Consider the following 144,179-nt stretch of genomic DNA (forward strand, 5'->3'; position numbering starts at 1 on the left):
CAAGGTCAACTACGTCACTATAGACATTACTATTACAGACCTCATGAGTGTAGTGACCCTCGGTACCATCACACGTTGCTCCCACGGTTGATCGTCCTGACCTCTTGTCCTCCATCTGTAGTAAGACCCTCTCTGCATCGGCGGCTGCGATGTCTGCTTGTAGCTCGAGTCGCTCTGCTTCATTCTTCTGCTGTATCTCTTTCAGTAGCTGTGCTTTGACCAGAAGTGCAGCATTCCTTGCCGCCACCCTCGCCCTAGCACTGGACGTGGAGGACACAGCACTGCCTCCTCCAGCTGCACTGTCTCACCACCGGTAACTGCATTCTTATATGCCATAACATCTGGTTGGACCAATCTATGTACAGAATGTTTCTTTATCCACTGTTTCGCCACGGACAGTATTCCTTGCACACGCTGTTTAACGTTCTCATGATGTGCTTGTGCTTCACTAAGGTGGCGTGTCGAGTCTAAGTTCCCAAGACATCTGTTGAGTATGACATGTTCGGAAATCACTCAAGGTTCGTTCAATAGAATCCACTTTCTCAGTCACAAGAAGTCTATCTGCATTTTCACAACTCAGCAAATCACTTAACTCATTTTCCTTTCTCGTGAGTGATCCCACTCTACCAGCACGAGAATGCTGTAGCGCCAGAATCCGTTCACGCAACACACTATACACAAAATCCTCAATGCCTCTGGCACCATCCTGCCGGCCAAGGTCATGTCTTTCATTGCTAATATCACCACTGCGAGACACTTTATACAATAAAAGGTCACAAACTCCACGTACTCTTAACACTGCACCAATTATACCTAAATACTCGTGGTTCCCAACGCTACACTCTGGAGAAGCAGATCCAAGAGAACCACAGACCCGCTACCACAGTGTTAATCCGCCAGTAGATTTGTATTTTGTGGCTGCCAGCAATCAGGGTGAACAGAGACTGTGACAGATACATCGTGTTTATTTCTGTAGACGTCTCACATAACGTAACTGCACTGTACAACAGAAAAAGAAAATTCCTAATAACCCAATGCTTCACTCTAATAATTATATACAAATATTCAAATTACATGAAGAGTTAAATGAACAGCCATAATATAGTATAAACACTAATCAATAGTTTAGCTTTATGGCTCAAGGAAATGTTAACTTACATCCATGTTCCTCGTAAACACTAGCAGTCACAGCAAAATCTCCCTCAGTGCCTCCCAGCAGACGTCTGCCTGAGGCTCCAATGCACACACAGCAAGTAGCCAGCTGTCTAGTATGAACATCAAATTTTAACTACCCATGGTTAACAATTTCTCGAGGCACCGAAACAAAACTGTGAAGCATTGGGTTTACAACAGTTCCAACAAATCCAACAAAATTTTTAACTATATAGACTCAGCTCGAGGCTACAAATACAATGAACATGAATAGAAAAACGGCAAGATAGCATTTAACATCATGGTATACTAACTGCAATAACACCAAATGTAGGAACCGGGCTCGTATTCTTGTCGGTTAAGGAAGCTCCATAACACCTCTTCGCATGCGATTTATTTTGCTTATTACACCATGGCTATCCTTTTCTGTGTTAATTATAACGTCACCGTACTCTGCAAAAGTAACATACAAAACGATATTGGCAGTCGTATCCAAAAATAAGCCGATGAGGATGAGATGTTAGGGAGCTTCCGTAACTATGAAGTGACGTAGATTTGATGTGTCGTCTCACACAAGAGGTCCATTATTGGCCTTCCAGTCCAGGTATGATCCAAAGTACACCCTGAAATATATTTTCTTTAATTACAGTGATATTCTTTGGATATTTATACCATTCATTAACATGTTTTGAAAAATAATTACTCATACAAACAAAATAATACCCACAAGATACTGGATTTTTTTTTTTTCTAGAGGGGGTGCTTTCACAATTATCACAGTTTGGTATCGCATATTCTTTAGATATTCAGCATTAACATAATATAATAAAAAAAATAATTACTACTGCATGCAAGATAATATCCATAAGATTTTTTATTTCCTTTCTTTTCCTTTTCATTTTTTGTGGTACTTTCACAATTATTACACACTGGTATTCACCTGTAGGCTACATAATTACCTTTCAGAATAATTTACAAGTGTTCTGTGGATGAGGATGAAAGTAGGTATAAAAGCTTGGGTGATTGTATGTGTATAAGCGCCGACAGAGGACTGAGGGGCAGGAGTGAAAGATGAGTTTTGGGCGAGTGTACAAGTTTGTATGGATAAGTCTGAGAGGAGCAAGAGAGTGTTTTTGACTGGAGACATGAATGGTAAAGTTGTGAATGTACGAGTGGTTGGAGTGGTTGGTCAGTGGGGTGTGCCAGCTGAAGTAGATGGGAATGGTAGTGCTTTGGTGGATGTCTGTGCTGGTAAGGGGTTGGCAATAGCCAACACCTTCCGGCGTAAGATGATCCACAGGTATACATGGAGGGTCATGAGAAGGATGGACGGTGAACTTGTTGAACGAAAGGCAATGATAGATTACGTGTGTGTGGATGAGCGAATGAGAAGACAAATGTTGGATGCAAGAGTGTGGAGAGGGTGGGGGAATGGAATCTCGGACCATCACTTAGTGATGGCCAAGGTAAGGCTGCATAGAAAATTGGTGAAGAGACGAAGGGGAAGACAGGAGGAAACAGCTCCTGTGAAAAGAGTGGAGAAGTTGCAAGAGAGTGAGAAAATGACAGAGTATAAGAGCATAGTGGAAGAAAGATTGGGAAGGTATGAGTTAGAGCAGATGGAAGGGGTCGAAGAAGTATGCAAGATATTCACGGAAGAGATAGGTGCAGCGTGTGAGGTGGTTTGTGGAGTGAGGAGGAGATGCAGGGGTGTGCAAGGGACAGCATGGTGGAATGATGAGGTGAAACGAGCTGTGGAACAAAAGAAGAAGGCATATAGTGAATGGCTAGCGAGTATAGGTAGGGGAGAAGATGAGAGAGAGAAGAGAGAGGTTTATGTGAGCAGGAGAACGGAGTTGAAGAGATTGGTGAAGGAGAGCAAGGAAAGAGTGGATGAAGAGTTTGGGAGGAATCCGAGTGTGAAATGGAGGGAGAGTAAGAAATTCTGTTGGGAGGAGGTAAAGAAAGTAAGACAGTGTGAAAAGGGAAACAGTGGAGGAGTGAAAGATAGGAATAATAAACTGTTGGTGGAGAAGAGAGAGAAAATGAGGAGATGGAAGGAGCACTTTGAGGATTTGTTGAATGTAGGGAGTCTTTTTTTTTTTTTTTTATGCAAGAGAGGAATCAAAGGTAGGAGCCCGCAAACCGTTCCTTCCAAGAAAAACAAAAACAAAACAAAAGAGAGCCAAATTGAAGATCCGTTCATTTCGAGAGGGTAAGAAGTGCGAGTATAAGTGGTTGGGGAATGGCTGGGAGAAGAAGAGATGAGAGGAGGGAGGAAGAGATCAGTAGGGCAGAAGTAGCTGAAGCACTGAACATGATCAGGATGGGAAAGGCCCCAGGAACTGATGGAGTGTGTGGTGAAATGCCTAAGTATGGGGATGTGATTGTTGTGGGGTGGATATGGAAGATGTGTAGATTGGCTTGGGAAGAGGGAAGGGTTCCAGAGGACTGGAAATCAGGTATAACTGTTACTTTGTACAAAGGAACAGGGGAGAGAGAAGTGTGTGGTAACCATAGAGGTATTTGAATTCTTAGTGTGACTGGAAAAATATATGGTAGAATAATTATTGATAGGGTTAGGATATAACAGAGGAGCTAGATGGAGAAGAACAAGGGGGATTTAGGCAGGGAAAAAGGTGTGTAGATCAGATATTTGTTCGAGTAAGTTTAGTGGAGAAGTATCTAGAGAAGAGAAAGAAATTGTATGCTGCCTTCATGGATTTGGAAAAAGCATATGGCAGAGCAGATAGGCAAGGTATATTGAAGGTTTTCAGAATACATGAAGTGGATGGGAAATTGTTGAGTGCTGTGAAAAGTATGTACGAAGGAGCTAGGGCTACGGTGTGAGTGGATGGTGAGCTGAGAGAGTTCTTTGATCTCAATGTGGGACTGAAACAGGGTTGTGTGATGTCTCCATGGCTGTTTAATATATACATGGATGGGGTTGTAAAGGAGGTGCAAGGTAGGGCAGTGGATGTGGGGATGGCACTAATGAATGAGAGTGAGATTTGGAAGATTCCGGTGTTGCTGTTTGCTGATGATACAGTATTGTTAAGTGAAGATGAATAGGAGTTGCAAGGTTTGGTGAATGAAGTTGGGACAGTGTGTAAGAAGAGGAATCTGAAATTTAATGTAAACAAGAGTAAAGTTATGGTGTCTGAGAGGAATGAAGTCACAGAATGCACAGTGAGGTTGGATGGTGAGGATATGGAGAATGAGTGCATTCAAGTACTTGGGTAGTGTGATGAGTAAGGATGGAAGTTTGGGGGATGAAGTACTTGAATGGGTACAGCAGGGAAGGAAGTTGTTGGTTCACTGAAAGCGGTGATGAGAAATAGGGAGGTGAGTACGGAAGTCAAGAAGTCACTGCATGATAGTATTGTGATCCCTACCCTGACGTATGGAAGCAAGGCGTGGATCTTGCTAGAAGGGAACAAGTCGAGAGTGAGTGCAGTGGAAATGAGTTACCTGAGAGGAGCTGACACAGAGGGACAGGTTGACGAATGAAGTAGTGAAAGAATGTTGTGGGGTGGATGTGGATGTGATTGAGAGAATTAGAAGAAATACACTGAGGTTGTTTGGACATGTGGAGAGAATGGAGAATGAAAGACTGACTAAGAGGGTGTATGTAGGTGAAATCGAGGGAGGGAGAGGGAGAGGGAGACCGAGGATGAGGTGGAGGGATGGAGTTGAGAGGTATATGAGGGAGGGGCCAGTGAGCTGGGGGGAGGGCAGTCAGATAGTGGGTGACAGAGCGACTTGGAGGCGTTTTGTCTGCGGCCACCCTTTGCGGGATTAGTGCGTTGGGCTATAGATAGTGTTACATAGCCTATGATTTCATCATCCTTTGTGTAATTTTAACGCACAGTTGCTGCATGTTTGATCACGAGCGTGTTCTGCCTCAGTCCCCCCCTTCTACCGTTATAGTAGAGTAAGTCGTTCTTTCTGTTGTTTCAGTGCGGGATTTTCATCTCTTTGTGCCCATGGCTTCATTTGCGCGTCCCTCTTACAAGTTTTATCAAGCTCTGCTGGCCCCTGTATAATGAGCTCAGTCTCTGCATCATGGCCACTTAGATCTGCTCCTCATTTTGCTCACATCTCTGTCCTCCCCTGTACAGTTATTATTATTGTGAGTGCTCAAGAAATCTCCAAACATCTAGCAGCTGTGTGTAATTTGAGTATTACTGTTATTGCATTTTTTCTTGTACTGTGTAGCATAAGGTTAATTCTTAGGCCTAGTGAGGTTTTTGATTGATGTTGGGTTGTGTCAGTCATTTTTGATAATAGTTTGTATCTGTAATAATTTATCTGGCATTCACTGAGTATTATCTGGTATCTCATTTTATCAGGGCTGACTTAGATAAATTTACTCTTGCTAATTTCGTGTTAATAGAGGCTATTGCAGTTAACCATATATTTAACCTGTTTATTTTGCCATTACATTATCCTTATGAGTCCTGAATGTTTTGTTGTTAGTTTGTGCATTAAACTTTAACTTGTAATTTTACCTAACTCTTTTGTTTTGAACCTGGAACTTTACGGGACAGTAGTGACTCTTAGTATTCTCACTTAAAGTGTACGTTATCTTTCTCTGTTCCGTAACAATAGATAGACAAGTGTTCCCATCAATCACACCAACACGCTTAGTACATCTTTGTCTCTAAACTTCTTTCCAGAATTGTGTTTTGTTTTTTACAGAAGATTGCCGAGTTACTGAATCACAGATTTCTCTTTGCTCATTTTTTTACCGTCATTTAAGGCTTTTTTTAAAGTCTCTTCGAGTAGTTAGCATGGCATCACTAGTAGTAGTAACAGTAATATCAGTAGTAGTAGTAGTAGTTCAGTTCAATTCAATTCAATCGGCTTTATTTCATATCTCTCAATACATAAAAAAAAAGACAACTAATACATTTCATCATTATAAAGGCAGCAGCAGCACAGCAGCACCGTATAAGCAGCAACAGTAGCAGCAGTAAATATACTGTATATACAAAAGACTGTACTTATGCACACTACATAGTACGTGCTGTACTTTACAAATATATATATATATATATATATATATATATATATATATATATATATATATATATATATATATATATATATATATATATGGTAGTAGCAGTAGTAGTAGCAGTAGTCATAGCAGTAGTAGTAGTAGTAGTAGTAGCGATAGTTGCAAAAACAGCAGCATCAACAGCAGCATGAACAGTAGTAGCAGCAGCAACAACAATAGCAGTGCAACAGCAACAACAGCAACACCAGCAACAGCAAGGAAAGCAGCAGCAACAGCAGAAGCAAAATTAGCCGCACAGTCGCAACTGCAGACACAGCAACAGCATCAACAACATTGGTAACAGAGGCAGCAGCAGTAGCAGCAACAGAAACAGCAGATGAAGCAACAGCAACAGCAGTAGCAGCAGTAGCAGCAACAACAACTAAAACAGCAGAAGCTGCTGCAACAACAACATCAGAAACGACAACAACAATAGCAACAGCAGAAACAACTAAAACAGCAGCTGAAGCAACAATAACAACAACAACAATAACAGCAGCAGCTGCAGCAGCAGCAACAACAACAACAACAACTACAACTACATCTACAACAACAGCAGCAGCAGCAGACACAAGTACAACGACAGAAGCAACAACAGCAATAACAGCAACAATAACAGCAACAACAAACACTACTGCAGCAACAGCAGCAATATAGAAACAACACCAGCTGTCACAGCAGCTGCAGCAGCAGCAGTAATAATAACAACAACAATAAAAGCAGCAGCAGCAGCAACAACAACAACAACAAAAGCAGCAGCAACAAAAACAGCAGCAACAATAACAACAACAATAAACACAGCAGCAGCAACAGCAACAACAGGACCTGGAACGGTGGCGTCATCGCCGTGGGTCTACCCCCCAGAGGCTGTCGAAGCAGAAGAGGAGGACAGCATGGGGGCCAAACCACAGAAAACCCTCCCCTCACGGGGCCCGAGAACCTGGGAGTGGCTTCGGTCGTCCGGGCAAATACCACATCTCTCAGCACAACACACAGCACCGTTGTTTCTACATCGAGAAATGACTCCCCGGCGGTCATTTCTCGATGACTTCTTCTAGCTGGGGACATTGAGAGCAATCCAGGACCCACCAACAGATACATATATCCAACATGCTCAAAACTATCACTTCGAGCCGACAGACGAAGAGTTCAGTTCAGTGCAATTCCTGGAAGAACTGGACCCAATACACCTGCACAACACTTGGATCAAGAACACATTATACAAACACCTGGACCTGCTCCTTATGCTCCTTCCCCTCACCAACTATCCCCCCCACCAACCCTACTCCTACTTCCTCCACACCTCCTTAGCCTAACCCACCAATCCTTCCCACACCATCCAATACCCCAACCCCTCCCATTCCACCTCAACCAAATCCACTTCAACCCTTACCTCCATCACAGCCTTCTTCTACCCCTTCCCTTCCATCCACACCACCACCTCATCTCCCCCCCCCTCCCCGTGCTGCAGCAGCCAACACACATCACACACACAACATAAACATCCATTAATTAAATATAAATGGCATACACACCAAAAAACAAGAACTCACACAATTCATCAAACAACAAAACATATACTTTGCCATCTTACATGATAAAAACTACACAGAAATAAAAAACACCTACATTTCATAATTTCACCAACATTAGACAAGACTGGGGCAACGGCGGTGGCGGTGTGGACTCATCACCCTGGCACACAAATCCATCAACTTTTTAGATACCAGTGCACACACAAAGTCACTTCACTCCCCACATGACACTGGTAACAAGTCACATATAACAATCGCCAGTATATACATTCCATCCCCCCAGTCGTCCCCTACGGCACCACACAATTACTCTCCACAAATACAACATATCATTAACATACCCAACATCATCCTGGGTGGTGATTTCAACGCCAACGTGTTGGCCTGGCATGTCATCAACACCGACACAGACAGAGGACTCGTACTACAATCCCAAACAGATCATCTTTTCATACTGAAAAATCCCCATCAACATATCCATATCCCACACCAAGCCCTCTTCCTCCCATCATCTCCAGACATCACATTTTGCTCCCTAAACCTTGTCCCCACAACATCCTGGAGAGTGGTCAAAACCCTTGGATCTGATAACCTTCCGGTCATCATCACTACAAAAACCAGAATCACCCCAGCTGGCCACAGATGCACATACAATAATTACAAGAGAGCCAACTGGAAGGCCTTCACAACTGAAACAGAACAACATTTTGAAACATTTTGAAACATTAAACAGTACATCCATCACAATCATCAACACTGCTGTGCACACTTTGAATACAATTATACAAAATGCTGACAAAAGACACATCCCTAGAGGCAACAGAAAGAGACACAACCCCAACTTCAGAAATCCAAAGCCTCATCAGCCAACGGGACACACTATGACACTGCCCAACACCCCATGCGCAAGACATCGTACAACAATACAAGAACCCTATACTCAGATAAACAATAAAATATCAGAACATGCTTTATCTGTGCATTTATCTTCCACATTAGCTCCGGACCTCCCAAACAACAAACACTAAACTGGAATAATTATCTCCAAATACTTGACCACAAAACAAACACCAGTAAACTCAACAAAACACTAAACAGCATCACACACTCCAACAGCAACACTACACAATCATATGCTGCCGTCACAGAAACGGACACCATACCTTCAAACAAACAACAAGCAAACACTCTCATCAATCACTTTTCGCATGTCAGCCATCTAAACCCCCACTGCGACGACTGACCTATCATCCGACATAAGAAACAGTTCCCCACAGACCCAGACTTCGCACCTTTCACTTACAACCAGACGAAGCACATCATTAGCAACCTTAACCCGCCCCATCCCAACCACTTTTCCACCACTGACCAATCCCGACCATTATTGGAAATTTTTTTTTGGCTCAAACCTTCGTTTTTGGTGAGAAACATCGAAAATTCATAAAGAAATTGCTCACCTGAGGTTTAAAATACTCGATCCAGGTAGCACTACCTCCTTACCTTACTGGGTTTTCTAACAGGCTGGCACCAAAGAAAACGAGTTTTATGGGAGGGTAACTATTTCACACCACTCATTAACGGTATTTATTTATTTACTTGGTACGAATTTATATGTAGTACGAGAGTATATTGGTTTTCAAAAAGTAATATAGGCATTATAGGCATTGTTTCACTCACTAACTCACCACCATACCTGACCTTTTTTTGCTACATTACCTGCTCATCATTTCTGACTGTTTCTTCCTCTAATCCTATGTAAAGTTTGTCCTCCACATTGTCGTCGATTGGGGAATCACTCTGGCCCTGAATTTCGTACCGTGGCATGACATGGCTTTACTGGCCAGGTCACTGAAAACAGGTGAATTGCTGAGACAATGGCGTGCAGGGGGGGGGGGAGGTCATGCTGGGTAAGGCATTGTCCCTGCCTGGCATCTTGTAGAGGAAGGTGTCCCGTGTATACCTACCAAAAATCACTCGCGAAAATTGAAAATTGTGCAAATTAGGGACCTTGCAATTGATCTGCGTTTATGTACGTCAAAGGGATTGGCAGTGACAAAACGTGTGGACGTTAGTTCACGTCAACGGGACACTGCGGGTTAAGCACTCATCTGCCTATAGACCAAACAACATGAGCAACATATACCTTAAACACCTTGGACCACAAGGCATACAAGCACTCACCAACATATCAAACTACAGTTATTCACACAACATAGTACCCAACATCTGGAAGCATGACATTATCATCACTATCCCCAAACCCAACAAAGTCCCCATGCTACCTTCCTCACACCGCCCCATCACACTCCTCTGCACCCCATGCAAAGTCAATGAATGACTGGTACCACAAGTAGTTACGCCTCACACCCCCCTAGCCCCATCACAGCATAGCTTTAGGCCACTACACTCCACAAACACTCTTCTTACAGATGCTAGACAGAAAGAGTTTTTGATGGCATGAATTCACCTAGGCCATCATGCAGAACACTCCTAGTCACACTAGACATTAGCAAAGCTTTTGATGCCATCCCCTGCCACAACCTCACAAACAAAATATTCAACACAAACATGCACAATAACACAAAAAGATGGCTGGCAAACAACTCAGAATGCAGATGTGCGCATATATCATTTGCCGGTCAATCTTCGAACATCAGAAACTTCACAAATGGCGTCCCCCAACGATCTGTTTTGTCCCCTACACTCTTCAACTATTATGCACGACATACCCACACCCCACACACCACAAATACACATAGCTTCCTATGCAGATAACATAACACTTACATATAAACACAAAAATGAAAATACAGCTGCGCACATCCTCCAACCTTACCTCAACACACTAAACGAATGGTTCACCACAAACAGGCTCAAAATAGCCCCAGCCAAATCTACAGAGACCCTTCTCACAAACTGGACAGCAGAACTTAGTCACATTCCACACCTCACCATAAACAACACTCCCTTACCATACACACACACACACACACACACACACACACACACACACACACACACAAAATCCTTGGTGTAACATACATCAATGTCATTTAAACAACACATCACAAATATTAAAAATAAATTAACACCAAGACTCAATGCCTTGAGCTCACTTGCCCATACAACATTCGGACACAACAAAGAAACCACCACCACCGTAGGCAAACAATATATACGTTCAGTGATGAAGTATGCAGGCCCTGCTTGGCTCTTAACCTCACCAAAACACACTACAACACCCTATAGACCATACAGAACAAGGCCCTAAAAATACTCACAGGCTGCACAGCTACTACACCCACAGACCACCTACATCAAGAAACCAAAGTCCTCAAAGTCAAGGATCATCTAGACATGAGAGGCACCCAAATTCTCGCTGCAGCCTCCACAAACCCACAACATCCACTACACTATATGGCAGCATATCCACACACACTAAGGAACATCAAAATAACACTTAGCACACGGTATCATACACCTATCAACCCCTCAAAATCTTTCACAGGAATACCCACTAATGTTTAACCCCTAAAACGCGGGGCATCGCATTTGCGATTCGAGTTAATTTTGAATAAGCGCGGGCAAGGATGTTCCAGCTGGTATTGTCTAACAGTACCACCACCTTTTAGCTACAATTAGCATACTTTACCTTTGTACTACTGACCTCCGTTGTTGCCAAGTATCGCGTTTTCCCCCCCTCCCCCCCACCACGGCCCGGCCAGCCTGGGTGTGATACATGGCAGCGCTCTGATTGCTCAGAACTGTAAATCTGCGCTCTCCTCTCACAAGCAGTTTATGCTAATAGGAAACGCTTGTTTCCCCAGTTGTAAAACTAGCTTTTTTTCGCACGGTTTGCCTCTGTTTAGCGTCAGTTTACCGCAGGCTTTCAAAGTGACATTATGGCGAGTTCTAGCTCTTCCGAGTCAGTGCGAGCGGCCGACAGGAACGAGAATAAAGTGACGGGCGTAAGGCAGAATAAAAAGCGCACTGCGGTGATCTTTTGGGAAGTAATATGATTAAAAATAATGTAGTATACGTGTTTTTAGCTGTGAAAATGGAAATGTTTGTTGAGTGACAGGAAGACCGCTGCCGCGCTGCATGTTGGCCATACACTTCGTTGATTTTAGCCTTATTTTCAGTGCTTATTGTACAAATACGGATTCCAAACTACCTGTACGTTGTAGTATAAAGTTTACTGTGACAGAATGAGGCTGTGGTAGAGGGGAAACCGGGTTGCTGGAGGTGTGAAAGTGAAGGTTTTGTTACCCAACTTTGCAAGTCTCCACAAGTCCTTGGGTAGTCCACGAAGGCTCAATACCTGTCTCTGGAGAAAGCTGAATGTAAGTACTATCTGCCATACCAAGTATAACGTTCTAGGGTTAATCTCTGATTTTTGGCTAATATTTTCCTACAGGTACTCAGACCTCGATCGAACGCCGCCACCCAGGGGAGGGCGACTGTCCATGGCCGCGCATTAGGGGTTAATAATATCCAGCTCAATCCTGCATCATCCTTGAACATGCTTGGGGTTTCATTCACAAGGGACTTATCTTGGAAAGATCATATTGGTCTTGTAAAATCTACTTCCAAAGAGATTAGGTGTGCTAAGCCGACTCCGTGCCTTCTTTACTCCTGCACAGTTGTTGACTTTATACACGGGTTTTATTCGCCTCTGTTTAGAGTACAACTCTCATGTGTGGGGAGGCTCCCACATACAGCTCTTCTCAATAGGGTGGAGTCAAAGGCTATTCATCTCATCAACTCTTCCCCTCTTACTGGCTCCCTTCAACCTCTGTCTCTTCACCGCGCTGTTGCTTCTTTATCTCTTTTCTATCACTACTTCAATGGTCACTGCTCCTCTGAACCGTCTTCTTGCATCCCTCCACCTCTACGACGGGCACGTAACACCCGTCTAGCAACAAACTCTCATCCCTTTGCTGTCCAACTCTCTAATGCAAGAGTTAACCGTTACTCTCAGCCCTTCATTTATGCAACAGGTCAGCTCTGGAACTGTCTACCTCTGTCTGTATTTCCTACTTCCTATGATCTCCTGTCTTTCAAACGCAGTGTGTCCAGGCATTTCGAAATGAATGGATCTCGAATTTGGCTCTCTTTTGTATTGTTTTTCTTTCTTTCTTAGAAGGAACGTTAATGCAGGCTCAGCCTTTGGTTCCTTCTTCCTCACAAAAAAAAAAAAAACTGTCATCTCTCCCCCCCTCGCCTGTCTCAGACCAGCTTGGAGAAGCATATCCATACTCACATCATTCGCCGCTCCATTCAGTCACTGAAAGACAACACACAGCTGCATGCACGGCCTCCTGATATCCACCCTTCTGAATCCTATCTCCCTCGTGAGGACAGGGTCCATCTGGCCATGCTGAGATGTGGGCTTCATCCAGCCCTCTTAAGTTATTGGAAGAGGCTGGATAACTCCGTCGCTGATGCCTGTCCAGGATGTAACACAGCACCCCATACTATTAAGCACATTATGGAAGACTGCATTGCACACAATCACCTATGTCAACAACACAACATACACTCCTTGAGAGCTCTGTGGGAAAGCCCTGTCTCGGCCATGGCCTTCCTTAGGGACTCGGGGCTGTTTGGCCAGACTGCCTAGGTAACAACTACTACTACTACAGCAACAACAGCACCAGCAACAACAACAGTAACAGCAACAGCAACAACAACAAAAACAACAGCAGCAGCAGCAGCCACAACAACAAAAACAGCAATAACAGCAACAGTGAAAACACCAGCAGTCAACAACAACAACAGAAATAACGGGAAAAGAAACAGCAGCAGCAACAGCAACAGCATCAAGAGTAGCAATAGAAGCAGCAGTCGCAGCACAACAACAACAATATCAACAACAGCAGCAGAACCAGCAGCAACAACTGCAAAAACAATGAGAAGAACAGCAGCAGCAACAACAACAAGAGCAACAACAAAATCAGCAGCAGCAACAACAACAGCAACAGAAGCAGAAGCAACAACAACAGCAACAGAAGCAGAAGCAACAACAACAGCAAAAGAAGCAGCAACAACAACAGTAGCAGACTGCCTTGGGAACAACAACTACTACTACTACAGTAGCACCACCACCAGCAACAACAACAAGAACAACAAAAGCAGCAGCAGCAACAAAAACAACAACAAAAGCAGCAGCAGCAACAAAAACAACAACAAAAGCAGCAGCAGCAACAAAAACAACAACAAAAGCAGCAGCAACAAAAACAACAACAGGAGGAGCAACAATAACAACAACAGCATCAGCAAACACAACAGGAGCAATAACAGCAACAATAACAACAGCAACAGCAGCAGCTGCTGCTGTTGCGAAACAACAGACAACACCAGCAGCAGAAGCAGCTGAAGCATAAGCAAAAGCAGCAACAAACAACAACAGTAGCAACAATAACAGTAGCAGCAACAACAGCAATAAAAACAACAGCCAAAACTACAACAGCAACAACAACAGCTACAACAAAAGCAACAATATCAGTAACAGCAAAAACAACAGCAGCAGTAAAAACAACAACAACAGCTGGAGCAGCAAAAGCAGCAGGAAAAGCAACAGCTACAGCAAAAGCACTAGCAACAGCAGCAACAGGAGCACAAGCAACAGCAGCAACAGCAACAACAATAGCAACAACAGCCGCAGCATCAACAACAATAGCAGCAGCCCCAACAACAGCAACAATAACAGCCACAACAGCACTAACAACAATAACAGCAACAGCAAAAACAACAGCAGCAGCAGCAGCAGCAACAACAACAACAACAACAACAACAACAACAACAACAACAGAAACAACAGGAACAGCAACAGCAGCAGCAACAGCAACAGCATCAAGAGTAGCAATAGGAGCAGCAGTCGCAGCACAACAACAACAATATCAACAACAGCAGCAGAACCAGCAGCAACAACTGCAAAAATAATTAGAAGAACAGCAGCAGCAACAAAACAGCAGCAGCAGAAACAACAGCAGCAGTGATACCTGAAGCAGTGGCGTCTTCGCCGTCGGTCTACCCCCTAGAGGCTGTGGAAACAGAAGAGGAAGATAGCATGGGGGCCAAACCACCACAAACCCTTCCGGCCCCTCGCAGGGCCTGAGAACCTGGGAGTGGCTTCAGTCGTCCGGTCAAATACCAGATCTCTCAACACAACACATACAACATCATGTTTTCTACACCGAGAATTGACTCCCCGGCGGTCATTTCTCGATGACTTCTAACCGGAGACATTGAGAGCAATCCAGGACCCAACAACAAATACGTATGTCCAACATGCTCAAAACCTATCACGCCGAGCCGACAGTCAAAGGGTTCAGTTCAGTGCAATTCCTGCAAGAACTGGACCCATTACACCTGCACAACACTTGCATCCAGAAAACATTACACAAACACCTGGACCTGCTCCTTATGCTTCTTCTCCCCACCCACTAATCCCCCACCAACCCTACTCCTACTTCCTTTACACCTCCTCAGCCAAACCCACCGATCCTTCCAACTCCATCCAATCCCCCAACCCCTCCCATTCCAACCCATCCTAATTCACCCCAACCCTTACCTCCATCACAACCTTCTCCTACCACCTCCCCTCCACCCACACCACCACCTTCCCCCCGTGCTGCAGCAGCCAACACACATCGCACACACAACATAAACATCTTTCAGTTAAACATAGATAGCATAAACACCAAAAAACAAGAACTAACACAATTCATCAAACAACAAAACATACACATTGCTATCTTTCAAGAAACAAAACTACACAGAGCACAGAAAACACCAACATTCCATAACTTCACCACCATTGGACAAGACCAGGCCGACGGCGATGGCAGTGGACTCATCACCCTGGTACACAAATCCATCAACTTTTCAGATACCAGTACACACAGAAAGTCACTTCTCCCCCCACATGACAAAATTACAACAAAAATACAATCAATTAAAATAGGCTACGCACTGGTAACAATTCAAATATAACAATCGCCAACACATGTATTCCCCCCCAATTGTCCCCCACAGTACCACACAATTACTTTCCACAAATACACCACATCACTGACATAACCAACATCATCCTGGGTAGTGATTTCAACGCCAAGGCGTCGGCCTGGCATGTCAACAACCCTAACACAGATAGACGGCTGGTACTACGGTCCCAGACAGATCATCTTATCATACTGAATAAACTCCATCAACATACCCATATCCCACACCAAGCCCTCTTCCTCCGATCATCCCCAGACATCACCTTCTGCTCCCCAAACCTTGCCCCTACTACATCCTGGAGAGTGGTCAAAACCTTTGGTTCTGATCACCTCCCAATCAACATCACTTTCAAAACCAAAATCACCCCAGCTGGCCACAGACACACATACACTAATAATTAGAGAGCCAACTGGGAGGCCTTCAGAACTGAAACATAACAACATTTCGAAACACTAAGCAGTACACCCATCACAAACATTAACACCGCTGTGCACACTTTCCTGAAAATTATGTAAAACGCAGACAAAAGACATATCCCTAGAGGCAACAGAAAGAGACACAACCCCAACTTCACACCAGAAATTCAAGGCCTCATCAGTCAATGGGACACACTGCGACACTTCCCAACACCCCATACACAAGACACCGTACAACAAATACAAGAACTCAACACTCAAATAAACAATAAAATATCAGAACAGGAAACACTAAACTTGAATTAATATCTCCAAACACTTCACCACAAAACAAACACCAGTAAACTCTACAAAACACTAAACAGCATCACACTCCCCAACAGCAACACTACACAATCACATGCTGCCATCACAACAACAGACACCATACCTTCAAACAAACATCAAGCAAACACTCTCAGCAATCACTTTTCACAAGTCAGCCATCTAAACCCCCATCGCGACGACCGACATATCATCTGACGTAAGAGTCAGTTCCCCACAGACCCAGACTAAGCACCTTTCACTTACAACCAGACAAAGGACATCATTAGCAACCTTAAGCACTCGTCTGGCTGTGGACCAGATAACATAAGCAACATTCACCTTAAACACCTTGGGCCACAAGGCATACAAGCGCTCATCATTATATCAAACTACAGTTATTCACACAACATAATACTCAACATCTGGAAGCATGACATTATCATTACTATCCCCAAATCCAACAAAGACCCCACGCTACCTTTCTCACACCACCCCATCACACTCCTCTGCATCTCCTCTAAAGTCACTGAACGACTGGTACTACAACTAGTCACACCTCACATCCCCCTAGCCCAATCACAACATGGCTTTAGGCCACTACACTACACAAACACCCTTCTTACAGACCTTACACAGAGAGTTTTTGATGGCACGAATTCAGCCAAGCCACCACACAGAACACTCCTAGTCACACTAGACATTAGCAAAGCTTTTGATGCCATCCCCCACCACAACCACACAAACAAAATACTCAATACAAACATGCATAATAACACAACAAGATGGTTGGCAAACTACTTAGAATGCAGATGTGCACATGTAACATTTGCCCGTCAGTCTTCGAACATCAGAAACTTCACCAATGGCGTCCCCCAACGATCTGTTTTGTCCCCTACACTTTAACCTATACATGCTCGACGTACCCACACCCCACACATCACAAATACACATAGCTTCCTATGCAGATGACATAACACTTACATGTACAGTCGGGGAAGAAAGAAGCTGGACACAATTGGCGGCCTCTGGCAACAACTCCTATAGTAAACACGTAGGTGGTAGCGGATATATATGAATGGAGGGGTAACGTTTGTATCGAAGTGTGTGATTGGTCGGCACACCACCGTCTGTCATTGCCATGTAGTCAAATATTGGAGAGGGTTTTGAGTATGAATACACTATGTGGTAGATATAATAGATATTCACCCTGTGTCATAGGACATATAATATCTTAATTTGACAGTTGATTAGCTGTATTGATTAATGTCACTCATATTTAAGGCACTGTGCAGCTGAAAGTATTTGTGGAGTCAAAGGCATCTGTCTTCAGAGTAGGTTCAATATGAGACCGAAGCCTCAGATCCTTGAATAAATCATAATTATTATCAAGCGCAAAACATAATTTATTGGCGAGTTCGTTTGTATGCTTCATTAACGAATATGTCGTTGAAATACAACATTGGTTCTGATAATCTTTATGACTTTGCTACGTTCTGAGTCAGTAGAAACGTTCCTCCCATGAACGTGGACAGAGCTTCATTGAGCACCATCCCTTACCGTGCTGGGGGTGGGAGGAACCGTTAACACACGCACGATTTATTAGTTTCTTCATTCAACTGCTAATGAAAAACTACTATGCTATTGCTAAACAAATGTTTGCTCCGTCCATGATAACAAGAGACTGCTCCTTGATAAGACAGATACCTCTGATACTGAAAACATTCCTTTTAGGTGATGTCCATCACACGTTTTCCCTCTCGAGTTGAGGTGGTGAGTTGGTAGGGTGAAGTATGGCCTTTTCAACGGCACTTCTGTCGCGATTATTTCGCCCTACAACCTCTCTACCGAACTAGCCTCACATGAGCATCCCCTCCAAGCTAGCCTCACACGAACACTTTCCTCCGGCATTCTCTTCCCTCACTTAGCCCAACCTTTCACATTAGCAACATGTCAAGATGATTCCTAACATCCAGTTCAGTCACACAATTTGCACGTTAAGTAATGATCTTTTGCCCCACAGTTCAAATCAAGGAGATTCAAATTAACTAATTTTATGGTGAGTGTTTTTTCAAGTTAGTGAAGATGTCCACACTCATAGGTTACATGTTATCAGGTGATACCATTTATACACACAATATAATTAACTCAAAAGACCTGATGAGTATGTCAGCGTTTTATACTAACTAACGCTACACGATTCTAGTTCCTTTATAGGGCATCCTTGCATATTTATGGTTAACTCTTTCGCTGCGAGTTTTCTTCCTGTGATGTGTTTGGTGCTAGAGTAAACAAGTGGCCCCCCGTAAGGGGGAATCACACCATCCGCGAGCCTATACATATCTAGCCCGGCTCGGAATATGACCTTGACCTTGACCTACTACCACCAATTTCGAACTCGTAGGAGATTTTCATCCTTATTACACACCTGTATTTTTTTTTTATGATATCCTGAGGGGTTGCAAAGTTATCGTGCTAACAGACCCACGGACCTTGACTTAATTTCTCCAATTCCGAACTCGTAGGAGATTTTCATCCCTATTACACACCTGTATAATTTTGTGATGGTATTTTGAGCGGTTGCAAAGTTATCATGCTAACAGATACACACACAGACAGACAAATTGAAAACAATGCCATGTTTGCTATCTCGCTGGTAATTACTAGTCACGTGCGGTAAAGCCCTAAGTACTAAATGAAAGGTGACGTAAGCTTGAGCATGTTACTGAAATTACGGTAATTCCATTTAGCACACACAATGTCTTTCCAAATAAAAATTAAATTTGTGATGCATTGAGTACAAGTGCCACACACGGATTACAGTAAATTCTTTTTCACTCGTATAATATAGCATGCAAAAACCTTTACATTCGAAGCATCTTCCCCATAATATATTCATAAGCTTACAACTGAACTAGCAAAAGGTTTAATATACTCATATGCTTAACGGTAGACGATTTTGCTGATACCTTGGAACAATCCGCCTTCAGTAAGGACTGGCAAAGAATAAAGGTGATAAGGATAAGGTTACCAACAAACGAGTATTTCCAGTGATGCAGTAATGAGCTGCAGTATTACACTTGACTTCTGTGTTTAGCTTATATTCTTGTAACTATTGATTTTAACATCATCGCATTGCCTTATGTGTGATTCTTTTAATTATGTTCATGAAAATGACGTCTATGGGTCCTACAACATTTATTGTGCTTCACTCATGATAGGTCACATTCTTTTCATACCATAATAGATTGAGGTAATATGAAGCTAGCAAGTCAAGAGACTGAAGGGGTGTGCATTCACCTTGTATCAGAGGACAGAACAGGCGCAGTAGAAGCATAAAAAGGATACGCACGAGTAATTATTAGGAATTATTGCCTTCCTACACCAGTTGGATTGATATTGTGATAAATGTCGAGCAGTAGTTTGCAAGGAATGATGCGGATAACACGAAACAACAGATTTTTAAATACTCCACACAGTTATGGTGCTGAGCCATCAGCCCTCTGCACGAACTTTGGAATCGTGCTCTACCTTAATTATTACATCATTGGTTTCCGATTTGTTATGGTGCGATATATCTCGGATTATAGTCTAATGACCTGCTTTAATCCATCATGTAGCTACAGTTCACTTGTTGGCCTTCATTTGGATTCATCAGTATGGTAAAGGGGAAGTTTATTCACCTGTAAATCTGTGCTGGTCCGAATATGACAGAAAGGTTCCAATTAAAAATATCATAACATGGTTTCTTATATTTCAGTTATAACTAATCACACATACATATAAACACTGAAACATGCACGCAAACCATGCCATGCTCTGTGACTGAACTGGATGTTAGGAATCATCTTGACATGTTGCTAATGTGAAAGGTTGGGCTAGGTGAGGGAAGAGAATGCCGGAGGAAAGTGCTTGTGTGAGGCTAGCTTGGAGGGGATGCTCATGTGAGGCTAGTTCGGTAGAGAGGTTGTAGGGCGAAATAATCGCGACAGAAGTGCCGTTGAAAAGGCCATACTTCACCCTACCAACTCACCACCTCAACTCGAGAGGGAAAACGTGTGATGGACATCACCTAAAAGGAATGTTTTCAGTATCAGAGGTATCTGTCTTATCAAGGAGCAGTCTCTTGTTATCATGGACGGAGCAAACATTTGTTTAGCAATAGCATAGTAGTTTTTCATTAGCAGTTGAATGAAGAAACTAATAAATCGTGCGTGTGTTAACGGTTCCTCCCACCCCCAGCACGGTAAGGGATGGTGCTCAATGAAGCTCTGTCCACGTTCATGGGAGGAACGTTTCTACTGACTCAGAACGTAGCAAAGTCATAAAGATTATCAGAACCAATGTTGTATTTCAACGACATATTCGTTAATGAAGCATACAAACGAACTCGCCAATAAATTATGTATTGCGCTTGATAATAATTATGATTTATTCAAGGATCTGAGGCTTCGGTCTCATATTGAACCTACTCTGAAGACAGATGCCTTTGACTCCACAAATACTTTCAGCTGCACAGTGCCTTAAATATGAGTGACATTAATCAATACAGCTAATCAACTGTCAAATTAAGATATTATATGTCCTATGACACAGGGTGAATATCTATTATATCTACCACATAGTGTATTCATACTCAAAACCCTCTCCAATATTTGACTACATGGCAATGACAGACGGTGGTGTGCCGACCAATCACACACTTCGATACAAACGTTACCCCTCCATTCATGCATATCCGCTACCACCTACGTGTTTACTATAGGAGTTGTTGCCAGAGGCCGCCAATTGTGTCCAGCTTCTTTCTTCCCCGACTGTACACACCAAAATGCAAACACAGCTGCACACATCCTCCAACCTTACCTCAACACACTACACGAATGGTTCACCACAAATAGGCTCAAAATAGCCCTAGCCAAATCTACAGTGACCCTTCTCACAAACTGGACAGCAGAACACAGTCACATCCCACACCTCACCATAAACAACACTCCCGTACCACACACACACACACACACACACACACACACACACACACACAAAATCCTTGGTGTAACATACAGTACATCAATGTTATTTAAACAACACATCACAAACATTAAAAATAAAATCACAGCAAGACTTAATGCCTCGAGGTCACTTGCCCATACAACATTCGGACACAACAAAGACACCACCACCACATTGTACAAACAATATATACGTTCAGTGATGAAATATTCAAGCCCTGCTTGGGCTCCTAACCTCACTAAAACACACTACAACACTCCACAGACCATACAGAACAAGGCCCTAAAAATAATCACAGGCTGTACAGCTACTACACCCACAGACCACCTACATCAAGAAACCAAAGTCCTTAAAGTCAAGAATCGTCTAGACATGAGAGGCACCCAAATTCTCGCTGCAGCCTCCACAATCCCACAACATCCACTACACTACATTGCAGCACATCCACACACACCAAGGTACATCAAAACAACACCCAGCACACGACATCATACACAAATACTGTCATCTTTCCTTCCTCGCCCGTCTCAGACAAGCCTCAAGAAGCATATCCATACTCAAATCACTCGCCGCTCCATTCAGTCACTTAAAGACAACACACAGCTGCATGCACGGCCTCCTGAAATCCACCCTTCTGAATCCTCTCTCTCTCGTGAGGACAGGGTCCACCTGGCCATGCTGAGATGTGGGCATCATCCAGCCCTCTTAAGTTATCGGAAGAGGCTGGGTAACTCCGTCGCTGATGCCTGTCCAGGATGTAACACAGCACCCCATACTATGAAGCACATTATGGAAGACTGCATTGCACACAATCACCTACGCCAACAACACAACAAACACTCCTTGAGAGCTCTGTGGGAAAGCCCGGTCTCGGCCATGGCATTCCTTAGGGACTCGGGGCTGTTCGGCCAGACTGCCTAGGGAACAACAACTACTACTACTACAGCAGCAGTGACAACAGCAGCAGCAGCAGCAACAGCAACATTAACATCAACAGCAACGACAACACCAGTATCAGCGCATCAGCAACAGCAACATGAGCAACAGCAGCAACAACAACACCAGCAGCAGCAACAACACAATAACAATAACAACAACAGCAACAACTGCAAAAACAGTAACAGCAATAGTAGAAACAACATCAACAGGGGCAGCACGACAAGCAGCAGCAACAACAGCAATAGCAGGAGGAACAACAAAAACAGCAGTAGCAACAGCAATAACAACAACAACAACGGCAGCAGCAGGAGAAGCAGCAGCAGCAACAGCGACAACAACCACAACCACAACAACTACAGCTACAGCAAAAGCAGCAACAACTACAGCGGCAGCAGCAGCAGCAAAGAAAATCAACAATAATAGTAGACGCAACAGCAACAGCAGGAATAACAAAAAACAGCAGCAACGGTAGCAATAGCAGTGACAGTGGCAAACGCAGCAGCAAGAACAACAACGATGGCAGCAGCAGCAACAACAACAACAAAAACAACAGCAACAACAGCAGGAACAGCAGCAACAACATCAAGAGTAACAACAATATCAACAGTAACAACAATAACACCAGCAACAACAGGAACAGCAACAACAACAACATCAGCAGCAGCACAACAACAGCACCAGCATCAGAAGCAGCCGGAGCACAGGCAAAAGCAGCAGCAAAACAACAACGGCCACAACAACAATAACAACAACAACAGTAACAGCAAAAACTTGAGCAGCAACAAGAACAACAACAACAATAGCAGAAGCAGCATGAACAGCAGCAGCAGCAGCAACAACAACAGTAATAACTACAACAGCAGCAACAACAACAGTAATAACTACAACAGCAGCAACAACAACAGCAATAACTACAACAGCAGCAACAACAACAGTAAAAACTACAACAGCAGCAACAACAACAGCAATAACTACAACAGCAGCAACAACAACAGTAATAACTACAACAGCAGCAACAACAACAGCAATAACTACAACAGCAGCAACAACAACAGTAATAACTACAACAGCAGCAACAACAACAGCAATAACTACAACAGCAGCAACAACAACAGTAATAACTACAACAGCAGCAACAACAACAGCAATAACTACAACAGCAGCAACAACAACAGTAATAACTACAACAGCAGCAACAACAACAGCAATAACTACAACAGCAGCAACAACAACAGCAATAACTACAACAGCAGCAACAACAACAGCAATAACTACAACAGCAGCAACAACAACAGCAATAACTACAACAGCAGCAACAACAACAGCAATAACTACAACAGCAGCAACAACAACAGCAATAACTACAATAGCAGCAACAACAACAGCAATAACTACAATAGCAGCTACAACAACAGCAATAACTACAATAGCAGCAACAACAACAGCAATAACTACAACAGCAGCAACAACAGTTACAGTAGCAAAGGGAGCAGCAGCAGCAACGACAACAATAACAACAACAACAGCAGCAGCAACAACAATAACACTAACAACACCAGCAACAGCAGCTTCAGCAGCAGAAGGAGCAGCAGCAACAACCAGCAACAACAACAACAACAACAAAAGCAGTAGCAACAACAGCAGCAACAGCAACAGCAGCAGCAGTGACAACAGCAGCAACAACAGCAACAAAAGCAACAACAATAACAGCAACAACAACAGCAACAACAACAAAAGCAACAGGAGCAAAAGGAACAACAGCAACAATAGCAACAGCAACAACTGCAAGAACAACAGTAGCAACAGGAGCAGCAGCACAAGCAGCAAAAGCAAGAACATCAACAACAACAACAACAACAACAACAACAACAACAACAACAACAGCAGCAGCAGCAGCAACAGCAACATCAGGAACAGTAGCAACAGCAAAAACAACAATAACAACGACAACAACAGCAGCAGCAGCAGCAGGAACAGCAGCAATAACAGCAAAAATAAAACAGCAGCAACAGCAGCAATAGCGGTGGCACCAGCAGCAACAACAGCAACAATAACAACTACAAAAGAACAGCATCAGCAACAACAACAGCAGCAGCAGCAACAACAGAAGCAGCAGCAGCAGCAGCAGCAACATCAACAACAACAGCAACAACAACAACAGCAACAACAACAACAGCAACAACAGCAGCAACAGCAACAACAACAACAGCAGCAACAGCAACAACAACAACAGCAGCAGCAGCAGCAACAACAACAAACAACAACAGTAGCAGCAGCAGCAACAACAATAGCAGCAGCAGCAGTAGCAACGACAACAGGAATAACAAGAGCAGCAGCAGCAGCAGCAGCAGGAGCAGCAACAACAAGAACAACAACAACCGTGCCAGCAGCAACAACAACAACAACAACTACAAGAGCAGCAGCAGCAGCAGCAACAACAACAACAACAACAACAACAACAACAACTGCAGCAGTAGCAACAAATGGAGCAGTGACAACAACAACAACAACAACACCAACAACAACAGCAGCAGCAGCAACAACAACAAAAACAAAAACAGCACCAAACAACAGTAGCAGCAACAGCAAACAGCAACAGTAGTATTAGCTGTTGCAGCAGCACTACTACTAGTACCGTAGTAGTAGTAGCAGCCCTGGGTTCATATGAAACGTGAACCCGGTGGACTACAGGTTTAAGCTGATCTGCATCCTTTTTTCAGGAGAGAGAGTAGTAGTTGAGGGACGTTTGTATATCTAGGCAGTTTAGTGACCTGGTTATATCGGTGCCACCACATGAAGGCGTCCCTCTACAGCACCAGGCAATATAAAAGAGAAGGTGTATAGTGGGACTCTGGTCTTACCTGACATTGCAGTATCCGTATGGCTGGAGTTGTTGCCAGGCTTCGGTGGCTCGCACGCCAGACGTACAAGACACCACCACGTTTCTGTCTTCTGGATGTGGCTTCGCAAACCCGTGCTTGGCTTCAAAATCTCTCTCATTCAGCTTTGCAATGTCCTGAATTTGGCCCACTGTCAAACAAATATATTCATTACTATTTTAACACCATCAGGAAAAACATCATAATAAAAGCACTTTCGGCTAACACACAGGCTCATATTACTCACTCAGGATACAGAAACTCTTGGTCTGTGGTTCCATTGATGTAGGCAACAGTGGTCGCCGAAAATGTTTGGAAATACTGTGCGTGTTTTAGGCTGCCAGTGTGGTTTTCTAACTCTGCAAAGTTTAGGGACCTGTTAGGAATAAAAAAAAATGCATCCAGCGTATTCTATAAGGAAATATGGAAAAATGTGCCACTGCTGAGAAACAGGATCTAATCTTACAACAGTGAGAGCTGTCCAAGTCTAAGCAAACACTGTGTACCATTCCAAATACTGTGCCTCGTCTCTCCCTCCGTTTACCCCGCCCGCCCTTCCCCAACTGCTGGATGTGTCCACGTATTGTCTAGTAAAGTCGATATATGATAACATTAACAGTGTTTACTGTGGTGCATAAGTAACACAGCATGTCTGACGATTTAGTGAATCCTGTAACTCGCTAAATACATGTAAGCTGTCGTGTTGGGTATTGCTCCCAAAGTTTATTGTTTGGGTAGAGCTGTTTCAGTGCTTCAGATTCTAGTCGGCTCCGCTCGAATGTCTAACCAACTGTATTATATGTTCTTGGTTGGTAGTACTGCATGTAAGTAACTGATGTATGTGTTTTGAGTATAACACTGTAATTGAACGAGCAATACCTGAACCACAACTATCAGTGGCAAGTCATGCTCAGTAACCAATCGACTGGCGGCCTGCAGTGTTCGGACATCAGGCGCAGACTTAAGCACCAACAGTACGCCCTGTGAACAGTATTGCAAATACTCGATCATGTCTCCAGCCACGGTCACTCAGGCATTTGATACTTTGTAGCTAATCACATATCAGCACCATATCTTTACGTACAGCTCCGGTCAGAATTTGGTGATACAGTCAGCACTTCCAACGCCAAAGCGTCTGGGTTCAGAGTTCGAGAATTTCGACTCACGTGTCTGACACACACACACACACACACACACAGACACACACACACACAGACACACAGACACACACACACACACACACACACACACACACACACACACACACACACAATGACAGAGAGAGAGAGAGAGAGAGAGAGAGAGAGAGAGAGAGAGAGAGAGAGAGAGAGAGAGAGTATACACCTAAGGCATGGTAACGGACATTGACGGAGCGTCTCCCTGTCTCATTACAATCACGACCAATATTTCTATGAAATATGTAATCCACATACTTCTATATATGTAAAAGACTAGCGATTTTATTATTACGTTATTCCCATGTCACATGAATTAATGTGGTCAGGCAACACAGTATTATATTAACCCAGAATACATCCTATGACTGTATAGTCATAGCTTGGAAACACTGACAGGTAACATTTTATAATATGCCTTGCCCATTGCAATTGATGTTTTAATTTCAAACTACACTTGTGTAGTTAAATAAATGAAAGTATAGCACACCTGTGTCCCGTGAGTAAGCTATGAAACACACGGATGGTCGGGTCTCCTTACATTTTGTCTAAGCTACGGGTTAATCACATAAGTGATGGATGCGACCAGAACGTGGATAAGCGTCTTATTTTAAAATATGATTAGTAAAGTGAAATCAATAAATTGTTTTCTCTCTTAATAATATTATAATCGTAATAATAAACACTGAAGGGGATGAAAGACTCAGTTGCTCTGATATTTACTATTACCATACGTAATATCCAGTCCACCCACCATTTTTCACAATCACTTTCTGTAGCCTCAGCGTTAATGATGCCAGAAACGGTTGCATCAGATCAAGAATTTCGCCTCGCGTGTCTGACACTGATAGAGAGGGAAGGAGGGAGGAAATCATCCGAGATTTCTTTGTATCATACGGATCTGGGGGTTACCAGTCCCCAGAAAAATACGGTATGAACAGGAAGGAGCAAAACCTGGAGTTGAGAGGCAGCATCATAGCTCTGCGCGATAGTGGGCTGTCTATACGTGCTATCGCTCAGCGACTTGGCCCGGCACCAAGGATCGTCGCCAAGAGGATTACGAGGTGGACAACCAACGGAAACATAAACGACCTGCGTAAGGTCTTTAAGTTCTATTTGCATACTTGGATTTGTTATAGTAGGAGTACACAGGGGCGTCCACAGGATTTTTTGTAAAGGGAGTCAAAATAAGAGAAATTATACATATGTGTGCAGTTTTATCAAAATACACACACTCCAAATAGGCAAAAGCATTTACATGACTTACATCAAATGCATAGTGACAGAATGCATGAATCGACTCAAATCACTCAATCATCCATGAACAAGAACTGAAGCCGTCAAATTCCAAGGGGGGGCAATTGCCCTCCCTTACCCCCTCTCCCTCCGGACGCCCATGCCAGTATACATAAGATATAGTGTATGTGAACAGTTATAAATATTTTACCTATGAGGTTACAGTTATTATATTGAAAATTTCAATATATAGATATTCATATTCTACGAAAATACATATTATCTGCGATTACATCTACGACCATCAACAACTGTCTTGTGATCTGCATTACTGGTTGCTGCGGGGTAGTGTAGGGTATCAGAGGTTTAATCCTGTCAGTAATGGGGTTGGAGTAAAGGAGGGTCTGTGTTAAGCTGTTAAGCGTGCTATGATGGTTAATTGTTGTTCACGGTAACGTATAACTTACAGTAACATTATAGTACAGCAGTAGTTCATATTTACATGTTTTCTATGTTTATTTAAAACATCCGAACTTGGCTGTAGCAAAGACGTGAGAAAACGCATTGTAGCTCTGGCTTCCTCTTTAGTCTTCCGATAACCTTATCATCTCTCCCACCCTCCCGTTCTCAAATGACCATGTTATATGAAATGCAAAGGAGATGATTAGTTTTTCCACATACCCTTTGACTACAAATCCATATCATTGTTTTACTTAAGCATAGCTGGTGATTAAACTATCGATTACGTTTAGGATCCATTAACATTACAAAAAGATTCGTATTATGCGACATATCTGTTACGTGATTCCTCTTCCACCAGTGTTAGCGAAATAGGGGTGAGCATTGATAAAACAGGTAAGGGATGAGGAGAAAAGATACGGGCGTATAGAGTAATATAAACAGTCCTTTTCACCACGTTCCTCTGTCGGTAATATCATATAAGGAAATTGTCCCAACTGGTTAACAGTGCGTTGTCAAACTCTCGTGGATACTATGGAGGTGACAGTGTATGCACGTGTTGTAACGTAGTCCATTCGTCGAGACTGATACAACCAAGCGACCTGCATATGGCAACATCTCCCCGCTGAGTGGCTCTGACAAGGTGAGAAGGTGACGTTCGCCCCGTGAAACGATACTGCATATGCTGATCACTCAGGTTTCACGGAGTCGGACGGATGCACTAAAACCTTACACAGTCCTTAGGAAAGACCCACGCAAGCTATAATAGTAACGTTTGAGAACACCCCAATAAATGCATCACAACCTCGTTGGGTTTACAGCAAACTCCATTTCTTAGAGAGAACAGGAGCCTTAAGGAGGACGACATCAGTAGAGGATGGGAACATTATTGTGGCAGCGGAAGCTAACCCCCTTACCAACGCAGCGGCAATGAGGCATGACTTGCAGATAGAAGTGTCATCCAGAACTGTAAGGAAGGTTACATCGCGCTGGAATACACCATCGCACCCCAGCTCAGAAGGAACAGCTGACGGACCAGCAATGTGCAGGAAGACTGGTTTTTGCACAGCTCCATGTTGAGCAGGATGATGACTTATGGAGCAGAGCCATCTTTACAGATAAGAAGCATTTCTCCTCTAGTTCCCATGGCAGAGTATATTGTTGGAGGAGGGATAATACACGATAAGATATGAACTGTCAACAGTCTTGCAATACATACGGCTTAATTGCAAATTAATAATCACAGATTTAAATACTGTAAAACGTATTACGTTGTTGAGCGTGTGGATGTGATGTAAATGTGACGTTGCATGGTTGTTTTAGTTTTTTGGTTTATTGTGACCCGCCTTGGCGGGATGAGGCGATTAAGGGATCACATGCTCATCACATTTACACTCCAAACACCTTTTACTGTGACCCAACTTCGTGTCCGTTCCAAAGCACATGGAAAAATAAAACAAAAATGGCCGTTTCATACGCACAGGGTCTGGGTCACCAGCGTCGCGACACCCCCCTTACCACATTGCGCCGTCTTTTTCTCTCCCTTGCATGACTTTAATTACATACGCTGCTCTCGGGAGTCTGCCCTTTCCTCTCCTCCATCCTTCTTTCCTTCCATCCTCTTCTGTTTTTCTTTCCTTCGTTCTTTCCTCGCTCTTCTGCCTACGGGTGACAGTACACTCCCTTTTCTGTCTTTCTTTCCTTCATTCTTTCCTCTTCCTTCTGCTTGTGGGTGACTCTACGTTGAGTGACAAGCCAAATGGTTTCCTGTACACCAGGAAACCATTTACTACACTGGATGGTAACCATGTAACCAGATTTTGGCGCCTGGTGGTGTAGTGGGTAATTACGGAACTCCAATCAGATTGAGCCAGTGTAGGCTTATATCCAAGGGATGGTTGGGGTTTATTGCTCACGTAATGCCACTCAGGGATGAGTGAGGCTGGTCACTCATCTTAAATGTCAGGACCAACTTGCCTAGCCCCGGGCTTCTACGGTCCTTATGGGGCAACATAGGATTGGATGATGGATATATATATATATATATATATATATATATATATATATCTATATATATATATATATATATATATATATTGTGTCATAGCCTATGATTTCATCATCCTTTGTATAATTCTAACGTACAGTATGCTGCATGTGTGATCACGATTCACCTTGTGGCTTCCATAGTGACCAAGCTTCCGTGTTCTACCTCACTCCCCCCTTCTCCTCCCTTATAGTAGAGTAAGTCGTTCTTTCTGTTGTTCGGAGCAGGAGTGTCAACTCTTTGTCCCCTATGGCTTCATTTGCGCGTCCTTCTTATAAGTTGTATCAAGCTCTGCCGGCCCCTATATAATGAGCTCAGTCTCTGCATTAATGGCCACTTAGATTAACTCCTCATTTTGTTCACATCTCTGTCCTCCCCTGTACAGTTGTTATTATTTTTGTGAGTGCTCAGGAAGTCTCCAACAATCTGGTTGCTGTGTAATTTCAGTATAAGTGTTATTACATTTTTTCTTGTACTGTATAGCATAAGGTGTTAATTCGTAGGCCTGGTGAGGTTTTTGTGGTTCATGTGGAGTTTTTGATGTCAGCCATTATTGATAATATTTTGTATCTGTAATAATATATCTTGCATTAACTGAGCATTATCCGGTTTTCTCATTTTATCAGGGCTGACTTAGATAAATTTACTCTTGCTAATTTCCTCTTAATAGAGGCTATTGCTGTTAACCATATATTTAACCTGTTTTTTGCCATTACATTATCCTTATGAGTCCTGAATGTTTAGTTGTTAGTTTGAGCATTAAACTTTAACTTGTAATTTTACCTAACTCTTTTGTTTTGAACCTGGAACTTTGCGGGACAGTAGTGATTTTAGTATTCTCACTTGAAGTGTTCATTATCTATCTCTGTTCCGTAACATAAATTTGGCGACCTCTTATCAGGATATTCAGGATATTATCATAAGGATATTGCTTGATATTTTGTGACTGTGATTTATTCATGATGTCTACTATTACTACGCTTGATGAAGTCAAAGATTTTTTGTCAAATGTGCAAACAGTGTGTGATGTAGAAAACAGAACAAAGAATGAACTTAAGCTTGTTGCTCAACAATTGGGAATTGCTGTTCACTCTCATCATTCTAAAGATCAAATTGTTGACATGATTAATGAAAGCTTGTTTAATGTAACTCCTGCAGATGAGCAAACGCAGATTGAAATAGCTAAGTTACAGCTAGCCCTGCAGGAGGCTCGTGCTAAGGAGGCTGAGTTTCAGGCAAATGCTAAAGAGGCTGAGTTTCAGGCTCGTGTTAAGGAGGCTGAGTTTCAGGCAAACGCTAAGGAGGCTGAGTCTCAGGCTCGTATTCAGGAGGCACAGGCACAGGCTCAGGCACAAATTGAACTAGCTAGGATTCAGGCAGACCATAAGTATCGCATGAAACAAGGTGGAACTGGATCATCTAACTCTGATGATTCTGATGTGGCTAAAAATGTTAAACTTGTCCCTCCTTTTAATGAATCTGATTTAACAAAGTATTTTCAGTTGTTTGAGAGGGTAGCTACAGGTTTTAATTGGCCCAAAAAGTATTGGCCAGTACTCCTTCAGACTGTTCTCACCGGTAAAGCTCAAGTAACTTATGCATCTTTGCCTCAGGATCAATCTGATAATTATGATGTAGTTAAGAGCTTGATTCTTAAGGCCTATGAGCTTGTTCCTGAAGCCTATAGAGTAAAATTTAGGACAACTTATAAGCAAGATAAGCAATCCCATGTTGAGTATGCAAAAATCAAAGAAGATCTGTTAGAGCAGTGGTTAAATTCTAAGAATGTAAATTCTGATTTTGAAAAATTTAAGCAGATGATTTTGCTGGAGGACTTCAAAAGGTGTATTAATAACGATGTAAGCCTATACCTTGATGAGAAAAGAATAGATAATTTGTCGATGCTGCAGTTTTAGCTGATGAATATGTTCTCACTCACAAGAGATATTCTAAAGAAAAAAGGAAAGCTGAGAGTAAGTACGTTGCCTCTACTCAGAGTACAAGTAACAGGAAAGAGAATAAAGATGATGTTTCTCAGGAAGTAAATACCAGCTCCACCTCTAGATTTCAGAAAAGTAAATGTACTTATTGTAGTAAGCTTGGTCATACTACAGAGAAATGTTTCAGGAGACAGCGTGATGTGAACAAAAAGGAGTCTTTAAATATTCAGTCAATTGGTCTAGTGTCCACCCTTGAGAGTTCCCAGAATTCTTTAACCGAGTTAACTGAACCTGCTTTGAGGGGTAAATTAAATTCTCATGATGAAGCTCCTCTTTTGAGCAGTAACGTGGGTGACACTCTCAAGAGTTCATGTGCTAATTTCCTGTCTGATGGTTTTGTCAGTCCTCTGGACAGTAATGACAGGAAATCAGTTAAAATATATCGTGATACAGGTGCTTGCCAATCCCTTATGCTGACCAGTGTTCTAGGCTCTAATGTTAATTCCTCTGATGAAACTGTAATCTTACAAGGTGTAGGGAATAATTACTTCTCTGTCCCTCTGTGCAGAGTGAATTTAGAGTCTGGTTTTGTTAATGGTTCCGTTATGGTTGGGTTGGTTGAGACACTCCCAATGTCAGGTGTAACTTTCTTACTTGGAAATGATATTGGTGGAAGTCAAGTGTGTCCAGCTCCTCAGTTGTCTAGTGAACCAGTGACTGCGACCCAGGATCGTGATATCCCTGAGGTGTTCTCTGCATGTGCTGTCACTAGGGCTAAGTCTAAAGTTACTGGTGACTTAGAGGATAATGATGATGACGATGTTATCCTAGCTGACACTTTTCTTGCTAATTTGCACCACTCACCAGATGAGGCAGTACCCCGTAGTGTTGATACTTTGTCTCGTCAAGAGTTGGTTGAGTTGCAGGTTGCTGACCCTGAGTTGAAAGGTCTAGCTAACTCTGCTTGCAGTGAGGAAGAGTCAGCTGGTGCTTCTACTTGTTATTATATAAAGTCAGGAGTACTTATGAGAAAGTGGAGACCCCCAACAGCATCAGCCGACTGTGAATGGGAGGTTGTACATCAAGTTGTCATCCCTCGTGTTTGTAGGCAGGATATCATTAGAGTGGCTCATGACTCTAGTTTGGCAGGACACCTTGGAGTGAGGAAAACTGTGGCACGCATTTTGAAACACTTCTACTGGCCAGGTATCTTCAGAGATGTTTCCTGGTATTGTAAGTCTTGTCACACCTGTCAAGTTGTGGGGAAATGTAATCAGACCGAAAAGGTTGCACCTCTAGTTCCCATTCCTCCTTTTGAGGCGCCATTCACCCGTGTGTTGGTGGATATTGTGGGCCCTCTTCCTAAGACTTCTTCAGGATTTTCTTATGTGTTGACCCTGATTGATATGGCTACTCGTTATCCTGAAGCCATTCCACTTAGAAATATCTCAGCAAAGAACATGGTTAAGGAAATGCTAGGGTTCTTCACAAAGTTTGATCTGCCCAAGGAGGTACAGTCAGACCGGGGAAGTAATTTCATGTCAAATGTTTTCAAGCAGTCTCTGAAAGAGTTGGGCATCACCCAGATCACGTCTTCAGCTTACCATCCCCAGACCCAAGGAGCGTTGTAGAGATATCATCAAACACTCAAATCGATGCTCAAGAAATACTGTTTGGAACATCAGAGAGACTGGGATAAAGGTCTTCCATTCGTTGTATTTGCCGCAAGAGAATCTCCAAATGAATCACTGGGCTTCTCACCCTTTGAACTACTGTTTGGCCATGAAGTAAGAGGACCGCTTAAGCTACTCAAGGAATGCTGGCTGTCGGAGGAAGATGACGTCAACCTGCTGGAGTATGTGATGAAGCTCAAAGAACGGCTGTCCACTGCTTTACAGCTGGCGAGAGAGAATTTAGGAGCTGCTCAGAAGATGAAGACTTGGTATGATAAGAAGTCCAGGTTACGCCACTTTCAGCCAGGAGATCAGGTTTTGATTCTGCTACCGGTGCATGGGCAACCTCTTCAAGCCAAGTTTAGTGGTCCTTATTTCGTGGAGAAGAAACTCAGTGATGTCAACTATGTCATCGCCACACCAGATCGTAGAAAGAACAAGCAACTTTGTCACATCAACATGCTAAAGTTATATCACAGGCGGGACGAAAATAACCCAGTCTGCACTGTAGCTGTTCCACCCGAGTCTGCAAGTGAAGTTCTCCCATGCAGCATGAGCCTGAGTGATAGTTTGGGGAAGAATCCTGATATCATGAATGATCTCCAGACTAAGCTTTCTCATCTAACTCCCGAGGAAAGGCAGGAGTTTTCGGCATTACTGCAGGAGTACCCGCAAGTGTTCCGTGCCACTCCAGGAAGAACCACTGTGTTGATGCATGATGTCGATGTTGGAGATACAAAGCCAATTAAACTGCCTCCTTACTGTGTGAACCCAGTGAAAGTTCCTCTCATCCAGAAGAAGCTTGGCTACCTGTTGGACCACAAGATGATTGAGCCCTGTCAGAGCGAGTGGAGTTCTCCTGTCACTCTAGTCCCTAAGCCAGGTGGGTCACAGCGGCTTTGCATCGACTACAGACGTGTTAATCAGATAACCAAAAGAGACACTTACTCTCTCCCTCCCGTGGAAGATTGCATAGACAAGATCGGAAAGGCTAGGTACATAAGTAAGTTTGATTTGTTAAAGGGATACTAGCAAGTACCTATGACTGAACGTGCTAGGGAGATCTCATGTTTTGTAACACTAGGAAAGACATTTGCATGTTCTGTAATGCCATATGGTATGAAGAATGTACCAGCCACTTTTCAGAAGCTCATGAATGTTGTAACAGATGGTTTGTCAGGGTGTGTTGTTTATATTGATGATGTATTAATCTTCAGTGACAACTGGAAAAATCACCTATGCCATGTCAGTAAATTTCTTGAGCGTTTGGTTCAGGCTAATCTTGTAGCTAATTTATCAAAGTGTGAGTTTGGTCAAGCTAAAGTTCAGTACCTTGGGTACGTAATTGGTGATGGACATGTTGCACCACCAGGAGCTAAGGTTCAGGTTATAAGTGATCTTCCCAGACCTAAAAGTAGGAAAGAGCTACAAAGATTTTTGGGAATGGTAGGTTATTACAGGAGATTTGTTCTTAACTTTTCAATTCTTGTATCACCACTTACAGACCTACTGAAAAAGGGAGTTAAATTTGTCTGGACCGATAACTGTGAATCCTCTTTCACCAAACTTAACGCTATCTTATTAAGTCAGCCAGTGCTCGCTACTCCAAATTTTGCTAAACCTTTTAAGATGGCTGTTGACGCAAGTGATACAGGAGCTGGGGCTGTTTTGCTGCAAGAGGATGATCAGGGTATTGAACACTCTGTATCTTATTACAGTAAGAAGTTCACTCCACTTCAAAAGAACTACTCAACTATTGAGAAAGAGCTTTTGGCCTTGATTTTGGGTTTACAGCATTTTTCATTTTATTTGTGTTCTGGTTTTGACCCCATAGTCATTTATACCGATCATAACCCACTGAAATTCCTTAGTAAGTTTAAAGATAAAAATCAGAGATTGACAAGATGGAGTCTACTTCTTCAGGAGTATTCATTAGACATATAACATGTCAAGGGGAAAGAAAATGATATTGCAGATTGCTTATCTAGACTTTAGACAGATTGTTTTAGAGTAATAAGAAATTTCCTTTGTAAATTTCTTTTTTTTTTTGTGGGAAGGTGTTACATAGCCTATGATTTCATCATCCTTTGTATAATTCTACCGTACAGCATGCTGCATGTTTGATCACGATTCGCCTCGTGGCTTCCATAGTGACCAAGCTTCCATGTTCTACCTCACTCCCCCCTTCTCCTCCCTTGTAGTAGAGTAAGTCGTTCTTTCTGTTGTTCAGAGCAGGAGTGTCAACTCTTTGTCCCCTATGGCTTCATTTGCGCGTCCTTCTTACAAGTTGTATCAAGCTCTGCCGGCCCCTATATAATGAGCTCAGTCTCTGCATTAATGGCCACTTAGATCTACTCCTCATTTTGTTCACACCTTTGTCCTCCCCTGTACAGTTGTTATTATTTTTGTGAGTGCTCAGGAAGTCTCCAACCATCTGGCTGCTGTGTAATTTGAGTATAAGTGTTATTACATTTTTTCTTGTACTGTATAGCATAAGGTATTAATTCGTAGGCCTGGTGAGGTTTTTGTGGTTCATGTGGAGTTTTTGATGTCAGCCATTATTGATAATATTTTGTATCTGTTATAAGATATCTTGCATTAACTGAGCATTATCCGGTTTTCTCATTTTATCAGGGATGACTTAGATAAATTTACTCTTGCTAATTTCCTCTTAATAGAGGCTATTGCAGTCAACCATATATTTAACCTGTTTTTTGCCATTACATTATCCTTATGAGTCCTGAATGTTTAGTTGTTAGTTTGAGCATTAAACTTTAACTTGTAATTTTACCTAACTCTTTTGTTTTGAACCTGGAACTTTGCGGGACAGTAGTGATTTTAGTATTCTCACTTGAAGTGTTCATTATCTCTCTCTGTTCCGTAACAATATATATATATATATATATATATATATATATATATATATATATATATATATATATATATATAATATATATATATTATTGTGAAAAATGGTGGGTGGACTGGATATTACGTATGGTAATAGTAAATATCAGAGCAACTGAGTCTTTCATCCCTTCAGTGTTTATTATTACGATTATAATATTATTAAGAGACAATTATTTATTGATTTCACTTTACTAATCATAATTTAAAATAAGACGCTTATCCACGTTCTGGTCGCATCCGTCACTTATGTGATTAACCCGTAGCTTAGACAAAATGTAAGGAGACCCGACCATCCGTGTGTTTCATAGCTTACTCACGGGACACAGGTGTGCTATACCTTCATTTACTTAACTACACAAGTGTAGTTTGAAATTAAAACATCAATTGCAATGGGCAAGGCATATTATAAAATGTTACCTGTCAGTGTTTCCAAGCTATGACCATACAATCATAGGATGTATTCTGGGTTAATATAGTACTGTGTTGCCTAACCACATTAATTCATGTGACATGGGAATAACGTAATAATAAAATCGCTAGTCTTTTACATATATTGAAGTATGTGGATTACATATTTCATAGAAATATTGGTCGTGATTGTAATGAGACAGGGAGACGCTCCGTCAATGTCCGTTACCATGCCTTAGGTGTATACTCTCTCTCTCTCTCTCTTTGTCATTGTGTGTGTGTGTGTGTGTGTGTGTGTGTGTGTGTGTGTGTGTGTGTGTGTGTGTGTCAGACACGCGAGTCGAAATTCTCGAACTCTGAACCCAGACGCTTTGGTGTTGGCAGTGCTGACTGTATCACCAAATTCTGACCGGGGCTGTACATGACTCACGACATTTACATGTAAACAGGTAATTCTGACACTGTGTTTGATGTGACGGTGTAACTGGTATAACTGGTGTGTCATTATGTTATGGGAACTTTGCTGCGCTTGAATTCTTATTATACTCCTTTTATGCTAACAATATTGACACTAGAATACGATGCTTGTCACGAAGTGCTATGGAAAAATGAGGAGCCGTACTCCTGTCACTGAGCTATATGAAATGAGATGCAAAAGGAAGGAAGTCTGGGCCATGTTAAGGTAAAAGAATTACGGTTGTGTATTTCATAACTAAAGCGTTTCTGGGTAAAACTGTATAGAACAATAGATGTTTATTTTCCTCCACACAAGTGATCCTCAGTGTTTGGCGGTGGAGTTCAAAAGCACCCTGTATATCTATAACGACGTTCACGATAATACGACTCTGCAGTACAGTCGCTGACTCACTGAGCTGAACAAAATGGCCTAACGCTACTTGCCGTGCAATTCTATAGTTGTCTTGACCATGAGGGACTTAGCTGTGACAGTACTGAGAAAAAAAATCTCGTGCTCTCTAGATTCATTCAGCTGAATAAATTCGTCTCACATTAGCTGGTATAAAATATTATACTGTTTTTACTTTAACTTCACCCTGATTTCTCATCTTTGTAGTTTACTCCACGTAGCTCACTGACAAAAAGTTAATGCAGCAACACTATATCCTTTCCATAGCAATTCGTGGTGACTAGCATCATATTCCAGTGATAATGAATTGCCAAAACTCAGCATTCAAGACAGGGGAGACAGCAATTTTAGGCCATTTTAGTATAAAAAGGGTATAGAATTATGCCAACCATGAGAGTATTAATGGTAATATTACTAAAGCAGGCTCCTATGACTCACTTAGCTACATAAAATTGCCTGAGATTAACTGCAGTGGAATTCCTGATCTACCAGATGACCCGCCAACATGTCGTAAAAATACCCCCGCTAATACCAGTACACCAGTCCTGTATGAGACAGACCTAGCATGTATTCAATATGGACGGTGGGTGTTAACGCCGAAGTGGTGACATGTGGAGGTGTAGGAGGACTACTGGGCCTTGGGATAGGCCACTATCCCCAAGAAATAGGCCCTGAGCCTTTGCCCAGAGTCGGACACGTAAAAAAAAAAAAAAAAAAAAAAAAAAAAAAAAAAAACTAATGTTGACCCGAGCAGGACAGGATTTATGGTGCCAGTATTACAGTAACATCCAGGCTCGTATTCTCGCAGGTTAAAGAAGCTTCCTAACGCCTCATCCTTAACGATTTATTTGTGGATATGGGTGGATATTACAGTAACACTCTGGCTCTTATGACTCAATCTCGTGTTCTCGTCGGTTAAGGATGCTCCCTAACACATCTTCCTTATCGATTTATTATTGGCATGGATGGTTATTATAATTTTGTACGTTACTCATGCAAAGTATGGCGAAATTGGCAGGATTTATGCAACACAGAATAGGACAATAAGGTGCAATTAATAAATAGCTTAAAGAAGGTGTTAGGGAGCTTCCTCAACTAACAAGAATACGGGCCAGTCTCAGTTAAATAAAATACTCTAGTGTCAGCTGTTAATACTAGAGTTATTCCCTCCACTCTCTCTCTCTCTCTCTCTCTCTCTCTCTCTCTCTCTCTCTCATACGGCTTCAGATGAAACAGAATGCTGAAGTTATCCCCACCACGAAGGGATTTATGGTGACACTGTTAACACTCAGGCTCTTCAGCCAGCATTCTCGTCAGCTATGGAAGCTACCCGACACACCTATTACACCTTACTGTCCTCTTCTGTGTTGCTTAATTCTAATATCACCATACTCTGCATAAATAATGTACAAAAGGATATTAACCAGTAGTATCAAAAAATATATCTGTAAGAAAGAGTAGTCACAGAATCTGCTTAGCTGAATACAATCGTGTGAGTTAGCTATAGCAGAATACTCGACCAAGAGAGGCTTAATATTAATTTCATACACTTCGCTAAACCAAACTGAGTAGATTGATAGTACAGTATATAAATAACACGCAAGATTATTCAAGTGCATTATGCCAAACAAGATTGCCTCCATTGTAGACGACCCATTGTGACAAGCGGAAAGGTTCGGTGGGAAAGACACACAGATTAGATCTTGAGTTCTTTGTTTTCTCTAACGTTTCAGGCTACACAGAACCCTACGAGTATGAAGGTGGGATCTGTGTAGCACGAAATGTTAGAGAAAAAAAAGGATTCATGCTCTGACTTGTCTCTCTCTCGCAACCAATCCTTCCAACTGCCAACATTTGCAAGGGAATGCAAGATGGTCTCCACACATATACAAAACATTGACATACTTCTGTTCAAATTATCGTAATGATTAATGAGCATACAAAAAGCACTGGCTCTCAAAACTTGCATGCTTATATGGCCTAACGTTTAGCCACATAAATCCCTATTTAAATGCCATATAAAAATAAAAATGAGAGTAGTTTTAGGGGATACTGGCCCAAGGCAGAACCGTGCCAAGTTTGAAGCTAAATTGGTGAAGATAAAAAGGATTGGCACTAACGAGAAAATGCGTCTGTAAAAAGAAGGAAATTGAAGAAATACAGAAGCTCTGCACACGCTAATAAGGACACCTAGGTCTGTATTCTCCACGCGTAAGGAAGCCCCCTAACACTTTTTCTTAAGCAATTTATTTTCTTTATTACACCTTACTGACCTCTTCTGTGCTACATAAATCCTTCCAATATCGCCATAATCTGCATAAATAACATACAAAAGGATATTAGTCTCCCATATCCAAAAATAACTTGCTTAGGAAAAGGTGTTAAGAAGCTTCCTTAACCGGTGAGAATACGGTCCTATAGTCCTTCCACATTAACTTGGCCTAGAATTTCGTCGTTTTGCAACCTGTTCCATGTAACTTAGTGGTGGAAAAAGACAGTACAACGGCTCAACACCCTTCCCACTGCACTTCCTCGTGAGTAGCATCATATTCTAATGCTAACCTATATGTTCCAACTCGGCATTCAAGATGAGGAGATGACACTTTTAGAAGTAAGAGTTAAAATGGTATAATGAGCTATAATGGTGGTAGGTGGGGCCGCCCCCCATCCACATACTTAGTGTAGTGGTACTCTGTTTTTAGGTGTATACCTCTACACTGAGTGGCAAGCCACAAGATTTCCTGTAAACCAGGAAAGTATTTAAAACGCTGGGTGGTAACCTTATAACCAACCAACACGTGTTCCCTACGTAACAACAAGTGAGTTGGCGGAGGGTTAGTGCCCCTCCACGGAGAACAGCTAACTAATAATACGAACAAGAAGCCTCGGACCAGGACAGACCAACAGGTGACGAATAAGGACCGAACAAAGGACATGTTATGGATTGCGACATGGAATGTAAAGGGTGGAAATGATGAGGTGAGAGAGCGAGATAGTCCAAGTGCCTGAACGTGCAAAAGTGGATGTATGTGGAGTAACTGAAACTAAATGGCTTGATGAGAGTGTGAAAGAATGGGAGTATGGATGGAGTATATGCACGGGAGTGGATGTGAATGAGAGGGCAAAAGAAGGATTGTATATTGTTGTGAGTAACAGATGGAAGGAGAATATAAGAGAGTATGGATCAATTGCCCTCAAGGATTGTGTGGGTAAGACTGAAAGTTGGACTACACATGTGGGCTATTGTGTGTTTGTGTGTGTACCAACGCAAGATCGTGCAAGCAGAGTGAGAGGAGTTCTGACAAATGTGGAAGTGTGCGTGGAAAAGTTTGAAAGCAATGAGAGAGTGTTTCTGACTGGAGATATGAATGGAAAAGTAGGGAATGTGAAAGTGGATGGAGTAGTTGGTGAGAGGGGTGTGCCTGCAGAAATGGATGAGAATGGCAGTGCTTTAGTGGACACTTGTGCTACGAGGGGGTTGGTGATAGCCAATATCCTCTTCAGGTACAAGATGGTACACAGGTGTACATGGCGAGTGATGAGAAAGGTGGGTGGTGAACTGAATGAACGGAAGGCATTGACTGAGTATGTGTGTATGTGGATGATAGGATGAGAAGGTGTGTAATGGATGCAAGAGCATATAAAAGTTGCGGGAGTGAACTTTCTGACCACTACTTGGTGGTGGTGAAAATTAAGGACCCAGTGAAATAGAGGAATAAAAGAAGGGTAGGACAGGAGGAAGTAGTTCATACAAGGAGGGTGGAAAGGTTACAAGAGGATGGAAAAAAGACAGAATACAAGAGAGAAGTGAAGAAGCGATTGTGTAAATATGGATTGGAGCAAATGGGGGATGTGGAAGGTGTGTGCAAGGTATTCACAGAAGAAATCTGTGCAGCATGTGAGGTGGTGAGTGGGGTGAAGAGAAGACGAAAGGGGGTGCAAGGAACAGCATGGTGGAATGAAGGGGTAAGACAGGCTGTGGCACAAAAGTAGAAAGCATATAGTGAGTGGATAAGAAAGAAGGGTGTGGAAGAAGTTGAGAGACAGACGACAGAGTTATATGTAGAGAGGAAGAGAGAGGTGAAAAGATTAGTAAGAGAGAGTAAGAAGCGTGGATGAGGAATTTGGAAGGAATTTGAGTGTAACATGGAGGGAATATAAGAAATGTTTTGGAAAGAGGTAAAGAGTGTTAGACAGGGTGTCAAAGAAGTTAATCGGGGAGTGAAAGATAAAAATGGTAGATTATTAGTGGGCAAGGGAGAAAAAGTGAGCAGATGGAGAGAACACTTTAAGGAAGTTTTGAACACAGAGAATGAAAGTACAGCAATGCAAGTATAAGTGGTTGGGGAATGGCTGGAAGAAGGAGGGTTGTGAGAAGAGAGGAAGAAGTCAGTAGGATAGAAGTTGAGGAAACAATGAAGAAAGTCAAAATGGGGAAAGCCCCAGGAATTGATGGAGTGTGTGGTGAAGTGCTGAAGCATGGGAGGGAGATAGTAGTAGAATGGATGTGGAAGATGTGCAGATTGGCCCGGGAGGAAGAGGGAGTTCCGAGAATTGGAAGCAAGGTATAATTATTCGCCTGTACAAAGGAAAAGGGGAAAAAGAAGCGTGTGGTAATCATGGGGGCATTTGTCTTCTTAGTGTAATAGTAAAGGAATATGGTAGAATGCTTATTGACAGAGTTAGGGAAATAGCAGAGGAATTAGTCGGAGAAGAACAGGGAGGTTTTAGGAAGGGAAGAGGTTGTGTAGATCAGATATTCATTCTTAGATCTTTAGTGGAAAAGTTTCTAGAGAAGGGAAAGAAGTTGTTTGTGGCCTTCATGGATTTGGAGGAAGCATATGACAGGGTGGATAGACAATGATTGTGGAAAGTATTAAGAATATATGGAGTAGATGGGAAGTTGTTGAAGGCCGTGAAGAGTATGTATGAGGGGCTAAGGCTGCAGTGCGTGTGGACAATGAACTAAGTGAATTTTTCTATTTGAAGGTCGGACTGAAACAGGGATGTCATGTCTCCATGGTTGTTCACTCTGTTATGGATGGGGTTATAAAAGAGATACAAGGTAGGGCAATGGCTGTTGGAGCGGCCCTAATGAGAGAGGACAGTGTTTGGAAAACTACCTATGCTGTTGTTTGCAGATGATACTGTGCTGTTAAGTGAAGACAAAGGGGAGCTGCAAGGCTTGGTGGATGAGTTTGAGAGAATGTGTAAGAAACGGAATCTTAAGGTGAATGCTGGGAAGAGTAAAGTTATGGTCTTTGAGAGAAGTGAAGTCAGTGAATGTACAGTAAGGTTGGATGGGGAGGAAATGGAAAATGAGAGTGTGTTTAAGTACTTGGATAGTGTGATGAGTAAGGATGGAAGTTTGGAGGGTGACGTGCTTGAAAGGGTACTATCACGATCCAAAGTTTCTTTATCCCTCTGAGTGGAAGAAGGTCGAAGCCAAGGTTGTATCAAGACCAGATGATCGGACACTGCCAGTATACAAGACTAATAATGGTTCATGATACCGTGATTCATAAATAGGCTCGTGTGTTTCATCCGGGTGATTCTTATTATCCTAAGCTTCAGGTTAGTGAACCCCTCCATCATGAACTGGCCTGTGTTCGGTGGCCCGTCATTTCTTCAACCTTGGCTTCGACCTTCCTCCACTCAGGGGGATAAAGACTCTTTGGATCATGATAGTACATCAAGGAAGAAAGGTTGCTGGTTCCTTGAAAGCAGTGATAAGAAACATGGAAGTGAGCATGGCAGTGAAAAAGTTACTGCATGACCGTATTGTGATACCAATTCTAACGTATAGAAGTGAAGCTTGGACGTTGTTGGAGGGACAGAAGTCAAGAGTGAGAGCAGTGGAAATAAGTTATTTGAGAGGAGCATGTGGTGTCACACAGAGAGACAGACTGACAAATGAGGAAGTGGAGGAGGGTTGTGGTGTGGATGTGGATGTGATAGGAAACGTTAGGAGAAACACTCTGAGGTGGTTTGGCCACGTGGAGAGGTTGGAGAACGAGAGTCTGATGAGGAAAGTGTATGTGAGTGAGGTGGAGGGTGAGAGAGGGCGGGGAAGACCAAGTATGAGATGGAGGGATGGAGTGGAGAGGTATATGAGAGTTGGGTGCGAGCTGGGAACTGGGCAGTGAAATAGCAGGAGACAGGGCTACATGGAGGCGATTTGTTTGTAGCCACCCCTTACGGGATTATGGCGTCTGACAATAGATAGATAGAAAACATACTGGGTCTAATACACTGTTATGGTGGCTGTGGATGTGACAGAAAGCGTTAGGAGAAATACAGTGAGATGGTTTGGCCATGTGGAGAGGATGGAGTGCGAGAGACTAACAAGGAGAGTGTTTGTGAGTGAGGTGGAGGGGAGGAGAAGAAGAAGAGGCCGAGGATGAGATGGAGGGATGGATTGGAGAGGTATATGAGAGAGGGGTGTGGCAGCGGGGGGGAGGGCAGCGAAATGGAGGATATATATATATATATATATATATATATATATATATATATATATATATATATATGTGTGTGTGTGTGTGTGTGTGTGTGTGTGTGTGTGTGGTTAATATCCTTCGGTACGTTTTGCGGAGTATGGTGATACTGTAAGGCTGTATGTAGCAAGAAAGGACAACAAGGTGTAATAAGCAAACTAAATCGCTAAGGAAGAGGTGTTAGGAAGCTCCCTCAACCGACAAGAATATTGGCCTCAGTTCATCCATTTCTGTCCCTTGCCAGTCCCATCGCATCCTCAGTCTCCATACTTTGAATATTCCCACATTCACTTACAAAATACATCCATCTTCAAATCTCACACACACACACAATACTATTTTTCAACACCCTTTTTACACCCATTTTCTCTGTGATTATACTATCTTGTTTCACACACACACACACACACACACACACACACACACACACACACATTTGGAAGAAAGATTGTTCCCCTATTACGAAAGGAAGTAGACAGAATCCACTCATTTATAGACCAGTATCCCTGACCAGTGTAGTAAGCAAGGTACTAGAAAAGCTAATAAGAAAAATTTGGGTAAACCATCTGGAAAAAAAAAAAAAAAAAACTATGTGATAACAGAAAGACAGTTCGGTTTTCGAAAAGGAAAATCGTATGTTATAAATCACTTAAGCACCTATGATAGAGTAGCAGAAACTCTAAAGAAAAGAGAGGGATGGGTGGACAGTGTCTATTTAGATTTTAAGAAAGCATTTGACTATCACCCCAAAAACTTTTCATGGAAACTGTACCATCAAGGAGGAATCCGAGGTAATCTGTTCTGTTGGATGCAGGATTTTCTCAGAAAAAGGGAAATGAGAACAATACTAAGGGGTAATTACTCATCATGGAGGGGTGCTGGCACCAATGATGTTTTTACGGTATATAAGTGATATAGACAGAAACATTAGAAATGGAAGCTATCTGAAAATATCTCCTGATGCTGCAAAAATACAAAGGAGAATTACAAACACAGACCCTTGCTGAGAGCTACAAGAAGAATTAAATTAACTTCATGAATGGAGCAATAGATGGCAAATGGAATGCAATGTGGACAATGCCAAGTAATTAAGTTTAGTAAGAGTGGGAAAAGACCAGATTGGGATTATAAGCTAGGAGGTTCAACCCAACACATAACAGAGAAAGAGAAGGACCTAGGTGTGATTATCAATAACAGACTATCTCCGGCTGACACCTAAATGAGAGAGTACGGAACATGCACACAGTGCTTGCTAATATCAGAATAGCATTCACTTATATTAATCAAGACATGATGGTAAAGATAATAACACCGTTCATCAGACCAATCTTGGAATATGCAGCAGTGGTCTGGAATCCTCATTTAAAAAAAACACATAGATAAGACTGAAAAAGCACAAAGGGCCACTACAAGATGGGTACCAAGCATAAAGGATCTAAGCTATGAAGAAACACTAGAAAAACTGAACCTACCAACATGACATGAGAGAAGGAAAAGAGGAGACATGATTACGCTATATAAGAAAAATAGACATCAATTATTCTATAACCTATGGGGAGGCGTCAACAAGAGGACACTATAAAAACTGCATAAAACGAGAGGTGACAAAGACGTAAAGAAAGTCAGTTTCCCAAATAGGGCAATTGATCAGTGGAATGCACTACCGAATAAATTATTGTGTTCTAAAACTATTAATATATTTAAGGATATGTATTATAAAAATGGTTTATAACACGAAACAGTGCGAGCGTGACTCATTGCTGTAAAGATACAATTAGGTAAGAGCAAGCACGCGAGCGCGCAGCTCTCTGGCTCAGTGGTAACTCTACTGCCTGCCATCTGGCAGACGGGGGTTCTCGCCTTGCTCAGGTTGCAAAAAGTTTCATTGACGAAGCAGGTGGTTACTAGCCCCCTCAGCAAGAGGATGGGTGTGTGCGTGTGTGTGCAGGTCACAGCCTTGCCTTTAGATCAGATTATTAAATAGTCTCATCTCTCTTCTGGGAGGGTAAAAAGCTGACGATCACGACCATCACTTGATTCTGACCGACCCAGAGAATTACACACACACACACACACACACACACACACACACACACACACACAGGAAATAATTAAACATACATGGTAGATTGACACTGGTGGGAATCCGTCCATATTCCTGCAGTTCCTGTGGTTGTCTCACGTCCACCAGCAACACAGAGTTCGCCTCCACTGCAGCACGCAGCTCAGCAAATTCAATGCCTGTAGATAAAAAAACGCCAGATGGCATCATTATATCTATGGTAAAAGTAAAGGTAAAGGCAGACGTCAAGAGGTGCTTAACTGTGGTACACACCTCAGTAACTTCTGCCATTAAACCTGTGGCAAGTAATTCACTCACTGTCCTGGGATAGAGGGCCACTGCATCACCCAACTTACTATGGTTTCCTCACTTTTTTTGTTTTTTGTTTTTATTTTCCGGCCTATCGACCATTGGGGCCAAAGCCCCTGTTCATTAAGGCCATATATATATATATATATATATATATATATATATATATATATATATATATATATATATATATATATATATATATATATATATATTATTGTTACGGAACAGAGAAAGATAATGTACACTTTAAGTGAGAATACTAAAAATCACTACTGTCCCGTAAAATTCCAAGTTCAAAACAAAAGAGTTAGGTAAAATTACAAGTTAAAGTTTAATGCTCAAACTAACAACAAAACATTCAGGACTCATAAGGATAATGTAATGGCAAAAAACAGGTTAAATATATGGTTAACTGCAATAGCCTCTATTAACACGAAATTAGCAAGAGTAAATTTATCTAAGTCAGCCCTGATAAAATTAAAATACCAGATAATACTCAGTGAATGCAAGATATATTATTACAGATACAAAATATTATTAATAAGGGCTGACACCCAAAACACATGAATCACAAAAACCCTACTAGGCCTAAGAATTAACACCTTACGCTACACAGTACAAGAAAAAATGCAACAACACTTATACTCAAATTACACAGCTGCTAGATGGTTGGAGACTTCCTGAGCACTCACAATAATAACAACTGTACAGGGGAGGACAGAGATGTGAACAAAAATGAGGAGTAGATCTAAGTGGCCATAATGCAGAGACTGAGCTCATTATATAGGGGCCGGCAGAGCTTGATACAACTTATAAGAAGGACGCGCAAATGAAGCCATGGGGACAAAGAGTTGACAATCCTGCTCTGAACAACAGAAAGAACGACTTACTCTACTATAAGGGAGGACGGGGGGAGTGAGGTAGAACACGCTCGTGATCAAACATGCAGCATACTGCACGTTAGAATTACACAAAGGATGATGAAATCATAGGCTATGTAACACCTCCCCACAAAGAAAAAGAAATTTACAAAGGAAATTTCTTATTACTCTAAAACAATCTGTCTAAAGTCTAGATAAGCAATCTGCAATAACATTTTCTTTCCCCTTGACATGCTGTATGTCTAATGAATACTCATGAAGAAGTAGACTCCATCTTGTCAATCTCTGATTTTTATCTTTAAACTTACTAAGGAATTTCAGTGGGTTATGATCGGTATAAATGACTATGGGGTCAAAACCAGAACACAAATAAAATGAAAAATGCTGTAAACCCAAAATCAAGGCCAAAAGCTCTTTCTCAATACTTGAGTAGTTCTTTTGAGGTGGAGTGAACTTCTTACTGTAATAAGATACAATACCCTGATCATCCTCTTGCAGCAAAACAGCCCCAGCTCCTGTATCACTTGCATCAACAGCCATCTTAAAAGGCTTAGCAAAATTTGGAGTAGCGAGCACTGGCTGACTTAATAGGATAGCTTTAAGTTTGGTGAAAGAGGATTCACAGTTATCGGTCCAGACAAATTTAACTTCCTTTTTCAGTAGGTCTGTAAGTGGTGATACAAGAATTGAAAAGTTAAGAACAAATCTCCTGTAATAACCTACCATTCCCAAAAATCTTTGTAGCTCTTTCCTACTTTTAGGTCTGGGAAGATCACTTATAACCTGAACCTTAGCTCCTGGTGGTGCAACATGTCCATCACCAATTACGTACCCAAGGTACTGAACTTTAGCTTGACCAAACTCACACTTTGATAAATTAGCTACAAGATTAGCCTGAACCAAACGCTCAAGAAATTTACTGACATGGCATAGGTGATCTTTCCAGTTGTCACTGAAGATTAATACATCATCAATATAAACAACACACCCTGCCAGACCCTCTGTTACAACATTCATGAGCTTCTGATATGTGGCTGGTGCATTCTTCATACCATATGGCATTACAGAACATGCAAAAGTCTTTCCTAGTGTTACAAAACATGAGATCTCCCTAGCACGTTCAGGCATAGGTACTTGCCAGTATCTCTTTAACAAATCAAACTTACTTATGTACCTAGCCTTTCCGATCTCGTCTATGCAATCTTCCACGCGAGGGAGAGGGTAAGTGTCTGTTTTGGTTATCTGATTAACACGTCTGTAGTCAATGCAAAGCCGCTGTGACCCACCTGGCTTAGGGACTAGAGTGACAGGAGAACTCCACTCGCTCTGACAGGGTTCAATCATCTTGTGGTCCAACAGGTAGCCAAGCTCCTTCTGGATGAGAGGAACTTTCACTGGGTTCACACGGTAAGGAGGCAGTTTAATTGGCTTTGCGTCTCCAACATCGACGTCATGCATCAACACAGTGGTTCTTCCTGGAGTGGCACGGAACACTTGCGGGTACTCCTGCAGTAATGCCGAAAACTCCTGCCTTTCCTCGGGAGCTAAATGAGAAAGCTTAGTCTGGTGATTATTCATGATATCAGGATTCTTCCCCAAACTATCACTCAGGCTCATGCTGCATGGGAGAACTTCACTTGCAGACTCGGGTGGAACAGCTACAGTGCAGACTGGGTTATTTTCGTCCCGCCTGTGGTATAACTTTAGCATGTTGATGTGACAAAGTTGCTTGTTCTTTCTACGATCTGTTGTGGCGATGACATAGTTGACATCACTGAGTTTCTTCTCCACGAAATAAGGACCACTAAACTTGGCTTGAAGAGGTTGCCCATGCACCAGTAGCAGAATCAAAACCTGATCTCCTGGCTGAAAGTGGCGTAACCTGGACTTCTTATCATACCAAGTCTTCATCTTCTCCTGAGCAGCTCCTAAATTCTCTCTCGCCAGTTGTAAAGCAGTGGACAGCCGCTCCCCGAACCCCACCACACACTCCAGCAGGTTGACGTCATCCTCCTCCGTCAGCCAGCACTCCTTGAGTAGCTTAAGGGGTCCTCTTACTTCATGGCCAAACAGTAGTTCAAAAGGTGAGAAGCCCAGTGATTCATTTGGAGATTCTCTTGCGGCAAACACAACGAATGGAAGACCTTTATCCCAGTCATTCTGATGTTCCAAACAGTATTTCTTGAGCATCGATTTGAGTGTTTGATGATATCTCTCCAACGCTCCTTGGGTCTGGGGATGGTAAGCTGAAGACGCGATCTGGGCGATGCCCAACTCTCTCAGAGACTGCTTGAAAACACTTGACATGAAATCACTTCCCTGGTCTGACTGTACCTCCTTGGGCAGACCAAACTTTGTGAAGAACCCCAGCATTTCCTTAACCACGTTCTTTGCTGAGATATTTCTTAGTGGAATGGCTTCAGGATAACGAGTAGCCATATCAATCAGGGTCAACACATAAGAAAATCCTGCAGAAGTCTTAGGAAGAGGGCCCACAATATCCACCAACACACGGGTGAATGGCGCCTCAAAAGGAGGAATGGGAACTAGAGGTGCAACCTTTTCGGTCTGATTACACTTCCCCACAACTCGACAGGTGTGACAAGACTTACAATACCAGGAAACATCCCTGAAGATACCTGGCCAGTAGAAGTGTTTCAAAATGCGTGCCACAGTCTTTCTCACTCCAAGGTGTCCTGCCAAACTGGAATCATGAGCCACTCTAATGATATGCTGCCTACAAACACGAGGGATGACAACTTGATGTACAACCTCCCATTCACAGTCGGCTGATGCTGTTGGGGGTCTCCACTTCCTCATAAGTACTCCTGACTTTATATAATAACAAGTAGAAGCACCAGCTGACTCTTCCTCACTGCAAGCAGAGTTAGCTAGATCTTTCAACTCAGGGTCAGCAACCTGCAACTCAACCAACTCTTGACGAGACAAATTATCATCACTATGGGGTACTGCCTCATCTGGTGAGTGGTCCAAATTAGCAAGAAAAGTGTCAGCTAGGATAACATCATCATCATCATTATCCTCTAAGTCACCAGTAACTTTAGACTTAGCCCTAGTGACAGCACATGCAGGGAACACATCAGGGACATCACAATCCTGGGCCGCAGCCACTGGCTCACTAGACAACTGAGGAGCTGGACACACTTGACTTCCACCAATATCATTTCCAAGTAAGAAAGTTACTCCTGACATTGGGAGTGTCTCAACCAACCCAACCATAACGGAACCATTAACAAAACCAGACTCTAAATTCACTCTGCACAGAGGGACAGAGAAGTAATTATTCCCTACGCCTTGTAAGATTACAGTTTCATCAGAGGAATTAACATTAGAGCCTAGAACACTGGTCAGCATAAGGGATTGGCAAGCACCTGTCTCACGATGTATTTTAACTGATTTCCTGTTATTACTGTCCAGAGGACTGACAAAACCATCAGACAGGAAATTAGGACATGAACTCTTGAGAGTGTCACCCACGTTACTGCTCAAAAGAGGAGCTTCATCATGAGGATTTAATTTACCCCTCAAAGCAGGTTCAGTCAACTCAGTTAAAGAACTCTGGGAACTCTCAAGGGTGGACACTAGACCAATTGACTGAATATTCAAAGACTCCTTTTTGTTCACATCACGCTGTCTCCTGAAACATTTCTCTGTAGTATGACCAAGCTTACTACAAAAAGTACATTTACTTTTCTGAAATCTAGAGGTGAAGCTGGTATTTACTTCCTGAGAAACATCATCTTTATTCTCTTTCCTGTTACCTGTACTCTGAGTAGAAGCAACGTACTTACTCTTAGCTTTCCCTTTTTCTTTAGAATATCTCTTGTGAGTGAAAACATATTCATCAGCTAAAACTGCAGCATCAGACAAATTATCTATTCTTTTCTCATCAAGATATAGGTTTACATCTTTATTAATACACCTTTTGAAGTCCTCCAGCAAAATCATCTGCTTAAATTTACCAAAATCAGAATCCACATTCTTAGAATTTAACCACTGCTCTAACAGATTTTCTTTGATTTTTGCATACTCAACACGGGATTGCTTATCTTGCTTATAAGTTGTCCTAAATTTTACTCTATAAGCTTCAGGAACAAGCTCATAGGCCTTAAGAATCAAGCTCTTAACTACATCATAATTATCAGATTGATCCTGAGGCAAAGATGCATAGGTTACTTGAGCTTTACCGGTGAGAACAGTTTGAAGGAGTACTGGCCAATACTTTTTGGGCCAATTAAAACCTGTAGCTACCCTCTCTCTCAAACAACTGAAAATAGTTTGTTAAATCAGATTCATTAAAAGGAGGGACAAGTTTAACATTTTTAGCCACATCAAAATCATCAGAGCTAGATGATCCAGTTCCACCTTGTTTCATGCGATACTCATGGTCTGCCTGAATCCTAGCAATTTCAACTTGTGCCTCAGCCTCCTTAGCACGAGCCTGAAACTCAGCCTCCTTAGCATTTGCCTGAAATTCAGCCTCCTTAGCACGAGCCTCATGCAGGGCTAGCTGTAACTTAGCTAATTCAATCTGCGTTTGCTCATTTGGAGGAGTTACATTAAACAAGCTTTCATTAATCATGTCATCAGTTTGATCTTTAGAATGATGAGAGCGAACAGCAATTCCCAATTGTTGAGCAACAAGCTTAAGTTCATTCTTTGTTCTGTTTTCTACATCACACACTGTTTGCACACTTGACAAAAAATCTTTGGCTTCATCAAGCTTAGTAATAGTAGACATCATGAATAAATCACAGTCACAAAATATCAAGCAATATCCTTATGATAATATCCTGAATATCCTGGCGAGGTCGCCAAATTTATGTTACGGAACAGAGAAAGATAATGTACACTTTAAGTGAGAATACTAAAAATCACTACTGTCCCGTAAAGTTCCAGGTTCAAAACAAAAGAGTTAGGTAAAATTACAAGTTAAAGTTTAACCCCTACACCGCGGGCTTGTTTACCAATGACTTGCGTGTGCCGCGGGGTTATTTGGGCTCCGACAGACTCTCAAAAAATATTTGCCAAAAATCAGTTATTAGCCCTAGAATAATAAAATTATATATGCTTATGGCACATACCTTCAGCTTTCTCCTGGAATGATTGTTGAGCCTTCGTCGGTTACCGTAGGACTTGTGGAGACCTCTGAAGAAGGGTAACGAAGTCTCCACTTTACACTTCCCGACAACCCGTAATATGATTACCACAGCCAGATACAAACACTATAAACACTATTCTACAATTTTCAAGTAGTTTGGGATCCATACTAAAAAAAAAGACTGTGAAAGCAATGGAAATTACGAGCGCGTCTGATCGTCGCACTGGCACTAGTTCGCTCTTAGTAGTCTGTCATTTATTATTCATAAAACCCCTCACACTTTATATTTCTATTACTATATAACACTTATATATATCTACAGTCTTTATTCATAAGTTTCCTTCAGTAGTATTAGTTTATTGTCACTGTAGGGATTCAATTTCTTTCAGTAAAATACGTAGCATTCACTTTCTCGTCCTGTATACTGGCACTGAGAGTGAATGTCACTTTCATCTTCACTCTCATAACTCATAGCATTCAGACATGCTAGAGTGAAACTTTCACTTTCATTACTCCTAGGGTATATACTCATATTCTTATAATACTACTCATTTACATTTCTATTTACGTTCTCTATTTTATTTACGTTATTTACATTTCTATTTTATTTACACTGTGTTGTGCACTGTCACTTGAAATAACTTATAAAACTGTTTTCCATTGTTCACGTATATTTACATTCATTACTTTCACTTGCTGTTTACACATTATTTACACATTATTTACAATTCCACTTGCATTGTTTTACTCAATAGAAAGATCGTAGTCACTCTTTTATCAATTGTCAGCCCTTTACCTCTTTCCACACGAGGTTTAGTAGGGGGTAAAGGTCACAGGGCCATTTGCATGGGGGTGAAAAAAGGCCTTGAAGTCAGCAAGAAGAAACATACGTACTCTCACTTCGGAAGTTGAGAGTAACCTGATAACGGAGGGCTAGCATGGAGGCCTGCTAAGGGGTTATTCAGGGTTACCAATATTACTTCTTGAAACAGCTAAGTCTAGCACTGATATGATTGGCAGGAAATCTAGACAATACATTATAAATTTGGTAGTTCCAGGTGAATGTAAATATCACTTAGGCTTCTCCCTTCCCTCCTTACATGTATATTTATTTCGAAAATAGATTAGAGGCCTACTTAGGAGATATATTTTCAGAGCTACCAATGTTAGATCTTGAAACATCTTTGTTTAGCACTGATATGATTGGCAGGAAATCTAGACAATACATTATAAATTAGGTAGTTCCAGGTGAATGTAAATATCACTTAGGCTTCTCCCTTCCCTCCTTACATGTATATTTATTACGAAAATAGATTATAGGGCATATTTCAAGGGGAAAAAAACAGCAAAAATTAGCGAACGAGTGCACGTGAGGTGTTGTCAGGTGATAATTAGCCAATTCCAGGTGTTTGGCACTCTCACTTACCTTATTTCTTTCTTGTATATATTATTTGGTATAAGAATAGGACATAGGGCTTATTTCAATGGATGAAATCAGTGAAAAATTCCAGGGAAGATTTACTTAGTATAGCACGGCCGGGCAGGCGAGAGGATAGGGTAATGGAGGGGGGGTAGGGAGGGGAGTCAAGAACGGGGAGAAATGGCTAAATTGTCAACAATGGATGGGAGTACAGATGAGATTAGGAGTGCTGACTAGTGTTGGACATTGGCAGTACTGATAGATGATACAAGCCCCAACTTGGAAGCCCGGGTGAATTCAAAATAACACAGAATCACAAAAGCGACGCCCCGCGGTATGATCCCTTGCTCCCAAGCGTCGCGAAAGTGACGCCCCGCGGTTAAGGGGTTAATGCTCAAACTAACAACAAAACATTCAGGACTCATAAGGATAATGTAATGGCAAAAAACAGGTTAAATATATAGTTAACTGCAATAGCCTCTATTAACACGAAATTAGCAAGAGTAAATTTATCTAAGTCAGCCTTGATAAAATTAAAATACCAGATAATACTCAGTGAATGCAAGATATATTATTACAGGTTCAAAAATATTAATAATAAGGGCTGACACCCAAAACACATGAATCACAAAAACCCTACTAACCCTAAGAATTAACACCTTACGCTACACAGTACAAGAAAAAATGCAACAACACTTATACTCAAATTACACAGCTGCTAGATGGTTGGAGACTTCCTGAGCACTCACAATAATAACAACTGTACAGGGGAGGACAGAGATGTGAACAAAAATGAGGAGTAGACCTAAGTGTCCATAATGCAGAGACTGAGCTCATTATATAGGGGCCGGCAGAGCTTGATACAACTTGTAAGAAGGACGCGCAAATGAAGCCATGGGGACAAAGAGTTGACAATCCTGCTCTGAACAACAGAAAGAACGACTTACTCTACTATAAGGGAGGACGGGGGGAGTGAGGTAAAACACGCTCGTGATCAAACATGCAGCATACTGTACGTTAGAATTACACAAAGGATGATGAAATCATAGGCTATGTAACAATATATATATATATATATATATATATATATATATATATATATATATATATATATAAATATATATATATATATATATATATATATATATATATATATATATATATATATATACATACAACACACACACACACTTCCATGCATATATACAGACACTTTCATGCATATATATATATATATATATATATATATATATATATATATATATATATATATATATATATATATTTGACCTTACATTCTTCATAAACAAAAATACCTAATCTAAAGACCCTAAACCTAATCACCTAACAGACAAATCGCTAACCTATACTAAATCCTAAGAGACAAATAACTAGACCTACACTAATGATAAAAAAGCCTCGACCAAGAGAACACCATCGACTGCAGATATGTAATGCCTTTCTACATTACATACCTGCACTCATCACCTGGTGACTGTCAGTCGAGGCACAACCTAATATAGGGGACATCAATATATGAAAGAGAACCAGATGAGTCAGGAACATTTTCATAAACGTCAGCTTTAGGACCTAATTAAAATAACTTAAACAAGGTGATATAATATACAGTGGGGCACCAATTTCGCGCCTAATTGGGTCCAAAAATAATGCGCGAAAGTGGAATTAGCGAAAGTTGGGGCATTGTCTTTATGGCAAAAAGGCTAATTGGTTCCCGGTTATCCTAAAGTAACATCAGATTTTCATTTTCACTTGCAATACAGTACATCAAATCACTATTGTACATTGCATTGTGAGATACAAACAATAAAAACTGTACAGTACACATTATATGAGGAGAAACATACCACAGAGACCAGGTTGAGGTGTTTAATGGATGTTGGGGGTAAGTATCCGAGGCGCATGGCGGGCTTATTTAGCCACGCCAGACGTATTGGCGCCACCTCTTGCTGCCTCGCTACCACTCTCTCTCTCTCTCTGCCTCCTCAGATGCAACTTGATGCAACACTTCCACTCTGTGCTGAATTTCCCTTTGTGCTAGGTTCTCTTGAACAAATCCATCGAAATCTTCATCCAGGTTAAGCTCTTCTATGGCACTGTCAGTAGGGATAGCACCATGGTCGGCTGCCCCCTCGGCTTCCAATGGTACTTCCACCTCTTTTTATCACCACCACTGCCTCCCGGCCCTTCCCCCACACCACCAGGCTCTCCCCCCACACCACCAGGCCCTTTCCCCACACTACCAGGTATAGTAGAGGCCATTGAACCGTGAGAATCCAACACAATGGAGCTAGCACGCTCGTACACAATGGAGGGAATGGGTGGACAGAGTGTTGACATGACGTCATTCAAGATGGCGGTGGGTTGCGGGCGGGCGGTGCAGGAAATTCAAAGTTCAAAATATTGTCCCAAACCCAAAATTTGTGCGCGAAAATCGATTTTTTTTCAAGCGAAAGTGGAAGTTAGGGAATATTTGGTGCATGCCGCAAAAGTGGATTCCGCAAATCCTGCTGTAGCGAAAGTTGGTGCCCCACTGTATTTACATAATATGTACAAAAACTGAAGGACCTCGCCCAACAGACCACCATCGACTGCAAATGCCCAATACCTATCTATATTGCAGACTTGCACTCATCAGCTGGTGACTGTCAGGCGAGGAACCGGATTTAATGTAGGGGACATCAATATTAGAAACAGATCTGTGGGAGGAGGAACTATTTCAAATATGTCAACTGTCAACCGTAATTAATAGTACAATATATACATATTTACATTCGATAAAAACCATACCCATACAGTAAAAATGTCATATCACTCTGATCAGTCCGGTCTCTCAAGAAAGCCATCAATTTATCAGTCATAACAATGTCCCTATCACCCAGGATGGTGGAAAGGGTGAAGGGGACATCTGTTGCGCCGTAGTAATTTGTAAGTGACGCGCGTTCACGAATAAATCGCCGACAGCACAGGATGATATGACTGATAGATAACACCGCATCAGCGATGTCACAATGCAGTGGGAATCGTCTTTCCATATAAGGTTTCATGTGCGTGAGGATGGTGGCATTAAGCCGCAAACGAGCCAACACTTTTTCTTCCAGGCAACTGGGACGGTTGGCGGTGTCCCAGTCGCCCAGGTACGGCTTGCATGTTGGCATATTTAGTCTGGTCTGCTGACCTTGCCACAGAAGATTTATTGATTTCTTTCCAAGAGAGAGCCTCAACCGTAGATCACGAGGAACGTCCCAAGTCTCCTTTGCAAGTAAGTCAGCCTGCTCATTGTTGCATGAATGCAGTTTATTAACAATGCGGCCCTGGATCTCATTAGAATTCGTAGTGAAAGAAGCAATCGCTTGAAGGGGTGATTTTGAATCTGAAAATATGACAAATGAGTCATTCCTAGAATTGAGAGCATAGGCTATGGTTTTGTCAATAGCAAAAAGTTCGGAGGTAAACACAGATGTATGAGTTGGCAACCGATACCTGAGGGCACATTTGGTCGACCACACACTAGCACCCACACATTCACTCGACTTGGAACCATCGGTGTACAATTGGTGGGACCCCAAGTGACGTACTATGATGTTACAAAACAAGTGGTGGACCTCTGCCTCTGGTGCCTTGGTCTTTAGTGCTGGGAGCCATGACACATCAACAGTAAAACCGGGTGGCTCCCAAGGCGCTATATTTTTAAACACCAACTTGTCACAGTCACTGAGGTCCACACCAAGCTCCTGAGTTAGTAAGTGGAGGCGAACGGCAAGTGGCCGACGCACCCCCCCCCCTGCAGAAGATAGTGGTATTGACGCAGGGGAGTACAGGCCACATTGCCAATATTACTTTTCCTTGATGTTCGTAGGCCATATGATAGGGCCAGGTGGTCACGCCGAATATGGAGGGGAGACACATTCACCTCCACTTCCATACGAGCTACACGGGTACACAGGACAGCTCCAAGACACATTCGCAAACATTTATTCTGTAACACATCCAATCCTTTCAGCATGGCATCGGATGCTGAGCCATACACCTGTGCACCATAGTCTAGCTTCGATCAAATAAGGGACTTATACACCATTAATAAAGATTTTCTGTTGGCACCCCATGTAGTACCCGCTAGTTACTTGAGGACATTTATTGGTTTATCACAATGAGCAAGCAATTTATTAACATGAATTTTGAAGTTCAAACGATGATCAAAATGTATTCCTAAAGACTTTACACAATTTTGAAAAGGTACCGCCTGATTATCCAAAGTTAAGCACAAGTTAGGTACGTTACAAGTCGTAAAGACTACAGTGGCACACTTAGGGACGGAAAACTTAAATCCCCACTGCAAGGCCCATTGGTGGACGGAGTCAAGGGCTGCTTGATTTCGCCCAGCCAAAAATTGAGCATTAAGGGAAGAGTGCCATATTGCACAATCTTCAGTGTAGAGCGAGTATTTAAGGTTCCTCGGGATGAGAACTGATGACAGAATATCATTGATAATAATACTAAATAAAGTAGGACTAAGCACACTTCCCTGCGGCACCCCATTTTCCTGGATAAATATATCCGATGTTACATTACGGGGCAATTTGACAGAGAAAGTCCTGTCCCTTAAGAAATTTGAAATAAAAATAGGCAAATTTCCTCTTGAACCATAAGCATAGAGCTTCATTAGTATACCGTGTCGCCATGTCATGTCATAGGCTTTATGGATGTCCAAGAACACCCCTATCATGAATTCTTTATTGGCAAATGCCTCTGAAATACAATGCTCCAAATTCATTAAATGATCTAGTGAACTTCTGTATTTACGGAAGCCACATTGTTGATCATTTAACAAATTCTTTGAGTCTAAAACAAAAAGAAGCCTATTGTTTACCATACGTTCCATGACCTTACATAGACAAGAAGTCAACACAATAGGACGAAATGAAGTGGGATTCATAAGATGACCAGCCTCTTTGGGTATCGGTATGACATGCGCAAAGTGCCATGAGCTTCTGAACATACGAGATGCCCAAATCTCATTGTACAATGCAAACATCTTAATCAGGTTGTGCTGATTAAGATGCTGGATCATACCGTACGTGATGGTGTCTAGTCCAGGGCCGGTGTCTTTACAGGATTTAAGGGCAAGGAGCAGTTCATCTAGCGTAAACTCTTGGTTGTACGGGGAGTCTACGTCTTCTGTGGCAAAGTCTATTAACTGTAGCTCAGCCGTGCGTTTATGATGTTGGAAACACGGGTCATAATTGGCTGAGCTACTTACATGAGAAAAACTCCTGGCGAGGATGTTAGCAACGTCCACGGGCTCGTCATAGATGGTGTTATTCACCTGTAGGGTGGTGATAGGGAAATATGGGCCTTTATTATTTAATATTCTGATAGTGGACCAGACTTTACTTAATGGTGTAGTACAAGTCACCGTGGACACAAAGGACCGCCAGGAGTCACGTTTGGCCCTTATTGTTCTCCTTGCCTCAGCCCGTGCCTGCTTGTACGCAATTAAATTGTCCTCAGTGGGCTGACTATCAAAAATCCTGTATCTCCTATTGCGTTTCCTTAATGCTTGTCGGCAATCCAGGATCCACCAATGTGCTCAATGCTTCGCATGAACTGTAAAAGTCTTGGGAATAGTAGCCTCAGCTGCGTGTAATATGGAAGTAGTTACATTTTCGACCTTAACATCTATGGTCTCCCCAGATATATCTAAATTGGCGATCCTCAAGAAGGATCCCCAAACTGCTTTCTTATAGTTAAATATTGGAGGTGGAGGGTCCGAAATGATGTCACGTGTATAAGAAAGACAGATGGGTAAATGATCACTCCCCAAGGAATCGTCATAAAGAGTCAAAGGCCGAAAAATTACCAGTACGATCATCTACACGAGTCGCTCTACCATCGTCCAGAAGCAAAGGTTGGACTGTAGTATTAGGTCGGCTACTTGCTCCCCTCAACCATCGATCCTCAAGCTACCCCACTGATAGTGATGGGCGTTAAAGTCGCCCAACACTAACTTATTCCCAGGTAGATGTTCAAATAGTGAATTTAAAGCATCACACTCAATGGGGCCGTGTGGAGGACAGTACAGAGAGCAAATAGACAGATAAGTGTTATTAAATTTTACTCTGCACGCGACGGCTTCCAGAGTAGAATTTAGAATCACTGCCATTTGTGGGTGTGATTTGTGTATGTATATGGCAACTCCGTGACCTTCATATCTTCTATGCGAGTGATAGTGTTGGAACTGTGGAGTATCAGGAGGCACGTCTCCTGTAAACAAACAATGTCTGGCCTGTGTAATGAAAGCAAGATTGCTATATTTTGTAACTTATTCCCAACACCTCTACAATTCCACTGTAATATAGAGAATGCGGTGGTTTAAGATTTACGAGGGTGGCCAGTGTGTTTAGTTTTTTTATGCCCCCCCCCCCCGACCAGGCGAGTGGCTACCGGGGGACCTTTCCCAGTGCGTGCTGATGGAAACCTCCATATTTTCGTCAATAACTAGGTTCCCAGATTCCACCGAGGAAGAACCATTCTTTCTCTCCCTCGCTGGACCAGGAGCAAGAAGGACATGAGGACGTAGCTTTGAAATGGTGGTGAAGTTGTGCTTTACAGACTTGTCAGACTTCGGTTTAGGCTTGACTGACTGAGAAGCAGCAGCAGCCTGTGAGTATGAAAAAGCTTTAGGGAGGTCAGTTAGAGAGTTGGATTGTACAGGAGGCTGAGAGGTGGAGGTGGAGGTAGAGTGAGTGACTTGATTAACAAGCACGAGATCAGTCTGCGTGTCCACAGTGCACATCACAGGGTGGGACATCACCGCCGAAGCATAGGACCTATTCGGTGTGGGAGTTGCATGCAACTCCTTCACCTTTTTCCTTGCTTTGTAGAAAGAGATGCCCTCAGTCACCTTCACCGCACAGACCTCTTTCTCCTCCTTCCACTTGGAACAGACCCTAGATGAAGTGGAGTGAGCACCCTTGCAGTGAAAGCAGCTAACAGTCTCTGATGTGCAATGTTCAGCAATTGCGTTACACAATTGCCACAGACTGATTGGGAAGCCCGACAAGACCCTTCATGATGTCCATATAACTGACATCATAAACAACTAAGTGGGTTAGGGATGTATGTCCTTACATTAACAATTTCATACTTTGATATGGGTTGGGAGAGTTATTTTGCCGAAAGTCACTATAACCGTGGCCGTTTTCGTCCTCCTGCCCTCGGAAAATCTCGTAATGAAACGGGCATCAATTACATCTTCATGAGCAAGTTCACGTATGATGTCGTCCTCTTCCATGACCATGAGGTCCCTACAGGTGATAACACCTTTACAGGAATTCATGGAGTGTGGGATCATTGGCACAACATCATAACAGTGGAATTTACTCATCATCATCAAATCCTTTACCTGGCATGAGTTTACAGTCTTTACTAGAAGGTCCCCACTAGCAAGGTTTTTCACCTGTTCCACCTCACCGGCACACCCATCAATCACCTTCTTGATGATGAAGGGATTGAGGCTGGACAGGGGAGTGGAGCCAACCGCATGAAGTAATACAAAGGACACGTTATTTACAGTTATGTCTAGCGGTGTACGTGTCTGGGGCTGTTCAGTCTCAGGGCAGTCTGTCCGTTCAGCAGTTGGGGGTCGGTCAGGACTACCTCCTCCCCTGAAGGGGGGGGGAAGGCAGTAGGGGCGTCCGCCATAGTACCACTCCCCCCTAACGGGGGAAGCGGGAAGAAGGTGAGAAAACAGGCAAAGGACAATCAACCTGGGACCAAACACCTATGTCTGAGGTTGCCCTCTCAAACCACTCCAGGGAGGCACGACCGTGTCTATTCACACCCCAGAGCGATCAGTGGGGGGGACCCTCCGTGGGCGCGTAAGCAAAGGTAAACTCAGAAAAAGACACAAACACCTATTGTATCTCTAAACAGGGAAGGGAGGAAAATGAATACTATCTAACCTAACTGAAAAATACGCCCTAGTGGCGAAAGACAAGAAAAAACTAATGCCGGTGGGGCAGCCCTATATCTAGAGGAGAGTATACGTCTTCACCCTCCGCGACCATGCATAAAAAGTCCCCCTTCCTCACCTTTGTGTTGCCCTGGTTATTCACTTTAGCTGCCAGCACACAAAGACGGGATGGAGGTCTGAGTAGAGTGGCACCAGTTGTCCGAACCAGGATTCGAATTCTGGCGCTATGAGGCCAGCAGCTTCGTACCTACAAGTGTTCAACACTTGACCATTTCGACACTCATGGCCGTCTTAATAGAAGTCCGCCCACACATGCTGGAAACTTTCCCCGAAACACAGTAATGAATCATGTCACACGCATGTCAGCTGCATGTTACAAACGTAACTGCAGCATTGTCCGGTGAAATGTTAAAGATTATTTCATAAACATGCTAGAGACAAATATCAAGAGAACACGTAGTTCACACATGTCTGAGAAACAACCCATCACAGTGTAGGCAGATAAACAGTTGGTCCTTGCTGCACCTGTTGCTGTGATAGTGTATGCACGAAGGAGCCGTCCTATGTAAGGCGTAGTTTTTTGGTGTTAAACATAATGTTCTGACTCTAGCGTATAAATCATATACTGAAAGATGCGTCGCCTCTTCCATCACGAGATTTCCTCCGCATTTTCCTTCTCTTCCTCCTTCGTTAAGTAAATAATGTTCTCATCTTTCAATCTCTGTTTTATCGAGTATCGGTGCATCTCTTACATCATTTTTAGAGGTCTATCTTATTTACTTTTTGTAGTTCTCATCATTAAAGCCCCAGAGAATTGGATACGCATGATGCAGGTCAATCACCACTGAGGTTTAGTCTCTGGTCCACTCCTATTATAGGTATATAGTTTCATCACTAGCCTGTGATTATATGACGTTCCAAGTTCTTGTCGACCATACTAAACCTTGCCCTTACCTGTGCTACGAACATACCACACACTGAAGCAGACATATTCGAGACATCAGTGTTTCCATGATGTGCGTCAGTGATCAGCCATCATTACACACTGCAGAAATTATCGTCAAAGCTGGAGACTCGTTCACATAATCTCGGTCTCAGTTTAAGGGTCGTATGTTTAAATCCGTATGGAGAAGTGGGATGCAGACTCCAAAATTTTGACGACAATTTTTGAAATACTTGACAATAATGGAACGTATCTGTCCTTCCTATATGGCTACTGACTGCACTGTTTAGTATGGGACGCAGGCTGACCATACGTAAGAACCACAGGCGTTCCATAAATGATCGTCAAAAATTAGGGGTCTTCACTCCATGCGATTTCAGGTTTAAGTACAAGATCTTTTATTCTGTCGCCTTTAGATTAGAGAATAATAAGCGAATCCAAAGCTGAATAAAATCGTCTGGTGGTTGGAAGTATAAAAATTTCTCACGTCCTGCAAGCCTTTACGTGCTGGCACTGATATGGTCGGGTGGCCCCTCTGCCTAGTCATACAAATGTTCCTCACTTCTCTTCCTATCCCCACAAGGGAGGATGGTGGACTGCGCGAGAAGGGTAACTTTAGCCTGCAGTTTACTGGGTTCAAAATTCAGATGCGCCTGGGGTTGCATCTACTATAATATATACTTCATTCACTTTAACTCGGCCAAGATATCCATTTGCAGCTTATTCCACGTAGCTCAGTAGCAGAAAAGGACAATACTGTGGCTCCATATCCCTTCTGTAGCACTTCATCATGACCAGCATCATATTCTCGTGTTGATATACTGTTATAACCAAACATTCAAGATCCTGAGATGGTAATTGGTCAGGGTAAAGTGAACAAAGTATACCAACCCTTTCACCCTGAAGAAGCTTTTCCTATCACAGACCATCGCAACGATTTATTTTTCAGTATAGGGATGACTTTACGACTGAGGTTGTGTAAAAAGCCTTGAATTAATTACTATAACACCTGTAAAATCGTCAGGGGTTAGGAATAAAAAAAAATGTTCCGGGGCTCAATAGGTAAATAACTCAGCCATGAGTTTCTATCGTCATACGGTGTTATCTGTGTATTATTAATTTCTGTCCTCGTGTGTCGCGGGGACGGCTCTGTCAGCGTTACCAGGGTCTACCAAATCTTATTTTCTACTTCCCATAACTTTTTCAACGCTGCATCTGTTTGTTTACGTCCCACTGCTTGCATGGTTAATTAGTTCACTGATAAAGGACCCAATGTTTTCGCTCGTACCAGCAAACTGAGCCGTCCACGCAACACACAAAGCTGGAGACACTACACTCTATACGCAGGGATGCCAAATTCATTTTCACAAATACCGCTACACTTGTTCACAAAACTATCTAGAATGCTGCTTAGCGTTATACAATGAGCTAGAAAATAAATATATCCACTATATACCCATATAAACTTTAACATTACAAAAAAAAAAAAGACAAAGAAAGAAAACGAACTAGGTTTCTTTACCTAAGCGTTGAAAATGAATTAAATGGAAACGATTAAATATAGATCAGAAAATGCGACATAACTAAAACTTCACATATACAGTATATATATATATATATATATATATATATATATATATATATATATATATATATATATATATATATATATATATATATATATATATATATATATATATATATATATACATACATATATATATATATATATATATATATATATATATATATATATATATACATATATATATATATATATATATATATATATATATGAACAATGTGTTAAAATTATTATTAAGTTTGGAGTTGTAAATAAAATGCTCATATATATATATATATATATATATATATATATATATATATATATATATATATATATATATATATACTCTCTCTCTCTCTCTCTCTCTCTCTATATATATATATATATATATATATATATATATATATATATATATATATACATATATATATATATCTCTCTCTCTCTCTCTCTCTCTCTCTCTCTATATATATATATATACTGTATACAAAACTGAAGACCAGGACAAGGAGACGATGAACTGGTATCATGCTCGCGATTTATTGCAGTAGTGACATTTCGAGGTAATCCAACCCCATCATCAGACAAAACTAAAATATATACAAAATGAATTTAAAAATTTTATATTTCGTTTTGTATATATTTTAGTTGTGTCTGATGATGGGGTTGGATTACCTCGAAACGTCACTACTGCAATAAATCGCGAACTAGTTCATCGTCTCCTTGTCCTGGTCTTCAGTTTTATATATGCTATCAGGTTCCCCACTGGATCCTCAGTTGTCAATGTTCTATACTGTATATATGTAAATATATGTGTGTGTGTGTGTGTGTGTGTGTGTATATACAGTGTTCAGCATCAAAACCACACAACACTGACCTACGGGACCAGAGCCATGATGGGCACAGGATTGACTGGTGGGAGTCTGGCCACGCCTCGTCCTGCCAACATGCTGTGATGATGCAAAGGAACAACTGGCCAGAACCAAGAGCAGGAGTTTCACTGCTGGAACAAAGAAGCACATACACACAAATGTCACTTTTACTGAGCTGTAAATCACAAGGGAACTGCATTTTCGTGTTGAACAGATAATGATATACACACCAAAAGTTAGGATAGTTATTAAGCTGTAATTCAACAACGTAGATTTCCGTAATAAAGACACACACACACACACACACACACACACACACACACACACACACACACACAACACACACAATTAAGGCTCTAGCTCATTGAACAATGTCCTTTCATGTAATTTCCGTATTTCACAGAGACAGGCAGGCTGCGGTAGTTTTGGTGCTCTAACTCAATAGGTTGAGGAAGCAGATTAAACGTATTAAATTATGCGAACAAAGTAACGATATGTGAGTTACATTTCGCTGATAAATTGTTTAAGAATTATTATACAAATATGATTAAGAAAATTACTCTATCACAACTCACTAATCAAACTGCATTTATGTTCCTACGTCGATATTCAATTGTTGCATGTAATTATATTTAACTCACTGCTCTAAGCAAACAGCAGATTTGTAATAAGAATGGGCTACGCACACAAGGTGGATGGAAAGCTGACAGGGAGAGTTGGAGCGCCCATTTCATCAGCCCTCGGTACTAGCTCTTTACCATCCCCCTTTGCTGAATTTTTCAGTATTTCAGTAACACAGAGAGTAGGCCAGCATGCTCCCCAGTACAAGTTCTTGTAGCTGTCATCAAACTACATGCACGCTACACACTACATTTTCTATTCAACAAAAAAGGGCATCTCAACACCACGCTCTGCAATCTCCAGGGAGGGGGCATAAAAGCCCCCACCATTCGCCCCTTTCCCGGTAACGGCCAAGCAAGATACCTGGAACCACTGCCGGATTAACTTCATTTCTGCAACGTTCGCAGACTTTCCTCTAACTTTCCCTCTGTTGAACACCACCTTTCTGCATCTAAAACTCACCTTCTTTTCACCGAGACTCAACTGTCTGATGCTACTGATAGCAAACCCTTCTCAGTATCCTCCTACTTTCTCTATACTCACTGCAAAGCCAAAGGTGACTGTTGTGTATATGTGCACAACAGAATATCTTGCTCGTGTTCCTGAACTTGAATCTTCTGAATTCTCCACTCTCTGGCTTTGGCTATCCTGCCATTTTCTGACTGAATATACCTGTGTTGTTTACTTATCCCCTAATTCTATTTATCTAAAAAATTCATCAACTATCTTACTTCTAAGATGGAACATATCCTATCATTTTCTCCTTTCTCTGAAATCTCCATTTTAGGTGATTTCAATGTTCATCATTACCTTTGGCTCTTCTCTCCTGGTGAACAAACCTACATCTTTTCTACCCTTAATGACCTAGAGCAGCCTGTGCAGCACCTACATGTAACCCTGACTGCCATCGAGAGAATTCCAAAACACTTCTGCACATGTTGTTAATGTTTTCACTTTGTTGAGCTCCTCTGATCACAACTTTATTGCCTTAACCTGTCCTGTCGCTCCAGTAAGACCTATGGACCCTCCCAGGAAGCGACGGCTGTGACACTTTGGACCTGCTGACTGAAAGGCCCTCAGGCAGTACTTCTTTGATTTTCCCTGAAATGATTATTGCTTCCATGGCTGAGAAAAATCTTAGTGTGCCTTGCACATTATGGAGATTATTCTCTCAGGCATGGAAGCATACGTTTCCTTCTCTTATCCTGTGACTAATTCAAAAAATAAATAAATAAATCTTGGTTTAATCACGCTTGTTTAAATGCTGTCCACAACAAGGAAAGACCCTACAAAAGGTACCAAATCTAACCCACCCCTGAGTCTCATCTCTTTTAGCCTATGTTTCTGCCCAGAATCGTGCTGAGTCTGTTCTTTGCTCTGATAAAAATAATTTCGTTCATACTAAATGCTGTGAACTCTCGAACTCAAATTCTTCCTGCTCTTTCTGGCACCACGCCCCCCCCAAAAAAAAAACTTTCTAACAATTTTTCCTCATCATATTTCCCTCTTCTTTTCCACTCTGACGGCTCTGTAGCAGTTTCTTCTAGCTACTGATACAGTAGAACTCATCGCTCAGATTTTCTCCTCCAGTTCCACCATAGATACTTCGTAATTCTAGTGCTGTTCCTACATCACTTCCTTACTCATACTTTCTCATGGCTGGCATTAAAATGTCTTCAACTGATGCATTTTCTACAATCACTGACCTCAGTACTAACAAGGCATATGGGTCTGATGGGGTCCCTCCTGTTGTCATCAAGAACTGTGCTTCTGTGCTGACACCTTGCCTAAGTAAACTCTTTCATCTTTCTTAACTTGAACCTTTCCTTCTTGCTTAAGGTTTGCTGTCATTCAGCCTGTCTCAAAGATGGCTGACCATTCCCAGCCCTCTATCTCCCGACTGCTTTAACATCCTCTGTTCCAAAAGTGTTTACCCTTCACCTAACAAAATCAGAGGAGGGTATTGTTATCTCTGGGATCAACAACAATAGGTATATATTTCGTTTTCAGGCCAGAACTCAGAAAGCATTCACTGTAGGGTCATGAAGTTTCACATAGTTGTGTGTGTTAGAGTGAACTGATGCCTTTTGATAGGTAGAATGCTGTTTTCGTTTTTTTTTTTTTTTAAAATGAAAAAGTGAAAAAAAAATCTCAGATATTTCAGTGCGACCTGCCCAAGGAATCTGAGGGGTCCAATGCATTTTTCTGTTAAAACTATGCAACTATTACACCTAGGAGGCAGAAACTGTACATGATAAATGATTATATGAATATCTAATGATGTATAAAGTTGCATGACTGTACCTATTATGTGATCAAAAAATGGCTGGCTAGTGAAAAAAGCATGAGTCAACATTTCAATAAATCTGCTCAGAACCTCATTATTACCTTGGATAAATTACAAATTTTTTTGAGTTTAAATGTCTCTGTGTTATATAGAGGAGGGGGAGGTGGAGGGGCGGTGAGGGCCGTTCGCTTGGTTAGGTGTGCAGGGAGATGGGGGGTAAGTGTTTGGTCAGATGGAGGGTTGCAACAACGTAGCACTGCCAATGTTTGAATCTGTTCTTAACAAAAATACTTGAAAGCACCTTTCCTATCACAACCTTCCTTCCAATTATCAGTATGGGCTCCGGCAGGGACGTTGTGCTGGCGATCATCTTAACTAGCTTTCAGACTCTCATCATTCCTCCTTTCGGGACTTTGGCGGAAGCTTTCGCATTGTACTAGACATCTCAAAGGCTTTCGCTTGACTCTGGCATAAATTTTTAATTTCCAAACTGTCCTCTTCCCGTTTCTATCCTTCTATCTGTGCCCTCATCTTTAGCTTCATTTTTGGTCGTTCTATAGCTGTTGTAGACAGCCAGCTTTCTTTTCCCAAGGCTTTCAATAGCGGTGTTCTTCAGGGCTCTGTCCTATCACCAACTGTCTTCCTTCTATTCATCAATGACCTTCTAACCTATACATCTAACCGTACCCACTCATATGCTGATGACTCCGCCCTTCGATCTGCTTCTCACAGCATCCATCTCAGCAATTATTTCAATAAACAAAAGATGAGGCTATGGCAAACCTAATGTCTGACTTGGCTTATATTTCTAATTGGGCAAAAAAGTAATGTTATTGTTTTTAATGCGTCAAAAACTCAGTTATACGTCTTCTAACCAGTAAAAATCTTCTGCAGGAGTATCCTCTAATTTTTTTACGTTATCCAGCTCCATCATGCATCATCTTTAAACATACTTGGGGTCTCATTCTCTAGGGATTTATCTTGAAAAGATCATATTACCTCTCTTGGAAAATCTGCTTCCAAAAGATTAGGTGTTCTAAGCCGACTCCATGCCTTCTTTACCCCTGTACAGTTGTTGACTTTATACACACGTTTTATTCGTCCCTGTAGAGTACAACTCTCATGTGTGGGGAGGCTCCCCACAAACGACTCTTCTCAACAAGGGGGAGTCAAAGGCTTTTCGTCTCATTATGTAACTCTTCTTACTGGCTCCCTTCAACCTCTGTCTCTTCGTCGCACTGTTGCATCTTTATTTCTTTACAGTCGCTCCTTCAATGGTTACTACTCCTTAGAATTGTCTGTTGGCATCCCTCCACCACTACGACGGGCTCGTAGAACCCGTCTAGCAACAAGCCTCATCCCTTTTCTGTCCAACTCTCTAATGCAAGAGTTAACCGTTACTCCCAGTCTTTCATTTATGCAACAGGTCAGCTCTGGAATTGGCGTCCTCTGTCTGTATTTGATACTGCCTATGATCTCCAGACTTTCAAACGCAGTGTGTCCAGGCATCTCGAAATGAATGGTTCTTGAATATGGCTCTCTGTTATCTTGTGTTTGTTTTTGTTGGAAGTAACATTTTTGCAGACTTTTGGTCTTTGATTCCTTCTTCCTTGCAATACAGAAAAGTGCAGTAGGTATGATAGTTGTTACAAGTCATTATGCAAACTACATTTCTATATCTAACTGCTCACACGCAAAATAGCTTGACTACGATGGATATTGTGATGTAATTCACTAATCAGCCTGAAATAAATTGACACAGGCAGATAAATGGAAAGACAGATAGAAAGCCAAACAGATACTCGTAGGTATTTTTTTAACCACAGCTTACAGTACATCAGGCATTATATAGTCTCATCATTCCACATTCACCGATTCTCTTAATGTCTCATCCGCTCTGTTCTCTGTCTCTGTCTCTGTCTGTCTGTCTGTCTCTCTCTGCTTGCGCTCCACCTCAGTAACGGAGGGCCTGCCGTACCTATCTGACGAAAGACCCACCCTTTCTCATTCTAATATTCTAATCCAAAGTCACCTTAAATTCTCATTCTCTTAGTTATGCTGGTTAGCTCTGAGAACATTTTCTGCGGTCTATCTTTCCCACTGACCCTAATTTCCAGTCTTCAAAGCTTGTGCAGACATCTTGAAATAAACGAATCTTGAATTTAGAGTTTTGTTTTGTTACTTGGAAAAAGCAAGTTATGTAAGCTCCAGACACTGATTATTTCCTGTAAAGAAAGAACCATAGGTAGGAAGCCAGGTCAAAAGCTGTCACTTTTAAGAGACAGTGAACAAAAACCTACCGTACCTAATTCAGGAGTTGCTCATTTCAAGAACGGACGAGTTGCATTTTAGAAGATTGAGGGATATACAGACTGAGGAGAACAGTTCCAGAATTGACCTTTAAATACATAAAAAACTGAGTATCGATTAACGCATGTAGCTATGAGAGAAATGGACAGAAAATGGGAGAGATTGAGTTGCCAGACGGATGCTGTACCTGCCGTGATGGAGGAAGAATGAAAGCAGATAGTTCAGAAGACCAGTCACCATTGTAATAGCGATAATTGAGAGATACAGAGTCGACAGTGCGGGGAGAGAGAGAGAGAGAGAGAGAGAGAGAGGTTGAATGGAATTAGTAAGAGGAGGGAAAGTGAAGAGACGAACGGCCTTTGACTCCACCGTCCATAGAAGAGTTGTATCGGCGAAGAAGATCCCTGTACAAAGTTACTTCTTCGATATTAACAACATATTTTAAAATGTCTCTTAGAACAGCTCACTGGTAGAATAAGACAGTTCTACGGCTCTAGATCCTTTTCACAGCACCTCTTCGTGACTAGCACGACATTTTAGCATACATCTCTTGGCACAGGTAAAGTGGTACAGAATAATAATAATAATAATAATAATAATAATAATAATAATAATAACAATAATAACAGAGCCAGGTAAACGATGTCGATGGCCATTATTTTTGTACAAAATGTATCTGTGTCTGTTTGTCTATATCGAAAACTCAAATCTCTGAAACTATTGATTGTCGAAGGAAAAGTTATTATGAAAGTTGTTTAGAGACAAACTGTGTTCACATGTCGCTCAGCCGGCACTGGGAGTCATCCAGGATGGATACATGATTGTCAAGTGCTCATCTAACAGTATTATTACAGTCCACCTGGTTCACAGATGAAGGGTAGTCCTGTAATAATAATAATAATAATAATAATAAAGTCAACAACAATGACATTCCAAATAATTAAAATTTATTACCAATTCTTATTGTGTAGCCACATTAAGGAAACTTCCCCCAGAACTATTAACGATACGGTGTATAAGGTAAGTATAATATAAACAAGATCTGAAGACCCCAAGGTAACATCTTGTGTAACATCACCAAGATCTGAAGACAAAAGTGTCGAAGAACGCATGTGTAGGTATTACGTTCGTCTCAGTAACTGGCTAACTCTATGCTTAACTGTCACCATATTCCTTTCAGATCATAAGATGGACGACGTTTATATATCTGGAAAGTAAAAGCTTTAAAACTTTTGTGGTTTTCTCTAAAATGTGTTGCAAAGAAAACACAGCAAATATGAATTCGGTTCTTTCCACTAGACTACAAGGCAAAATATTAAGGAAAAATTACTCAAAGATTTTTAGTATAAGATCTTCAACCAACTAGTTGTATCTAAATTAGTTTATAAGATATTTCAATTTCAAACATGCAATATTTAGAATGAGCATATGACCTTCAGAAATAGGCCAAGGTCCTTAATATTTGGCCCAAGGACTTGGGTTACCCTAGGGTACCTTCACGTAAAATATCAAGATCAGGAAATTAAGTGCAAATGACAATAATAATAATAATAATAATAATAATAATCTATCTATCTATCTATATACCTAGGCTGCTTCCCCCAAGGAAAGGGAGGTAGCCGAGACAGGACGACACACTCCCCATTTACTCATCCATTCAAACACATTCATTCGCATCTTAGCCCCAAAGGGGAGAACGGACAGATCCTCACCGCACCACACCGCACAAGGGTCAACTGCGCAATGCAATCAGTGACATCCGCATAATAATAATAATAATAATAATAATAATAAAATAATAATAATAATAATAATAATAATAATAAAATAATAATAATAATAATAATTATTATTATGGTAGCTAATCAATAATAAACAATAATCATTTCATCATCATCATCATCATCCAGTCTTACGTTGCCCCATGAGGAGCGTAAAAGCCCGGGGCTAGGCAAGTTGGTCCTGACATTTAAGATGAGAGTGACCAGCCTCACTCATCCCTGAGTGGCATTACGTGAGCAATAAACCTCAACCATCCCTTGGATATAAACCTACACAGGCTCAATCCGATTGGAGCACCTTAATTACCCACTAAACCACCAGGAACTATAATTTGGTTATATGGTTACCACCCAACGTAGTAAATGGTTTCCTGGTGTACAGGAAACCATTTGGCTTGTCACTCAGTGTAGAGTTACCCCATGCAGAAGGAAGAGGAAAGAATGAAGGAAAGAAATTCAGAAAAGGGTGTGTAAAGTCACCCGTAGGCAGAAGGACGAGGAAAGAAAGACAGGAAAGCGTGGAAGGAAAGAAGGATGGAGGAGAGGAAAGGGCAGACAACAGAGGGCAGCACTACATCGAGTGAGTGGATAGTGAGCGCCCCTACCTACCACAATAATACTAATACTATTACTACTACTACTACTACTACTACTAATGAAAACGAGAAGTTTCGCCATATAATAGTAATAGGGCTCTACATTCTTTTCATACCACTCGGTGATGAACACCATACTCTAGTGTTAAAGTATTTTTTTTTTCGGTTCTGTGGCTGAATAAGAGAATACTACAGCTCTACACCCTTCCCATAGCACTTTATTGTGACTAGCACCATATTATCTCATTACAGTTTGTCAGAATAAGAAAATACTACACTGCTTCCTTCCCATAGCACTTCATCGTGACTAGCAACATATTCTGCTATTACAGTTCATTGTCGGAATAAGGATATACTATGGTTCCATATTCTCTCCATAGCACTTCCTCGTGACTAGCACCGTATTCTGATGTTAATCTCTTGTGAATACTATCAGTCAGATGAAGTAATGGTATATTACCATATATTTTACTATTCCTGGTCTGCGATGGTATCCAGCTTAGGAGATATTCTTAGCACTAATATAATACCAAATGTCCTGATATCTAATAATACCACCCAACTAATATTACACCAGATGTTCTAATATCTAACAATATCACCCTACTAATATAATACCAAATATCCTAATATCTAATAACATCACCCTACTAATATAATACCAAATGTCCTAATATCTAATAACATCACCCTACTTACATAATACCAAATGTCCTAATATCTAATAACATCACCCTACTGACATTACACCAAATGTCCTGATATCTAATAATACCACCCTACTGACATTACACCAAATGTCCTGATATCTAATAATACCACCCTACTGACATTACACCAAATGTCCTGATATCTAATAATACCACCCTACTGACATTACACTAAATGTCCTAATATCTAATAATACCACCCTACTGACATTACACCAAATGTCCTAATATCTAATAATACCACCCTACTGACATTACACCAAATGTCCTAATATCTAATAATACCACCCTACTGACATTACACTAAATGTCCTGATATCTAATAATACCACCCTACTGACATTACACCAAATGTCCTAATATCTAATAATACCACCCTACTGACATTACACTAAATGTCCTAATATCTAGTAATACCACCCTACTGACATTACACCAAATGTCCTAATATCTAATACGACTCTGCTAATATAATAACAAATGCCCCAGTGTCCACATACAATTTGACGGTCTGTTCCCTGACGCCTAACAGTCCTCCTCCTTGCCAATCATGTCACCACTACGGCACTAATACTTACCGTCCATACTGATCGCATGCCAAGGCTGCCTCATCCAGCACTGATGTCATGGTATTAGCATGGGTGTTTTAATGACGTCACCGGGTCATATAGGTGATCAGTAAACAGTATTATCGATATTCAAATAATTAAAACGGTTCTAAACAGTTTTAACGAAATTTTACTAATCAAAACTCAACAGTTTTAACGACATTCAAATCATCAAAATGGTTCCCGCCCTCGCCTGGACTCGAACTCACGTCCTTTCAAACTTCAGACTACATATCTAACCACGTGCCTATCACCTCCCCAAGCATAAAGGTAGAAAATGCCACTTGTTAAGCGATACCTATATGATTTTCTGGTTAAGGCCTTCAGCCTAACCACGAATCTTATATTTTCTTGCAGCCACCACCACGTGATTTTCTTCAGGGGGATTAGTCAAGATGGAGAAATTGCATATGGCCTTATTTAACGCCTTCATTATACCACTTTTACCTTAACTTGTCATATATTTTCATCTTTTGCAGCTTATTTCACACGGCTCAATGGGAGAAAAGGAGAATGTTAAAACTCTACCATGGTTTTCATAACACTTCTTCGTGATTAACGCCATAGTTGAAAGTTAATCTATTGTTACAGCCCAGCATTTAACCCGTGCCGTCCCGAGGACGTACTTCCACGTCCTCACGTTTTGTCACAGCCAGTCCCGAGGACGTACTTCAACGTCCTGCAATTGCAAGGTTCATAATTTCCACAAATTTCAAAATTCGCGGGAGATTTTCGTTTCGCCCGGGTACCCAAGCCTCCCCTACCTGCCGCCAGGCGGGCAGCATCCTAGACCCCGCGTGACCCGCGCTCGCCCTTGTCTCGGTCACTCACCTGCCAGCAGTGACCCAGGTCAGACATGGCACGGAAAGGTCTCTCAGATGAGCAAATTGCATCCGTCCTGGAAGCCTTCACTGGAGACAGTGATTCTCCACTCAATGATGATGTGGTGGATCGCGATTACGTCCAGCCAGAGGAAGAAATAAGTAGCAGTGGTGAGGAGGTCCCTTCGCCCCGAAAAACGCGGTATGTGACATACCGTAAGGCAAGGGAAGGCCAGGCTGCTCCCCAACCACGTGCACAGCTATCTCTCCATCACGATTCTGATCAGGACGAGGATGAGGACGATGAGGATGACGGAGGGCTAGGACGTGATATTGCCGAGTGGTTGGGAAAGGAAAAAATATCACCACGTGGATCAGAAGGTGGGGCGAGACGACACCTAAGGTATGGTTCAAGTACTTTGTCTGGGGAAGTAGCAAGTGGTGTGGTGGAATTGCTGGGAGAAAGGGAAAGTGTTGTGGTGGCAACGCGGGGTGAAAGTGAGAGTGGTGTGGGGGTAGTGCGGGGTGAAGGGCCCATTGGTGGGAGGGAGGCAGCACGAGCACGTGGTGCTCGTAGGCCTAGGGGAGAGGAGGTTGAGTCACTCCCCAGCACTTCTTTCACCCCTGAATATGCCCAAACTTCCTCCCCACAGCCCCAGGATGTGGGGAAAGGAAAGAAAGGGAAGGGAAAGGGTAAAGGAAAAGGGAGAGGGAAGAGAAGTGCGAGTGATGAGAGGTGCCGCTCTCCACCTCTCCAACCTCCCCCACCACCCTCACCTCCCCACCCTGACGAAGGGGACGATGGTGACGTGGCTGGAGACGGTGGTGTCACGTGGAACTGGGAGGATGGGAGTAATTTTACTCCCATCATTCACCACTTCACTGAGGAGTGGCGGTCAGGTTGCACGGCTCCAGGTGTAAATGCTGGGTCGTCACGTTTAGATTTTTTCAATTTGTTTTTTGATGAGGCGTTTGTTGGGCGCATAGTAGAACAGACGAATATATTTTCACAATCCCAGCGCCTTGAAAGTGAACGCCTAGGAACCACAAGCAAGCATGCAGAACAGTATGACTTTCCCGTGACTATATCAGAGATGTTCCTATTTTTGGCCCTGGTAATCTTGATGGGTGTGGTGAAGAAAAATCAAATTCCTGCCTATTGGACAACGGACCCAATCATCCTAACACCTTTCTTTGGAAAGGTGATGGGTCGTAATAGATTTCAGTTTATTCTCGGCCGCCTCCACTTTTTGATGCAGATGATCCAGCCAATGCAAATAACACCGATAAAATGAGGAGAATTAGGCTGGTATTTGATCATTTACGGGAAATGTTCCGCTCCTCATTTTATCCCTACAGAGACCTCGTCATAGACGAGAGTCTTGTGTTGTGGAGAGGCAATATTTCCTTTAGGCAGTATATACCCAGCAAGAGACACCGTTTCGGGTTCAAGATCTTTGTTATGTGTGACTGTAAGACTGGTTATGTGCAAGACATAGTCTTGTACACGGGCGCACAGACAGATATAATAGAAGATCGGAGTATAGGACTCTCTGGGGCCGTGGTGAAGACAATGATAGAAGAGTACCTTCATCGTGGTCATGTTTTGTACCTGGACAACTGGTACACTAGCCCTCTTCTCGCTAGGTTCCTCCACCAACACGACACCGGAGTCTGTGGTACAGTCAAGAGAAACCGTCGCCATATGGTCAAGATAGGGAGGAAACTTGACAAGAATGAGGTGGTTTTCTTCCAGGCCAATAACATCCTTGCAACCCTGTGGAACCACAACAGGGAAGTTTGCCTCCTATCAACTGTTCACAGCCCCCTGATGCACCGCACAGACTCCGTGGATCACCGTAGCGAGAGGAGGCGCAACGTATGGAAACCAGAGTCTGTACTTGCCTATAATCTGAACATGAGGCAAGTTGATCAGTCAGACTCGATGATTTCAAGTGTTGACTGTGCCAGGACAACGATGAAGTGGTACAAGAAACTCTTTTTCCACTTGCTCGACATCACGGTCCTGAACGGCCACTACCTGCACGCAATGACCACCGGAATATCCGAGACCTTTGAGGGGTTTGTGAGGGAGCTGGCACGTGAAATAATCGCCAAGCATGCCCAGGAAAGACCCCCACACCGCCCCCGCGCCCCCCGTGCTGCTCAGACTCCCCTACGTCTTGCAGCCCGACACTACCCCAGCGCAATCCCTTCCGAACCAAACCGTCGTAAACCCCAGCGTCGCTGCCATGTATGTAAGCACTCGACAGTCAGACCATCAACGCAGAGAAAAGACACAAGATACGAGTGTGTCGAGTGCAATGTTGCGTTGTGCCTTCAGCCTTGTTTCAAGGAATACCATAATCTCGTACACTTCTGAAACTGTGTGGGAAGGCGAAATGACGCTCATGATAATGGTAAGGCCAGTCAGTAGGTGCTAAGTGAAATATAAAGTTGAAACGGGTGTTATTTTTTCAGAAAAGTAATGTATAAGATGAGAATTAGTGTAAGTGGAAAGAATTGTTATCAAAACTACACCCACTGTGTAAATCTGGTCAGTAAATATGTGATAGCAAGGAAATAAAGTGGAAACGGGTGTAATGTTAGCATGAATAAAACGTATAAGTTGAACATTAGTGTAAGTTGTCATAATTGATGTCACGATTACACCCACATTCTGGTCAGTAAGTATGTGATAGGAATTATATACAGTGGATGATGTTGTAATGTTAGTAGTAAGGTATTTTATAAGTTGATTACTTGTGTAAGATGAAACAAATGATATCGCGATAACACTCCCTGTGTAAGTACGCGCAAATATGACGCTAAGTTCCATCTTACGTTCAGAAATGATGTAATATCAATTATATCAAGTGTTTACATGTGCAATGTTAGTGGAGTATTATTATATAAGTACAAAAATAGGTTGTAAGTTGAAATAGTTGTCATAGCGACTTCACCGTGTGTGTTACTATGCGCTATTATTACGCTATATATTTACGTAAGGCCTGAAATAATCTCAAAACAGTTCTATAAAGTTGAAAAGTGTATAATAATATTAGAAAGGTATTATGTTAGTAGAAAATGCACAATACGAGTTGAAACATCAGTCACAGCGAGTTCACTCACTACGTAAATTAGCGCTAGCATTACGCTAAATGTTATCAAAAGGCCTGTGAATACGTAAAAACAGTTCAATATAATGTAAAATGGTATAATGTTATTGTAGAAGTATTATGTAAGTAAAAAAATTATATGTATCATGATTTTAGAATGTTAGCGATTCATGGGAACCAAGTTGGCCGATTTTGCTCGTTTCTCACGATGGTACAATGGTTATTTCTGCTCTATTTTTGTATAAAATCCAATATACTCTTTTATCACATGTTTTTATGTTTGTAATAAATTCATTTCTACTTACTTTCATTGGTTTCCCAAACTTATAATACCATAGAAAACGTTTGATGCTCACACCGCATAGGGAGAACACGGGGCCAGGTGGGACCATCGCATACCTGGTTAAGCTAATTAGGGACCCCAGGGACCACTTTCTTTGCCACCGGCCATTGTTTCTGACCAAAAGCGAAAGTTTAAGCAAAAAAAAAAAAGGTCGAAAATTGCCCGGGATTGGGGGGTACCAGTGGTCGAAAAGTTGCCGGGACGGGGCGGGTTAAGAAGAGCAGGTGACAAGTCTGGTGTCATAAAAGAGTTTGTAACTCCTTTGTGGTTACTTGTAGTTGAGTTATATATATATATATTAGACTTGTGGGCGAGCGGTTGTTATATTGGAGTAGCTTGTAAATAGATAATCTTCTTTCCCATTTGTCATGTAGTGACAGGAGAGGTAAAGAATAGTATGGGACTATTTTTATTTGTCTTGGAAATATTAACAAGTCTCTCACTCACGAGTGAGTTGAGCAGAGTCCCTGTCTCCCTGTCTCGCTCTCTCAGTCTCTCTCTCAAGTTGCTAAGCCCTTTCTCCTTCTGACCTGCCTGTTCTAAGGCCTGTCTCCTTCTGAGCTCTCTTTCCTAAATTCTGGTGAAACAGGAGACGTATCACGTGTGTTCCTTGTGGATGGAAAGTTTAAGAAGCCTGTGTGTGAGTATGTGTGTATGTGTGTGTATGGTCACTAGGGCTTTGTTCACGGGTGGATTGCTGACAACTAACTGCATCATCTCCTTACTGGCCACTGTCGTCAGCTTTCCTCAGCGTAATTTGCAAGCTTATTTCCCATTCCCAGGCTCGCATAGAGCTGTCTATCTATCTATTTATCTATCTATCTATCTATCTATTATGATTTGTAATTATAATATGGAGTCCTGATATCTGCTCGGTCACGCGAAAATGGCGTACCATCGACAGTTAATAGTCCTAACATATTAATACATATTATATACACATTATAATGAACCTATAAGCTAATTAAGTGAAATACATAATATTGTAAAAGTAACATAATTGTATGAATATTGTATACATATAATATTTATAGTAAATAGTGATTATTCAGTAATATTACATTTTAAACAAGTTGTATACATATTTGAATAAATATATTAAAATTATTGAACTGCAATATAGTATGTACTTGGGATATTGTAGTGAAATGCATACATGCAAGAAAAAAAATAGTTTAAAATTAAGATTATGGTAAGAGTTATTAATATTTCATTTAAAGATAATGGTACTGGTCTGCCATACATGGGTCATTCTTCTTTGTATTTTATATATATATATATATATATATATATATATATATATATATATAAAATTAATACTATATACAAAATATATACACTTCATTCAGGGGGGTTAACTTTGATGTTAACTCTCCCCCCACTAAATAATGACTCCAAATTAGCAATTCTTGCATGCATTCTGTGCATTGTGAACAGCAGTACTGCAACTACAATGCAGACGATTATAAAGACAGTAGGTGCTGGGCTATACACATAATATGGGTTGAACATACTCAAACTCAAATCTTCCCAGGGCTTCATTGTTTCACTGATCAGTGCATAGTTTCAAACTTAGGTGAAGTCAGCTTAATACTTGTGCTCATGTTTAAGTTCATATCAGGCAGTGGGTGGAAATGTTTGTGTGTATGATTGAGAATGGCGTAGTGATTGATGGTGGATAAAGTAGACATGGCTGGTGTAAATACCGGCCAGTAGTCTGGTGCTATGTATAATCCTGATGCTGATGTATGAGATGATGGTATATCTGGACAGACTATGTAAACTGATGCGTTATGAGGGAAATAAAAAAACTGTGTGTGTCCAATGCGTTGATGGTGTACAAGTTTATCTGGAGCAAAAGTGAAGTTGCAATGATGATGAATATTGTCATTTCTGATGATAGCCATTTCACAAGGGACTGTATCAGTAGGCTGAAACGTGAAAATGTACGCAGGACAAAGATGAACAGCATGTAAGGATGTGCGGCACTTTCGTTCAATCGTTGATTCACTTGCGAAAGTGACAGTGTCCCGTCTCTTGGAGACCATGATGAGTTCGGTGTCTGTGTTGATGTTGATGATGACCAAAGTGTTGTTATTTTTATAGGGGAAGGGGTGTATTTGGTATACTGTGAACAGGTCTTCAGTGATGAATGGTACATGAACTACCACCGATGTTGGTGTTAGTGTTGCTTCTAAATACGGGTAATATTGCATAAATTCCCTACTGCGGAACAACGGCTTCAATTTATGTTTATGTATGCCTTGACTAACTATCTGACGTAGCTCATGAACAGGGAGTAAGTCAATTGTGATCTTGCCATCACCAGCATTCGAAATTCCTTGCATAAGTGCCCTGAAACGATCTCTAGTGTTCTCTAATTGTAGTAGAATCGTGTCAATATGTTCTGTGATGATGGAGAAGTGTTGGAAAAGTGTAACGTTTCCCTCCAATTCATTTATTTTATCTACACTCTCGAGAGCTATGTTTTCTGCTTGTTTCAGATTTTTCACAATTGTCTTCATTGCTGAGTTCTGTCCTGTGATGAATTTATCTTGGTATGTTAGTACCTGAGCTATCTTATTAAATTTGTTGTTAATTTCTTTAAGGTCATCCTCTGTAGCCAATCCAAAGATGTTCCCAAGAACTGCGCCACCCAGGTCGAACAAACCGCGCTTTTGGCGAGTACGTGTGATGTTGTTCCTGTCGCTCAGTACCTCCGTTCCATAAGATGGGAGATCTTGGATCATGACGAGCATAGTTGACTTCGCCTGTTCTAGTTTCCATTTCGCTAACTTTACCATTTCATTCACTTCCTTGGTGTTATGTGCTTGTGAAACATAATTTTCTATCATGAAGTCCAGAGTTCGCATCGGCGTCGCAAGTCTGTCTAGATAAGTAGGTAAGTCATACAAGTAATCTAGACTTATTTCAGTACTCATGACGTCCTTAACGATTGTAGTCGTGGCCGTTGGAGCTATGAGGCATCCTTGTCGTACTATATGTTTGGGGTCTAAGTGCGCATATCCTCTTGCTATGTAGAGGAGAATCCATAGCATAAGTCCCTTCATCGTAACCTACCGAAAAAAAAATAAAAATATTAATTTCCTATAATGCTGTGGTCGATGATAGTGATGATGTGCGTTACGGTTGATTGTTATTTCATTTATAGAAGGAGTTTAAATCGATATTTAATTCTCGTAAATGATGTACTGTAGATTTGATTGGAACAGTTGCACCTATGTTCGATTGTTTGGTATATGACCTTAATTTCTTTTTGTAATCATTGTTGTGTTCTTGCTTGGTTTCTTGAGGTACGTTCGCCTGTTCGGTTGTATCCGAGGCTGAATAATTATGGGATAATTCCCTTGAAACTCGTTTTAAATGGTCAATATGAACTTGTTTCTCCTCGCCACTTGAAAGTGACTTAATTAAAACTTTGTTTGCTCTTATGTTAATTACTCTGTATGGACCCTCAAATTTTGGGGATAATTTATTGTCTCTTGTATGAATGACACCGTAAACAATGTCTCCTAAGCTGATAGGTGAATCTTTTGCCTTCTTGATAAATGCCTCCGTCATTTCTTCCTTGGACATCGTTAATTGTTTTTGACTCTTTTGTGAATGTCCTGGAATTCACGTAAACGGAGTTTAGAGTAATCATCGAAATTGTATATAGGCATGCTGTCACCTTCTAGGAGCTCATATGGTAATTTTTTATCTGTGCCATATATAATGAAATGTGGTGTGTCACCGATGGATTTATTTATAGACCCATTAATTGAGGCTTCTACTCTGGGAATCCAATCATCCCAGCTTGCATAATTTTCACTGAGAATGTGTCGTAGCACATCTAATACTTTTTTGTCTCTCTACCAACCCATTCGATGCTGGGTGATAGGCCAAAACGTTAATCTTTTTGATGTTGTATTGTTTACATATTTCTTGTAAGATCTCAGAATTAAATTCTCCTCCATTATCACTTATTAGTACCTTTGGGGTAGTAAAGCGACATATTACATTATCTGTTATTGCCTTTGCTACTGTCTCTGCTGTCTTATCTTTAATTGGAGCTAAAATGACATAACGGGAAAAATGATCCGTTGCTACGAATAAGTATAGGTTATTATTGTGTGATAATGGCATCTTGAGTAAATCAACAGCGACAACGTCCCATGGTTGATGTGGTACAGGGTAATTACCCATCGGTGCAGGTGTGATTGGGTATGCTTTGTGTTTCGCACATGATTCGCATCTGTCAATATGATTGTTTATATCTTTTCGTAATGAAGGCCAGTAATATAATAGCTGGGCTTGGTTGAATGTCTTATCCTCTCCAGGATGTCCTGCATGCGGGCTGTCGTGTATCAATCGTAATACTTGGGGTATCATGTCATTAGGTACTACCAACTGGTTAGTATTTCTTTGGCGTTTTGGTTGTTTAAAGTTAATTTTGTATAATGTATTATTGACCATTGTGAATTGTTCAAGTGGGACATGCAGTTTGGGTAATTGTATGTCATCTCCACTTTCTAACTTGTATATTACTTTAGACCATATTGGGTCAAGTCTTTGTGCCTTTGCGATATCCTCGTGGTTTGGGATATTTCCTTTGAGATCTAACGGCGCGACCTGAATTGTGTTCGGGTTCCTAGATAATGCGTCAGCTACTATGTTAATTTTACCTTGTATATAGTGAATTTGTCCATTGTAGTTTTCAACTGTACATTTCCATCTTGCTCTCCTCCCAGAAAGGAGTTTTTCTTTAAACATACCCACCAGTGGTTTATGGTCGGTGAATAAGTGGATTTCGTAACCATATACCAAATCTCGAAACTTTTGTAATGCAAAAACCACTGCAAGTGCCTCTAAGTCTGTAGTGCAATAATTTTTCTCCGCACCTCTTGTTTGTCTGCTGGCAAATGCAATTGGTTGATTCTTTCCTCTTTTATCTTCCTGCATCAGTACAGCCCCTAATCCTTTAACTGATGCGTCTGTACAAATAAGAAATGATTTTGTGTAATCTGGATATGCTAAACAAGGTGCATTTGTTAGTTTAATTTTTAGATTGTTAAATGCCCTTTTTTGTTCTTCTTCCCATTGGAATACAGCATCTTTTTTGAGTAGTTGGAATAGAGGAAAGGCTATATGAGAGAACTGTGGTACGAATGACCTATAGTACCCAGCCAGACCTAAAAACTGTCTAACTTCGTCAGTCGTAGTGGGTTCAGGAAAATCTCTCACTGCCTGTATTTTGTCATCAGTGGTGTGAATACCATTAGAACTTAATTTGTGGCCTAAGAAATTTATTTCCTTAAAGCAAAATTTGCATTTAGAAAGTTTAATTTTTAAACCACCATCACTAAGCTTTTGTAAGAGTAAGTCTAATTTCCTGAGATGATCGTTAATATTCTTCGTTGCGATTATAATATCGTCAAGATAAACAAATATTCCTTGTCCTAAAATTCCGGACAATACGTAATTCATAAGACGCTGGAATGTGCCTGGGGCTGTCCTCAGTCCCATTGGCATTCTTGTATATTGGTAATGGCCTCTGTTTGTTGAAAAGGCAGTGAATTTACGTGACTCCTTAGATACCGGAATCTGATAGTAGCCGTTTAGGAGATCGATGGTCGAGAATATATTATTCTCAGGACCAATATTCTGTAGAACATCGCTTAGCAATGGCATGGGAAATCTGTCTGGGATTGTTTAATTATTTAGTTTACGGTAATCTACTACCGCACGCATTTCTCCATTTCGTTTGGGCACGAAGAATAAGGGGGCATTCCATGGGGAGACTGAAGGCTCAATAATTCCAAGTTTTAACATTTCATCGACATACTGATTTGCAAGTGTACGTTGGGAGTGTGGTATGCGGTAAGCTGGTACGAAAATTGATGGTGTTTCTGGGTGCACATTAATCATGTGATTAATCAAGTTAGTACACCCTAATTGTTCTCCGGGCAATGCTACGGTGTCCCTGTGTGTTTCCAGCAGGGTTAACAAATCATTTTCTTCATCAAATTCACCTGAGTGAATTAAATTCTCTTTTATTCTTTCTCTATCCGTAGAGTTTATCTCACTTGTTACTCCAGCTATAACTATTTCCTTCACAGGGGCGGGACATTTTTCAATATTAACTATGCAAGTTCCCTTTTTCAACTGAACTTCCCCATTCATGTGATTAATTATGAATATCTGAGTTTGCCCTTCGTCGTTCGTATGACATAATGCGTTTTCTACTGACAATCCCTTTACTTTACATAATTCTTCTAAGACAAGAACAGTACTATTCCGTAATTTGCTCTTTATGGTAACCTTCATGTATGAATTAGGTGGTATAACTAAATCATTAGTGAGATGGGCTGGAAAAATTGATAAATCAGTACTGCTATCTGGGTCACTAATTCTGGATGATGGGGTTGGTGGTGGGAGTGGATCTATACACTCATCTGTTTGTGTATGTTTGTTTAAGGCATTAATATTACCAATTCTTTTTGGCTCTCTTCTACCAATCGGTGAGGGCTCTGAAGTTATTTCCTCTATGAATTCATTATAAAAGTCTATTCCATTCATTTGTGGGAGTATAGTTATGTTCTCAGCTCTCATGGATCTTAAGCCCAGTAACATATGAGCTTTAATTGCTAAGTTTTCAACGATATAGAAAAATGCAGAGAATGGTCTTGTAGTTTCTGTGAAACTGAGATTTAATCTTATCATACCTTTCACTGTAATCTCTTGTCCATCTACTGTGTATAAATCTAAATCAGCTTCATCCAGAAAAGTTACTTTTTTTTTTTTTTTTAAGAATTCTATTTAGTTCTTCATGTGTTATTAAGTTCACTGGAGAGCCTGTATCTAAAAATAAGGAAACGTTTTGATCCTCACATACAGCTGGTATCAAGATACACTCATTTCCCAACATGCCTCCTATGTGAAGTTTAGCCTTGTTCTTCTTTACGTTTGTTCGTTTTTTGTCATGACTTGGTCTTCCCCCGATTTGAACATAGACACAATTTTTTCTACTGTTTTGCAATCACTAGTCCAGTGCCCTTGGTATCTATGATGCCTACAGTAAGGACCAAATCCTTGTGTCTTTTGTTTGTCCTCTTTTGCCTTGATAAAGCATTCATACCTTGTGTGTCCTGGTTTTGCACAATAATGACATAGAATGGACCTATCCCTTGACTGTGACCTACGAGGTGATTTCCCATAAGAAGTGTTGTTTATGGCGCGAGATCTGCTCGGGCTACGCGAAAACTTATGAAACTGCCTGTAGGAAGGCTTCTGGGAACGAGGCCTTGTCACGTTTGCTTGTTTGGCCTGCCTGATTTCTGGTTGCGATCGATTTTGTTCTCTGTTTGGGGTCGGTGTAGATGTTTTCACAGCTGATACTGTCTCAGGTACCCTCATTCTACCAGAATGTGCATGTGTGTCGACCATACCTGCTTTACTGCACTGCATCTCTACCTCGTTCATTAAGTCTAGCAAGCACATTCCTGGGGTGTACGCGATCGTCTTGGCGATCTTAAGGGTCCTATCAGGTAATTTACACAAGGCAGCTACATAACCAATGATGTCCACGACGAGGTCTGGGGACATCTTTCCATCATCTGTTATCCAATTAGAATTTTCCAATGTAGCTAATAATGTTCTCTTGATTGTGGAGACATCAGCAGTTATTTCACTGAGCACATGGTTTGTAGTGTGCTCCCTTACAAGATCTACAATTTTATGTAATTCTGGAATTATACCTGGCAAGAAGTTCATACCTCCAGAAAATTTCTTCAGAAATTCAGTTTTAAATTCATCATATGTCCTAGCATGATGGAGCTTGTCGGAGCGAAGCAAGTTGCTCGCTGGACATCTTTCCTGGCTTATGCAAGATGAAAAAATAGCAATTTTCTCTTGTTCATCTAGTATGTGGCGCTTGATGAACATTTGTTCGCACTGACTGACTAATGAAATGACATCAATGCGATCTTTGTCTGTGCCAGAGAATTTTGGGGCAGTTTTATCCTCGTGATACACAAACACGTGAGGTGTGGGTGTTAGATCAGCGGTATTTGTTTCTTGATTCATTTTTACTGTTTGCTCTGTTAATTCAACTTGGACGTGTTTTTCGTTGTGAGGGAATGGTGGAATAGGTACGACCGGACCGGTGAACCCTGTTAAGTATATTGGCATGTGTGTGCAAGGCAGCGGCAAAGTCCACACTCTCTACGTCAGAGGGGGTTTCCCACTCATCATCTGAAACTGCCGTATTTGTTTCTTGATCTTTAGTGTGTGGTGAGGTTTGTACAAGGGGTGGGCTGCCTTGAGGCTCTCTTAATTGTGAGTCTGTTGTTGTGGCAATTTGTGTGTCATCTGGTGTGTTGCCTTGGGGCTCTCTTAATTGTGAGTCTGTTGTTGTGGCAAATTGTGTGTCATCTGGTATTAACGTGGGTGGTGGCGAAAATATTCCTGTCATTAAGATATGGTGTTATGAAATACGCCTCTTGTTTATTTATGTCCTAGCAAAATAGATGAGTAAATAAGTTGAATATAGCTAATTTTAGCACTGAGAAGAAATGAGTAAGTATAATTTTACCCACTTGATACAGATCGTAGAGGTGTGTCGATACAAAAGTCGATCTCGGAAGAAAAATACAGGTTTGATTGAAGATCTCTTGATAATTCTAGTGGTGTGTTGATGGACGATATTACTCAGGAAATTCCATGGCCTGGGGCTTGTGGTGGTTAACAGCTGTCCCAGGCAAACCTCAGCATAGAACGTCGAATTTCCAACTTAACCGTGAAAATAAATGAGTATGAGTAGGAGCTATGTGAATAATGAGTAATGAGTAGTGGGTGAGAAGTGCCTGGTGTCAGTCACACGTTGCTTGGCATGCCAGACTCGCGTTGTGATGTCATCTCAGCACATGGTGACGTCGGCTTCCCACACTGGTAGCTGTGGTGAGTGAATGAGTAGCGATGAGTAACTTGAGTGAAGACGAGTGAGTAAGATGAGTTGTGAATATGGACTTGGTATTTGCTTCGTTGTCTTGACCTCTGCGTCAGCGATGGAGGTAGGCGGGAGAGAGTGGTGGGGGTTTGTGTGCTTGTTGCTTTGGTCTTTCCTCTTCTTTACTTGCTTTGTTTTATATTCTTCTTGTTGCTGCTTGAAATTACGTGAAGATTATAGAGTTGTTTTGTAGACTTGTAGGCTATTTGCATTGTAGGCTGTATTTTGTAGGAATTCACTGTAGAACTGAAGCTAATCTTGTAGATTCTCGCCTGCTTTTGTAGAAATTTGCTTTTAATTCGGAGACGATGTCTGTAGATTCGCTGCTACCAAATGTCATAAAAGAGTTTGTAACTCCTTTGTGGTTACTTGTAGTTGAGTTATATATATATTAGACTTGTTGGCGAGCGGTTGTTATATTGGAGTAGCTTGTAAATAGATAATCTTCTTTCCCATTTGTCATGTAATGACAGGAGAGGTAAAGAATAGTATGGGACTATTTTTATTTGTCTTGGAGATATTAACAAGTCTCTCACTCACGAGTGAGTTGAGCAGAGTCCCTGTCTCCCTGTCTAGCTCTCTCAGTCTCTCTCTCAAGTTGCTAAGCCCTTTCTCCTTCTGACCTGCCTGTTCTAAGGCCTGTCTCCTTCTGAGCTCTCTTTCCTAAATTCTGGTGAAACAGGAGACGTATCACGTGTGTTCCTTGTGGATGGAAAGTTTAAGAAGCCTGTGTGTGAGTATGTGTGTATGTGTGTGTATGGTCACTAGGGCTTTGTTCACGGGTGGATTGCTGACAACTAACTGCATCATCTCCTTACTGGCCACTGTCGTCAGCTTTCCTCAGTGTAATTTGCAAGCTCATTTCCCATTCCCAGGCTCGCATAGAGCTGTCTATCTATCTATTTATCTATCTATCTATTATGATTTGTAATTATAATATGGAGTCCTGATACTGGGCTAAGTTAGAACCAGTAAAACTCCTTTGTCGGCGAGGTACGAACAAGGATATTTAAATCCGAAACCACTGAAACTTCGCCTTACACCCCGAGGATGCCTAGAGCATACTGATGGCTATCTACCTGCCAAGTTTCATGCATTTACCACAAACTGTCTGGCCTGTGGCCCTCTTTTGAAGATTTTCGACATTCTGTACTTCCCCCGTGTCACGTGCCACGTGCACTACCTGGGTGTAATGAAACCTGCAGAAAGAAATCTTAAAGAATTGGGATATCAAACGGTGCAAACCACGGAGTGATCGGCCCTGTGCTTGCTGAAGTATAAGCTTCTCAAAAGCGTGACGGTCGGAACGGGCCTTGTATTTATCACCCGCCTTACGAGGTGGAGCAGTAATGTTTTTGCCTGCCTCTGTGTGTGTGTGTGTGTGTGTGTGTGTGTGTGTGTGTGTGTGTTCTTACCTACCTAATTGTTCTTACCTAATTGTATCTTTACAGGAATGAGTCAAGCTCGTACTGTCCCGTGTCTTAAACCATATTTATCGTACATATCCTTAAAATTGTGAATTGTTTTGGCACACACTATTTCATTCGGTAGTGCATTCCACTGAGCAATTGTTCTGTCTGGGAAACTGAATTTCCTTACGTTTTTATCGCCTCTCTTCTTATGAAGTTTTTTGCAGTGTCCTCTTGCTGATGCTTCCCCAAATGTTAAGTAATCATTTATGTCTATTTTCTCCTTCCCTGATATGCATTTATATAGCATTATCATGTCACCTCTTTTCCTTCTCTCCTGTAGTGTTGGTAGATTCAGTACTTAGTCTTTCTTCGTAGCTTAGATCCCTTAAGCTTGGTACCCATCTTGTAGCGGCCCTTTGAACTTTTTCAATCTTGTCTATGTGTTTTTTGAGATGAGGACTCCAGACTACTGATGCATACTCCAGGGTTGGTCTCATGAATGATGTTATTATCCTTCTTAGCATGTCTTCATTTATGTATGTGAATGCTACTCTCATATTTGCAAGCAGTGTATACATGTTCCGTACCTTCTCACTGATGTGGTCAGCCGGAGATAGTCTGTTATTGATAATAGCACCTAGGTCCTTTTCTCTTTCTGATGTGTGTAGGGTTTTATTTCCTAACGTATAATCCCTATCAGGTCTTTTTCCACTACTTGTCCACATTGAATTCCATTTGCCATGTATTACTCCATTCATGAACTTTATTAAATTCTTCTTGTGGCTCTTTACAAGAGTCTGTGTTAATAATTCTCCTTTGTATTTTTGCATCATCTGCAAACATATTTAGATAGCTTTCATTTCCAGTGTTACTATCTATATCATTTATATACACTAAAAACATGATTGGTGCCAGCACTGAGCCCTGTGGTACTCCACTAGTCACTTCTTTCCATGAAGTTTCCCCTTAGTACTGTTCTCATTTCTCTTTTTATAAGAAAATCTTGCATCCAACAAAACAGTTTGCCTCGAATTCCTCCTTGATGGTACAGTTTCCATAAAAGTCTTTGGTGTGGTACTGTGTCAAATGCTTTCTTGAAATCTAAATAGATACTGTCCACCCATCCTTCTCTTTCCTGTATTGTGTCTGTTACTCTGTCATAGTAGCTCAACAGATTAGTAACACATGATTTTCCATTTCTGAAACCAAACTGTCTTTCTGTTATCATATTGTGTTCTTCTAGATGATTTACCCAAGCTTTTCTTATAAGCTTTTCTAATACATTGCTTACAACACTGGTCAGTGATACTGGTCGGTAGTTGAGTGGATTTTGTCTATTCCCTTTCTTGAATAAGGGGACAATATTTGCTTTCTTTCAAATATCAGGTAGTTTACCTTGACTCAAGGATTTCTTGAAAATTAAAAATAATGGTTTACTTAACTCCTTTGCACATTCTCGTAGCACCCAACATGAAATTTCATCAGGACCATTTGCTTTTCCTCTGTCTAATTTACTTAACTCCTCCTATATTACTTTTTCTGATATTTGTATATCTGGTAGTATGTGTGGGCATGCTTGTTCCACATAGTCCCTCTCAAAATTTTTTTCTTCCGTAAAAACTGATTGGAAATTCTTATTTAGTGCTTCACAAATATCCTTCTCTTGTGTATAGGTGATTTCCTCGTCCGTAATGGATTGTATTTTATCTTTTACTTTGGTTTTGCTTCTGATGTAGCTGTAAAATAGCTTCGGTTGATCACTACTTTTATTTATGATATCCTCCTCAAACTGTTTTTGGGCTTCCCTCCTTATTCTTGTATAATCGTTTCTTACCTGTTTGTAATTATTATATGCACTTTCACTATTGTGTCTTCTGTATCTATTCCACAACAAATCTCTTCTTTCTTTTGATTTTTTACATTCTGTATTGAACCATTTCTTTCTTTTCTTTTCTGCTTCTTTGTGCTCTGGGATGTACTTCTGGACTCCTATTTCATAAAATTCACAGAATTTTTTTATATACAGCATTTAAATCTTGTCCTCTAAGCTTATTTTCCCAATCAGTTTCTAAGAAATACTTCTTTAGGTCATGATAATTTCCCTTTTTATAGTTTAGGCTCTTTTTGTAACTTTCATTGCTGTTAACTATGTCATATGCAATCCTGAAATTGTACTTTAGTACTGCATGGTCGCTTTTGCCGCGTGGAGGGTGATATATTAAACTGTCAATATCATTTTCTTGCGTAGTAAATATGAGATCTAGCACTGATGGTACATCGAGTCCTCTTTTTCTGATGGTTTCCCTCACATGTTGCGTTAGGAAAATCCCTTGCACGAGATCCAGGAGATTTTGGTCCCAACAGCTTTCTTGGCTTATTATATCTAGAGTATTCCAATTTATATTTGTATTAAAATCTCCAGTTAGTATAATTCTTTCCGATTTCTCTTCCATTTTATGTAGTAATGCTCTTAAACTCTGAATTATACTCTCTGCCAGGTCCTCATATTCGTCTCTTTCCCATGTGTTTGATCTGGGTGGCATGTACAAATTGGCTACAATTACTTTACCTTCAGATGTGTTGATCTCTACTGCAATCAGTTCTACTTGTGAGGGTATATCTAGTTCTATTTCTTTGACTTTTAGATTTTTCTTAGTTAATATTATAATTCCTCCTCCTTTTTTTAAGTTCCTATCTCTTCTGCATATATTATATTCCTCTAAGTTTAGTATGTGATTTGATGTCCTTGGTGTTAATTTTGTTTCAGTTGGGCATATTATATGTGGTTCATTTTCTCTGACATAATCATTCATTTCTAATAATTTAGATACCATTCCATCCACATTTGAGTACATCAACTTAATCATCTTGTTTATATACGTGTCATGACATGGTTCTACTACCTTCCTCCTTTTTATTCCCTCCTGTTTATGTACCACTTTCGTACCTGCAATCCTATTACTTTGTAAAAAAAAAAAATGTTCTTCTCTTCTGATCTTCCCTCAGTTTTTGTTTTTGCTTCCTCCCTTGTCTCTTTCAGTAATTCCAGTTCCACTTGCGTTAGGCATCTTTTTATCCATATATTTTTGAACTCCTATTTTTCCATAAGATTCTTTGCATTTTTTAGTATCTCCTCCACGGTGTTTACACTCTGGAAGGTTACCTTTAGAGGTCTTGCTTTGCTTTTCTCATATTTCCCTAACCTTTTGTGTTCTTCTATGTCTTTACTACAGATTTCCTCTGATACTTCTTTCAATAAACTCATTACATTTGCCATCTCCTTTTTGTCTCTTGAGATCTTGTTTTTTACTTTTTCCTCTTCTGTACCAATGATTACTATAGATGTGTTGATATCTACTGAATCTCTGACTAACGTTGGATTGTTTTGGATTATTCTTTTCACTTCCTTTTTAATGCTTTTTTCTTCCACCCTTGTTTCTAAGTCTTTCTTTACTTTCACCATTTCAGCATACGTGGTTTCCACATCATTTTTGTAGCTTTGCACAGCTTCATTCACCTGTGTTATCTTCTCCTCAATATCACTGCTGTGGTCTATCAGACTGCTTACTTGCCTAATTGTCTCTGTATCATTTTTGAACTCTTCCATAATACTCTCGTGGTTGACTATTGTACTTGCCATTTCACTTATTTTCCTCCTAAGTGTACTCACTTCCACTGTTAGTTCACATATGGTTGTGTCTTTCTTGTTGACCTCCCTTCCTAGTTTTTCTATTTCTTCCTTTTGCAAGTGCATCTGCTTCTTTATTTCATCAATCTCAATCTGAAAAGCCATTTCCAGTCTGTGTACACGCTCTACCAGTTTATTGTGTCTCCATTTCAACCAGTTCTTGGTAGAAATCATCATCCTGCTTTCTACCTTTATCCCTTTTCTTTTCCAAATTTGCTTTACTAAAGTATGTGGCCATTTTGCAATACTAAAAGCACAGAGTACTTGCATTCCCTGGTGCAGTTGTAGTCTAAACAAACAATCAGCTGACTGAGTGCATCCTTTCGCTACTTGGTTCTCTTTTCTGTTTGAACAAGTCTTGTTTAAACTTCTGTTTTTTTTTTTTAAATAATAGAAAACCATTTAGTCTAACCTGGTACAGAGCCTGACTCATATAAAGATACTAATTTAGGTAATGCCACTGGCCGTGCTACCTCGGTATGGAGCGCTGTCGGCCCGCGTCCGCTCCTTGGTGCCGCCTCAGTGTGTGTATGTGTGTGTGTGTGTGTTCCCATATCTCACGAACGGCTTGAGCTATCAATATGAAACCTTCACGGTATCAAGATATGGCCAAAATCTTGGCCGAGTTTGAAAATAGGCATTCGGAGCAACGTCAAGGTCACAAAATTGCTACCAAAGGTCAACCAGTTTTTATCGCCTGCCTTTAGCACCGTTATATCTCATGAATGGTTTGAGCTATCAACATGAAAACTTCAAGGTATCAAGATATGGCTAAAATCTTGGACTTGACCAACAGCATATTTTGGTGGGCGATTAGCATCCGGCTCCCGAATGCTTTTCTTTCATTCTCTTCTGCATTACGGTTCAGCACCACTACCAGGAACGTCAGCCAAGAATGACGCTCGCCCCGTCTTTTCAAAATTAACCATAGTTTTTTCTCAGAAATATGTTCAGTGTGTTTCCCAGGCAAAATCACCTGCCTTGGTCTAACCCAACCTAACCTAAAGTTAACCTATCCCACTAGGGCTGCCTGGCTGAGGGCGGTGGTGCGGAACCTTAATACAGAAGGGAAATATGTGGCCGGGCCGGGTTGCGCCCGGCCGAGTCGGGCCGCTCATATGTGAGAAAATGCTACTACTTGAGGAGAGACTCGCAAGGTCTTAGCCCTTGCTCGTAATAAAACGAGTATAACTGAGAACCCAGCTAAGTTAAAAAAGAAAATAAAAATAACCTGCATGGTAACATGAATAAAAATGTAAATATACCATCAGACTGGGACAATAAACAATCCTACTATACCGCTTGAACTTGGTCCAGATTTTCATCTTGTTGCTGCTTGTACCATACAGATCAGTTGTTAAATGAAATGCTACTGCTCTCCATCCTTTCCATAGCACTTACTCGTGACTAGCAACGTTTTCTAGTGTCAGTCCCTCGTTACAACTCGGCTTTCAAGGTGAAAAGATCGCAATTTTAGGCCAAGTTTGAGTAGAGTATAACATTAATAAGGATGACTCCTAAGCTTATTTTAAAATTGCTTTTTTTTTTCTTTACTCCGATTTGGCCCAAAACTGCCATCTTTCCACCATGAATGCTGACTTATAACAATAGATTAACACGAGAATACGATGCTAGTCACGAGGTAGTGCTGTGGAAAGGAAGTACAGCCATAGTATTGTCTGTTTCTGCCGTTGATTTACGTGAAAAAAGCTGCAAAGTGACGAAAATCAGTGTCAGGCTAGAGTCAGCTAGGTATAGTAACAGTGATATATAAAAACATCACTCTGTTGAAGGCGTTATAACAAGGCAACGATAATAGCCGCAAACATTAACATAAACTGTTGCAAGAGGATGGAAATAAAATAAATAGGGTGACGTATTGGTGGGATGAAAACAATAGGCTACCAGTATAGGGAAAAAGTATGTGGCAGTACCAAGAGAGAGAGAGAGAGAGAGAGAGAGAGAGAGAACGTCTCAAGGTCAACTTAATCCTGCGAATCACTGGTGCACACACACACACACACACACACACACACACACACACACACACACACACACACACACACATTATGTACCTGCATATATTAGATAGACAGACAGACAGAGATACAGATAGATAGACAGACATAGATAGATAGACCCTTCCTTGACAAAAGCATACATTGATACCTCACAGTTACATAAATATATACATACATACACGCCAGTCACATCCCTACACACATACACACCCAACTCACAAACGTGCTATATACCGTATATATAAACTTAAAGTCGAATGTATGGAAAATTCCCAGGCCAGGATTTGCCTTTTATATGTATTTTTATATCCTTGTTTAGGCATTAGACTTTTTTTTTTTTTCATTTGCTTGCTCAAATTTCCGTCCTTTTGCAGCTTATTTCCCGTAGCTCAGTGGCAGAAACGGACAATGCTACCACCCGACATACTTTTCATGACACTTCTTCGTGACTAGCAGCATATTCTATACTCAGTTTTTTTTTTTTTTTTTAATCGAGGCGAAGATGCACTTGACAGATTGGTGATTATTGGCTGAATGCAACATTACTTCATAATCTAGCATTATTAACTGACAAATGTCTGAGGGGGAAATTTGGGTTAGTAAATATTTTTTGGACATGTTGCATTCAGCCAATCATCATCAACCTGTCAAGTGCATCTTCGCCTCAATTAAAAAAAAATGGCGTATAGTGTTAATTTATTGCAATAATTCAGCATTCAAGATGCAGGACTCACAAATTAATACAGGCCAAGTAAGAGTCAAAGCATTATAGTTATTTACCGAATAGGCTATTCGGTATGGCCTTAACACCTTCCATATAATGATGTCTCGTTTGTATCAATTACTACATGGTTTTATTCAATAACTGAATTCTCTCTCTCTCTCTCTCTCTCTCTCTCTCTCTCTCTCTCTCTCTCTCGTAAGGTAGAGTACGTAACGTAGTCTCAATAAAGCAAGAGTAGAGGAAAAAAATAAGTAAATAGTGTGAAATGAAGGACAAAAGAAGTCAAAACACACGAATTTTCATAGGTTTATAAGTGATTACGCGAGGGTGTCAGGAAGGCCAGAGTACTAGACCAAAACTTATGACCCATCCTGTAGCTGATAATTTTATTAGCCTGCATCCCACATTACAGAGTGTAGTTAGCAATTATATATAAAGATCAAAGAATATCATCATCATCACATGGGTCAGAAAAAATAGTCAAACGTTCTCCATCATCACAAAAAGGTAAAAAGTATTCTATACTCATCACATAAAGAGCAAACGTTTTCTATCATCACATAGAGGTTAAACGTTTTCTATCATGTAAAGATCAAATGTTTTCTATTATCACATGGGTCAGAAATAAGCGTAAAAATCTGGGACCTCGTCTGTACATTCTCTCTCTCTGTCTCTGTCTCTCTCTCTCTCTCTCTCTGTCATTTTTTGTAAATATGCAGCCGGCGTCATTACTATGCGTTAGGCCATTATGTATGATATAAGCCTGAGTGCATTTTAATGGCCTATGTTTATGTTCAACATTCCAAGGTATACTCGACACACAATATTGTTTATGTACGGCAGGTAATCATCATCTGAAACGCAGAATGCATTAAACTTATGCTACGAAATGCCGTATGAAAATTTTATACACTCGTTGCTAATTCCCTTTTGGTCTCTCTCCCCTACCCCTGCCTCTGTTCCTCCCCCCTACTCTCTCTCTCTCTCTCTCTCTCTACTTGTTATCCCTCCTCCTCGCTAACTTCTTTCCATTTTTTTTACCTTTTTCCTATATCGCTTCTCCTGCAAACTCTTTCGCTACACATTTTATGAGGCGCCAGCATGCCTTTTTTTTTTTTTTTTTTTTTTTTTTTTTTATGCGAGGAAGAAGGAACCAAAGGCCATGAGCCCGCAGTAACAGTTACACTGTACTCCTTTAATATTCATGACATTGTTTAAATTTATTATTAGCGTGATATTCGGTCTCAATCAACACATGCCTCATCATTATTATTCCCCTCTCATCGTCATGCAATCGTCCTCATCGCTTTCTCTACAGTCCTCCCTCCGTTATTCATGACGCTCCCGCACTACAGGTTGCTTTGGGGTCTGGCATTGGGGTTGTATCCTGCGTTACTCTCTGTCTGCATCCCATTAGACACTTCTTCCCAGGTCGTCTCGCCATCACACTCTCACAGCCCCTTCTACCTTTCCTTGGGGTGCATGTGACGTCATGGCGATATGGGTTTATATTATGAAAGCAGTCACTCACCTTTTCATATGTATCGGATCCTAGACATTCGCAAATCAGTCTGTTCCTGAGGGCCCAGCAATACCTGTTTTCGTGGTATACTAAGAAGGTAATCCAGCTTGATTGCTGCATGCCCACGACTTTCATGAAATTGGGAGATCTTATGCAGTGTTGAGGTATTAGCAACACAGAGGTGTTTTTATGGTAGAACACTTACACTTCGACTCGAACTTGCATTATCAGAATGATTAAATCGGCCACACATCCCCCTGTAGCATATGCTGCAAAATCTTGCGTGAGAAAAATAGCTGAATGAAACATCTCTCCCTTCTCATTCCTTTCCCACTGTTTACTTACTCCATATATGTTTAATTAATGTGAATCAATATTAGTGCTGCTTCCGTGTCTTGAGTCACTGAAGTTGAATATCCTTACCGAGGTGTCGAGCGCTGGGTGTTTCCTAAGTCAACGTGTTTTAATACCCTTAACCGAGGGCTCGTTATGAAGATATCTATTAGTATCATATTTTCCTTCTTGACTTGTTTGCTTCCAGAGTTTATGATCACTCTGTAACTGGGAATATATATTGCAAAAATCTTGTTTTAACATGGACCATCAATACTAAAGGAGTATCGTGTACACAGGGATGTTGGCACCGTAGACAAATGAATGGAGCTAACCAATGCGAGCAAGAGAGGCGATCGGGAGGACAGAGAGGGGAGAGAAAACAGGGAAAGGGGAGGTAGTTGGGATAGAGGGAGAGGGAGGGGTAACAAGATGGGGGAAGGACTGCGGTGGACAGGGAAGGCGAGTGCGGAGGGAAGGGACAGAGGGAGGGGTAGGGAAGAAAAGCTAAATGCGAATTAGCACCGAGGGTATATAGTTTCATAAGGGTTGTCGTAGCATACGTAAGATACGGCCTGCTTCGCTATCATACGTTTATATCTGTGTCCTGTCTGGCTGGCCATAAATCTATCTATCTGTCTGTCTACTTACCTATCTGTGTGTCTCTTTCTGTATCTGTCTATCTGTCTGTCTCTGTATCTATCAATCAGTCAATTGATATTTATCTATTTATATATCGATTTCATTTACCTGTTTATATCCATCTATCTTCCCCATCAATCAATCAATCAGTATACTTCTTTCCATCTCTTTCTCTATCTATCCATCTATCTATCTATCTATATCCAGTTCAATGACCTACGGTACATATGATATTATTCTTGCAATCTCCAGATGATTTTATTCAGCTCACGGGGGTCGTCTTGCAGGGGAGGGGGCAAAGGATGGCTTTACCTCAACCCTCCAGTCTGAACAAAGTGTTGTGATGAAGAAGCCCATCTGAAGCGGCAACAACAATGAATAAGTCGTCGGGCTGAAAGGGTTAAGATGAATAAAATGGTCTGGAGAAAGAACATAGAATAAGTCGTGAGATTAAAGGGTTAAGATGAAGAAAAGCGTCTGAAAAGAGCAAGACAATGAACAATAGGTCCTCGGATTGAAGAGGTAAGATGAAGAAGTCTGGATGGCAACAATACAATGAATAATATGTCACGGGACTGAAAGGGTTAAGATGGATGAAACCGTCTAAAGGGGGCGAGATCAATGAATAATAAGTCGTCGATTGAAGGGTTAAAAAGGAGAAAAGCGTCTGAAGAAAATATAGTAAATAATAAGTCGTGGGACTGAAAGGGTTTAAGATTAGTGAAATCGTCTTAAAAGAGCAAGACAATGAATAACAGGCCATCGGTTGAAGGGGTTAAGATGAAGAAAACCGTCTATAGAAAGAAAAAATCAATGGATAAGTCATTAGACTGAAAGGGTTTAAGATGAAGGAACCCGTCTGATGTGGCCATACAGGAGGGACCTATTTCCTTGAGCCGCATTCTGAGGGACATGAAGGCGTCCTAGCACCTCTTCCTTACCGATTTATTTTGTATATTACACCTCGCATTTAAATTTTCTGTTGTTCATATTGTTTTAATTTTGACAATGCACTTGTGGCATAAGAATAGAAAATGAAGGATAATGTGCAGAATAAATGGTTACGAAATCTACAAGGGCACTTTCGAAACGACACCTTGTCCTGCCTGAAAGCGGTATTCCAAACAGCAAAGCAGAGTTCGTAACGCCTCTTCCTCAACAAATTACATTCCATATTACACCTTTTTATCCTAACTTCCCTCACTGCGGCAAGCCACGTTCATACTAGAAGTAAATAAAGTAGATGTACAATATCTCCCTGTGCGGTAAAACATGAAAACTGCATGACCAACCCTGCAATATGCAGGCCCACGTGAAAGGAGAAAGAAGAAGAAAAAAAAAAGCAGAAGCAGCAGCTAGAGCAGCAGCAGCAGCAGCAGCAAGAGCAGCAGCAGCAAGAGCAGCAGCAGCAGCAGCAGCAGTAGCAGCAGCAAGAGCAGCAGCAGCAGCAGCAGCAGCAGCAGCAAGAGCAGCAGCAGCAGCAGCAGCGGTAGCAGCAAGAGCAGCAGCAGCAGCAAGAGAAGGAGCAGCAGCACAAGGAGCAGCAGCAAGAGCAGCAGCAGCAGGAGCAGCAGCAAGAGCAGGAGCAGCAGCAACAGCAGCAACAAAGTTGTTGTTGTTGTTTAGTTAGCGAATGGGCTCCGACTCTAGAACATATACTTAGATATCAAAGTGACATCTGCCCTCCTTCCCTGTTTTGTATCCATCACAAGTTTTGGAAGGAGGGGGGTTACTCCCCTAAAAATAATGGTGGAAAATTTTAAATAGTGGAAGCCATTATCACGGAACCTGAGGAACTGACCTGAGAAGTTTCCTTGAAATCCATGGGCTCACTGTCCCCTATTTCTGATGGTTTTATTTTTGGGAGGGGAGCTGAATCCCCACCCCCGGATCATGGGGGGGTCACGCTCCCAAAAATATCGCATTACGAATAAGAGTCCATCGTACAACTTGTAGTAAATATCAAAGCAATATCTGCCCTCCTTTCATTGTTTTTAATAATTTTCATTTGGCCAAAGTGGCTGACTCCTTGAAAATCATGGTTGGAAAATTATATAATTACAGTAGAAGACCTTCCCAGGAACCAGGCGAACTCACCCGGAAAGTTTCGTTTGAAATCCATCAAATAGCCTAGGAGGAGTTAACACACACACACACACACACACACACACACACACACACACACACACACACACACACACACATGTAGGCATAATATAACACCATACTATATGTAACCACTGTATATAGCTACAGGTAACAATATGTAGAACAGGTAGTTATGTCCGAGTCTTCCAGGATGAGTTAAAGAACACATCCCCTTGCCTAGACGAACCAGGAATGTCAATTCACACAAAGTACCGGTATATCCACAACCCTTGTTGTCCCAGACCATCAAGAATTCTTAAGCCATACGACGTATCTCAAACTTCCTCGTAGGCCAGACGAACAAGAATTTCATGACGTATCCAAAACACGAGGAGTAACCAGCCCTAGCCAGTTAGTCCACGTGATAGGAAATCTACCATACACATCCTCCCCACGCTCTCTATAATGTCGGAGAGATTCTCTTCAGATCAGAAGGGGGTTAGAGAAAGGGGAGAGAAGGCTGGTGAGAAGGTCCAACATTAGTATCACGCTCTACTAAATTGTAGCTCATCTCTTTTATAACTTTGTGCAATAAACCTTGTAACCCGAGAGTGCTGTAACTCACCTCGTTGATACTACGTCTCACTACTTAATTCTGGCTGAGCTTAACGATCCATAATCAAGTGCCCTATCTCACTATACGTACCTAAAACCACGCTATCGAGATTGGTGGCCAGATAAACTTCTCTGTATAATCACACCCTTCGCCTACGTCTACTAACACACACACACACACACACACACACACACACACACACACACACACACACACACACACACACACACACACACACACAGAGGCTGGATCTTGCACATTGGTGTAATGCGAGTTGCCGAAACTGATACCATCCTTCTCAGGACTGATATAGAGAAAAGGCAACATCAAAAGTGTAATATGAATAATAGATCACAAAAGGAAGAGGTGCTTCCTGTGCCTCATAGAATATGGAGATCCAGCCATTCCCGTAAACGCATAGGACGTCTTGCTAGATTTTTTCCCTCCGATCTGAAAGGGATAAGCAACTAACTCCAATGACGAGTTTTTCCTTCGTTGCCAACTCCAGACTATTTTATTCATCAGAGAATATTATGAACCGGAGAAGTTAGATGCTGCCTATATTCGGCGATTTACGAAAGCCCGGATCCGCATGTTATAAGCGCATCGCGTTTTCCACGGAAGCACAAATTTATGTAATATCAAAAGAGCGGCTGAATTTTGTATCACAAGCGCGTTTTTCACTCATCTCTTCCATTAGCCAGACGTTAACGTGTGTTGCCCCATGTGCACCACGGGGAGGTGGAAGTATTATTTTGAAGCAGGATATTTTTGGCCGTTTCGGGTAGTTCTGTATTGATCTCAGAAGTAGTAAAATCCACGCTGGACACACACAGTTACATGTTTACTCTTGCTATGGAACGGAAACGCAAAGATCTCATATAGTCGTGTCTGCTCATCTCCCCTGCATTATACTTGCTGTACTGTGAGACGGCATACACAGTCCTGTCCCTGTCAACTTTACGAGGAATTGCTGGTTGACTGGTACTCCTGATCTTCACACTGGTTGTAGCCTGAAGCTTTTCAAGTACATCCATGAAAAATATAGTCGGATGTGCTGTATAAAACTGTTCACTGAAATGAGCATGGAAGGATTCAGAGGAATCGTTGGTAGGTTTTTGGTTTGAGGGATCTTCCGCCTAAAACATTGGAGGATACTGTATCTTGACCCGGCTGTGACATAATTGTCAACAAGATAGCCTGCAAAGCTCGTACAGTTGTCAGCACAAATTCGTTGCAAGCCTGCTCGTGTGATGTGGGTCGTCTTGTCTGGCAACGGTGTGTGGGAACAGCAGTTGCCACGTAAGATTTTTTACGCTCTGAAGACGCGTTTGTAGGAATTAGTACTGTAAATCGCCCAGAATGCAATATTCTTGATATGTGATCAGCAAAATCATGTGCTAAAGACGAAGGAAGAATGTTGTGGAATGATGAAACTTCCGCTCTCTCCTCCGTACCCCTCCCGGTGACCCGCCTCAGCCTACCTCTCACCACACCTCCCTCCCTGCTGTCCTTCATTTCCACTCCCCTCTCTCCCCACCCTGTCTACATTATATTATCCACGGCGCTAATCGACGTAATAAACCGCACTTTTCTCTATTTCTTGTCTACTCCTGTAACCTTTTTGTTTCTCTACATTCGTATTTAGCGGCTGTTGGTGGTGACGGGGTGGAGAAAAGAATGACAACTGGAATAAAAGGAGTGGGAAGGGGACAGGGAGGGTGAGAATGGGACTCCAACAGGAAGGAATATTGATGTAATTAACCTCGGATACAGTTAGTTTTACTAACGCATTGCAAGCAATTGAGAACAGGACGGGCTGAGTTTAGTAAACAGTCAAGAGAATTGCGATGCACCAGTCGGGTTAGTGCCGTGGATAAATGAATGAAGGTAGAGAGGGTGGGGAAAGGAGAAAGTGGAGAGACATGAACGTGCGTGGGAGTAGGAGGGAGAGGAGGGGTGGGGGGGACATAAGGGAGAGAGAGGGGAAGGGAGCTTAAACATAGTTATAATGCGAAATACCATAATATTACGATCATACGCCGTTCCATAACATTCTTCTGTCAACTCTGCACGTTTTTGTACTAATGAAATACGGTATGCAGAATATTGTACTCTAGGCAGTCTCTAGTACCACGTCTTAAAACACGTCCTTAAAGTGTATAAAAGTCTAGGTGGCCACTAGTCCAGCGAATTTATGCTGACGACTGTACATCTGTCATCCTGCGGTGCGTCGGTCATCAAATCATCGACAAAGCAATCTCCGACATCTGCAGGGTCAATGAAAGGGAGACCAAATGATAGCTTCAGCCACTGGCCTATGTCACTGTTGTTGTCTTTATATTCCATACTTAGGCCCAGATTTTGTATTTCTCACCACCATGCCTGCCCTAACTGGAATCTGCAACATTTGATGACCGCGTCTGGAAATACGTCTAGCTCACTGAGCGGCCAGGCAAGGTTCAATAATTACCCTTAATGCATGAGATAATTCAATAACCGCTCCGCTCTTTTAATGGTATTCTTTGTCGCGCTTTTTGAACATGGTCTCAATTTTTAATCCGCGCTTTCTTAGTACGCCACCATTATTAACTACCTCGTTACTATACACACACACACACACACACACACACACACACACACATTATAAATATATATATATATATATATATATATATATATATATATATATATATATATATATATATATATATATATAAAACTTCATCTTGGCCTATAATTGCTGCCACTCCATACTGAATGCCGTGTTGTTACAAAAGGTTAAAGTCCATGTGCCTACTGTAAACCTTAAATCGGAAAGTGGAATGCAAACCCCTAATTCTTTTTTTTTTTTTTTTACACCTGTTGTTATTATGTACGGTCAGCCTGCATCTCACCTTACAGAGTGCAGTCAGCAACTGTATAGGAAGGCAAAAGACATTCCATCTGATTCACCTGCTTCAGAAATTAGTCAAAATTACAGGAACCTTGCATTGCACTTCGTAGTTTAATGTTTGAGCATAGGACCATAACACTGGAATATGATCCATGAAAAATCCCATGGAAAGGATGTAGATCTGTACCATTGTAGATGATCCATTGTGGCAAGTGGAAATGTTGGGTGGGAGAGACACACACACAGCTTGAATTCTGTGTTTTCTCCAACGTTTCCGGCTACACGTTAGAGAAAATAAAAAAATTCAAACTCTAACTTGTCTCTCTCTCTCCCACCCAACATTTCCAGCTGTAGTACTGTTTATTTCCTTCGCTGACCTACGTAAAATAAAGCTGCAAAAGGAAGAAAATCTTGGCCTAATAAAGGTGACGAACCTGTAGATTTCTGGCTCAAGCTGAATAAAATCGTCAAATGGTAGAACGAATATAACGCATAACACGTCATTGGACTGAAGGGGTTAAAAATAGTAACGCACAAAGTAGGTACGTGAAATTACCGTGGGGGAAAAATTCGTCGTAGGATACAAGGCTACCTTTAACCATCATGTTTGTGTAGTTAATTTGTCAAGCTGGTCAACATTATAGGTCTCGGTAGAGTTATATAACATTATGGAGAGACCATTTATGCCTAACCTCTGAACAAAACGTATACCCTGTACTAACCTATCATAACTAAATCAAACTTAGCCTCACGTAATCCAAATCGAACATATTTTCACCTAATCTTACCCAAGTCGAACCTATACTAACCTAATCTAACTAAATCGAATCTACTCTCACCTAATGTAACAAAAATAAAATCTAGTCTCACCCAATCTATCCTAACTCAATGGAATTTAGTCACATCTAATCTTACCTAACGAAATCGAACCTAGTTTCACCTACACTGTTCTAGCTAAATCGAATCTAGTCTCACCTAATCTAATCTAAATCTAGTCTTGCCAAACCTAACTAAATCGAACCTAGTTTCACCCAATATAACTAAACTAAATCGAATCGTGTTTCGCTTAATCTAAGTCGAACCCTAGCTTCATCTAACTTAACTAAATCGAATCGTCGCGCCTAATCTAAATCGAACCTAGTTTCATCTAATCTAACCTTAGTAGAACCTAGTCTCACCAATCTAACCTGACTAAATCGGACCCATAGCTTATTCGATTTCGTCTGAGACGAGCCTTAAGCCTTCAAAGCTGGCGGCTGATTGGTTGTCCAAGTACATTCATTATTAGCGGCGCATTTTAAATTGTTTTTATTATAAGGGTTCCAATAACACTTTGACGATAAGATTGCCCAAATAAAATTTTATATAATTATTTGCAATATAATTATTTGCATAGATTAACATAAAAACGGGGAGGAATAAAGTTTATCAGAGGCCCTAGATACGTATGGAAGTTTGAATTCTCGGGACAAATCACAACACGTCCAGGTATAGTTTTACGAGTACTGTACCTTGATTTTTTCTCATTATCAGTCAAATAAAGGTAAATTATCTCAATACTGCGACATTATGTAAATTCTAACCTAGTAAAACATCAGAACTGCCATGAAAAATCACTGGCAGACACGGGTGATGAAGCTGTATATCACCGTCACTTTACAAATATCCCACAGCCCACGCCTTGTCATAGCTCTGTTGTAAGCTGTAACAAGATATTCGAAACTAAAAAGATGCAAAACTTACTGATGATGCAAAAACAAAATTCGAATATTCGTCTACTTAGCCACGTGGGACATACCACGAACAGCCACCCCCACCCCCCCCGGGTCTATCATTCACCAAAATTCATGGAATCATTTATATTTCACTGGAATTCCGATGTTTCACACTTGTCTAGGCCATCTGATAAACTTTGTAAGGCCCCGTTTTTAAATTAATCTATGCAAATAACTATATATACTGTATTATACTTGGTCAGTCTTATATCGTCAAACGGTTATTGTAACTCTTATAATAAAAATAATAAAAAATGCCTCGTTAATAATGAATGCACTTGGACAACCAGTCAGCTGCCAGTTTTCCAAAGCTTAAGGCTCGTCTCTTCTCAGATGAAATCTATTAGGCTTTACCCTACCTGTTACCTGACCTAACCTTACCGAACTGAACCTAACTTAATGCTGTTCACCTCCTCGCCACCCTGTTCTACTAGCTCCCAGGCCCGAGCAATGCTTCGATGGATATTTTAGCAGTTTTAAATTCTCTGCAAAATGTTAGTACAATGTAAAATATATGGACTGGCAAAAGTAAACCTGTAGAGTCTGGTTCTACAGTCATAAGTACATTGACTTTGCATATCTTAACTTACTGTCTCTCGCACACACACGGATAGAGAGAGAGAGAGAGAGAGAGAGAGAGAGAGAGAGAGAGGTCTCACCTTGGAGAAACATTACGCACTTCCACTGATTTTCACAATCTGACGCGCACTGAGGGAACCTGCTGTCACCTGTGTAGAGTTGCCAATCCGAAGTTAATGATACTAAAGTTGTTTACATAAAATCGCTAGAATATAGCTAAATCGGGGAAAAAAAAAAATCCTGAAAATTACCAGAGATGTGTTCGGTCTCTATAATATCACTAAAACTGCATAAATCCTAGATCTTCGTTAGCTTTCCCACAGGTAGGCGTAAAGAAATATACTTACTGGTAAGCGGAAGTTAAAATATAAATCTAGCGGAATGAGCGCTAAATTGGCAACTCTAATCACAAGAGACGGGAGGCAAGGTCGTTCAGTCCAGTTGCCAGGTGGAAGCCTTGCCTTAGTAGCGTCACCTCTTCAACTCAACTTTGTTTTGTTACTCATTTACTACTTGCTTTGCTGGTTGTTCTGGTTCTAATTCTGTTTACATTCTTCCTTCCACAGTAATGTTATGCTCACGCTTTTTTTTTTTTTTAATTATTATTATCTTTGTACTTTTAAAAAGAACATATTATGGCCTCTATCATTCCTTCATTACCTTTCTCCTCTCTTCCCTCACCACACAAGTAATGAAGTAAATATCCTTTTTCTCATTGGCACACAACTCAGCTTTTATCCCTTCCACTTCTCTTTCCTTTATCTGCATGACAGATATCCACTTACTACTCTGAACTTTTTTACTGATGATTGGTGTTTATTACACTAATTTTCTTCTCTTATCTTCATTTTCCTCTCTCAGTAGAATTCAAGGTTTACTTGCTTATTTGTTTATTTTTTTTTTTTTTACTTTGCCCTTTTATTTCCTCGAATCCCGACCCCTCTCGAATTCTTTGCATATCGCTTAGTCTTGGCACAGATCTCATTCAAGTTTGTATTTATTATCTAACTTAATAAATCATTTACTTTTTCTTCCCTCAGACTTATTAGTCTGTCTATCTATCTATCGTCAGACGCCCCAATCTCGTAAGGGGTGGCCACAAAGAAATCGCCTCCATGTCGCCCTGTCCCCCGCCATTTCACTGCCAGCTTACACCCCCCTCCCTCATATATTTCTCCACTCCATCCCTCTATCTCATCCTCGGCCGCCCCTTCCCTCTCCTCCCCTCCACCTCACTCACATACACTCTTCTCATCAGTCTCTCACTTTCCATCCTCTCCACATAGCCAAACCACCTCATTGTGTTTCTCCTAACGTTTCCTGTCACATCCACATCCACACCACACCATTCATTCACTTCCTCATTTGTCAGTCTGTCTCTCCATGTGACTCCACAGGCTCCTCTCAAATAACTCATTTCCACTGCTCTCACTCTTGACTTCTCTCCCGCCAATAAGGTCCAAGTTTCACTTCCATACGTTTGAGTTGGTATCACAATATTGTCATGTAGTAACTTTTTCACTTCCATGCTCAATTCTTTGTTTCTTATCACTGTTTTCAAGGAGACAGCAACCTTTCTTCCCTGTTGTACCCTTTCTAGCATTTCACCCTCCCAACTTCCATCCTTACTCATCACACTACCCAAGTACTTAAACACATCCACATTTTCCATTTCCCCCTCATCCAACCTCGCTGTACATTCACTGACTTCACCTCTCGAAGACCACAGCTTTACTTTTCCCTACATTTACCTTCAGATTCCGTTTCTTACATACTCTCCCAAACTCATCCACCAAGTCTTGCAGCTCCTTCACTTAACAACACAGTATCATCTGCAAACAACAGTACAGGGAGTTTCCAAACACTGCCCTCTCTCGCTAGGGCCACTCCAACATCCTCTTCCCTACCTTGTATCTCTTTTATAACACCATCCCTATACAGATTGAACAACCATGGAGACATGACACATCCATGTTTCAATCCAACCCTCAGATAGAAAAATTCATTCAGTTCACTATCCACATGCACTGCAGCCTTAGCACCCTCATACATATAGTTCACAGCCTTCAACAATTTCCCATCTACTCCATATATTCTTAATACTTTTCACAATCCTTGTCTATCCACCCTGACATATGCTTTCTCGAAATCCATGAAGGCCACCATACAACTTCTTTCCCTTCTCTAGAAACTTTTCCACTAAAGATCTAAGAATGAATATCTGATCTACACAACCTCTTCCTTTCCTAAATCCTCCCTGTCGTTCTCCAACTAATTCCTCTGTTATTCCCCTAACTCTGTCAATAAGTATCCTACCATATACTTTTCCTATTACACTAAGAAGACAAATGCCCCTATGATTACCACACACTTCTTTTTCCCCTTTTCCTTTGTACGGTTGAATAATTATACCTGACTTCCAATCCTCCGGGACTCTACCTTCCTCCCAGGCCAATCTGCACATCTTCCTCATCCACTCCACCACTATCTCTCCTCCATGGGTCAGCATTTCACCACACACTCCATCAATTCTTGGGGCTTTCCTCATTTTAACTTTCTTCATTGCTTCCACAACTTCCATTCTAGTGAATTCTTCCTCTCTTCTCGCATCCCTCCTTCTCCCAGCCATTCCCCAGCCACTTACACTCGTATTACTTTCATTCTCTACGTTCAACAATTCATTAGTGTTCTCTCCATCTGCTCACTTTTTCTTCCCTTTCCACTAGTAATCTACTATTTTTATCATTCATTCCCCAACTAATTTTTTGCCACACTGTCTAACTCTCTTTAAATCTTTTCAGAACATTTTCTTACATTCCTTCCACTTTACACAAATTCCTTCCAAATTCCTCATCCACTCTCTTCTTACTCTCCCTTACTAATCTTTTCACCTTTCTCTTCCTCTCTACATATAACTCTCTCTTCTATTTCTCAACTTCTTCCACATCCCTGTTTCTCATCCACTCACTGTATGTTTTTTTCTTTTGTGTCACAGCCTCTCACCTCTTCATTCCACCATGCTGTTCCCTGCAGCCCCTCTCGTCTTCTCTTCCTTCCACACACCACATCACATGCTGCACAGATTTCTTCCGTGAATATCTTGCACACACCTTCCACGTCCCCCATCTGCTCCAATCCATATTTACCCAATCGCTCCTCCACTTCCCTCTTATATTCTGCCCTTGTTCCATCCTCTTGTAACCTTTCCACTCTCCTTGTATAAGCTACTTCCTCCTGTCCTTCTCTTCTTCTATTTCTACGTTCAGAAAGTCCACTTCCCCAACCTCTGTACACTCTTGCATCCATTACACACCTCATCCTTTCATCCACACACACATAATCAATTATTGCTTTCCATTAATTCAGTTCACTACCCACCCTTCTCATCACTCGCACGTATACCTATGAATCATTTTGTGCCTGAAAAGGGTATTGGCTGTCACCAACCCCCTCCCAGCACAAATGTCCACTAACACACTGCCATTCTCATCCATCTCTGCAGGCCAACCACTCCATCCACCTTCTCATTCCGTACTTTTCCATTCATATCTCCAATCAAAAACACTCTCTCATTCCTTTCAAACTTTTCCATGCACGCTTCCTCATTTGTCCAGAACTCTTCTCTCACTCTGGTTGAATGATCTTGCGTTGGCACATACACGCACACAACCGCCCACCTTTGTAGTCCGTCTTTCAATCTTGCCCACACAATCCTTGAGCCAACTGATCTATACTCTTATATTCTCCTTCCATTTGTTTCTCACAACAATGCACACTCTTTCTTTTGCCCTCTCATTCTCACGTACTCCTGCTCATATACCCCATCCATGCTCCCATTCTCTTGCACTCTCACCTAGCCATTTAGTTTCAGTTAATCCACATACATCCAATTTTGCACTCTCAAGCACCTGGACAATCTCTATTTCACCTCATCATTTGCACCCCTCACATTCCATGTAGCCATCCGTACCATGTCCTTTGTTCGGTCCTTAGTCGTCACCTTTTGGTCAGTCTTGGTCCGAGGCTTCTTGTTCGTGTTTTTAGTTAGTTGTTTTCCAGGGAGGGGCGTAACCCTCAGCCAATGCACTTGTTGTCACGTAGGGAACACGTGTTGGTTGGTTATAAGGTTACTACCCAGCGTTGTAAATGATTTCCTGGTTCACAGTAAATCATTTGGTTTGCCACTCTATGTAGAGCTATCCTAAAAACAGTGTACCACTATACTAAGTGCGTGGATGATGGGCGCCTCCACCTACCACTTATTAGTGTTTCCTTGAATAACTCATTTTCTCCCTTCAAAATATCTCTGGCATACTGAGGCTTTCCAGTTACTCAGATTTTTGTGGTGGTAGGTAGGGAAACGCATCATCCACTCACGTGATTTAGTGTTGCCTCCTTCTTCCTTTACGTCTATAATTCTTTTTCTGTGTGTGTCCTCTTTCGCTGTTTTTCCCATTCTACCCTTCACTATGGATTACTCTTTCCAGTTCAGGTGGCTCTGCACCAAGTGACAAACTAAATGGTTTTCTCTAACATTTACAATGCTGGATGGTAACCATATAGCCAAATAACAGGGTGACGTGGAGCCTACTACAGTGCTCCCGTTAATTGGGTAGAGAAGCAAATGCAGCGTCCACCCAGGAACCAAACTTCCACACTGGTCCCCGTGCCTCACTGTGGCGAAACGGCGTTAGGTGCATAGGAACATAGGTTCACTGCATGGGACTGCCCAGCAGGGGCGATTGACTGCCTGCGGTTGGTGGCTCTGCTCGATCAGATAGTATGCTGGGGTAGCTCAACAACAACTGTGATTCTTGTCTTTATGTCTGTGCTGGCCACTTCTCTCAGTGAGTCATTTGACGAACATTTTGGTGCTCTCAGTATTTCTCCACATACTGCTTTTCTATTCTTTGTTTTTCTCGCACTTTTTACTCATAGAATATTATTACATTTATTACGTACGGTGAAGATACCAAGAAAATATTTTGACATATAATTTCATCTTTTAAAGTCATATAACAACTTTTCTACATAACAAAGCATTTCATATTTGCTGCCAATGTGCCTTTGCTATCGTTTTTTTTTTTTATGTCCCCCTTCAAAGAAGTGTATATTTTTCTCTACTTGTATCCCTATATACTTGCTATGCTTGCAAACATTATTCCCCGTGATTTCCTATGGTTCTGTCATATTTTTAAGGTTATAAAGTATTATTATACTAATTAGTTTTCAACACAAATCTCCCATTTTTCCCTCAAGGTACTAAATGATTTCAACTACCTCAGTTTATTGTCTTGGCTAGAATCAACCCACCATGTTAAAAAAAAAAAAAAAAAAAAAAAAAAAGCCAATATTACATACTTGCTTTCAAAAGAGGCTGATTAGGGCATTACTTCTTTGATTTTCTCTGGAATGATTATTGCTTCCACAGCCGCGAGCCATCTGAATGTGCCTCACGCATTACGGTGGTTATTCTATTGGGCATGGAAGCACACATTCCTCTCTCCTACCCTGAGACCAACGAAAAAAAAAATAATAATAATGATGCTTGTTCTAACACTGTTCACAGCGAGAAGGAAGCTACAAGGTACAATACCAGTTCCAACCCACCCTTGTATCTCATCTGTTCTTCATCTAACTAAGAACAATTTCATTCGTATTAAATGCTCTGAACTCCCTGACTCAAAATCTTCCCACTCCTCTCACCTTGACAAAACCTTTCTAGCAACTTGACTTCATCCCCCTTCCCTCTCCTTTTCCACTCTGGTGGCTCTGTAGCTGTTTATTTTAATGAAAAGATAGAAATCTTTGCCCAAACTTTCTCTTCCAGTTTCACATTTGACAGATCTGGTGCTCTTCCTCCTTCTCCTCCCCTCTCTGACTTCCCCACGACTGACAATAATTTTTTTCAAGTGATATACTTTCTCCCCTAACTGGTATCAGTACTAATAAGGCATGTGTACCTGATGGGGTTCCTCCAGCTGTTATCAAAAACTGTTTCTGTGCTGACACTCTGCCAAGGGTAAACTCTTTCGCCTTTGTCGACATGAACAGTACCTTTCCTTCTTACTGGAAGTATGAATATCCTGCATTTTTAAAACATTTGAATATGTTTTAACAAATATTTTCCATTATAACATTCTCTCTGATTGCCAGTATGGGTTCCGCTACCCAGTGGCACAGCTTGTGAATTCCACATCTTTTAGTCATGGATATTTGGTAAAATCTCGTGTACACCAGTGTTCACCAGATTTTTACATCTTTTCCAAGTGGAAACTTGGTTGAGAAGATCTCGTGTAAAACTGGATGAAGAATTCATGTGAATTCTATCAGAATAGTATGAGATATATATGTGGTGGTAGAATTCACATGAAAAAGATTAGTTCCGATTGTGATTCGATCTGCAACATTAGAGCAGTGTGAGTTTATGTCTTTTATTGGTATATATGAAAGTAATTACGTAGCCTGCCTATTAGCACTTTATAATATTTATTGATTGAATATTAAGATACACACATATCTATCTATCTATCTATCTGTTGTTACGGAACAGAGAGAGATAATGAACACTTCAAGTGAGAATACTAAAATCACTACTGTCCCGGAAAGTTCCAGGTTCAAAACAAGAGTTAAGTAAAATTACAAGTTAAAGTTTAATGCTCAAACTAACAACTAAACATTCAGGACTCTTAAGGATAATGTAATGGCAAAACAGGTTACATATATGGTTAACTGCAATAGCCTCTATTAACACGAATTTAGCAAGAGCAAATTTATCTAAGTGAGCCCTGATAAATGAGAAAACCGGATAATGCTCAGTTAATCTATCTATCTATCTATAGCCCGACGCCCTAATCCCGCAAAGGGTGGCCGCAGACAAAACGCCTCCAAGTCACTCTGTCACCCACCATTTGACTCCCCTCCCCCCAACTCACCCCCCCCTCCCTCATATACCTCTCAACTCCATCCCTCCACCTCACCCTCGGTCTACCCCTCCCTCTCCCTCCCTCCACCTCACCTACATACACCCTCTTAGTCAGTCTTTCATTCTCCATACTCTCCACATGTCCAAACCACCTCAGTGTATTTCTCCTAATCTTTTCAACCACATCCACATCTACCCCACAACGTTCCTTCACTTCTTCATTCGTCAACCTGTCCCTCCATGTCACTCCACATGCTCCTCTCAAGTAACTCATTTCCACTGCTCTCACTCTTGACTTGTTCCCCTCTTGCAAGGTCCACGCCTCGCTTCCATACGTCAGGGTAGGGATCACAATACCATCATGCAGTGACTTCTTAACTTCCATACTCACCTCCCTATTTCTCATCACTGCTTTCAGTGTGCCAACAACCTTCCTTCCCTGCTGTACCCTTTCACGTACTTCATCCCCCAAAGTTCCATCCTTACTCATCACACTACCCAAGTACTTGAATGCACTCACATTCTCCATATCCTCACCATCCAACCTCACTGCACACTCTGTGACTTCATTCCTCTCAAACACCATAACTTTACTTTTGTTTACATTAACTTTCAGCTTCCTCCTCCTACACACTGTCCCAAATTCATTCACCAAACCTTGCAACTCCCATTCATCTTCACTCATCAATACTGTATCATCAGCAAACAGCAACACCGGAAGCTTCCAAATCTCACCCTCATTCATTAGGGCCACCCCCACATCCACTGCCCTACCTTGTACCTCCTTTACGACCCCATCCATATATATATTAAACAGCCATGGAGACATTACACACCCCTGTTTCAGTCCCACATTGAGATCAAAGAACTCACTCAACTCACCATCCACTCGCACCGTAGCCCTAGCTCCCTCGTACATACTCTTCACAGCACTCAACAATTTCCCCTCCACTCCATATATTCTTAGTACCTTCCACATACCTTTCCTATCTATTCTGTCATAAGCTTTCTCCAAGTCCATGAAGGCAGCGTACACTTTCCTTCCCTTCTCTAGATACTTCTCCACTAAACATCTTAGAACAAATATCTGATCTACACACCCTTTTCCCTTCCTAAATCCCCCTTGTTCTTCTCCAACTAGCTCCTCTGTCATATGCCTAACCCTATCAATGAGTATTCTACCATATATTTTACCAGTCACACTAAGAAGGCAAATACCCCTATGGTTACCACATACTTCTCTCTCCCCTTTTCCTTTGTATTATTACAGATACAAAATATTATTAATATTGGCTGATACCAAAAACTCTACATGAATAACAAAAACCTTACCAGGCTTACGAATCAACGCCTTAGGCCATACAGCACAAGAAAAATGGCAACAACACTCATACTCAAATTATACAGCAGCTAGATGGCTGGAGACTTCCTGAGCACTCACAAAAATAATAAAACACTATACAGGGGAGGACAGAGATGTGAACAAAATGAGGAGTAGATCTAAGTGGCAATTAATGCAGAGACTGAGCTAATTATATAATGGCCGGCAGAGCTTGATACAACTTGTAAGAAGGACGCGCAAATGAAGCCATAGGGGACAAAGAGTTGACAATCCTGCTCTGAACAGAAAGAACGACTTACTCTACTATAAGGGGGAGAAGGGGGGAGTGAGGTAGAACACGCAAGCCTGGTCACTATGGAAGCCACGAGGCAAATCGTGATCAAACATGCAGCAGACTGTACGTTAGAATTATACAAAGGATGATGAAATCATAGGCTATGTAACACCTCCCCACAAAGAAAAAGAAATTTACAAAGGAAATTTCTTATTACTCTAAAACAATCTGTCTAAAGTCTAGATAAGCAATCTGCAATAACATTTTCTTTCCCCTTGACATGTTGTATGTCTAATGAATACTCCTGAAGAAGTAGACTCCATCTTGTCAATCTCTGATTTTTATCTTTAAACTTACTAAGGAATTTCAGTGGGTTATGATCGGTTTAAATGACTATGGGGTCAAAACCAGAACACAAATAAAATGAAAAATGCTGTAAACCCAAAATCAAGGCCAAAAGCTCTTTCTCAATACTTGAGTAGTTCTTTTGAGGTGGAGTGAACTTCTTACTGTAATAAGATACAGGGTGTTCAATACCTTGATCATCCTCTTGCAGCAAAACAGTCCCAGCTCCTGTATCACTTGCGTCAACAGCCATCTTAAAAGGCTTAGAAAAATTTGGAGTAGCGAGCACTGGCTGACTTAATAGGATAGCTTTAAGCTTACTGAAAGAGGATTCACAGTTATCGGTCCAGACAAATTTAACTCCCTTTTTCAGTAGGTCTGTAAGTGGTGATACAAGAATTGAAAAGTTAAGAACAAATCTCCTGTAATAACCTACCATTCCCAAAAATCTTTGTAGCTCTTTCCTACTTTTAGGTCTGGGAAGATCACTTATAACCTGAACCTTAGCTCCTGGTGGTGCAACGTGTCCATCACCAATTACGTACCCAAGGTACTGAACTTTAGCTTGACCAAACTCACACTTTGATAAATTAGCTACAAGATTAGCCTGAACCAAACGCTCAAGAAATTTCCTGACATGGCATAGATGATCTTTCCAGTTGTCACTGAAGATTAATACATCATCAATATAAACAACACACCCTGCCAAACCCTGTGTTACAACATTCATGAGCTTCTGAAAAGTGGCTGGTGCATTCTTCATACCATATGGCATTACAGAACATGCAAAAGTCTTTCCTAGTGTTACAAAACATGAGATCTCCCTAGCACATTCAGTCATAGGTACTTGCCAGTATCCCTTTAACAAATCAAACTTACTTATGTACCTAGCCTTTCCGATCTTGTCTATGCAATCTTCCACGCGAGGGAGAGGGTAAGTGTCTGTTTTGGTTATCTGATTAACACGTCTGTAGTCGATGCAAAGCCGCTGTGACCCACCTGGCTTAGGGACTAGAGTGACAGGAGAACTCCACTCGCTCTGACAGGGCTCAATCATCTTGTGGTCCAACAGGTAGCCAAGCTCCTTTTGGATGAGAGGAACTTTCTCTGGGTTCACACGGTAAGGAGGCAGTTTAATTGGCTTTGCGTCTCCAACATCGACATCATGCATCAACACATTGGTTCTTCCTGGAGTGGCACGGAACACTTGCGGGTACTCCTGCAGTAATGCCGAAAACTCCTACCTTTCCTCGGGAGCTAGATGAGAAAGCTTAGTCTGGAGATCATTCATGATATCAGGATTCTTCCCCAAACTATCACTCAGGCTCATACTACATGGGAGAACTTCACTTGCAGACTCGGGTGGAACAGCTACAGTGCAGACTGGGTTATTTTTGTCCCGCCTGTGATATAACTTTAGCATGTTGATGTGACAAAGTTGCTTGTTCTTTCTACGATCTGGTGTGGCGATGACATAGTTGACATCACCGAGTTTCTTCTCCACAAAATAAGGACCACTAAACTTAGCTTGAAGAGGTTGCCCATGCACCGGTAGCAGAATCAAAACCTGATCTCCTGGCTGAAAGTGGCGTAACCTGAACTTCTTATCATACCAAGTCTTCATCTTCTCCTGAGCAGCTCCTAAATTCTCTCTCGCCAGCTGTAAAGCACTGGACAGCCGTTCTTTGAACTTCATCACATACTCCAGCAGGTTGACATCATCTTCCTCCAACAGCCAGCATTCCTTGAGTAGCTTAAGGGGTCCTCTTACTTCATGGCCAAACAGTACTTCAAAGGGTGAGAATCCCAGTGATTCATTTGGAGATTCTCTTCTGGCAAATACAACGAATGGAAGACCTTTATCCCAATCTTTCTGATGTTTCAAACAGTCTTTCCTGAGCATCGATTTGAGTGTTTGATGATATCTCTCCAACGCTCCTTGGGTCTGGGGATGGTATGCTGAAGACGTGATCTGGGTGATGCCCAACTCTTTCAGAGACTGCTTGAAAACAATTGACATGAAATTACTTCCCCGGTCTGACTGTACCTCCTTGGGCAGACCAAACTTGGTGAAGAACCCTAGCATTTCCTTACCCACATTCTTTGCTGAGATATTTCTAAGTAGAATGGCTTCAGGATAACGAGTAGCCATATCAATCAGGGTCAACACATAAGAAAATCCTGAAGAAGTCTTAGGAAGAGGGCCCACAATATCCACCAACACACGGGTGAATGGCGCCTCAAAAGGAGGAATGGGAACTAGAGGTGCAACCTTTTCGGTCTGATTACACTTCCCCACAACTTGACAGGTGTGACAAGACTTACAATACCAGGAAACATCTCTGAAGATACCTGGCCAGTAGAAGTGTTTCAAAATGCGTGTCACAGTTTTCCTCACTCCAAGGTGTCCTGTCAAACTGGAATCATGAGCCACTCTAATGATATCCTGCCTACAAACACGAGGGATGACAACTTGATGTACAACCTCCCATTCACAGTCGGCTGATGCTGTTGGGGGTCTCCACTTTCTCATAAGTACTTCTGACTTTATATAATAACAAGTAGAAGCACCAGCTGTCTCTTCCTCACTGCAAGCAGAGTTAGCTAGACCTTTCAACTCAGGGTCAGCAACTTGCAACTCAACCAACTCTTGACGAGACAAATTATCAACACTACGGGGTACTGCCTCATCTGGTGAGTGGTCCAAATTAGCAAGAAAAGTGTCAGCTAGGATAACATCATCATCATCATTATCCTCTAAGTCACCAGTAACTTTAGACTTAGCCCTAGTGACAGCACATGCAGAGAACACATCAGGGATATCACAATCCTGGGTCGCAGTCACTGGTTCACCAGACAACTGAGGAGCTGGACACACTTGACTTCCACCAATATCATTTCCAAGTAAGAAAGTTACACCTGACATTGGGAGTGTCTCAACCAACCCAACCATAACGAAACCATTAACAAAACCAGACTCTAAATTCACTCTGCACAGAGGGACAGAGAAGTAATTATTCCCTACACCTTGTAAAATTACAGTTTCATCAGAGGAATTAACATTAGAGCCTAGAACACTGATGAGCATAAGGGATTGGCAAGCACCTGTATCACGATATATTTTTACTGATTTCCTGTCATTATTGTCCAGAGGACTGACGAAACCATAGGACAGGAAATTAGCACATGAACTCTTGAGAGTGTCACCCATGCTACTGCTCAAAAGAGGAGCTTCATCATGAAAATTTAATTTACCCCTCAAAGCAGGTTCACGAGTTAAGAGATTGAGTATGTCAATGGTGGATCTTTCGTGGCGAAAACCATATTGTCCATCACTAATTAAGTTGTTGGATTCAAGATGTTTAACAATGTGCTTATTAATTAAAGTTTCAAATACCTTACCAAGAGAAGATGTGACAGCTATTGGTCTGTAATCAGAGGGGACAGACGAACTTCTTTTCTTCGGAATTGGGTGAATAATGGCTTCTTTCCATGAATTTGGGAATAAAGAAGTATTTATGCATAGTCTGAATAATTTAGTTAGAACAGAGACAAATGCAGGGGAACACTTTTTCAAAACAATTGGAGGAATTCCATCTGGGCCTGGAGCTTTGTTGATGGGTAAATTGTCTAGGATGGATTTTACGTATCTTGTCTGTATTTTAAGTGGGGCAATTTTGGGAGAGTCAGGTTCTAGTACTGGGACATTCTGGCTGGTATCGTCTATGGTAGAGTTTCTGGCAAAGGTACTGGCAAAAATATCTACTTTCCCACGTGGGTCATTTGTAATGTTGCCATATGAAGATTTTAGTGGGGGAATGGAAGATGACTTGTTAAAGTTATTATTGAAAGAATTAAGAGTTGACCAGAATATTGTATTGTCATTAGGGTTGTTAAATAGTTTTGATGCTTGCTGTTGAAGAAAAGTTTGATTTAGATAGATTTAATACAGCTTTTGCATGATTTCTAGGAAAATCAAATTGGGAGAGTGATTCAGATGTTTTTTATTTTAAGTAAGAGTTATATGCTAATGACTTTTGGGCTGTTGCTCTGGCACAGTTGCCATCAAACCATTTTGGAGAGTTCGATCCTTTAGTGAACTGTTGACTTGGTATGAATAAATCCATACCAGCTAGTATTAAGACGCAAATGTGGAACTGGGTAGAACTGGGATCACTAGAGAAGAAAGACTGCCATGGAATGTCAGCAAGATAATTTCTAAATCCATACATGTAGAGGTGTGCGGTACGTAGGAGGACTACTGGGCCTTGAAAGCAGGCTGTGAAGCCTATGCCCAGAGTCGGTCACATAAAAAAAAGAAAAAAAAAAGAAAAGTTTGCCCTATCAAAGTGCCATCGAGTCACCCTGACAGGTTCAGAACGGTGAGGTGTGGGGGGGTTAACTAATGAGGCTTTGATGAGATTGTGGTCAGAGGATCCAAGTGGTGATAGTACCTCTATCCTGTATTGATCTGGATTATTTATCAAGAATAAATCCAAGAAATGCGCATTATGGTCAGGATTATCAGGTATTCTGGTTGGTTGCTTTAACAGCTGGGGGAGATTAAACAATTCTGCAAACAGCTCGCACTTTAGACTAGCGTCATCAGTCCTGGCAGAATGCAATAACCATTAAACATTTTGCATGTTAAAATCACCCAAAATGGTAATTTCGGTGCTAAGGGCAAGGTTAAGGTTACTCAATTGTGTGGATATAGAATAAAATACACTGGGTTCTGAAGAACCACTGGGGAAACGATAGACTACACAAATATATTTGGTAATATTTTGACAATTTAGTTTATAGAATGGGTCATCAAGACTGGAGGAAGTGAAGTTTAAAAAAGTGTCAACTGCATATTGGGATCTGATATAACAACAGGTGCCGCCCTTGTTATGGGAGTCTGTAAGGAGATGGTAACCAGGAAAACAAAATGGGGATATATCAGAAGAGGGTGAGATTTGTGGTTCTGTGAGGAAAAGGGCCAAAGGGGATATGGACTGAAGGAAAAAATGAACTGAGTTTAAATTTGTGGTAAGGCCGCGGAGGTTGGTGAAGAATAAGGCCGCACTTTCACTTCTTCGCTGACGAGCATTCCCGGAATTTCTGATACTTTTATCATCTTTTTTTTTTTTTTTATCATTTCATCCTTTGTCTAGTCCTGTACTTTTTCCAAAATTTACTAGTAATCTGTTCATCGCAACACCCTCTGCTCAACTCTATCAGGCATCTCCCAAACAACTCCAGTTCTCCTTCGCACTTCATCATTTCGCACTCGATCCATACGCGCCACTCCACACATACTCCTTAGACACCTCATCTCCATTACATTCAAACTTTTCCTCTCTGCTACACCCATATTCCATGTTTCAGCCCCATATAACGCAGTCGGTACCACAACACCCTCATACAGCCATCTCTTTACATCCATTCTAAGCGAACGACATCTAAACACCTTTTTCATTCCTCCCAGCACCTTTCCTACTTCATTCATTCTAAACTTCACTTCTGCATCTATTCTTTCATCCACAGCAACATGTGACCCTAAATATTTAAAACACTCTACCTCCTCAAGCAACTCACCTTTCAAAACTATATTCATCCCCCTACCATCTACCAACCTCGTACACTTCATCACTTTACTCTTATTCTCATTTACTTTCAATTTCCTCCTTTCACACACCCTTCCAAACTCCTGTACCAACTGTCCCAATCTCTCCCCTGAATCAGCCACCAGTGCAGTATCATCTGCAAACAGCAGCTGCTTCAGATTCCACTCTCCACCATCAACATTCATCAGCCTCAGACCTCCACCTAAAACTCTTGCATTCACCTCCCTTACAACACCATCCATATAAATATTAAACAACCAAGGCGACATCACACATCCCTGTCGCAGCCCCACTCTCACGGGAAACCAATCACTCACAGCATTTCCCACTTTTACACACGCTGTACTATTTACATGAAAACTTTTTACTCCTTTTAGTAACCTACCATCAAGTCCATACAATTTTAAAACAGTCCACAAAGCCTCCCTATCAATTCAATCATACGCTTTCTCTAAATCCATGAATGCCCCAAACACATCCTTGCCATTCGCTAAATACTTTTCACACACTTGTCTCATAGCAAACACCTGATCCATGCATCCCCTTCCTCTCCTAAAGCCACACTGCTCATCACCAACCACTCCCTCTGTACCCTTTCTAACTCTCATAATTAACACACTACCATACACCTTACCTACAACACTCAACAGACTTATACCCCTAAAGCTAGTACATTCATACTTATCACCATTACCTTTATACAACAGAACTACACATACACTAGCCCAGTCAATTGGCACCATACCTTGCACAAAGCACAAATTCAACAATCTTACTAACCAGTCAACAATAGTCGCTCCACCACCTTTCAGGCATTCCACAGGACACCCATCCATACCTGCAGCTTTCCCTTTTTTTATCTCTTTTACTGCCTCCTGCACTTCCTCCTTCGTGATCAAAGAATCATTCAACTCTCCCAGCACATTTGTTCCTTGCACCCTCCCATCTGCCACAATCTTAGCCTCCCTTTCCTCCTCTACATTTAACAATCTTTCAAAATACTCTCCCCATCTCTTCCTTACTGCACCCATTTCAATTAACATCCTTCCATCCTCAGCTTTTACTCGCTCGTCCTTCCCAGACTCTCCCTCTTGCACCCTTTTCACCTTCTTCCAAAACATATTCTTATTCTGTTGAAAATTCTCAGTCAACCGCCTACCCTACCTCTCATCTGCTGCCACTTTAGCATCACGCACAGCCCGTCTCGTCCTAGTCCTCTTTTCTTTATACCTCTCATATGACACCTCATCCCTTCTCTGCAGCCACACTTCATATGCACGTCTCTTCTCAGCCACAGCCATACTTCCTCGCACCGCCATCCACTTTGTTACTTATACCACCACCCATTCGTCTCGCACCACACACCTCATTCTCATGACCCACCATAGCACTCATAAACTACTGACATTCCACCTCCACACTACCATTTTCCTGATCTTTCACTGCGTTCTATTCGTCTTTCAATTTCTCCTGATGCTCTACCATTTTCTCTCTTTTATCCAACTCACTCACTTTCAAAACCTCCCTGCCACACCTGCAGTAACTCTCCTAGCTCTCACCCATCTCTTACCTACTCTTAACTTTCCCTTCACCAGGTAGTAGTCAGATATACTTTCACCCTCACCTCTCAAAACTCTCATATCCAACATTTTTCCTATTACATTCCTGGACACAACCAAATAGTCCATCAATGCTCTGTCAACAACCCTTCAACCTTCCTGTCTCACCCACGTACACTTATAAATATTTATCTTCTCACACAAATTATTTCCAATCACCATCTTTCGCATAACACACATCCCTATCATTCGTTCCCCATTTTCATTTCTTCCAGGCATATATATATATATATATATATATATATATATATATATATATATATATGTATATCATCAGCTGTTTGAATATCCACTGCAGGACCGGCCTATCCCGACCGAAGTCGGAACGATACAGCCAATGTATCTCTACCAAGTGGCTTAGGCTGTCTGGTAGAGAGTGTATGTTGGGTGAGAAGTGCTTGTAAGTGTAATTGTAGTGTTGGAGTGGCTTTCGATGTGTGTGTAGTCTGTGAACCAAGAGTAATCGGTCCGCGTAAGCCGACTGGGTGGAAGCATACCGGGTACTTTACAGAATGCGACACCGGTTCAACCACAGCACCCCTTGTGTCCGCCAAGAAGTACGTGGCCAGGAGATCGCTCCTAAAGTTTATTACCCTGGCGGGGCACGAACCCTTGCTCTCCAGTGTACAAAAACGCACACCTAACCACTGTACCATATATATATACAACGCTTGGGCAAGAGATGGGCTTCAGAGAGGGGTCACATCATTTTTCAAGTGACTGTTTTCATAGTTGGTCATGTCATCATAATCAAGTGTGGGGCCATCCCGCCACTGTCACCAGTAATGTTGCTGGTTTGTTGTCAGAGTTGTTTTAAAGTGTCCACTGGATTCTTTTCGTCTTTATTGTGGACTAGATTAACACAGATGCGCTCGTCCTGAGATCTAGTGCTGAACTGACCGACAAAGCCGGCGCACGCCTATCTCCCTCTGAATTCAAATGACTAAGTCAGCAGAACTGTACTGGCGCCACATAGCTCAGCATGCATTCTATCACTAAGGTCTCTCATGTCTGTACATGGCTGTTCAAGGCTATATAATCCACATTATTATAATAATTGAGTAGCTGCCTGCGACAAGGGGCCAAGTGCCAACCACCCCGTGATTGAGTTAAATGTGTAAATCATCTCTACCATTCTTCCCCTATCCTAGGAACAACAGTCTGTAACCGTAGCTGTACTGTGCGTGCGGCTGACAGTCAGAAAGTGTAGATGTGTCGCCAGCCATACAGTTGCCATCTTCGTCTGAGTTTGTTAATTTTAAATGTATGTTATGTGCTAGTTTTACAGTTAGCTGTGACTAATTAATCTGAAAAAACAATAATATACACTTTCATTTTCCAAAGATTGTTACAAACACCAGAGATTTCCAAAAATATCAATGAAAAAAATATAATGCTTGTGGTAAGTAACATCAGGACAACGGTCGCGAGGAGGAGAAGAGAGAGGAGGGATGCTGGACAGCCCAAACTATCGTACGGCAATGTAAGCATCATGATGTATCTAAGTTAAAGTATGCCATATTTATGGACTATTGTATTCTTAAGGTACCTTTATTATTACTATACTGGTAAGTAAACTGTTGATAATTGTTACACCCAAGAAGATGAATCATTAAAAACTGGATTGTATCTATTACAACTTAAATCTCAGCTGCTCAGGAAGGAAGGAAAGTTGTAAGGTCGTTCTGCCCCCGCTACAATTTGTTCCTTACGGTGGAGAGAGAGAGAGAGAGAGAGAGAGAGAGAGAGAGAGAGAGAGAGAGAGAGAAGGGGGGTAGGAGCCTGCTAAAAAGGGAATGATGGGGGGGGAAGGAATAGAGAGCTACATTGAAAAATTTTAAAACTGTCCAATAAAAAACAGTTCTCACCTATTACAACTTGAATCTCAGCCGCTCAGGAAGGAAGGAAAGTTATAAGGTCGTTACTCCCCTCTCCCCCCCCTACAATTTGTTCCTTACGGAGTGGAGAGAGAGAGAGAGAGAGAGAGAGAGAGAGAGAGAGAGAGAGAGAGAGAGAGAGAGAGAGGGTAGGAGCCTACTGAAGTGGGAGTGATGGGAGGAGGGAATGGAGAGAATGGAGAGCCAGACTGTAAATTTTTAAAATAGTGTCCAATAAAAAGCAGTCCTCATCTATTACAATTTGAATCTCTGCCCCTCAGGAAGGAAGGAAAGTTACTCCCCTCTGCCCCCCCCCCTCTACAGTTTGTTCCTTACAGAGACAGACAGACAGACAAACAAATAGACAGACAAACAGACAGAATGGTAAAGAGAGGGTAGGAGCCTGCTAAAGAGGGAGTGATGGGAGGGGGGGAATGGAGAGAATGGAGAGATAGATTTTAAATTTTTAAAACGGTATCCAATAAAAAACGGTTCTCATTTAGATAGGCCTCCCCTGCGGGCTCACTCCCATTGACTCTAGTTGCGCGGCTGCGGATAGAAGGGGAAGAAGCGGGTGAGAAAGAGCGTACAGGAGCGGTGTACAGACAGTTATAGCTGGTGCGAGATTTCAGCCAGAATAAGAGACAAAGTATCTTCATTTTCCACGCCAACCCTCGGAGTAATGTCAAGCAGTGGCGAAGACACAGCAAGAGAGGAGGCTAACACACATCAGAGGACGGGTAGAAAAAAGAAGTGTACACCAGCTAAGTGGGCAAGAAATATAGCTGAATTTAACAGAAATTCTGGAAAAGAGTACGTGAGTGTCAAGACTGGGAGGCGTGTACAAAGTCGGCAAATTGGAACTCCTTGCCGTAATGGCTGTTTTCAGAAAGTGACACTGCCCGTCATCAGAACACTTTTTAGTGAGTTCTGGGCTATGGCCAACTATGATGCACAGACTGCTTACATCCAGAAACTCGTTCACAAAGTTAGTGTAAAGAGACACCGGCCTAGCAAGACCCCTGACAATCCTGGAAAACGTCGCAAGTTCATGTTTTCATACAGTGTTGTTTACAAGAATGAAACTTATCCAGTGTGTAGAGAAGCATTTACATCTATTTTTGGGATTACCAGGAAACGGGTTATGTGTGCAGTAGGCAAAACAACTTCCACCCATGTTCCTGTGTTGGACCAACGCGGACGTCACGAACCTGTCTGAAAAATTACAGGAGATAAAGCGCGATGTGTTAGAGATCACATCAATCAATTACCGACGGTGACAAGGCACTACAGTCGTGTCAGAATTCCCCACAGGCATTACCTGGAATCTAACCTGACCATCTCTAAGCTTTATCAGTTGTATAAAGAATGGATGACTGCCAATCATCCTGAAATCGAAAAGGTGACCCAAAATTATTACCACAAGACATTCACAAAAGAATTTAACATTGCTTTCCAACCACCTAAATCGGACACCTGCAGCACATGTGATAAACTGACCACTTCAATCAATTCTGCCACCACTGAAACTACCAAACAAGACTTAGAAGACCAGTTACAGCAGCACAAGGATAAAGCAGCAGAGGGACAACGATTAATGAAGGAGAAAAAAGACGACAAGAATGACAATGTCGCTGTTATTTGCATTGACTTACAGCAGACTATTCCTATCCCCAAGCTCTCCACAAGTGTTGCATACTACCATCGCAAGCTGTGGATGTATAACTTTTTCATTCACAACTTAAAGACGAATACATCATCAATGTTCGTGTGGGACGAGATTACAGGTGGGCGTGGCTCTGTTGAAATCGCCAGCTGTCTTAAGAAATGGATTGCCATGGAGTACGATCAGAAGGCTTTCAATCACCTGTGTTCAGTGACAACTATGGAGGGCAAAGCAAAAATGTAAACATTATCCTTAATTATCTTCACGAAGTGCACATTGGACGATTAAAGACCATAGAACATGTGTATCTCATGCCAGGCCACTCTTTTTTGCCGTGTGACAGTGCTTTCGGAAATATTGAAAGGAAATTTATCCGTGAGAGTAACATCTACGACTTTGACTCTTACTGTAGTATTATCCAGAGTGCAACTTCTTCTCTGTATCCAGTTGTGAGGATGCACCAGCAAGACTTCTTGGACATAGATGTGTTAAAGCAGTACGTGGTGAATCGTAAACCAAAGAGTAAGTCTGTTTCCTTCAAAGACGCCAGGATGTTTATCTTCAGTCACTTATACAAGGAAGGTTATTTTCTTCCTATGGCCTACAGTGCTACACCATTGCCTCCCGTCAGGTTAATGCCTGGCAAAAAAAAGCTTCTCCCGGAAGGTGTTCAACCTCAGTGACGTGCCACTCCCACAAAAGTATGATGTGCCCATTCCCCTGAAAACTGTAAAGGTGGCAAGCCTTAAATGTTTGTTGGCATTCATTGATACAGTGAAATACCCCTAACTCAAGGACCTACTTTCACACCAAGAGAGACAGACATCAAGTATGCCACCTACTCCAAGCAATGAAAACGACCTGGAAGCGGATGTAGACAACGATTTGTTGGATTATGATTGACGAGGTGAGACAGTATTGCTTTTTTTTTTAAATTAAACAATCCATAAACCTGGTAAGAAATAGAATACAAAATCATATTAATACACGTAAATCCTTCTGTAACGATATTGGATTTGTTCATCATAGTGTTTCAGAATAACGATAATAACCACAGGTAAGAGGTTTTGCTTTGACATTTTACAGCTTTATGTTTTTAATTGTTGCAGAAAAATTATGTGATGGTTTCGGAGGCTGCGAGTTGAGAAAATACGCAAAGCTAATTTATGAAGACTCATGGCCACCCCCTGACCCCATAACGCCTTCTTTCACATACACCACACAACCAACTCCACACACAAACAAAATGATTACTCTGTCTGCTGCAAGATCGTCTTGGCTCTCGTCAGTGTTGGGTGAGTTTTTATTTTAAAATGTATTCTCCCTGAGTACAATTGTAGTTTTATGTCAGTTCTTTTATCTTTAGTGATAATCATTTGTTCAGGTTTACAGAAAGAATAATGTAGTTTTGTGTGTGTGTGTGTTTGTGTGTGTGTGTTGACAGACAGTGTGGGGCCGAGTGGTTGGTTTCCATGACCCAGCGTTGGTCGGCATAGTGCCTTTCATCAGTGTGCCTGCTTGTGACTGTTTTTAAGAATATCTATCACTGTTGTCTTGAATTGTTAATCAAAAAAATTACATTATTAATGCATAGTAAACTCCAAAAACTTCCATTTTCCGCCTACTTACGAACATTTTCTAAAATTTATATTACTATGCGGGTAATGCTTTGTATTGATTCATTTTTTCCCCTCGACAGAAGAGGTGCTGGACTGAGAGTGAGTGGTTGCAGCGTTGCCTGGTAGCAAGAGGGAGGGTGTGTTGTGTGGAAGTTGGTTGGTTGGTGTAGATTCTTCCACCTGACTTAGAGTGGAAGCGGGCCTATGGTGTCAGGCCCGCCAGTGAAGAGTCGGTGATGATACAAGAGGGCTCTATGAGAGCAGCTGGATGACGATGAAGATGAAGAGGAAGGCCGCAACAGTAGAAGAAGGCAGGTGGTGGAGAGCAAGGCCGTCAGGCGGGTCGTCAATGCTCGACGAGAGGCAGGGCGGGACGGAAAGCAGGGTGGAGGTCAAGACGCCGGTGGACAGGCGCCGACGAAGTCACGGCGCTGATGGAGGCGCCGACGACGAGCTGCAGGTGGAACCGCCCCGATGCTGCCTCAAACCCTGTTGCCCTGGATGGAGAGGGCTGTGGACGCTCGCCCAGCTCCCCAGCAGCAGGTGGAGACCAAGGAGGGAGGGCCCAGTCGCGGTCGGCAGGAGGGCACAACCCCGATCCAGGTGGTGGGAGGGAGGGTCATAATGGGGGTGCCTCGACCTCCAGGTGGGCGGACCAAGGCACTCAACCTCCTGGTAGAACAGGCAGGCCCAATCCCCTCGGCTGGAACGGCTGCTGCAGGGAGCTGGTCCCACCGGAAACAGCGGCGGAGGTGTTGCCTCAGTGAGAGATGGGCTGCGAGTGGCCCCTGTGTGGAAGTGGATGGTTGATCGTCAAGTGTAATGTAGCGGAGTATGTGGGCCTCATACCGGCAGTCATGTGGCACTATTGTTGCAACTCGCATTAAATTTGGTTAGTATTCGTATGGAAACACATATTTTTTATAAAATTATATTTTATATTGTATTATCTTGTTCCAGAGACTTCCCTTTTTGAGAACTTTAGTGGTATGCAAGTTTTTCATGTTTGTTTCAACAAGCGTAAATTGTAAAATGATTATTATACTGGTTTAGTATCCCCAGGTTGGTAGGTTTTCATTAGTGTGTGCTAATGTGAAACATTTTATTAGGATGTCACAACCAATTTCCTTTTCTTACTAGAAGGAGGGCGACTGGGCGTGATCTGCCGCATGGTGAGGTCCTGCTCTGCACTGGTTCACTTCCACAACTACAACCACCATCACTACCACAGCTTCCACCACCATCACTACCACTAACTACCACCACCACACTACCACTAACTACCACCACCTTCACTACCACAGCTTCCACCACCGTCACTTCCATTAACTACCACCACCATCATTACCACAGCTTCCATAACCATCACTACCACTATCACCACCTTCACTACCACAGCTTCCACCACTATCACTACCACTAACTACCACCACCATCACTACCACTACCACTACCACCACCATCACTACCACTAATTAACTACCACCACCATCACTTCCACAATTACCACCACCGTCACTTTCACAATGACTTCCTCAGAGTGATGGCGTTTACAGTACTGCAAGCAAGAGATCCACGACGTCCTCAGTTTTTTTTTTTTATATATATATATATATATAATTATAATTTATATGAATTTTTCAGTAAACAGTGAGACTCGTGTATGTTTATTTTTCCTTATTAGGCAAAACAAAACCATGAAACTGCAACATGCTTGATTTGTTGTAGCCTATTATGCTGTCTACTAGCCCAGAGGAATCAAATTCCGCATACGCTAATGCTTCTTTTAAAGCTGTACAGAAAAGTTCTATATTTTTAAACCTTAAATCTTGAATTATTTTCAGGAAAAGTCCCATTAAATCTGATATATTTGCACATGCAGCCATCTGCAAGAAATGCATTGTTTGACAAGTACGGTATATTCTATGGTATTAGTAAGAGCCGAAACACTGATAACCGCCCTATGTTCTTGTAAGTGCACTTACATCAGTGAATCACGTGTTTACCGAAAATTGTATATTCTTACCAATTTTATTTTTACTTAGAATATTTTTCCACTTTCACTTGGATTTATAATTCAAAATTTCGTGAATGAAAAATGGTAAGGAAAAACCCACATAACTTCAAAACAGGTGTTAATGTTGTGGTCCGACTTAGACCACCTTCAGGTACTGTAATGACACGTCTTGCTGTGTATGAGGGTGGGGGATAGGGGTGCCAGTGGGTGGTGAGGAAGTGGGTGGAAGGGAGAGAGAGGAGTGGGGGGGAGAGAGAGGGGAGGGGGGAGAGAGAGGGGTGGGGGGAGAGAGAGGGTAAGGGAGAAATGAGGGGGAAGGAAAAGAGGAGGGAGGGAGAGGAGAGTGAAAGGATAAGGAAAGTTGGTCTTAAGTCTGGCAGCGGTGAACGACTCCTAGCCCTCCCTCACTGAGTTTAGTCGGAGGGAAGAACTTTCGACACGTTACCATTGCGTTACTACTTAACATAGAGAACTCAGACCGATGCCTAATGAATCATTATAAAATGCAATTTTTAATCGATGCAGAATATTATATTGTTAGTCATCAGTTTACCAGTTCAGACGTAATTTTTAAACTTACACTCTCGCGTTTCCTACGTAACACTGTAGATTCATCATGCTACAATTCCGTTAGTACTGAACATAGCGAAATCAGATGTATATCATATAAAACCTAAGAAAATGTAGTCTTTAATGAGGTATAAAACATTGTTGTACTGTGCTATATTTAGGACACAACACATTTATAAAGCGACAGTGCCTTCTGTGCCCAAGTACCACAATCTGAGCGCGCTTTCCTTACTTGTACTGTAATTTTCTTGTTTACGTTCGTATGGCGCTTGACCCCTTGTCGCAGGCAGTGCGTCATACACTAACATTTACATAAGAATGAGCAACATGAAAACAATAATAAAATAACTAGTTTATAATTCATCTCTAACAATTTTGTAACACTAGTTATTTTAATTATTATTATCATGAATTTATTTATTTACGTATTTATTTTTAATTGCGTGTTGCAGGCCACTTGTTAAGTGTGGGATCATCGCTAGGGTCCTTATTCTCTTCGGTTATGGAACTTCCTAAAACCTCCTCCTTAGCGAATGAATATGGCTGGTTAATATTCTTTTATACGTTACTTACGCAGAGTATGGCGATATTGAAAGGATTTATATAACACGGAAGTGAACTGTGAGGTGTAAAAGGCAAAATAAGTGGCTGAGGAAAAGATGTTAGGGAGCTTCCTTAACCAAGGAGAATCCAGGCTTAGGAGCAGTCCAGTCACTGAGGGACTTCCTTAACCACCGCCTCTCGACATGACACTACGCATGCACAGTAACCCAACTGTGGGCCACATAAACCTAACTAGGCGTTTATAATTCGCCTCACACTACGTATACTTGTGTCCCTAGTCTCCTTGGTTAAGCAACATCCCTAGCACCTCTGCCTTAACGATTTATTTTGGGGTATTGTTAGTTAATATCAGTTTGTAAAGTATTTATGCTGAGTATGATGGTATTTGAATCGTGTGAATAACACAAAAGAGGATAGGAAGCTGTAATAGGCAAAATAAATCGCTTAGGAAGAGGTGTTAGGGAGCCTCCTCAATCGACAAGGTAGGCTTTGTTCATGGCTGGTAAGAACTGTTCTTGACTCTGAAGAGTTTTCCAAGGACATTTTTTCTTGTCGTTTGGGCATTTCAGGGTCGGGCGGCTGCGGGTATGAGCTTTCGTCAGTCAGTCCCTACCTAATGATTTCCTCAGCCAGAATGCTTCACCTCAGCAAAGCCCCATATGATGCTTCACTTTAGCTCCCTAAGGATTTTTACACGCAAGGAACCCATGTGGTTCTGTATCTATATAATACTTGTGTGTGTGTGTGTGTGTGTGTGTGTGTGTGTGTGTGTGTGTGTGTGTGTGTGTGTTTTATTTATTTTTATTTTTTTTATGCGAGGGAGAAGGAACCAAAGGCCATGAGCCCGCAGTAACAGTTCCCTCCAAGAGAAAAACAAAATACAATAGAGAGCCAAATTCAAGATCCGATCATTTTGAGATGCCTGGACACACTGCGTTTGAAAGACTGGAGATAATAGGCAGCAGGAAATAGACAGAGGGAGACAGTTCCAGAGCTGACCTGTTGCATAAATGAAAGACTGGGAGTAACGGTTAGCTCTTGCATTAGAGAGTTGGGCAGAAAAGGGATGAGAGTTTGCTGCCAGACGGGTGCTACGCGCCCGTCGTAGAGGTGGAGGAATGCAAGCAGACAGTTCAGAGGAGCAGTGACCATTAAAGTAGCGATAGAAAAGAGATAAAGATGCAACAGTGCGGCGAAGAGACAGAGGTTGAAGGGAGTCAGTAAGAGGAGGAGAGTTAATGAGACGAAAAGCCTTTGACTCCACCCTATTGAGAAGAGCTGTATGTGGGGAGCCTCCCCACACATGAGAGTTGTACTCCACACAGGGGCGGATAAAACCCCTGTATAGAGTCAACAATTGTGCAGGGGTAAAGAAAGAGCGGAGTTGGTTTACCACACCCAATCTCTTGGAAGCAGATTTTACAAGAGATGTAATATGATTGTCACGAGTCAATTCACGACATTTCCCTTTTGTGAGAAGCCACAAACTATTAGTGGAAAACTCACTGTGTATCGCTCAGTTAACCGTTTCTCTCTCCATTTCGGAGTATACTTTTCAAAACATTCGTCACTTTCAAAAGTGGCCGATTTAATGCACGTCACTAAGTGCTCTACTGAGCGATACAATTGTTTCTTTATTGTTCGCCCCTGCTTGCCTCAACCATTAGCCATGCCTTCTTCCGGTGGCTTGTGCGTCCTGCCTATACATCATTTGAATTCAGTCTAGTTGTTGCTTTGACGGAGAGAGGTCCTGTGCTCCAGAAGTGCGAGAGAAGAGGTCGCTAGCACCCAGACTCCACTGAGACAGTTATCCAGTACTTCCATCCTTAGTTCAGCTTCGGGTGATACAAAGCATTCATCGACTATAGTATCTCCTTTTTGTATTTTGTAGTCTTGAGAGTTTAGTTAAGGTGTTTTTTTTCTAGGCGTAAGTATTTAGCTTTTGTGTGAGTGAGTGAGTGCGTCTCATTGATTTGATTTGAAATGTAACGTTAAATTTATTTTGATGTAATCAATAAATTTAACAGTTCTTTTCCTTGAGCTTAATGTAAAGTAAAATCTTGTTTCATTTCTCCAAATTAAGCTTATTTCCCACATAGCTCCTAGTTCGCATAGACGTTTTATTGTTCATAACTGGTACTTAGACCAGTCTTGTTGTATTAACTTAAAATCCGTTGTGCCAGGAGTTAAGCATCGGCAAGAACCTGATGTTAGTATTAGTTATTTATTGTCAGGGGTGAAGTAACTTTCTCCAGAGGCTAACAGTACTAATTCGGCATTTGTGAGTAATTAGTCTCTGCTGTGTACTGTTGAGAAAGTTTGTAAAATCTCGTTCTGAGAGAATCGTGTGAAGCAGGCCAGCGTAAAGTAATCGTTGTTTGATTTAGTAAGACAATCATTGTCCCTGCTCTTCAATATTGTTGAACATTATTATCAATTAAATAATATTTAAGCATTTATTTTAAAAACACCGTGATATTATAAAAACCCCGTGACAATTGGCGACCTCATTCCAGGAAATTAACTCCTAGCTCTAAAGCTATTCACGAGATAGTGCTCACTCATTCATATTTAGGTATTTATAATTAAAGTTTATAGGCACAAGTTTACTGGTGTTTACCGTTAATTTAGCAAGTGAATTTTTGCTTTATTAATCCGTAGAGTACTTAACTCTATTTAGTACTTTATTTTTGGTAACGCCAGACGATTTTATTCGCTCCTGGGTAGTCGCTGTACCCATTGTGTTAATTATTGAGTTCTCATTTATTTGCATTTTTGCTTTAATCTTTGTCAGTTAACTAGATAAGACTGGTCACCACTAGCTTGTGTCTGTATTCTTTACTTGTGTTTATTAGTATTCGTCGCTAAGCAGTCAGTACTCAGTTTCGGTTACTTAGTAAATTGAGCTAGCATCATGGCAGCCAGTGCTTATGTACAGGAAGCCAAAGATATGGGTCTCACAGACCCGGAAAAAATACAGAGTTACGTTCTCTCACGGTTCAATTACGAGCAAGAACGTGAGAAAGATGCTCGTGAAGAGCGTAGAATCCAACGCGAACACGAGCGAGAACAGCGTGAGGAACGTGAAAAGGAGCGCGAACACGAGCAGAAACAACGCGAGCTCGAGTTAGAAAAAGAGCGACAACAGCGCGAACACGAGCAGAAACAACGCGAGCTTGAGTTAGAAAAGGAGCGACAACAGCGCGAACACGAGCGAGAACAGCGCGAATTCGAGCGTGAACAACGCGAGAGAGAATAAGAGCACGAACGTGCCGAACGTGAGGTACGTGAAAAACACGAATATGAAATGATGAAGCTCAAGCGAGATTCCTTGGCTTCAGATACATCTGGTGCAGTTGGTCAAAGATCCACGAGCGTTTCCCCTGCACATGTCCTGGCGACCCCACGCATCAAGCTTCCTTCATACAAGGAAAGCGAGCGAATTGAGCAGTACATAGCTCGTTTTGAGGACATGGCAGACATGTATCAACTGGATGAGGCAGCTAAGCGGCTTCAGTTTCTTAGCCTATTTGAGGGCCCTGCCCTCGATATTCTCCACAGAATTCGTGGAGACAATCTCACATATGAGATGATGAAAGCTGCGCTCATTAAGGCGTATGGTCTCACAGTAGACGACGCCAAAGTTCAGTTCATGCGAGCTCGTCTCCAAGACAAGGAGACAGCTGTTCAGTTCCTCGATCGTCTCACTGCTTACTTAAATGAGTGGATGGAGAAAGATGAAACTTCTTCCACGCATGAGGGGATAATTGACCTTATGCTGGTACACAGCTAGAGAGGTCGTGGCCTGCTGAGCTCATAGCACAGCTTAAGATCTGCCAGGTGAAAGATGCCAGCCAAATGGCAGAAAAGGCTGACGCATTCTTTACTGCATACGGGTATCAAACTTGTAAGCAAAACACCTGGAGCAGAAAAGATACTGCCAAGTCTGGGAAGCCGTCTCAGACTGAATCCCAGCACCAAGGCCGTTCTCAGAGTAATGGTCAAGGTCCAAGCAAACCACAGAAGGACCAGGGGCAAAATACACAGCAGCCTGCTTGGAAGCGGTACAACAAGTACCCTAACCAGCAGCAGTATCAGCCACGCAACCGACCGTCAGGACAAACTTTTTCACCACCAGCTCAAAAGAGGCAGGAAGCGAATGCAGTCTTCATTCCTCAGCAGCAGCCTGGTGGTCACGTCCCTACCAGTGTGGGTATTTCCCCACAGTTCACTAGTCCCACAGTGACAGTGAACCCCCCTCCACAGATGGCCAATGTTCCATCTTCCCAATATAACCCACAAGGCACAATGTTTGCCGCATCAATTCAGCAGCCTCATGAGTGGCTAGCTGCTTCCTCCACAGGCCCCACCACAGGTGACAGTACCTTCCTTGTACAGCCAGGGTTTGTGGGAGGCATTCCTGTGAAGGTCCTGAGAGACAATGGTTCCTCAGGTTGCTCTGTCAAACAGAGTCTAGTTCGGCCTGAGCAGTATACAGGTCGACAGATCCATGCAAACCTTATTGATGGATCAGTGAGATTGTTCCCTGAGGCATGTATCCAGGTGGCATCTCCATTTTATACTGGTGCGACACTTGCAGTTGTCATGCCAGAGCCTTTATTTGACCTCATCATTGGAAATATTAATGGAGTCTAGGAGAGTTGCTCCGATGATGACGCTACTCAGACTTCGGCTGCTGCGGTAACACGAGCCATGACTGAGGCTCCAGACTGTGTCACCCCAGTGATCATTGAATCGCCGCAAGATCTGATGTGTAGTCAACTTGTTGTGCAAGAACAACAATCTGACCCGACACTTGCAGCCGTGCGGAACAAACAAAAGGGTCGAGTGATAAAGTATTCACGGGGAGGTCAAGCCAAGTTCCTTCGCAAACAAGGACGGCTCTACCGTGAGTCACGAACACCCGAGGGCGAGGTTCGACTGCAATTTGTCGTCCCCGCCAAGTACCGCCAAGCAGTGTTAGAATGGGGTCATTGTTCAGCCTCAGGAGGTCACATGGGCAAAAGGAAGACCCAGGGCCATATCCGAGCTGACTTTTTCTGGCCAGGGATGGGACGAGACATAGATAGTTTTGTCCGTTCCTGCAGTGTGTGCCAAAGTATCACCACTAATCAGGGACATGCCCTTCCTGTGCCATTTGTAACCATACCTGTAATCTCTGAGTCAGTTGAGAGACAGGGTAGTGGTGAAGTGGGTGCAGACCTGACGTCTCACCCATTGGCCCCACAGGACACATTATGTCCAGGGCCTGTACATATATATTATGTACCGTAGGTTAAGGGGGAAGTGAGAACTCTGCAGAGGCGACTAGAGGCTATGGAAGACCCGAGTTTGCACAAGGATTCTCAGCTCCCTGATACTAATATAAGTACTGTAGGTTAAGGGGGAAGTTCGAGAGAGAACTCCACAAAGGCGACTTGAGGCTATGGAAGACCCAAGTTTGCACAAGGATTCTCAGCTCCCCGATACTAATATAAGTACTGTAGGTTAAGGGGGAAGTTCGGGAGAGAACTCCGCAGAGGCGACTTGAGGCTATGGAAGACCCAAGTTTGCACAAGGATTCTCAGCTCCCCGATACTAATATAAGTACTGTAGGTTAAGGGGGAAGTGAGAACTCCACAGAGGCGACTTGAGGCTATGGAAGACCCAAGTTTGCACAAGGATTCTCAGCTTGCCGATATTAATATAAGTACTGTAGGTTAAGGCACAGGTTGAGGACCCGTGTGCAGTTCGAGGCTATGGAAGACCCGAGTTTGCGCAAGGATTCTCAACTTGCCGACACTAATCGTGTGCTAAAATTAATGGCGACCTCGAGTGTACTTTTCGTAGCATGTACTGATTGCTAGGCAGAGAGAGTAATTGTAACGTAATAAGAATTTTGTCTCATTGACACTTTTGATGCTCCACCTTGATTGGTTTTGCAGGTACAGCAATGGGTGTAGCAGTTTTGCTGTGCGGGCCAGCTGATCGTCTGCCGCACGCCGCCGCCTCTTCTCCTCTGCCTTTGTCGTCATCATATTATTATTTATTGTGTCATTTTACACGTAGGTACAGTTACACTACAACTGTCACACCTACACCGTTTATTACATACACCATGCTACACAACAATTAGTTGTCAGTGTAAATGTAGCGAATTTTCGCTAAGTTTGACCTGAGTACAGGATTTTCACCGTCGTCACGGAGTTTTTCCCTCAAGCTTACTTCTATTAACGTAAATACGAGTTTTTTTTTCGCTCATTGGCGACTGCGACTTTCTCCTGTAGCAGGATAGCACACACACCACAGTGTGAATCTTGTGTGAATGACTTAGGATGTGTACATATATATATATATATATATATATATATATCCACAAATTTTTTCCCATAAGGAAAAAATTTAATTTTGTAGGGGCGTAATGTCACGAATCAATTCGCGACATTTCCCTTTTGTGAGAAGCCACGAACTATTAGTGGAAAACTCACTGTGTATCGCTCAGTTAACCGTTTCTCTCTCCATTTCGGAGTATACTTTTCAAAACATTCGTCACTTTCAAAAGTGACCGATTTAATGCACGTCACTAAGTGCTCTACTGAGCGATACAATTGTTTCTTTATTGTTCGCCCCTGCTTGCCTCAACCATTAGCCATGCCTTCTTCCGGTGGCTTGTGCGTCCTGCCTATACATCATTTGAATTCAGTCTAGTTGTTGCTTTGACGGAGAGAGGTCCTGTGCTCCAGAAGTGCGAGAGAAGAGGTCGCTAGCACCCAGACTCCACTGAGACAGTTATCCAGTACTTCCATCCTTAGTTCAGCTTCGGGTGATACAAAGCATTCATCGACTATAGTATCTCCTTTTTGTATTTTGTAGTCTTGAGAGTTTAGTTAAGGTGTTTTTTTTCTAGGCGTAAGTATTTAGCTTTTGTGTGAGTGAGTGAGTGCGTCTCATTGATTTGATTTGAAATGTAACGTTAAATTTATTTTGATGTAATCAATAAATTTAACAGTTCTTTTCCTTGAGCTTAATGTAAAGTAAAATCTTGTTTTATTTCTCCAAATTAAGCTTATTTCCCACATAGCTCCTAGCTCGCATAGACGTTTTACTATTCATAACTGGTACTTAGACCAGTCTTGTTGTATTAACTTAAAATCCGTTGTGCCAGGAGTTAAGCATCGGCAAGAACCAGATGTTAGTATTAGTTATTTATTGTCAGGGGTGAAGTAACTTTCTCCAGAGGCTAACAGTACTAATTCAGCATTTGTGAGTAATTAGTCTCTGCTGTGTACTGTTGAGAAATTTTGTAAATTCTCGTTCTGAGAGAATCGTGCGAAGCAGGCCAGTGTAAAGTAATCGTTGTTTGATTTAGTAAGACAATCATTGTCCCTGCTCTTCAATATTATTAAACATTATTATCAATTAAATAATATTTAAGCATTTATTTTAAAAACACCGTGATATTATAAAAACCCCGTGACAATTGGCGACCTCATTCCAGGATATTAACTCCTAGCTCTAAAGCTATTCACGAGATAGTGCTCACTCATTCATATTTAGGTATTTATAATTAAAGTTTATAGGCACAAGTTTACTGGTGTTTACCGTTAATTTAGCAAGTGAATTTTTGCTTTATTAATCCGTAGAGTACTTAACTCTATTTAGTACTTTATTTTTGGTAACGCCAGACGATTTTATTCGCTTCTGGGTAGTCGCTGTACCCATTGTGTTAATTATTGAGTTCTCATTTATTTGCATTTTTGCTTTAATCTTTGCCAGTTAACTAGATAAGACTGGTCACCACTAGCTTGTGTCTGTATTCTTTACTTGTGTTTATTAGTATTCGTCACTAAGCAGTCAGTACTCAGTTTCGGTTACTTAGTAAATTGAGCTAGCATCATGGCAGCCAGTGCTTATGTACAGGAAGCCAAAGATATGGGTCTCACAGACCCAGAAAAAATACAGAGTTACGTTCTCTCACGGTTCAATTACGAGCAAGAACGTGAGAAAGATGCTCGTGAAGAGCGTAGAATCCAACGCGAACACGAGCGAGAACAGCGTGAGGAACGTGAAAAGGAGCGCGAACACGAGCAGAAACAACGCGAGCTCGAGTTAGAAAAGGAGCGACAACAGCGCGAACACGAGCAGAAACAACGCGAGCTCGAGTTAGAAAAGGAGCGAGAACAGCGCGAACACGAGCGAGAACAGCGCGAACACGAGCGAGACCAGCGCGAATACGAGCGTGAACAACGCGAGAGAGAACGAGAGCACGAACGTGCCGAACGTGAGGCACGTGAAAAACACGAATATGAAATGATGAAGCTCAAGCGAGATTCCTTGGCTTCAGATACATCTGGTGCAGTTGGTCAAAGCTCCAAGAGCGTTTCCCCTGCACATGTCCTGGCGACCCCACGCATCAAGCTTCCTTCATACAAGGAAAGCGAGCGAATCGAGCCGTACATAGCTCGTTTTGAGGACATGGCAGACATGTATCAACTGGATGAGGCAGCTAAGCGGCTTCAGTTTCTTAGCCTATTTGAGGGCCCTGCCCTCGATATTCTCCACAGAATTCGTGGAGACAATCTCACATATGAGATGATGAAAGCTGCGCTCATTAAGGCGTATGGTCTCACAGTAGACGACGCCAAAGTTCAGTTCATGCGAGCTCGTCTCCAAGACAAAGAGACAGCTGTTCAGTTCCTTGATCGTCTCACAGCTTACTTAAATGAGTGGATGGAGAAAGATGAAACTTCTTCCACGCATGAGGGGATAATTGACCTTATGCTGCGTACACAGCTAGAGAGGTCGTGGCCTGCTGAGCTCATAGCACAGCTTAAGATCTGCCAGGTGAAAGATGCCAGCCAAATGGCAGAAAAGGCTGACGCATTCTTTACTGCATACGGGTATCAAACTCGTAAGCAAAACACCTGGAGCAGAAAAGATACTGCCAAGTCTGGGAAGCCGTCTCAGACTGAATCTCAGCACCAAGGCCGTTCTCAGAGTAATGGTCAAGGTCCAAGCAAACCACAGAAGGACCAGGGGCAAAATACACAGCAGCCTGCTTGGAAGCGGTACAACAAGTACCCTAACCAGCAGCAGTATCAGCCACGCAACCGACCGTCAGGACAAACTTTTTCACCACCAGCTCAAAAGAGGCAGGAAGCGAATGCAGTCTTCATTCCTCAGCAGCAGCCTGGTGGTCACGTCCCTACCAGTGTGGGTACTTCCCCACAGTTCACTAGTCCCACAGTGACAGTGAACCCCCCTCCACAGATGGCCAATGTTCCATCTTCCCAATATAACCCACAAGGCACAATGTTTGCCGCATCAATTCAGCAGCCTCATGAGTGGCTAGCTGCTTCCTCCACAGGCCCCACCACAGGTGACAGTACCTTCCTTGTACAGCCAGGGTTTGTGGGAGGCATTCCTGTGAAGGTCCTGAGAGACAATGGTTCCTCAGGTTGCTCTGTCAAACAGAGTCTAGTTCGGCCTGAGCAGTATACAGGTCGACAGATCCATGCAAACCTTATTGATGGATCAGTGAGATTGTTCCCTGAGGCATGTATCCAGGTGGCATCTCCATTTTATACTGGTACGACACTTGCAGTTGTCATGCCAGAGCCTTTATTTGACCTCATCATTGGAAATATTAATGGAGTCTAGGAGAGTTGCTCCGATGATGACGCTACTCAGACTTCGGCTGCTGCGGTAACACGAGCCATGACTGAGGCTCCAGACTGTGTCACCCCAGTGATCATTGAATCGCCGCAAGATCTGATGTGTAGTCAACTTGTTGTGCAAGAACAACAATCTGACCTGACACTTGCTGCCGTGCGGAACAAACAAAAGGGTCGAGTGATAAAGTATTCACGGGGAGGTCAAGCCAAGTTCCTTCGCAAACAAGGACGGCTCTACCGTGAGTCACGAACACCCGAGGGCGAGGTTCGACTGCAGTTTGTCGTCCCCGCCAAGTACCGCCAAGCAGTGTTAGAATGGGGTCATTGTTCAGCCTCAGGAGGTCACATGGGCAAAAGGAAGACCCAGGGCCATATCCGAGCTGACTTTTTCTGGCCAGGGATGGGACGAGACATAGATGGTTTTGTCCGTTCCTGCAGTGTGTGCCAAAGTATCACCACTAATCAGGGACATGCCCTTCCTGTGCCATTTGTAACCATACCTGTAATCTCTGAGTCAGTTGAGAGACAGGGTAGTGGTGAAGTGGGTGCAGACCTGACGTCTCACCCATTGGCCCCACAGGACACATTATGTCCAGGGCCTGTACATACATATTATGTACCGTAGGTTAAGGGGGAAGTGAGAACTCTGCAGAGGCGACTCGAGGCTATGGAAGACCCGAGTTTGCACAAGGATTCTCAGCTCCCTGATACTAATATAAGCACTGTAGGTTAAGGGGGAAGTTCGAGAGAGAACTCCGCAGAGGCGACTTGAGGCTATGGAAGACCCAAGTTTGCACAAGGCTTCTCAGCTCCCCGATACTAATATAAGTACTGTAGGTTAAGGGGGAAGTGAGAATTCCACAGAGGCGACTTGAGGCTATGGAAGACCCGAGTTTGCACAAGGATTCTCAGCTTCCCGATATTAATATAAGTACTGTAGGTTAAGACACAGGTTGAGGACCCGTGTGAAGTTCGAGGCTATGGAAGACCCGAGTTTGCGCAAGGATTCTCAACTTGCCGACACTAATCGTGTGCTAAAATTAATGGCGACTTCGAGTGTACTTTTCGTAGCATGTACTGATTGCTAGGCAGAGAGAGTAATTGTAACGTAATAAGAATTTTGTCTCATTGACACTTTTGATGCTCCACCTTGATTGGTTTTGCAGATACAGCAATGGGTGTAGCAGTTTTGCTGTGCGGGCCAGCTGATCGTCTGCCGCACGCCGCCGCCTCTTCTCCTCTGCCTTTGTCGTCATCATATTATTATTTATTGTGTCATTTTACACGTAGGTACAGTTACACTACAACTGTCACACCTACACCGTTTATTACATACACCACGCTACACAACAATTAGTTGTCAGTGTAAATGTAGCGAATTTTCGCTCAGTTTGACCTGAGTACAGGATTTTCACCGTCGTCACGGAGTTTTTCCCTCAAGCTTGCTTCTATTAACGTAAATACGAGTTTTTTTCTCGCTCACTGGCGACTGCGACTTTCTCCTGTAGCAGGATAGCACACACACCACAGTGTGAATCTTGTGTGAATGACTTAGGATGTGTACATACATATATATATATATATATATGTATATATATATATATATATATATATATATATATCCACAAATTTTTTCCCATAAGGAAAAAATTTAATTTTGTAGGGGCATAATGTCACGAATCAATTCGCGACATTTCCCTTTTGTGAGAAGCCACAAACTATTAGTGGAAAACTCACTGTGTATCGCTCAGTTAACCGTTTCTCTCTCCATTTCGGAGTATACTTTTCAAAACATTCGTCACTTTCAAAAGTGACCGATTTAATGCACATCACTAAGTGCTCTACTGAGCAATACAATTGTTTCTTTATTGTTCGCCCCTGCTTGCCTCAACCGTTAGCCATGCCTTCTTCTGGTGGCTTGTGCATCCTGCCTATACATCATTTGAATTCAGTCTAGTTGTTGCTTTGACGGAGAGAGGTCCTGTGCTCCAGAAGTGCGAGAGAAGAGGTCGCTAGCACCCAGACTCCACTGAGACAGTTATCCAGTACTTCCATCCTTAGTTCAGCTTCGGGTGATACAAAGCATTCATTGACTATAGTATCTCCTTTTTGTATTTTGTAGTCTTAAGAGTTTAGTTAAGGTGTTTTTTTTCTAGGCGTAAGTATTTAGCTTTTGTGTGAGTGAGTGAGTGCGTCTCATTGATTTGATTTGAAATGTAACGTTAAATTTATTTTTTTGTAATCAATAAATTTAACAGTTTTTTTCCTTGAGCTTAATGTAAATTAAAATCTTGTTTCATTTCTCCAAATTAAGCTTATTTCCCACATAGCTCCTAGCTCGCATAGACGTTTTACTATTCATAACTGGTACTTAGACCAGTCTTGTTGTATTAACTTAAAATCCGTTGTGCCAGGAGTTAAGCATCGGCAAGAACCTGATGTTAGTATTAGTTATTTATTGTCAGGGGTGAGGTAACTTTCTCCAGAGGCTAACAGTACTAATTCAGCATTTGTGAGTAATTAGTCTCTGCTGTGTACTGTTGAGAAAGTTTGTAAATTCTCGTTCTGAGAGAATCGTGCGAAGCAGGCCAGCGTAAAGTAATCGTTGTTTGATTTAGTAAGACAATCATTGTCCCTGCTCTTCAATATTGTTGAACATTATTATCAATTAAATAATATTTAAGCATTTATTTTAAAAACACCGTGATATTATAAAAACCCCGTGACAATTGGCGACCTCATTCCAGGATATTAACTCCTAGCTCTAAAGCTATTCACGAGATAGTGCTCACTCATTCATATTTAGGTATTTATAATTAAAGTTTATAGGCACAAGTTTACTGGTGTTTACCGTTAATTTAGCAAGTGAATTTTTGCTTTATTAATCCGTAGAGTACTTAACTCTATTTAGTACTTTATTTTTGGTAACGCCAGACGATTTTATTCGCTCCTGGGTAGTCGCTGTACCCATTGTGTTAATTATTGAGTTCTCATTTATTTGCATTTTTGCTTTAATCTTTGCCAGTTAACTAGATAAGACTGGTCACCACTAGCTTGTGTCTGTATTCTTTACTTGTGTTTATTAGTATTCGTCGCTAAGCAGTCAGTACTCAGTTTCGGTTACTTAGTAAATTGAGCTAGCATCATGGCAGCCAGTGCTTATGTACAGGAAGCCAAAGATATGGGTCTCACAGACCCAAAAAAAATACAGAGTTACGTTCTCTCACGGTTCAATTACGAGCAAGAACGTGAGAAAGATGCTCGTGAAAAGCGTAGAATCCAACGCGAACACGAGCGAGAACAGCGTGAGGAACGTGAAAAGGAGCGCGAACACGAGCAGAAACAACGCGAGCTCGAGTTAGAAAAAGAGCGACAACAGCGCGAACACGAGCAGAAACAACGCGAGCTCGAGTTAGAAAAGGAGCGACAACAGCGTGAACACGAGCGAGAACAGCGCGAATACGAGCGTGAACAACGCGAGAGAGAACGAGAGCACGAACGTGCCGAACGTGAGGCACGTGAAAAACACGAATATGAAATGATGAAGCTCAAGCGAGATTCCTTGGCTTCAGATACATCTGGTGCAGTTGGTCAAAGCTCCAAGAGCGTTTCCCCTGCACATGTCCTGGCGACCCCACGCATCAAGCTTCCTTCATACAAGGAAAGCGAGCGAATCGAGCCGTACATAGCTCGTTTTGAGGACATGGCAGACATGTATCAACTGGATGAGGCAGCTAAGCGTCTTCAGTTTATTAGCCTATATGAGGGCCCTGCCCTCGATATTCTCCACAGAATTCGTGGAGACAATCTCACATATGAGATGATGAAAGCTGTGCTCATTAAGGCGTATGGTCTCACAGTAGACGACGCCAAAGTTCAGTTCATGCGAGC

The 144,179-nt window shown here is 41.7% G+C and overlaps 1 long non-coding RNA gene across 1 annotated transcript; it reads right to left on the reverse strand.

Moving 5' to 3' along the window:
* Positions 1-1,480: 1,480 nt before the first annotated feature.
* Positions 1,481-65,833, reverse strand: LOC145396371 (uncharacterized). The gene is made up of 4 exons (XR_013896772.1): positions 65,691-65,833; positions 46,635-46,754; positions 25,286-25,454; positions 1,481-1,775 (listed from the first exon to the last, which is right to left on the reverse strand). It is a non-coding gene; the product is annotated as an uncharacterized LOC145396371 (long non-coding RNA).
* Between the last annotated feature and the right edge of the window lie 78,346 nt (positions 65,834-144,179).

Source organism: Coenobita brevimanus, chromosome 37 (assembly GCF_032717465.1).
Source record: "Coenobita brevimanus isolate Jiangsu-jjx chromosome 37, ASM3271746v2, whole genome shotgun sequence".
NCBI lineage: Eukaryota > Metazoa > Arthropoda > Malacostraca > Decapoda > Coenobitidae > Coenobita > Coenobita brevimanus.